The sequence below is a fragment of the Neospora caninum genome, chromosome X, assembly GCF_000208865.1.
Source record: "Neospora caninum Liverpool complete genome, chromosome X".
Taxonomy (NCBI): Eukaryota; Apicomplexa; class Conoidasida; order Eucoccidiorida; family Sarcocystidae; genus Neospora; species Neospora caninum.
Genome location: NC_018396.1, coordinates 2,031,712 through 2,168,454, shown reverse-complemented (window position 1 = coordinate 2,168,454; position 136,743 = coordinate 2,031,712). Strand labels below are relative to the sequence as shown.

The window sequence follows — 136,743 nt, the reverse complement described above, 5'->3', positions numbered from 1 at the left end:
TTCGGGCTAGTTCGCCCTCTTTCGTTCCTTCCCCTAGACAGGTTTCCTCTTTCAGTCGATCAGTAGGTGACGAGGGTAGCCGCTTATGCGACTCTATAGCTGAGTCTACGTCGGAACGTGTTTCAGGTACTGCAGATCGCCGCAGGGCCAGCCACTGTATTCGTCAGAAGGCCTCTCGCCCTCCAGCATCTCTGCGAAGACCCGACAGCGCGAGAGGGGGACATGCAGGCTTGGCAGATTCCTTGTCCTTCTCCACTTCCCACTGTTCGACGGTTCTGCCCGCTTCGCCGAGTCTCGCGGAACTTCCCGCTTTCCATCGTCTGCTTGCACAGACAGAACAAGAGCACAGAAGGCGGCGGCAGCAGAAGCAGCTTTCGCATTGTCAGGCGTCCAAAGACTCCTCAGAAAATCAAAGAGAGGAGAGACACCAAAACGAAAAGCAATCCGTCGCCTCCGTGTGCTCAACTGACTCGGGAAACAGCGTACCTGTGACGGAGACTGCAGATTCGTCGGCTTTCCTGAGATCCCTTATATGGTCTGTAGCCGAGAAGGCTTCTTTGTCTCCAGCTTCCCTGAAAGCTCTGGATTCCCTTGAAGACGACGGAGGCAGTTCCTCAGGGCCGGATAATCTCAGGGAGCAGTTCTCCGTGAGGAACCACCGGAGTGCGTTTCAGCCGCCGTTTCTGCGGCACCCTTCTCGGCCGTTCTCACAGGGAAGCACCACAGGTTCCACAGGTCCCACTGCAAGCGACGTCTGGGAGAAGCGGAGAGAATTTGCTTTCTCCGTCCCGGGGAACTCGCCCGTGGACAGCAAAGGCTGTTCTGCCTCTCTCCGGAAAAACGCTGGCAAGGGTTCGAACAGCGACGGATCGACTACAGCGGATTTCGTGGATCTGCGAAAGCGAATGGGCGCTCTTGGAGGGGACCGATCTGTTGGGGAACGACGGATTGCAGGTGCTCTGAGGCTTTCTGAACACGGAAAGACGCTGTTTTTTACCGGTTCTCCGGAAACGGCGATTTCTTTGGGTTCGCCTTCAGGGTTGACGGGCACCAGGAGGGCCGGCAGCGAACTCGCAGAATCCGGGCGTCTGCCCGAATCTATTCCTGGTGTCCGGAGCAGATCTGGTGCAGCACAGCGGGTGTATGTACACCGGAACCGCGTTGACGAGTGGGCCTCCCACGAGGAGGCTCGCGTGCTTTTGGCTCAGACGACTGCCACTCTTTCTCAGAGCTCTGCACCACAGGAGGCCCCAAGCGAACCGATCGCTACAAGAAACGCTTCTCTGTTTTTTCACTCCTCCCACACTCCATTTCGGAACTCTCATCTTCGTTTTCCCGCGGAAGACGCCCCGTCTTCGTATGTCCATGTCCGAAACGCGTGCTCCCCGAAGACACGCCACCTTGTCTCTGGACACGCGGACATCGAGCCTTCCTCATCGCCCACACGGCGCGTTTTCTCGTGTACCGGCGAGGGAGAGAGGAAACCTGCGCAAGACGAGATTGGACGGCCGTCCCATGGCAGGGATCTTGGGCTCAGGGACGTCTGTTGGCCAGGCGTGCAAAAGACGGATTCTGCCGTCCACAGTGTGCGTATCTCGGGAGGGCATTCCGGTGGCGGGCGAAGCCTCTCACCTTCTCAGTGGCTTGGTGTGTCTTCCCCGTTCAGCCGGGAGAAAGACTTTGCTACCGACATGCTTTTGCGACTCTCGCGCCTCTCAGAAGATGTCGACCGACGTCCAGCGCGCCTTTCTGCGTCGACTGCTCGCGGCACGGACAGAGACCCGACGCGGGAGGAGATGCGCTGGACTGGTCGGTTCGCGAGAAGATTCTCGGCTGAGTCACGAGAAAAAAGGGAGGAGGCGAAAGGCGACCTGCCACTGTCCATGTCTGCCTTGTGTACCTCCGACAGCTTCACGTCGCTGTCGAGAGGCCGGAGCCAGCGAGCGGCAAATTCTCGCTCCGCGTCGGGATCGCAAAGTGGCCCGGATGCCTCCCCGCCGGACTCGCACTTGGATATGTGGAGTTCTTTCCAGGATCCGCCGCCATCAGGGAGGACCAGAAGCGACCGGCCTGGTCCATCTTCTGCCTCTCTGCAGCGCGTTGCAGGCCTTGTTTCTTCTCGCAGGGATGGCGCTTCCCCGTTGTCTGGTCTTCGAGACTCGCACTTGGACGACTGGGTGTCGATTCAGGTGCATCCCACAGCCTCGCAATGTGCTGGGTCTTCTCCTCGCCCTTCGCCGCCGCAGGCGTCTGCCGCCTGGCTCTTCAACCTTTCTTCTGACCCGAACGCCTCTGTGCCGTTGACGCAGTCCCGCTCTACAGGGGGTCGTGGAGAGGCTTTCCCTTCCCCAGCGGATCAACTGGACGCAGGGTGGAGCGGGAACGCTCGGCTGTCTCGAGGAGCGGGGCCGCTCTTGCGGGCGTCTCTGCAGAACCTCGGCCTCCAGAGAGGAGCAGACGCCACACATGCAGAGGCAGAAACGTTTTCTGCAGCCCTTCGCGGTTCCTCGAAAGCATCGGTCGGCTCGCCTGTCCTTTCTTCTGGGGCCGGCGGTGTCGGGGAGGCGCTGGAAACGTGGAGGCGGGAACCTGCGGAAGCGCCTTCTCGTCGCGTGCGGAGCGCCGGAGACGTGCGGCTGCATGCGCTGGAAGTCTCCGCACACGGGAGCGAGCCGGCGAGTGCCTCGGCTGACCGCCCAGGGACTCAAAGCAGCAGCCCCGGGGGCGCAGAAGCGAGAGCGCCGACGCAGGCTTTCACCTTTTTGGAGGTGGCGACTCCTGGCAGAGTGGACGGAACCAGCAGGGAGGAAGGTCACTTGAGTGTCGGGCGACGCGGCCAGGAGACGACGGAGGCGCTCCGCATCGAGATGCGGCCGATTTTCGTGGAGCCGACAAGCGAATCGAGGACAACGCCCTTGAGCCGAGACGCCTTCCACAGTTTCAACCCTCGGGCAGTTCCTAGGGACGCACAGAGAACGCTGGGTGCGCCCTATCGAACTGGTGAGCTGTGTGGAAAACCAGTTGACCCTGACGTGTACGTACACTCGGCGGTGCCTCGGGACGAGGCGTCCCCGCTCCGACTGGACAGTTCCGGAACCGGTCGAAACTCCGCAGAGGAAAAAGTCGAAGAGAGGACCTATCTTCTTGTCAGTTCCGGTCACGCGCCGGAGAGGATCGTGTTGCTTCCCCGTCAACTGGAGGAACTTCGCGAAGAGCAGAAGGCGATTCAGCGTCGCCAGGAGCTGCGGCGCGAGCAGCAGGCGCTGCATGCGCTGAAGATGCAGGAAATTGAGCGACAGCAAAGGGATCTGCAAGCTCTCATGTCGCGCGTTCGTCTCGAGCATGCGCCCCCGCCTGTGCGGCCAGCGTCTGCGTTCGAGCACATCGGCGCGCCAAAGGGAGGGACAAGTGACGTTCCGGGCACTCCCCATTCTCCCCAGACTCCGTGCGCGGTGTCGTGCGAGCGCATCGAAACGGCACCAGAGGAAAGCGCAGGACACGCACGATCCGCACACGCGGAAGAGAAGAGGCGTGTGGGCAGAAGGCCCCTTTGTGTTGACAGCGACGCAGTGCATGCGCAGACATCCAGGGAGGTTCTGTCGTTGTCTGTCGCGGAAGTTCGGAGCGTCGAGTGCGAGAGCTTGCCTCGCGTAGAGGTGTGGACGCCGTGGGCGTTTCAAGGCAGGAGCACAGAAAACAGCCGAAGCGGGATCTGGCCAAGCGCACAGGCAGACGGAGTTGCGAAGAGAGCGATCTCAGTGCCGGGAGCAGGAGAACTGCGTTATCGGAAACGCGGCCAGCATTCGAGTCAAATCGTCTCGCCCGCTGCGCTGCTGCGGAGTCTCTCGCTGTCCGTGCGACCAGACAGGCAAGAGGCAGAGACGGGGAACGCAGCGCGCGTCCGAGGAGGCGTTGTGGACGAAGGCGACGCGTTTTCGCGGAAGAGCGCGGCAGCTGGCGGCAGGGAGGTCGAGAGGACAGACGGACCAACCAGAAACAGCAGCCCGCGCGTCTGTGCGGTCTGTGAGCAGGCCATGCAGCTTCTTTCGGGAAAAGATCGACAGCTCCTGACAGCGTGCGAAAATCGGGGAAGAGCGACACAACCCGAGGGAGACGCCTCACAGAGGGACGCACAACCTGCCGGGCGTCCCGTTGATGAAGGGTGCGTGCCGGCGAGTAACGCCTGCGTCCGCGGGCTTTCCAACCCTCATTCTTCTCCCTGCCCTCCGTCTCGAGTCGCCCCACTGCTCCCGAGTCCCCGACCCGCGTCGCCACCGCCTCGCGGACCACGCCTGGCGTTTGCCGCTGCGGGCTGCGGGTCTGCGCCGTCGACCGGAGAGGTCCGCGAGGCGCGGCTGACGTGCGAGGTTTTGAAGGATGCGCGACTCCGGACTGGAGGAAGGGAGAAGCCGGCGACGCGGGTCGGAGAAGCCAGGAAGGATTCGAGGGCCTTCGAAAGCACCTCGAGATTGGGGCGCAGTTCACAGGGCCCCGTCGCTGCCTTGAGTCAATCCGTGGGCCTCGACTCGAGTCTCGGACCCGACCCGCCACTGAGTTTTCGGCCTTTGCAGTCGTCGGCTGCGTCGCTGTCTTCTTCGTTTGCCGTGCCGGGCCGCGGCCGCCCCGTCTCGGGAACTGACTCTCGCGGGTCGGAGTCGAGAGCAGCTGCTGAGCGCGCAGCTCTGGCCGGCCTGACAGCGCACCTTCTGTCGTCTTGGTCGACGCAAGCGCCGTCGTCGGCGAGCCTCCTCTCCTCTCTCTCCCCCTTTGCGCTCTCGCTGCTGTCTTCTCTCCGCGCTCCCCCTGCTCGCCTCTCCGGCCTGATGCAACTCCTCCTCGCGCAGCCCAGCGCGTCGGAGACCGAGACGGAAGGCAGTGCCTCGTGCAGCAGGCGAGACAAAGTCGGCGCCTCGCGCCCTGCGCCGCCAGAGAAAAAGGCCAAGCCAGCTGGACTCGAAGGGGCTCCGGGCCGATCGCGCGAGGAGGCTGCGGCCGCGTCTCTGCTTCAGTCTTTGAGTGGGCTCTTCCCGTCTCTGTCTGGGACGCCGCGCCGCATATCTGAGGCGAAGGAGCGCAAAAGTGCACGGGAAACCTTGCCTTTCCGCGGAGAGAAAAGACAGGACTCGGCGAAGGACAAAAGACCCCGACTCGAACGGAGCGGAGAGTCGAGCTGGGAGACAGAGAGCCTGTGCAGAGAGGACGCGAAAGGCTGGGAAAGGTTTTTCGATGGCCCCCTCACCCTCTCTACCCTAGACGCGTCGTCTCCGGCGCAGACGTCAAAGCAGTCGGGACAGGAAAGCAAGGCCGGTTTGCTGCCGTCTTTTGACGCCAAGCGAGACAGGCAGGAGCCGAGGAGACGACCGAGGTCTGCGGAGCGACGACCGAAGAAGCCTAGAGAGGGCGAGGAACCCGCGAAGCGCGACACGCGCGGGGATGGGCTCTTCTCGCCGCGCGCGTCGGCGCTCACAGACCAGCCAAGTGAGGCGGGAAAAGCCGCGTGCGGGGTGTCCAGACAGCTGCTCGAGGTACTCGTCGAGCGCGTGAAGCAGACGACCGCAACGCATCGTTCGTCGCGAAAAGACCTCGCATGTCCGCGAGAGCAGGGTGAAACTGACGAGGCCACACGAACGACCGAGTCTCGCCCGCCGGAAAGTGACTCCCTGGCCGAGCTTCTGCCCCTGCTGCTGCTTCTCGGCCACGAAGCGCTGCGGACGGCGACGCACGGGAGAGGTCGAGAAGAGAAGGCGCGAAGCGCGAGAGAGCGGAGGGACTCGGCACAGAGCGAGGCCGCCGAGCATCTGCGAGGGCGCGGTCGAGGCCGAGGAACGCGGCCAGAAGGGAGCCGAGAAAACTCTCGAGATGGGATGGCCGAAAAGCGCCGAGGGAGCTCCCATGGCAATCGGGAGGAGAGCGTTCCTGTGGTGGGCGCAGGGGAACGCGCTTCGAGTCCCGGGCGGGGGAAGCGAAGAGATGGAAAGCGCATCGGGCTAGCGGGTCCCCGAGGTTTGGAGAGGGAGCGAAGACGCGAACAGAGGAAGAAGAGCGAAGGAGCAAAGGAGACCAGTGCTGTCCTAGCAAGCGAGAGCCGCACCGGTTTCCAGGACGACCTTGATTTTCGCCAAGCCGCGCATCGAGGCGGAAGGTACAGCGACGGGAAGCCGTTCCACCGGGAGGGGTCTGGCGAGAAGACCGAGGATGCTGAGGTGTCTTTGCACCGGGAAAGGCCGGACGGCGAGCGACGCAGGCGAGACTCCAGTCGAACTCGTGGAGGGAGCCTCGGCGCGGGAGTTGGGACTTTCTTAGGGGCCAAAGAGGAGCGCCGGCGCTCGCGAGTTGTGGGCGAGAGCGACGTTCGCGTGCGTGACCGTTCCGCCGCGGAAAATGTGAAAAGGTGGAAAGAGACGAAGCTGAGAGGTGACAGGGACTTCCCAGGAGACATGGCTTCTCGGTCGAACAGCCCAAAGTTCGGTGGGAGCTCATGCGTTCGAGGGCAGTTGCGAGAGTCGCCGACGGACCGCCTTGTTTGCCTTGCTCCGCCGCCCGGGGACGTTTTCGAGGGCCTCCCGCGATCCACCGCGGAGGAAAGTGCGTTGAAAGAAGGCTGCTCACGATGCCAAGTGGAGGAGAGGAAGGCGTTTCGGCGAACGCGAGACCGAGAGTCAACCGGAAGAACGCAGGCGGCAGGCGGCTCCAAGGGCCTTGGCCGGAGCCGCGGGCTCTGCACGTGGGAAGCAGATATCGTAGGCTCGCAAGACTCCGCGTTGATTCCTTTGGCGAAGGCCGGAGATTCTTGGGGAGTCGAGGAAGAGCACGACGGCGACGACAGGCGTGGAACGCGGCCGAAGCCCAGCACGGTCCATTTGGCAGGCAAGAGCAAGGACAAGAAAGGCGAGAGAAAGCGGGCTGAGATCTCGCCGGTCGCCTGGAAGTCTCTGGAGTGGCAGGAGCGAAGTGCCGAGTCGGAGAACGGACCGATTGAGGACCGGACAACGGCGTCGGATGCGTCCCGTTCATCCCAGACTCAGTCCTCCAGCCGACTCCAGGAGTGGGCTGTGGAGGTGGACCCGCGCAGCCACAGTGTCGAAAAAGGATCGCGCGTGTCGAGGAGCGGGCGGTCCCCGTCGGATGTGTCTCTCGGTCGTCGGAGCCGTCCCCGGCGAGTCGAGGGCACCGCGGCGAGGAGATCGAAAGAATCGGAGAGAACATCTTTTTCTCCCTCGAAAGAGAAAAGCGAGAGGAGTGGGCCCGGGGCTGGGAAGATCGGGCGGGACGCCTCAGCAGGCTCGCCGGGGAGACGCTCGGAACGCAAGAAAAAGGGAGATCGTGCAAAGAAGGAAGAAGACGAGAGGGTTCTGCTGGCGCTTCTGGACTCCATCCAACTCTTCGTCGACGCCGAGGCTGCGAAACGCGCGAAAAAGAAGGCGCGGGGCGGGCGGTCCTCGGGGGACTGCACAGGCCTGCGGTGTGAGCGGAAAGGAAGAGAAGGAAGAAGAGAGCAGTCGGGAGATTTGGGAGGCGCAGGAGGGGCCGAGGCGGCGCCTGCGCGGTCACAAAGGAGCGGAGCGAAGGTGGCGTCGCCGCGTCCTGGCGGAAGCGCGTCCACTTCGTTTTTCGAAAAGAGAGGAATGTCTCGCTCGGATCACAAGACAGAGGGAGCGGAAGACGCAGAGAAACCCGAGCGTGCAGAGGTGGGGCGGCTGAAATCCGCCGATTTGTTTTCCGTTGGCCAGGCGCGAGGGAGTGACCGGGTCGACGCTGCTTTCAAACACGACTCTTTCCTGCAAGACGCGTTCTTCGCCAGTGGAGGGAAGCGAAGGCCGCTCGTGATTGAGAGCTGCGAGGCGCCGGCGTGGGAGAAAAAGGCGCTGCGCCCGACGCAAGAAGACTGGACAGAGAGCGAACGCAATGTTGAAGAGTTTTTGCAGGTGCACGCGCGGCGGTCTCCAGAGCGCCCAGACTTTTTTCCGGACAAGGGACGCGACGGCGTGGGAGAACGCCCTCGGCTCTTTCCTGAGAGTTCCCGCCTCGCATTTTCGTGGAAGGAAGACGAAGCAGCGTGGCGAGTGCGGCGCGCGCAGGAGGAACCTTTTCTGCTGGGCGGGAAGCAGGCGCCGTCGAAACTCGGGAGCGGGGCACCGAGAGGAAACCTCGGGCCTTCGTCTCACAGAGCTGGAGATGCGGGAAGCGCGGAGGGATCTTGTGAGGTTTCATGTCGAGGAGTCGCGCGAGGAACGGGGACGGGGCCGAGGGACAGAGGCGAGAGGAAGGGCCATCGAGTAGGCCAGCGACTCGACGAGGCTCGCGGGCGCAACGCGCTTTTGTGGACAGAAACGGTTCTCGGTTTCGGCGGAGAAGCCGTCTTTCAAGAGAGCGATGGCAAGAGCCTCACGCGTCGCAAGAGCAGCGCCGGAGGCCTCTCAGAGTATTTCACTCCTCTCTCGGCCTCGGCCGCTTCGTTCGCTCCAGGAGTCGGACAGTCCAAACACGGCGAGCTTCGAACCGCGAAACCGCCCACGGGCGAGGACAAGCGTTCGCGGGCAGCCTCCTCGGGCGCGCGCGACGTCGCCTCGTTGCCTGACAGCACCTCCGATGGAAGGACGAGCAACGAAGGGAAGGGAAAGAAGAGACAAGACCTATCCCCTGGAAGTGTGCCTCCCCCCCACTCGAGCGGCAACCCTTCAACACAAGTGATGCCGACAGCCGCGAGTCTTGAGCAGATCCAGTCGGATGCTCAGGTAAGCCTGGGGTCTCCGGCGCCGCGCGGTTTGAACCTACAGCTGGGTGGTTACTTTCCTCCACACAGCGGCACTGTGACGGACAGGGGTTCTTTGTTGTAGCACAACGCCAAGATACACATTCAATTTCTACAGGGGGAGTTTACCGCCCAGCGCGTCGATGTTCAGTTGCTTCGTTTGTCCCCAAAAAACCTCTTCGGCATCACGGGGGACCTCGTGTGCGGCAGTCGGCGCATTCTCCCGTGGACGCAAAGGGCTTCGTCGACGGTCGCTGGAGATGTCCCCGCGGTTGCTCCTTGTTGCCTGTCTCTCCTCTCCCAGCGACTCTCCCCGTCCCCCCGGGTCTGGGCCTTTATCGCTCTCTTCCCTCTCCCCGCCTGTGTCTCGGCCTCCTTCCCTCTCGCTCTCTGTTTCTCTCTCGCGGTCTTCTCTGTCTCGGTCCTCGCAGCTGCGTCGGTGTTCATCCGTCACCTCCCACACTCGAATGTCCCGTGCGTGCCTTTCTTTCCAGGCTCTCCAGAGGTGTCTGTCCTATCTCCGCCGGCTGCAGGGGGCGTCCAGGAAGTGCTTGACTCGCGCTTCGCAGAAGAGCTCGACAGAGTCGAGCAGTGAAGAATCTGCGGCGGCTTCCGCGACAGGAGCCCGAACAAGGAGAACGGCCGCGACCGGAAGGGGTGGTGCGGGCTCTCGAAGATCCGAAGATGCCGCATACGAGACAGGCAGAAAGGCGCGGTTGGGCGCGGAGACCAAAAAGCGTCGAGGGCCTCCGGCGGCTGCAGCGAGGAGAAAGACTTCAATAGGTCGCCTGCAGGACTTTGCGGCGGGTCTTCCGGCGGAGACAGACTGTCCCTCAGAAAACTCTCGGGATGACGCTGAGGTGAGCCGGAGTTGGAAAAGAAGCAAGAGGCGGTGCAAAGAGACGAGCGCGCGCGGTCGAAACGACCATGTTCACGCTCGCGGGGCTGCGCGTCCTGCCACCCACGAGTGGAAAATCTCGAAGACGCCAATCTATTTTCCACGACTTTTCCTTCGCCACCCTCCGTTGCGGCGTGCCGTCTCTTCTCGTGCACGCGACTCATCAGTCGCAGAGCAAAGCAAATAGTGTCTCTACAAATGATCCGCGATCCAGAACTGTGTAACGCAAATCGAATAAACAGAGACATTGTATATTTCTGAGGATGCTGAATATGCCTTCTGTCTCAGTCCGCTGGGCACTGCCGCGTCTACGTGCTGCAAATGGTTAAAGAGAAGGGGCGAGGGCGCGTAGATGCTCACAGCTGGTTTGTCAGCCTGTTTCCAGCATGGTCGTAAAAGCATTCGCGCTTCTTGGCTGGGAAGCAAGGCAGAACCACCCGTACAGACTGAGTGACCAGTCGCGCTGGGTCGTGTCAGCTCTCGGCGTGCCTGTGTTCTGCGGTGTGGACGTAGCTCTCGCGCGCGTCTGATCCTTGCGTGTGCATGCAGCTTGCAGAGCGGCTGTCGTCTTCCAGCGCGTCTTTCCCATACATTGGACTGCAGTCTTGGGCGCAGACGGACGTTGCTGAGTAGTCGAGGCGGGGTGAAGCCCATAATACACTCGGAGAGAGAAGGCCGTCGGAACAGCGAGGGAGGCGCTTCGCGCGCCACGTGCGCTTGGTCCTCTGTGCCGCTAGCGGAGCCGCGGGGAAGAGGACTGGCCTTCCGGAGTCTCGGTTGTGGGCCCGGGGGCCCATTCACGACGAAACCCTTGTGGGGAACCGCGTGATCGGGTTTGCGGGAAACCGCCTGTTTGCCGTGTTTCAGCGCGACGGTTGGCCTGTTGCCTCGTGTGTGCTTTCCGATGGAAAGGCGTGTCGGGTCTGCACTGACCAGCGCGGGCGGGTGTTTTTCGCATGCCTGCCGCGCCTCGCGTGTGGGAAAGCTTCGGACGCTCTAAAGGGGTGCGGGTCCTCGTTCAGAGCGTCATCGTGTATGTTAGCGGCGTCTTGGTGTTTCTAGGTGAATCGACGGCTTTTTGTGCGAGTGCATGAAAAGTTCTTCTCTCTCACCAGCTGGGTCCCTACGGCTTCTCTGCGCATCGATGCGCATGCTTGGCACTTGGTTTCGTGTCTTTGTGAAGTGCGTCGTCAAATCCCGTGGTGTTTGCAACCGATCTTGTCAAAAAGGGAAACTACCGCCAACTCTTTTCAATCGCTTGTAAATCCCTGTCTCTAGTGCGGAAGGCAGCTGTCATAGGCTCCCGCTGCGTCTGGCTCTTCGCATCCGTGAAGGAGGCTTCGGCTCCAATCTTCCTCAGCGGACGCGATCTGTCGGCGTACGAAAGGTTCGCAACTGCAGCGCGCACCTCCCTCCTGTGTCGGCGAGGTGAAACTGACCGGCGGTCGGGGAGTCTCTCCCTGAGCACGCCGCTCGGCCAAACCAACGGCAGGGAAAACAGTGGGGAATCCCAAAGTCGTGGGCTTTTTCCCCGAGCACCCGTAGGGGGCAGGCACGGCTCCAAAAGCTTCTTCAGTGATGCTGCATGTCGGCTGGGAGATCCAGCGACACGAACACACACAAGATTCGGATTAGCGCAGAGTGCGAATCCCCGGTTTCTCGCGATGTATCTACTCGCACACAGGCGCTCAACGAAGCCATGAAGCAAAATCACTGGAACCCCCGGGTGTCTGTCCTTTCGGATCCCCGCTCCAGCGCGCATGGCGCAGCACCACGGGGAACTCTGCACGGTTTTCTCTGACGAGACGACTGTTTTGACGGCCACACTAGGCCGCGCCTGTCGGTCATTCCCTTCTGTTTCTCGCGTCTGAGAACTTGCGACAAGAGACGCGAGCTCACAGATCGGCAGCGTCTTGGACGCTCGACAGAGCCCCACTCGAGTTCGCTCCTCCGCTGGATGTTGTCCAAGCAAGGATCGCCTTTTCCGAAGCGGCCGGCGGGCTGGGCCTGCCGCAAGGGCGTCCAGTCAGCGCTGTTCTTTTCCGTAGGGGAAGACACGGAATAGACAACCCTTCTGCCCCTGGCGCCGAAACCACGCGAGAGTTGCTGGGACCGGCTGCTGTGCAACTTGAGGACCTGCAGGCCCTAGAGAGGTTTTTGGTCGACAGCTTTCTTTGCTGCGGATGTGGGAAAGAACAGCTCGGCGCCGTGGCTGATGCGCTGTGTTCCCGACTGCCAGCTGCGGGGGCGTTCTGGCCTCTTGCTGAGAAAACGGTGTTTTCGGCGTTCGCCTGAGAGAGCGGGGCAACCACTGAAGCTCGCGTCCAGTCCGGAGTGCTACGCGGCTGTGTTCCGGGCTCTTCCGCGGAACCTACGGACTCTTGGCGCCTGGCGACGCGCTGTGGGGACCGAGCGCTCTCTCCAGCACTACTACACGGACTTGAGTTGGGCCGGACCACGGCGGACCCGATTTTCGAACGCGCCGAGGCGAGAAGCGGCGGAGGCAGCCACGTTGGTCGGCCGGGGGCGAGGTGGACGATAGAGGCAGGCACCGGAAGAGGCCACAACCGGGTCTCGTCGCCGCTGCACGGACTGAGGCGCCTCTGCAGACTGTCGACGCGGTGTGAACCCCACGACGGCGCTTTGATGGGAGCCAAGTGCGTGGGAGAAGGCGTGCGAGGCAAACTGCATCGCTTTTCAGCGCGGCGACAGGAGGCACATCTGAAGGATGGACGCGTAATCGGCCCAGCACCTGATCTGTTGTCGCCTGCAAACAGGGCCCTGGGCGAGTGGCTGAGTTTCCGACGAGAAAAAGGGGATCGGTTTTCTACACCATCGCAGACTGGTAAGCTGCACGAGCATCGAGCATGTCGTGTGGAGCTGCAAGAGAGAACTGCTGGAGGCATCGAGATGCTTCGACGGCAGGCGAGACGAGACGGCCGCAGTGCTGGAGACCGTCGTGCGAGGGCAACAGGGACCGCCCTCAATCCCTCGCATCTGGGAGGGGGGGAGAGACTGCGGCCGTGAGGCCAGAACCGTCGTTCGCGCGGGGCGTCATGGCAATAGCGTGTGCTGAGACAGTCAGAAGCGCTCGAGTCACTGGAAGTCCCCAGCGACTCGACACTGCATGCTGCCGTCGACCGGGCCGTGTGGATCTCCTCGCCGTACCGTGGAGAAAGGAAAACATTCGGCGTCGTGCGGCTCAACTCGCAACTGTTTGGAGGCCGCCGAGGACTGCCGCAGCAGTGAGCAAGTCTGGGCGCCGAGCTCCTGGCATCTGGACTTCGCCCACACTTCTTGCTGACGTGCGCCACGGATAAATCCCTCCCGGTGGCTGCTGTCTTCCATGTTCTCCGCGGGTTCGTTAAAGCAGCACGCGGCGGCAGTGTGTGGAGGGGGGTCAGCTTCGTCGTTGCTGGCGCCGGCCGAGAGAAAACGCCCTCTTTCTGGACTACAACAGCAGACGCTCTGTGGAAGTTAGGATTTGGCGCACCTGACGGGGCCTCGTCTGCGCAGCTGTGCGAGCGAAAAGCAGCCCGAGAAGGCCCACACATGGGGAGAGTCCAGCAACTGGATTGTGGAAGGATGCGCCTTTCTGGGTTCGTCACGGGGATCGAAAACAGGATCCCAAGTTTTCCCGCAAGCGACTCCGCAATCGCATCTGCCTTTTCAAGCGCCGGAACGGCTTCGTCGGCTGCGCGATGAATCAAACGCAGGAGCGAGAGCGCACGGCTCAACGCAAACAGAGAGTCTGCTGCGTGCTCGGCAGATCTGGGGCTTCCAGTCCTCCAAAGGTGGGCCGAAGAAAACCCTTCCCTTTGCGTATTGCCTAGGCCGGCTGCTTCGCTTTCTGCTGGCGCGGCCGCTTGATCTCCAAGACACCTTGGGGAATTCTGCAGTGCCACGATTTGGTCTTCAAGCATTCCTTGGGCGCACCGGGCGAACACGATGTTGTGGAGACAGAGCTGCAAAAGAGCCTGAAGCCGCTGCGCCCCCAACTCCAGCTCCGCATGCAAGTTCCTTCTCTCGATAGGAAGCCTGCACACGGCTCTCCGGGCTAAATCTGCAGCTGAACAGCGCGCACAGCCCCCATTTTTGACGCCCAGGAGAGCAGGAATGTCTAGAGCACTCACTAGGCGAGACGTTCCGGTGCTTGAAAAACCTGAGAACGGCGTCGCGAGAGGGGAACAACTGAAGGTTGTGCCCACAGCTGATGGTCTGTTCCCTAGTTCCGGAAGTCGCTCCACTAGACTGGAATACAGGCATAAGATAACTAGCCTCTGGCCTTGCAGGACAGCTTGCAGATGCGCGGTCGCGCTCGGATTCGATAGTGGTTCCAGGAACAGACCACTAGACGAGGCGGAGACGATCGAAGCCGGCTCAGGTGTCGCCTTCTGCTCGAGCGCACTTTGCTCCACTGCGCCTAGCTGGACGCACACCTGTGCAGGAACCACAGGCCAGCCGAGACACTCAGACCCACCGACGCAGTCTTGATCCACTTCGACCGGCAGCAACACATTTGAGGAAAGAGAGCCCTATACTTGTGCGTTGCGGAAGAAACAGTGCCAGGGGGCCGTACCTGAATGAGCGCCTGGAGAACGCAACGGACGGCATCCAGTGGCACATAGCCGTGTTTCAGAATCTGATCTGGAGCGAGGTTCCTGAGTGCCTGACGCCGAGAGCCGACCGGCGGGTTTAGAGGTCTCATCTGCTTCCCAGGTGCGCCTTTTGGAGCCTGTACCCAAGCAGCGCAGGGTGTTGCACACAACGCCGCAAGGGTTCGGCAACTGCATCAGAAATCGTCTCGCCACAGGCAACCCGACTGACTGTCGCTACCGAAGCTTCGAGCGCACAAGCAGAAAACTGCTTCGTAGGGTAGGCTGGAAGAAGTACTCAGAAGATGTTGCAAGGGTATCGCCTTACTGCATTTGGTCCCCATCGCTGAAGAGGCTGCAGTCGCGACGCTTGTGGTTCATTCGAAACGTCGGGCACGCCTGTCAGCCACGCTTCAAGGGTCGACTGGAAGTGTGTTTGCAAGGTCAGGTGTCGCATTGTTGATTCTTTGAAGCGCTGCAACTGGAGATTTAACTTCTTGATAGCGATCTCATATCCACTGTTTTGTTCCGTCAACTGTCGATTAGCTTCTTCGGCCGCTCGAAGCCGTTCCTTCGTTTTTTCAATGTTCTGGGCGGCAAGCTGCTGCAGGCGAAACTTCTGTGTGCGCCTCAAGGCGGTTATCTCTGCCTGGTGCGTTTCGTTCATGCGACTCGCCCACAGCTGCAAAAATGCACGAAAAGTGCCAAGGGATACATGGCCTGGACCAGCTGCCACACTCCCTGATGGAATTCAGACAGGAAACCTCCCGCGGAATGCGAAACTTCACGGCGCTTTTCGACATATACAACACACTCCCAAAAGTAGCTCGGAGACAGGTATCGCCTCGGCAAAATGTCAATCGTCCGACCGAAACATGCATGGCAGCAGGAGACACCGTGAGGCGTCCCGATTTACGTCATAGAAGTATCTGCGAACAGCACGGGGAAAAAGATCATTTTCCAGCGGCAGCGAACGCATCAAAACTTGCGCGACACGGCAACAGGGGTTGGAGCGACTTGAAGCAGTGTCTACTACGGCTGCTCGAGAGTACAGCTCTATACTCTCGCCCCTCCAGTTTGCCCACCTCCACATCTTTTAGTCTCTTTCGCAAAAGAGCGCCTTCTTCCAGAGAGAGCTTGGCTTCGTCCAGCTGCGTGAGGCAGGCCCGAATCTCGTCGGTCAATGCTTCGTTGCGTTGTCGAAGAATATTTGCTTCGACTCGAGAATGCGACAACGCGACTTCCTGTCGCTCGTTATCCATTTCGCGTTGATGAGCGACTTCGCGTAAGGTGGCGATCTCGCTTCTCAACTGTGCAATGGGAGCAACACCAGAGAGGCCAGTTGTTGCCTGTTCGGGCGGCTGCAGCGGTCCGAGGTTCGGAAGCCCCGGCGGGATCTTCCTCTCAACAGCGGAAAGGGAAGCTCTGCAGTATCCCTCCTCTGAGGACTCGACAAGGTCGCCATCTGTGAACAAAATGTTTCTCGCGGCCGACGCGGTGGCGGCACCGTCCCGTTGGCCTGTGCTGTTGTGCTCCACACACCGTCCTGCTTCGGAATGTGGTGTACGGGCTGTCTTCTCAAAGGAGCCCGGGCGTCGCTGCGAGACAGCCCCAAGAAAACCCTCGTGACGGGGCAAAAGACCTGTGCGTTATTACTATGTGTTGGAAGTTGGAACAGGCCGAAGAGAAAGCTCAGCTGAAGCAAAGAACTGAGGAGATAGGCTAACGGCGGTTGCGGCGGGGGGTGGTATGTGCTTCATAGAGGAGCAGAGATGGACTCTGACTCGAACGCCTACCTAGGACAACAGCGTGATCCTTGGAGACGTGACGAAGAAGTTCGACTATGACGGTGACTTGCTTCCTCGCTTGCTCGAGACGAGTTTCGGACAACGCATGCTGCCGCTGAGCCTCCTTCAGAGCCATGTGAATGGCCACACGCTCTCTTCGTTCGTCGGCGAGCCGATCAACGAGATCCCCATCTGTCGGACTCCACCGTCCAAAAATGTGTCCTCCATCGGCTCCGGTTGCCGAGGCGACTGTTCCAGCCTGGGAGAGTAGACTCTCCATGATCTCCTTTTTATACCGCTCCAGTCGCCGCATCGCCGTTTCCTCGGCCGATGCCTCGGCGAGAAGCTGGCGTTCCCTTGCGGACGCTTGCAGGAAGGAGAGACGGTGCTGAAGCGCAACCACTTGTTCTTTTCCCTTCTCTACACGTCGCGTTAACTGGGCACATCTTGCTTCGTGTAACCGGAGATCTTGCAAGGTGGCTTCTCGCTGTTCTTCAAGGTCGCAGCACCGCTGCTGGTAGAGGCCGCAGAGCCGTGCGACCAGCCGAGCCTGGGACGCCTCATCTGCGCGGACCTGGAAGTACGCCCCGCATATTGACCGCGCGGCCAGAAATGAATCTAATTCGTGCCCGAAACTTAGTGCTGGTTCCACAGAAGGCGTTCACTCGGAACGGCACGGGACTCACTTGTATCTGCAGGGCGTGGACCTGCTGGCGAAGCAAATTGCGGTCGCGTATACCCTCAGCCTCCCGAACGTTTTGGAGCTGCCACTGCTTGTAGCAGAGCGAGCCGAGCAACTGCGCGAAAGAAGCTCTTCGCTCCGCCGTAACGAGTCGTCTGCCCACAGCGAGGAACAGTTCACACAGTTGATGAATCACGGATCCCAGTGGAACCTCCATGTCCATGGCGTTCGGGTATCTAAGGTCTCCCGTCGAACTTCCTGCGCACGATCCAGTGCACGTGCGCACCTCGGTACGGCCCAGCGAAGAACAAGAGCCAGACTCGGCCGGAGACCAGGGAACTTTCGCCTGAACTGTCGGACGAACATCGAGCCCCAAGTCGCCGCTAGAACCCAACAAGACGTTCTGAGAAGGGTGGTTGCAGCCTGCCTTATCGAGAGAGGCGCCGCTGGTCACCAACGGTTCTTTGGTGGCGACAATTGCCACGACGTTCGTTAGCTCTTGAATGGCCTCAATTAGCCTGGGACAGCTGTCGGACGAGAGGGTGTATATGCACTTGTCCTGCTCACGCCCGCCTGATGCTGTGTCAAGACATGCAGGCCATGGGGGCTGTTCAGCGTCCCGTGAACTGCCAAGGCGCCGCTGCTTCGTCATATCCTGGTCGTAAGTTGCAGAGAGATGCAGTCGGTCAAAGTGGTGCTTGAGCGTCTCTAAAAGCTGCTCATGATCTTTCCGCTCTCGTCCGGCCCGGGCAATATGATCCTGGTGAATGGTGTCCAGTCGGCGTTTCCAAGTTTGCCGCTCCTCGCGAAGGAGCTTGCACTCGTCTTGAAGCTTGGCCTCGCCTAGCTCTAACTGCTGAATTTTCTGCATAGATAGATTATTTTCATTCCTGAGATTCTCGGCAGTCCTTTCCAGAGCACGCAGCCGTTCGCGAGTAAACGTTTCGTTTACCGACTGGTGGCTTTTTGGCTCTTCATCTTCGTGTGTCGCGCTTGCCTGATACACTCGAGCCCGGAGTTCGCGGCATTCATTTTGCAGATCAGACGCCCTAGCTTCGGCAAGGCCGAGAGCGTGCGACTGCACGAGCAAGGCAGCTGTGAGGCTGCACACACGTTCACTCAAGGCAAGTGTCTCAGGGTGCTTTTCGCGCTTACAACCGAGTTCTTCTCGTGAGTGAGGCTCTGAGGCTGCCAGTGTCGTTTCACACTCCGGAATCGTGTCGATTCGATTGGACGCATCCGACGCACTTGAAGGTATGGAATTTGGCGTTGCAAAGATGTCACTGAACTCTGCCGGTATCTCCAAAACTGGTGTAATCATGTCGGTTCCCGCCTGGGAGACTTGCGTGGAAGCGGCTGAATGAGGAAGGCCAAGTGACGCTGCTCGGACCAAGCGCTGCAGCACATCCAATGACTGTATGGTTTCTTTCAGCTGTTCCGACTTAACTTGCAACTGCTGTTCCAGAGTTCTAACTTTGTGCTGGATATTCGCTCTGAACTGCTGGTGCTGTTCTCTCTCATGTTCCCTGAGTTTCGAAACTTCCTCTTTAGCGGAATTTGATCCCGCAAGGATGCCTGTCAGATGATCGAGCTTCTCCCTTTGTGTGCGGAGCTGTATTTCCTGTGCAGCAACCCTGCCCAGGAGATTCCTTCTCTCGATGGCGTGCCGCTCAAGGGCCCCAGCCATATCTGCTGAGAGCTGCCCAATTTGCATGTCTTTCGCGTCTATAAGGCGACTGAACTCGATTGTTTTATCGCTCTTCTCCTGCTCCAGCTCGGCCAATCTTTGTTGAAAGTCGTGAGACAGCGCAGAAGCAGCTTGGGTCTGCAGCTCGCAAAATTGTCTGAACGCGTACAACGGGGGATTCTCCGGGGTTGTCTGTGTTTCGGCGTCATGAACTGGTAAGTGCCTTCCCGACTCCAGTGCACATATTTTTGCTTCACGCTGCACTTGGATATCCTCGACTGTCTGTTCTGCCTGTCGAAGTTTAACCGGTGTCTCTGTGAGGCTGCTGTTGAGCTTCGAAATCACCTGTCTCTCAGAAACGGTGGCTGTATCATTTGCCCCTCCTGCGTTCCTCAGCAAACTCAGCTCTGTCTCTCGTTGGAAGAGTTCTGCTTCCTTCTTGTGTAGCAACTTCCTAAGCGAACCGTTTTCCTCTGCGAGCCGAGTACTCAGTGCTTCGACGATGACGGAATCTTTCGCTTCTGTCGTGCGCTTGAGCGTCGGACACGGTTGGGAAGCCTCCGCTGCTCGGGAGCCTCCGCTGCCGCAGGCCGCTTCGCGTGATCTCTGTGCAGCCTGTCGCAGAATAAAGTTCTCCAGCTGTACTTGCTGGAGTTCGTGACTCTGTTTCGATATCTCATCTGATAGCCTCCCTATCTCCCGACATTTGCTCGCAACAGTAGTTCGCATATCCTGAATGATACGAGCCAAGGAGCGATTCTCCGTCTCAAGCTGCTCCACCAGAACTCTCAACTCTGCCTCCTGAGGCACCGGCAGCGTACTGTATTCATGACGAGTGCCAGCAACTTGCCCTTGGTGGTGGTCGACGCTGTCCAGCGTAGCTCGGAGTTTTTGCTCTCTTCGTTCAGCTTCTTCTGCTCGTCTCACGGCCTGTTCTAACTCTGATCTCACATCCGCTAGAATTTTCCCAGCCACGTTCGTCAGCCTTCCAGGGGCCATATTCCAGTCGGCATCTTGCACACCGCTGGGCAGACTGCCTTCGCAGCTGCGCAACCGCGCACAGAGAGCGGGTCCCAACATTGGCTCATTCAGTCTTTTGGGAATCATCTTGTGGCACATCTCCGATGCAGAAGTGTCGGAGCTTCGTGTCCAGCTCCTTGCTCTCTCCTGGCGCAGGGGGGACAGCCCATACGCAGAAACGTTGTCTGTCACGGGCACTGGCATGTACGGCTTCGGTAAAGGTGTTTCAGCGCAAGCTTTTTTTCCTGGTAGTGTACAGCCCTCGGTGTGCGAATAGACCTCTGCATATTTGGTAGAGGCTCGGTTAGTTTGAAGTACACTGTGCGGACCAAATCGTTGGCTACGCGGTGACATCGTTCCAGGACTTCCTGCAGGCTGTCCGAGAACCCTGTTCATAAAGAGAGTGCCCACGCCGTATGCACTCAAAGCCTTCTGGTCACCCTGGCTAGCGAGAGTGACGCATGCGACGAATTTCTGGATCCCGTAAGTGCTCCTCAACGTGAAAATACTCTTGCAACATTCTTCTCCATTGTATGTGGCCGTCTTCTGAAGACCGCGAATTGACGAAAATTCTGCTCTGGTGGCTTCTTGAACGGTCAGCAAAATCTCTATTCGTTGAAATCCCTGCGGTGCGAGGTGGAACGATTGCGGCCGGAAGTGAAACAGCGCTGGCAACGTGCAAGTCACTTCTACTGAGACCGCCCGCCGCAAGTGGTTGAACACCTTTACTGATTTCACATACGTCCTCCCTATGGCCACATAATGAAAACGGAGAGAGGAAGGTTCGATAGACAGTGAAACAGGCTGTACCACGTTCTGTGTCCTAGCTGTGAAGATATTGCAAGATCTGCTCCTGCATCGAGCCGCGCACCGACTTCTGCTGCGGACGAGGTTCGCCGTCTCGCGCGGTTGCAACGAAGTCCGGCTTCCCATCGTACCGTTTTGTAGAACAATACTGCTAGACATTCAGAAGCTTTCGGCATCGCGATTTGGAGTATAACTGCCAACGGAAGACCGAAGGCCTCGCCAAAAGAGGATATTGCTGGCGATGCCGCGAGACAATGAGTGTCAACTCGCAGAAGGTAACCTGAGTTTCCCCTTCCAAAAATGCAACACATCAGCCTGCTGTTCTCGGCATCTGAAGCAACAACCCCATTGTTGGTTCGTCAGAGCCGCTTTAGGGGTCCCCCGGATCGGTAGAGTGTGACTCCGAACTCTTTCGTCTGTTCCGAAAGACCATTTCGGCGAGTGTGACATCCTGAGCGCATGCAGGTTTTCTGGATCTGTCGTGAGGCATTTGGCAAGCTTTCAGCGCCCCTCACGAGAAAAGCTGTGAGCCGGTCGGTGCCCTGCGTTTAGTGCACGACCGCTACACCTAAGTTCTTGATTTGAAAAAAGCACCTGTAAATGGCAGCACGCGTACGCAATTTGGCTAGATTGTCGCCTCTTTCGGGCTTTTGATCGGCCACGTTCAAGACATAGTACTTTCAAGTCCGTCTTAGCTTCCATATCTCAGCTACGCACAAAGTTATCATGTTGCGCAAACAGACCAACTGCTGGGAATGCTTCATACCCATACGATCAAGCTAGGGCAGTCCGCTTCATATAGTGACTGATCATCAGTGGATCGTAGGCGAACCGCGGCGAAGGCTACTGACACCATCCCTACCGATTACCGCTCTCGAAGTTTCATCATTCATTTGTCCTCAAGGATGCCAGCATCGATTTCAGTCATCGTGCACTGGTTCGTAGGCCCCCCAGATTTGGTAGCAGTCCGAGATTTCGTGCCTGAAGAGCCCCAGTAATCAGCACCATCGTCGGCAGCTAAACGAAACATTTCTAGTTTATCTGAAGTGTCTTTTTCCCGGTCTCTATTGATTGCCTGCTCCAGCGCGCTATGGCGACTGAATGTCACAAAAATTTTCTGCGTTGACCGTCTGCAGACAATGTGAGACACCACAAAACCGCTGGCGTGTATGATCTTGCACTTAGAAAGCATAAACCTGCTTCTTGCACATTTCGCATCCACCCACAGCGGTGGACAATACAGAACATTCTCATTCGTATGCGTGGTATGAGGAGTTTTGAATCTATTTAACTCTCTTGCCGTGGTGTTCAAGGCGGCTTGCCGATGGTGGTGTGGGCAGCTTCTAAATCCCCTATTGGTCCATTAGTTGTTCATTGTCATCAAAACCCTGCTTGTACATAGGCTCAAAGAAAATTATCTACCATTCAGGCGGTTTCGGTAATTCGAAAAAACGGAGCAAACGTACACAATACTCGAAGAAAATCTCGGCCTGTTTACCCATGGTTGGTGGCAGCCAGGAAGAGTATTGATACAGACGCAAGTGAAGCAGGGTTTGCATTTTCTCTGTGACCCACAAGCAGGCCTAGCATCTGTTTGTTATGTGTCGCCGTGCTTTGCTTCGTTGGTGGTCCATCAGGATCTTAGGTATTGGGGGTACTGCGTCGTGAGGTCAAATTACACGGTGTCCGTAGCGCACGCTCTGGCATGATGCAAGACTTGTCGTTCGATGGCACTTTTGGCGTTCTACGAATCAATCCACGCAGCGTCAGGCAGCTCGCCTTTCTGTAGTCATTCCCACGAGTATTCGCTGTCCCCCTTTACCATAATCCTGCCTGGAGGAGACTTCGCACAAGGAAATCACTCCTCTCCCAACAGAGGATTCGATAGTGGCTTTAGGTGCCCGATCGGCTTTTTGTTTAAGCACTCAATTGTTTTTTATTCTTGTTGTTTCACGAGAAATGAATTTGTCGCTACAGTGGTAAAATACCACCCAATAATACCACTGTTGTGTTGACTCTCCTCCAGCAGCTGAACGATAGTGCGCTGTAATGGACGTTCATCCAGATTACCGTCACGGATTCCACAGCGTGAGCGCAGATTCATCTGCACCCCAACAGCGGATGCTGTGATGCTGTCTTTTTGTTTGACACTGAAGGGACACCCGCCCTAGCTTGCTTCCGCAAGTCGTGTGCCGTGGAATATTGCGACGGCCGTTGCTGGCCACGACCGCGTCGGCTTTCCACAGACCGCAAGCGATTCCTTTGTGTTGGTCATTTTGGACTCTGAAACATCGTCTCTTTGGTCGGGAGACACAGTTGAGGCCCCGACTTGTTCCTCCACCTCTGATTAACTTTCGGGGCAGTGACTGCCAGTGCCAAACCCACCCCGCGCGCTCGGTAGCGGGACTTTATAATCCAACATCTCACGATCCCCCTCTGTGGTTCCCTGTTTCTAGCGTCGCTTGGCTACGCCTGCGTGTCACTACCAACTCCTGCTGCCCTGGCAAGCGACGAAGTATATTGATCGCACGTGCCAGGATGCTGCTTCTAAATCTCTAATACAGAGTCATCTTTATTCTGCAGTCCCCATTCCTGTGGCTTTTGAAGTAGTGTATATCTCTCACGTTTGCCTCTCGAGTCTGCCGTCCTGTCGGAAGGCGTAGAGATATGCTGCTACCGTTACTGCAAGCTAATTCGGCGCCTCAACCAAGGGACTACCGATGTGTTGTGTGGAGCCGTCTTTCACATCAGCTGCTGCCGACATTATTTTTCGCCAGCCTGTGCGGAATAAATGGACGCTGGTACCGTGTTGCAACGAGTCACATCCGTAATCCACTATGATGACTTTGATTATTATTTGCCTGTCAAGCACACGCCCTGCAGGACAAAGCTTCAGATGTCCCGTTGGGAGTCGGCCATTCTGTCGGATGCCCGTTCTGTCACTTCATCTATTGAGTTCTCCGTAGCAAGTTATAGGAAAGCCTCGTGTGCCTTCTTTCTTTTCGTGCTGGGTGCGTCTATGTGTGAGGAAGCGAAAGACGTGCGGAGAGACAGCATAATTCTGTCGTTTTGTGCTTGGATTACCGGCGGTGACACACGTGTAACACGTAGTTCAGGCAAGCACAGGGGATATTGTGGGTGATTGCCACCATGCGGAGGTCGGCGCCGGCTCTTCTTCGTGCCGCATTAGCAGCAGGCACTGTCTTTACCGTGCGTGGGCTCCGGGTTCCGTGAATATCGCAAGCACACGCTGGCTTTGGTGTGGTATCAGCAGAACGCAAATCAGGACCCTTCCTTCCGCCATCGAATGCGACAGAAGCAGTAGCAAAGTCAGTGGAAGGCATGGATATGTTGGGGAGATTGAGGAAAAGAGAGAATTCATGTACGCTTGCCGATCAAGTTGTTGTGGTCGTGGATGGGGGCAGTACGGGGACTCGCGCAAAAGTCTTTGCAATCACTATGGAGTCGTGCCCTGGTAAAGGACGCGTAGCATTGCCGCAGAAGCTGCGATATCTGGGAAGTGGACTCAGGTTAACGGGCCTGAGGCAGCTACTGGAAACATGGATGGATACACATGCCACTGGCTGGGAGTCGAGGCCGGATATGTCTGTTACAATGACAAAGTATGTGCCAGATATCCAAATGAGAACCGCCCAGCTTGTTACGGAACTAAAACGTGACGTCGCTGGCTTCTTGCACAAGCATCTTTCGGAAGCGGAGGCCCGGAGAGCGAAGCAGCTGGGAGTTCCGGTGCTTGTGCATAGTACTGCTGGAATACGTGATTTCCACGATTGGTACGTGGATGGATTATTTTTGCTTCTTCGCTCTGCAATAAATCATCCCTTCCTTGTTGGTGGTTACACCTTTTTCACAAACCCCGACCTGGCGAGGCCAATAACAGGTGAAGAAGAGGGACTTTTCGCATTTTTGACTTTGAATTTTCTGGCCTAACGCTTACCCTTTTTCCCTACGTCTGATCTGAATCGTCAGATGCAGGGAATGGCCGGCCTGGTGGAGGTCGGGGGGCGGCATCACTGCAGGTTGTTTCGCCGATAGATGAGTCGCAGATCTTACCATCGTTCGTAAAAACCACCACTTTGAAGGCAAATGGAGATAGGCGGCAGCAATTTTCTGCGGAGGGGAAGCTCGTCTCAGTGTCATTCATGCAGCTTGGCACCACCAGTGCAGCTGGACTTCTGCTCAAAGGTATATGCCAGCAACAACAATTCTTAGAAGACGGGATATGCCATAATCCTTGCATGCCGCAGGGCTACGAACAGCCGTGCTCTGCCGGGCCGCTGAAGATCTCTCTAGATGGGCAAGTTGATGTCGATACTCAGCTGCGGAAGAATCGCCTCATACCAGCTGCGACTTATTCCTCGTCTTCTAATCTCGCAATCTCGTCGAGGCCTTTAAACGTTTACGGCTGCACAGCGATTGGCATGAATTCGTTTGCGACTTTGGAAGACCGGATTACCGTTCAAGGCTGTACCAAGATTTTGGGAACCGGTGATTTTGAGACGTGCTTCGCTCAAGTCGATATGATTCTCCTAAACCCACCGGTGCCGCTTCCAGCGAATTTGGAGGCGTCGTCGACGGGATTTGACTCACTAGGTCAAGTTTCCAGGCTCGTTTCAACAAATGCTCCCGTGTTCATCACCGGAGCCGGCTTTCTGGACGGCATTCGGACGCTTCAGAGAATCGGATTCCTCAAAGAATTCCACGGAGAGGCAGGTTTTCTTGCACAGGCAGCAGGGAGATTTTGCAAGTTGCCGGTGAAACACATCCCCGGAAAGGGACTCATGATCGATATACCTGACCAGGAGTTGCCGGTAACGCCCTTCACCATCACGTTTTGCCAGGAGCTTGCGATGTCGGTAGGATTGTTGAGGTATTTGCAATCAGGAACATATTTACCCAGTGACATAATTTTTACAGATCAGGTAATTGGCGCCGAGGGTAAGGTGCAGGGACAAATGGGCTGGCCATTGGGTGCTGTTCTCTACAGGGCTCTGTCACAGAAACGGTGGTCGCGGGAAATGTACGAGCTGGGTCCTACAGTTAATTTTTTAGAAGCGATCCATGATTCTGATTGATGTCCGGAGTCGGGTGACAGCGAGTATATCGACAGCGTTGTTCCTTCGAGCGGTCTAGTTTACGTTGTTAATATCGGTTCAGTCAGCAAAGCGGAATGAGGGGACCTTAGCACCGGTGGTCAGCGATGAAGCAGTGGCGCGACTTCAAGATTTTTGTTCAAGCTTTGCGTGGTCAATCCCTGGCCTTCCGAAAACCGTCGGATGAGCTGCGGCGTCTCAAAAGCGTAAAAACCACCCCGAACGGTGTGAGAATGTCAATGGGGGCTGTATTGCAACGTTTGTGCTGTCAAATCGCGGTTCCGTATGTGTGGATAGTGTAGCATCGAGAATCGTTTTCTAGGCACGAACGTCCTACATGGGACGCTATTTTCATCGGGCTCTGTTTCGTTGGAACGGCTGCGTAAAGCGTGACGTTTGGAAAATATTTCTGCAGTGGTGACCATGTTGGTTTCACATGCATGTCTTCATATGACGATCGTGGTTGCTGAGGTTTCTTCTTACTGTAGTGACAAGTTGACAGCGGTTGCCGGAGAACTCGTCGTACGCTGCCCTCCAGTGAGAGGCGCCCTACATATTTAGTGTACGAAGTACAACGAGGAGCCCCCAGACAGTCGTTCATGCTCGGCTTTATTTCGGCGTGATACCGTGTCAGCCCGTTTCCTGAGGACTTCTGGCTCTAGAAAGGAGCATCATTTCGTATTGGCACAACGCACAAGAGCGGAGGTTTTAGTGTGAGATGGCATACCGTTGAAGCGGCACGGAACCTAGTTTAGTATAGGCCTGGCAAATCATTCGCAGGAGTGTTTTGTATCAGTCAAAAATGGAAACAAGTACACGCAAGAGCTACGCCCCTTTCGCTTCTCAAATTGCTTATTTTTACATTTTTTTTCATGGTGTGGCATTATCTGGCGGACTAGCAAAGAAGTGATCTGCCGAAGTTACCAGCACATTTTGAGAACCTCCGTGCCTCATGTCGCGCTCTCGTACCGAGCGCGCGGTCGGATGACCGTCCGCCGCGACCCCCAACGGAAGAAGATGTGACCCCAAGGGCTTGATTTTCCGCTCACAGTTGAAATTCGTAATTTTAGAAAATCCCATGGGGGAAGGTAAGTTAAGAAGGAGAGACAAAACAGTATGGCAGTAACCTTCAGGAGGTACTGCGTGGCCAAATAACGGCTCTCGAGGGCCCCACGCGTCGATTCAAATGTGCGAGTACTTGGCTAGCTCCTGCCTATTTGCGGCATCAGTCGAGTCGACTGGGACTCGATCGTTCCATTGTCGACTTCTCGCATGGCGCCGAAATTGTTCGGCTGAGGCCTGTTTCCCGAGGCCGAGGAGAGAAAACTTTAGAGCCAGACCCAGGAATTTCGTCGGAAGATAGCGTGTCCAACGACGAAACGGAAGGACGATACTGTTCCTCCCTTTCTGCTGGCAGTGCCACGTCCAATTAGTTGTGGCCAGCTAACTAGCATCTCGTTGCGGTGACACCACCGGTCACCGATTTTCCTTGGTTTGCAACGCATTGGTTCTCTCGTTCTCTTGCTATGAACACTCTTGTTATGAACCATTTTCAAAGTTGCATCCGCATACAGGCTTTCCCATTGCTTTCCCCAGAGGCATGTTCACTTCGGAAAAACCCAACTTCAACTCCAACAAGGCTACCTGGAGACTGTCTGCTCCGGCGGGATAGGACTACGATGATCCTCAGCATAGCCCTGAACAATGAACTTATGAACGGTTCAAATAACCTCCACAGCGTGGATATCTTTCCTAAGCCACTTCCGCATCTCTGCTGCGTCACATCTCCGCGCGGGCGCACCGGAGAATCAGCGACTGGGCGTACAATACAAACTACACGAGAACGCAACTACCCATTATGCTAGCGGACAGGGAGCTGGAAATTCCCCAATAGATCAAGCGTCGAGTGCGTCTGCCCCTGCACTTGAACGACTCCTCATACGCACACCCATCTTCCTTCCACAAGTGAAGGGTAGCAGCAGCGGCGACTCTGAGCCACTCTGGTTAAAGCACACAGCCGCTTCGCCCCCCTGAACCCCAACAATGCAGAGGCGGGATTCTGGGGACCGCTCCACCCGCGCTTCTAGCGGGATTACGTCTCTCGGTGACGTACTCGTTCCTGCCAAAGACCACCTGACGTCCCAGGTTCTTCGATCAAGCAGCATACAAGCACCCTTGACACACGAACTCCAGCGACTAGGTTATTTCAATTATGACGCAAAGGAGTGGGTCGGTCGGAATCACAAGTACAAGCAGGAAGTCGTCCGATATGGCCACTTCGCTCTTGCACTTGAGGCAGAGGTGAACAAGCTCGAGTAAGAGACGCGACATTTGTTACCAGTTTCAAAGTTCTTGTCCAGCGGCAACTCCTGCTGAGTTCTTGTCCTCTGAAGACGGAAAGTGTTGTTGTGATCACTATCCTCTCGTGAGCGTCAGCGCTATTTTCAGTATGCACACAAGGAATGAAGATTTACACTTGACCCGAACCTAGTCTGAATGACGTATCTTGGAAAGAAAAGCTGGTGGATTTGTCGACCGACGGTGGGTTCCCGCTGCCTTCAGAGGATTTTGCAATGGAGGCTGCACCAGAATGTTACATTCGTGTTACCAGTATCTTCTTGTATGAATCCACTGCCAGGGGAGATTCGTTATGTGAGCTGCTGCGCGCGAGCACCACACACGAGAACCGTGTCCAGGAGCTTCACGCCATGGCGACTCGCGTTCTATTGGCTTCCTCTCGGGTTGCAGTAATGGCGACCCGAGAAAATTTACTTTTTTTGGAAATTTTCTCATCGAATTCTCAGATTTTTAGCTGTCTCAAGCAGTGGGGTCCGGTGGGGTGGTAGTGTACGGCAATCATAAAGAACTTGGTGTCTGTTCCCCATAACTGGAGTATACTCATGCTCGGACGACTGCAGAACCCGAAGCTCTCGTGGGTGAAGGTCGGCAGACGTTTTCGTTCGACAGTGTGCGAATCTGACGTGCAATGCCCTTATGCAGCGCTGTTGCCGTCTGTCATCCAAGTCATGTCTTGTGCTGACCTGGATGATGCTGGTTTGTAGGCAACAGTTTGAAGCAGAATCAAACGAGTTCCGCTTTCTGTGTGAGCAAGTTGAAGCTGCTCAACGGGAGTATGCGAATCTGGAGGCTCTCTACAAACAAGGTATGGTCATCGCCGCAGCTGGCGGCCCACCAGAAGTCCATGGCGCCTCATCTTTTTACAGACGGTGACATGACTACTGTAGTTTTTGTTGCTTCTGTAAACAGTTATCTATGGTTGTATTCGAGAGCTGGGGTCTTGCACCTTTGAGGTTTTTTGTTTTAGATGCTGAGCGAGATTGTCTCTCCTGATTCGCCACACGATCCTGGCGGCATGCTGTACATTCCATATTCAAGGGGAATAATCGTGTACGCTTTGGAATTGTGAGCTTATTGTGTGCAGAACAGCGGGATAAAGAAGAAGCCGAAAGAGCCCTCCTAATGGCCCGGCGACGGAGAGATTCGCAGTAGGCATTGGCAGTTGATGAACTCCGGCAGTCAGAAAGATACCGTGGCTAGTACATAGGTTTCTTTGCCCACTAGCCAGGTTCTTGCTTGAGATAGTCGAGGTTTTTAGTGAAGTATTCATGGGTAGCGTTCGCTGTTCACGTGGATTTGCAAAACGGTTGTGTTTGTCGGGGTTGCAGTGGTGTCCCGGCTGCTGGTGTGGACCTGCCCTCGGAAACGGTGGTATTTGCACCCGGTGCGGCGAGAAACAAATAGCTACTCTCTGGATTGAGTTTGCAGCAATAAAGCAGAAGAGTAACTGTCTTTTTTGTTGTGCCCAATTACGGGGCGTTTCACACTTTGTCCTCACTTCAGGCAGAAAAAGCATGAAACATTGAAGAAGGAAGTCGGCGAATTAATCACCAACCTGTGCAAAACGGTGAGCCTTCTTTTGGGAGAGCCGCCAGCTTTTTGTTTAGCTGCCAAGTTCTCAGTCGACCATATCGCTGCCATTCAAGCTTACAACAGACCTACCGGTGTTGAGCTGCCTTGTTGAAAAGTGCGCGCGCCACGTGCCGCTGCGTTTGTGAAGTCCCCATCCGTACATCGGTGGTGTTCGTTCTTAGTCGCGTTAGATCGACAAGCTCCCGAAGAATCTACTGCCGCAAACAATCACGGGAAATCCAGAAAGAACACGAGTCTCAGGGAGCAAACGAAGGCGTCTCCTGTACACGAAGCGAATCCGCAGGACTTGGGGGAACTCGAGTAGTTTGCCTTTTGATGCAGCCAAACGACCTCCGCGTAATCACAAAGCGATTCCTTCCACCTTTTCTGATTCGTGGAGGTCTCCGCTGGTGCCTTCTTTGTTTTCGTTTGCAGCAAGACGAAGCTGAAAAAAAGTATATTAAGTACCTGGTGAGTTTCCCATTCCAAACGTTCCAGCGGTCGGAACTGCATTATTATTTGGGAAGGCGTGCTGCCGCCAGCACAGGAACTTAGCGCCCTGGCATTGTGTGGTACTGAGCCAGAGAGGTCCCGCTGGACAGGCAGGCGCCTATAAGCGGTTTGACTTGAGGGTTACCAGGGCTGATGCAAAAGGTCGCCTCACCTGTCGTAACGTTTTTGTGTACCGTTTTCGTGAGAGTAACCAGTTTTCGGAACCAAATGCTTCCCAAAGGAGGAGACATCGCACCCGCCGGACGGCCACCGAAACCACCCTAGTTCTCCGCCGTATCACAAGAGGTCTCGGAATCCGATTTCGAGAAAAAGTCGGTGAGGTTCCTGATTGTATGTTCTCAGGAGACGTGGACAGAGAAACAGAGGGTTATCCAGGACAGGCAAAGGATTGAAGCGGAGAGGCAAGCCCTTGAGGTAAGACGAGAGGAGTACGGACTGAGGATAAAGCTGGTGGTTATAGAAGTCTGTACGCCGTTTTTTTCAAATGTTCAGCGTAGCAAAGGCACGTTATATACTCATTGCGCCAGTCAGTGACTTTTCTTTGAGTATGCTGTCTTCAAGACAAGCTGAGGCCAGGGAAAAGCAAGAGCCATTGGGTCCCCCGTTTCGAGTCCATCCTCTGGTTCGTGCGTCCACAGTGAAGATTCATGATCGGAAAAAGTCGTCTTTCGCTAATCATCCGATCCAGGTGCAACCGCCATTCTTCACTTCGGATGTGGGCGTTTTGTCTCCCAATCAGCGGTTTTGTTCTAGCTTCACATCAGGGGCCGTTGTCTTCTGATAGTCGTTTAGGATATCCATTCGCTGACACGCGTGGATGACTTTGTGACTGAGTGATCCTTATTTCGAAAAAACTAGCTTTCGTAGGAGAAAGAAAAAAGGGGCATCTATAAGAGGATCTAGCAGGACAACTTACTGGGAGGGGGCGTGCTCCAAACCATGCAAAATATGGATACGTGTTCTGGGGTTTGCGTCAGGCCTCTTCCTGACTGGTGTTGAGCAAGCTGGTGGAGGGGTTACGCGCTTGGGCGTCTTTCTGTGTGTGTCTTTCGCGTGCGTTGGACAGAAAAAGACCGAAAACAGCCTTCGGGAAGTTCAGAGACTGGAGGTAAGAACTCTCGTGTTCTTGAGAACAGGCCTTCTATAAAGCATGTCAGTTGTTGAGCTGGCGGCTTCTTGGCAGGAAATCTCTAGCTGTGACAGCGGTGTCTGGGATACCCCACATATACCATGACACAAAATACATGCACGTAGGCTGTGCACGCGACTGTCTCCGCTTATATGTCATTGCAAGCTTTAGCGAGACGCGTATCACTGTTTCCCTGCTCGCGTTTCGCAAGATGTGGTTAAAAACGTTCGTGGCACAGAATACCTCAAATTGGCATTGCCTATATGCAGCGTGCGACGGTGGTTTGCTGGCGATTTCAGCAGGCACGCACCCTCATGCGTTTTCCTTCGCTGTTCGTAGGAATCCATCATGGGAATCCGGTTCGATTTCCAGCAGGCGTGGAGCGACGCAAAGGCAAGCGTTCACACTATTCTGCGTGGCGTGCTCTCGGAGGGTGTCCCGCGTTTCGGCGGTTGCCCTCAACTGCGTTAGGCAGACGTTTCGGGTTTACCTATTCTGTGCACTCGACTTGGTTTGCAATTCTTCGCTGACGGGGTCCCTCGGCGGGAGTCCGGGTGTGACGGCCGCGTTTCTTGAAGGAATTCCGAGACGAAAGACTTCTTTCACACTTTTGTCCCTTGTGTCCTGCTTGCAGGAGATTGACATTATCGGGTTGCTGCGGGCGACAAAGACAAGGCCTGGCGAGGAAGACTGGTTTGCCGCACGCACACGTGCGCTGCCCAAGACGAAGCCACCTACATGGGCGAAAACGAGGTCCCCCTCTTGAAGTGACAAGAATTTTTTTTATTCTGGGGTACTGTGAAGACTGAATGCCAAGTCTCACACGTTCAGCCGGTGGTGCCAAAAGCCGTTAAACATGCAACTGCAAGAGTTGGAAGGACGGTTGTATGCCGGCGCAGAATTATGCTGATTTGCAGTTTCTCCCCCCTGCAGAAACGTTGAGAGTTCGTGTAGCACGCCTTCTCCAAATGGCGTGCCTGGAAACTGAGAGTGCTTTCAGTCTCAGCAGGACTCTCCCCACGACGCAGGATTTGCTGAAGCAAGAACGGGAGACCCCCAGTCGGGGGTACGGTTTATTTTCGTTTCGATTCCTAGGTCCTGTTGACTCGTAAATGTATCAGAAACTTTCACTGGGATGTAACTATCGGGGCGCGATATGTGTACTATTGCTGACAGGAGATGTACAAGCATCTTTCCCTATCCCGACCTTTACCTGCCCGCTGCCAAACACGGTACTGTCATGTTAAATTACTTATCCACATGACAGTCGTTTCCAATCTCGAAAATGATATCACAAAACGCCAGTACAGTTCGCCACAACATTCACCCCTACTACGCCAGAGCATCCGTGTCCACGTGCCCCTAATGCTGCATTCGTTTTAACCTTCAAAGATTCGTAGCTCCGAAAGATTCTTCCCGTACAGCAACAGTAATCTGTCCATTGCCGATTCCACCGTGTTTGACAGTAGCACTTCCATTCCACTTATCATTCACCGTTTATTCGCAGGGGACTCATGACCCCGCCATCGCCGCTCCCTGCTGTTTCACAGGCAGAAGAGGTGATTTTTCTGCTTGACTACAACACAACCGTCGAGATTACCAGCACCGTTAGTCACAGGCGAGCGAAACAGCATCGCGAGTACAAGCATGACTTCTACTAGTTGATTGCTATCTTATCGCAGCTTTCAAGGCTCAAGCCTGAAAAATCTGCAAATGAGTGCTGCGTCTAGGGTAGCAACCTGCGACGTTCGGTTGTTCCTTGGTGTGAAGGCTTACGCGCGGTTGCGACTTCCCTGTAGATCAAATCTCTCTTTAGTGCCACAGCCACACTGCACCAGGTGAATCGCTGATGCAACTGAGCGTACTGGTCACAGTTTTCGGGCGATACAGTTCGTCACACGAAGGAAAGCCGCGACTCCGAGAACTCCACTGATCATTGGGGTACTCTGTTTGCGTTTTCCACTCAGCTTCCTGTCACCCTTCGAATCGGTGCAATTTATACAAACAATCGTACCGAACTGCACGACACATCCACGAGGTTCTCGATCACGAGCGCTACTGTTTAGCTGAAAATTTTCAGACAAACGCACCCTCCTGAGAAGACGCACAAGCTTGAGCTGCGTGAAAAAGAAGTACTGGTGCATCTATTTGCTAGCGGAAAAAACTGATCGCGACACTGGGTCTTCTTCTCTACCCCACGCGGCATGTAGATCCGAGGAGCACCTGGACATATATGCCGACTGCGGAGCTACTGGAGCAAGACAGTTCAGCCTGATGCTTCACAGAGGCGTGGCGAATAGTCAAGCTTCAGAGAGATTGCACGCGTCCTGTCCTCCAGGTAGCTTGGGTAACCTCGGGCCTCTCTAGCAAGCTGCCTCGGCAGAGAGGCAGTCACTGAGTCACCATTTCATGGCTTTTGTCTCACGTCCCGCGTTCCCACCTAAAACACACTCCAGCAGCCGTTGTTCCTGCTTCACAATTTCCGTAATTTTGTTTGGGACCGGGGCCTTGGAAACTATCCGCGCGTTATACCCTCCTCTCGGAGGTTTGCGCCACGTCAAATCCTTAGCTTGGGGCACTCGACGTTGAGGAAGCCGGTCCACTATTTCCTTCTCCCGACCCGCGCGACACAAGAGTTGGAAACTGAGGATGCTCGTCTGATTCCTCCGTCGCTCCGTATCCCTCTTTGTTCAGCAGTCCGCGGCCACCGGATGCTGACCGGTTAAGCTCCCCGGATCCTTTCTGTTGGAAGATGCTCAAGCTGTTGAGGGAAAAGAGACCACCTGCAGCGGAACCACATGTCGACAACGCACAACTCAAAGTGTTCACCACCGCAACACGATGCCCATCGCACCGGCCGCTGTGCCCCGCAAAACGACTCGAGTCCTCACCCTGAACCACACAGAATGCGGTGGCCAGCAGATCGTGCAATCGTCACGGGACCTGTTATTAATGGGAATTGTCGCTGCTTGTGACGAGCCTCAACCATACTGCGCGCGGTGCGACGAGCGTTTCTAAATGTTGGGCGGGGGTTCAGACACTATCGAGCTCACTGGGTTTTGCCAGCTGAAGCCGTTTTTCGACTGAGAACCACTTTCACGAAGACGGCTAATTTCCCTTTTCTGTTTTTATTTCACCACGGCTGGCCCTTTGTTTTGCACTCCTCGCCCGTCCAGGGTACTGCTACACACGTGGCACGAGCGGTACTTATGCAAAGGAGCCTGGATGAGCGGGACCGCGAGGTCCAGCTGACGACCGAGGCAGAACAAGGGAATAGCAGGGATCCACGGGGCAGACGCACCAAGCACAGGAGGGAGAAACGTATCCTCACTCCTGTGCCTACACTTTTCTTGTGTTTGCAGGCTGAGTCTTCAGCGCCAAACTTACTGTCTTGCCTTCCCGCAGCAGTGCCGGATGTCTCGCCTCCACTGCTAGGCAGCCACCCAGCGACATTGGCAGAAACCTGAACGGCGCACATGCAAATCCGAGAATGTCAAAGTCGAAGATCGGATGGTCTTTGCAAAGGAAACGAGCAACGCCCATCGCATCCATCTCAAGGCTGAATCACAACCCTGCCCGTAGTGGAACTGCGTTCCACTTACCGACTGGAAGGTGTTCTTAGCCCTGTCAAACAATCCGCCCTCGCTAGTTTCCGCCTCAGCTCGGCTGGCCACGGCACTGTACGCAGACGCGGTGTACTCCTTGGCTCCCGCCACGAAAGTTTGAAAACCCGTGTTGATGCCTTCTAGCATACCGCCTTCACGAGAGCGCTGCGACTTCACCTCGCTCCCGTCCTCCCCCGTCGTCACAGGAACACCTGGGCGGCACAAACACAAGACCGAATACTGTAGATCATTACGAGAACCGCAACAGAAGCGGAGCGCAGTTAATAGCAAGAACCACCTTCTCACAACATAGAGGCTCTCACGACAATCAGCAAGGATCGACGTTGCCACTGTGTCGCTCTAGCTGAGGCTGTTGACTCTTCACCTTACTGCGTACCGTGACAACACACCGCACGCATAACGCAAGCCCCATGCTCTGGGTCGCTCATATTTGTGAAGGGAAAAAACGTCCCTTTGGCAGTGGACGCGGGCCTTCACTGTAAGGGTTTCGTGCCTTGGAAAGACGTGGAAGTTTTCTGGTTTTCAACCTCACCGTCAGCCGAAAGTTCTGGCGGCGGGGGTGCGCCCGATGGGCCAGCCGTGGCACTCGCCACGCCGGTCGCTAGGTCTCTGCCCTTTTGTGCTATCCATTCGCCGCCCTGAACAGTCGAAAAATCCCAGCCTCCCGCCACAAGCTTGAGAGGCGACTCTTACCACAGGCAACGAGACGGACACCTGAGTTCGAGGGGCGGTGCACTGGGAGGCTAAATAACGTTTTCGGACAAATCCTGCTGCGGAACCGCACACCTTGTCCCACCACGGTTAGCACTGCGGGGGGAACTTCACCGCGACGAAACACAAAGGGACGCACAGCTGTTCGCTGTTGGGCCCTGCTCCGACACTTCGCAAAAACAATAGTTGAGAACACCCGCGACAGTGAACCATATGCGCGATGTGTCGCCTGCCGCACCATGCCTCCCCGTAGATTCACTCGAGGTTCAAACGTGCAGCAAACGAATCGGTTGCGGTTTTTCCCTCTACGGGATGCTTACAGTGGTTAGTGTGTCCTTGGCCTTCTCGAACAGTCCTGGCCCAGCTGCAGCGTTTGCCTCTTCCTCTTCTGCAACACCGCTGGCGTCTGCAGTTTTATCGCCCCGCATGGTTGAAATGGCTTTGTTGGTATAGTCCTTAGCACCACTGACGAAATTGACAAAGCCGGACCCAAGACTATCCAGCATCCCAGCTCCGCCTTCGCCCATGTACCCGACCGCCCACTTGGACTGCGATCGCTCCACGTTCCTGTTCTGGTCTCCTTGCGCCTGAGAACCGTTATCGGCCATTGTTTCGAGGTCTTTCCCAACGTTCGAGCCGCTTCGGCTTTTAGCCATTTGATGCATTCTCTCCGTGAAAGATGCCGAGGTCGGCGGCGGAACTGAGTGGATCCCCGAGCCGCTTCGGCTCCCAAAGCTGGCAGTTCGGGCTGGGCCAACCAAACCGGTTTCCGGTTCCTTCCCTTCTCCATCTGCAAGGGCAGGGGGTGGTGGCGTGCCTTCTACTTGAGACTTCAGCAACTGGCGGTAGTAGGCTGCAGCCTTCGTTGTGTATTTCTCCTTGATCGACAGATCTGCAATGCCCTAAAGCGGTGAAGACGAGAGAGACAGCGACGAGCATCACACGGCCATGCAAGAAGGAGAGATCGCGGGCATTAAACGTGGAGATGAGTCACACATGGGGCAATGCGGATGAAAGATCTGTTTATAGCTTCCGCGGGCCTGTGCTCTGGAGACACAAGCTGTCGCCCATCTGCACTTGACGACAGCTCCAAGTGTATTGCCCCTCAACATGTGAAGGGTTAAGCGTTGCAGTGAACCAAACGCTGAGTAGTCGTTACCTGCTCCAGGAAGAAAGATTTGCACCGGGCGTTGCCGCCCATACTCATCATCCTTTTCTGCTTGTCATTCCATGCGTCCATTGTTGTGCTCCGGACGAAACTGATGTGAACACCCAGGCTTCTGAGTTGGAAAACAAGCACCATATACGGTCTCCACAAAAAGTAGCCGAGAGGGGCAAGACGCCAGCCGCCAACCAAACCTGTTCACTTTACCCACCAGATGGGCGAGGAAACTCCACCGCAGAACAGCGACTGTTGTGAGATGAAAACTGTGCCTTGTACATCACCTGCTGCGACTAAGCGCGCAGCCCCACAAATCTGAGGGTGTCCCTGCTGTGAGCACCCCAGCGCGCGTTTCGATACAAGGCAGACTTTATATCCACTCTGGATCATCTGTTCAGATTAAGTACGCATGGGCTCGTGGGTTTATGAAGATGCTAAGCTCGGCGTCCATGTGGAATGCTCTGCTGCATTTACGTAATTGGCTACCATCCGGCAAGTCTGGACGTCCCGAATTGATGCGGGTCCCCTTTTAATGGACGGCGTTGTTGCACGTAGTAATGTGATGCCAAGAAGGATCCCAGATTACCCTGATTATCTTTGTTATATTAATACATGGTGTTCAATTGGTTCTATTTCCACAATAGTTATCATCTTAACTATGCTCTGCTAACACAATAGAACTTGGATCCGGTAAACAAAGACATTCAAGATCTAAACCAGTAGTCCACCTCGTAGTATATACTCCCCAGAAAAAGCTTATAAATAATCCTGTCTCAGAGAGTAAAGACGAAAGGAGGATCACTCAGATGTGCCTAACCTGTGGACGCCCGAGCAGTTTAAGCAGATGAAGATGCCATACGTGACTGATGCCCACTGGGGATTTGGCGCACCTGCCCAACGCACACGCGCATCTCGTCACCGAAACTTCAGTGCCGGCCACCACTGAAAAGCACACCTGCGCTTAAAAGCTTCAGCCTCCAGCGGAGCCTCTGCATTCGCCACATGGACTGGACGCAACCGCCTTTCTCTACTGGTTACACCAATTCGAGTGCGCAAGTTACATGCTCGCTGCTGTGTTCTCTTTCGTCATATATAGACACATCACACACAGAGCGTTGGTCGACGAGAGGTCAGACCAGCAGATGCAGTCGCGCGCATGAAGAAAAAAGAAATAATCTTGTAGTGGGGAGTCGGACACTTACCGCAGTCGATACACCGAAAGTTCTGCGGGCTTTCATCCCGCAACTGCTTGAAAAAAGATGCGGTTTGGGCGTCCATTCTGTGGCCAGGGTTGTCGTCAAACACACAGCTCTAGAACGCCGTCTTCCGGCCGGGGCTTCGCCTCGTACACACGGGGAACGCCGGACGTGATCTGTCCAATACAACGGAAGAAGCTCTGATGATTCGACCGAAGCGCTACTGCCAACGACAGAGGGAACGAATCGAAGGGCTCTAACACGAAGTACAGACGGTTCCCCTGTCAGCGCCCTTTAGACAAGTGTACCAGCTGTTACGATGGTACAACTTTTTGTATGATGAATGCTGCAATTTGCCGACAGTAAGACTGCATTTGCCCAGTAGGGATCAAAACAGAGAACATACAGTGTGCGCCAAGTAAGGACTGCATCGAATAGCAGCGACACTGGCATGACCGCTCGGCAAACGAGACAGCTTAATGTGGACTCCTGCGATCCCGATGACAGACACCACCACCTCTACGCTTGACGCATTCACGTGCTTATACAAGCAGAAACATTTTTTGCCGAAGTTATGACAGAAGAGCTTTTTTAAGATGGTGACCAGCAGTACGCTTCACCGAAAGAAATTGCTTGGGCCAACGCTGGTAACCCCGTTCCCCCCGCCGCTACCTCCTGCGATGCACAAGGTGCGGCATCAAAAACCCACAGTTAGCTGTTGGCATGCAGAACAGCATTTACCCTCACAGCATAGACTACGATAACAACTTCACGGGAGCTTCGTTTGAATGTGCTGAGAGTGCTAGCCTCTCGTTTTTGTCGGTTCTCACTGCGACGTTGTTTCGAATGTAATCAAGTTCTAATGCGGTTGCAGAAAATGCGGAAGTAGTACCGCCTGTTCAGGTGGTCGGAACATAAGGCGCTGAACGGCAGCTGCTTAGTGGCACTCTGCATGCGGAAGATCCGTCAGAAAAGTTTGCAGTATCGACGAAGGTGTTGCTTCCGTAAGAGAGTACTCAGAATGCATCATTCGGCAGCTGAACTGTAGTTTCATCGAGTGGGAAACACGAGCCTGATACCTGCTCTTCATCCTGTTCGCAAGGCTGAGTTGGCAGCGCAAAGCCTAGCTCATTAAAATGAGTTTCTGATGCGACATGGGGCCACTGGAATTCTCGAAGCCTGAGCTCTTTTTTAAACCACATCATGCATTCCAGCACGAAAGCCGCGCAGTTACATCAGAAGGAACACTTGAGTTGGTTCATCAGCAACTGCAAAGTGTGGTTTTCGACAGTAATTGACTGAGTACAGAAACTTGGCGCATCCATCGGGCTAGGAAACCGAAATGAGGTTAGAGTGTATCTACATCTGATAAGACACCTAAATTCCATTCCCTCACGCCTCACTATGATGGGTTCCAACTGAAGTGTGGAAACCCTTGAGGCAGTGTTTTGTACAGATATTTCTGCTGAAGATGGCGCTCCTCTCGAAGCTCCCGGTTTTGTGTGCAGTCTTGACCTTGTCTGTCGTCCGTGCGGCGGAACTACCCCTTGGAACGGGTAACACAGTATGTCCCTGGCACTGTCGCGCGAAGACCAGAAATGATGCCTAATGATGAAGTTCGTACGACCAGAATGCTGTGTGCCGTTATGTCAGCAATGGAGTCAGCAATTATGGGGAGCGGTTCACAAAATACAAAACTCCTGAGGTACGCATCAGTTTACTTATTGCGGAACCGTTCTATACATGACTACTTTTGACAGTCCTGCGAGGCATATCGGGGGCTAGGCGAGGTAAGTAGAGCCACCATAGGTTGCCTTCCATTGTGAGTCTCAGAACTTACGGAACGGTCAGGACACCCTGCGTAGATTCGATGCTCTCGATAAAGTGAGCAGTCTTCTGCATAGTTATAAGCTCTATTTATCTCAAGTATTGCCTCCTGGCGGATTAGTCCTGCTACAAAGAGATTTCGGGCGCTGTCTGCGCAGTGCAATTCTCAGACTACGAAGCGGGAGCAACCTGCAACCGAACAAAAGATCTGTTCTTTAGACAGATCGAAACCTGCACAAAAGGGACACTGATGGCAGCGAATCATGCTGACTGTGCGTCGTATAATAGAGGGACAAGAACCATTGATGATCCAACAGCATTTTGCACGTCTTCATATCTTCGGGTTGACACAGGTACGCTAGCCGTCAGACACGAAAATATGAGGCTTCGGCCGGTCAGCACGATGCTGTCGCAGGAGAGGCGACTGGCGGAGAAGAAAAGGGTTTTGAAATGAAAACATTTGGGAGAGGAGAGCAACTAGATTGCAAGCGGATAGCGGTAAACCACGTGGCTTGTCTCACTTGCTACGGAAACCTCCTGCATGATCCTCATCAGGAAAATTACAATGCATGCATGATTGTCGCCGTCGGTCTGCTCGGTGCGTTCACCCCTTCGAGTTGCTTTAGCTAATAGGTTTGTATGTCTGTGCTCAGGCTATTCAAGCCACTACTGCTCGGGTGGAGGGTTTCCGGCCTACTGCAGCAAATACCCAACAGGTCAGTCAATTTATGCGTGGAACCCTCTGAAGATGTGAAGAGTCACTCTATTATTGGCTGTTGTACAGTCGTTAGGGATCCACTCTTCTCCACCGTTTGCAAGAATCTCGCTGTACCATACATTATCGAGTCAAATGCTGGCCATGGAACGCTCAGGTACCACACCAGCAAAGAGAAGGACTTTAGGGTGTCTCTCACCTGCCACTCGCAGGCGCGCACACATGTGTGACAGCATGTACGAGAGTTATTTATCTTTCCTCACTGCAAGAAGAGTACGTTGTTATTGCCATACGACTCTGTTATTATTCGTAGCTTACTAACATTTAACAGGACGACGCAGCAAAAAAGGTAGAGGATTTCGTACCTTTCTCCAGCGCTCCGTTCATTTCACGAGAATTGCAGTCTGAGGCGGCGAGACTTAGTTTAGGTGAGATTCGAATGAGCCTATGTCGGTGTGGTCAACTGTAACGCGTCGGATTCAGAGTCACTGGCAACAGAAAAAAACATGAAAACTGGCTTCAAGACTGGTGTTGACTCACTGGTAAGATAATGGCCGCATGGCTACGACACACCCTCGTTAGAGCGTTACCTCGTTCAGAGTCGAGACTTCGAAGAGCTCGACAGGTAGGCAGTCAACAATGGAGTGCTTCGTATTGTTAGCAGAAACGGCTCCGTCTTCTAGAGACTCGACAGTGACACTCAACGTTTTGATCAGCACTGCAGAGAAAAATGCAGGCTTCGATCCACAAATCGTGAGCCACGTGGTCTTTTGCATCTTTTCTGATTGAATTACTGTTCCTAATATACATCATTAGCATACTGCCCTTCAAGACCTTTCGGTTTCACTAGCTGCCACAGGTCCACTACTCTTTTTCTTCCTCTCATTACAGAAGTGACATTTACTTTTGTCCAGAGACATCTGTGGCTCGACTGGAGTATCCCACGCTTAAAGAGACAGCTGAAGAGGTATTTCTTCTCGGAGCCTGAGTGTGCTACGTCATTGCTTTGATTTCCAATCACCGCTTCAGAATATCGATGTTATTGCGAAAGCCACCGGACCTATTGCGCAAGCAGCTGCAGACGCGAACCAAACACTCGTAGCCGAGCGCAACTTGCGTACTCTGGTAAAGTGACAAGGCAAATCCTCGCCAAACTCTCGTAAGCGCCCCCCCCTCTCTCCAGGTGGACCAGGGAGGCCACGTTGCGTACGCACAGGTACGTAAACATATTGCCTGCGACATTCAAATCAATGCAAAACCGTGCCCCTTTCCAGTCATACGGCTTTTACCCTCTTGCACCGGCAAACATTGAGGAGATGCGCACTCGTATTCGACGTCTTCACGAGGCCATCATTCCATTCGCTCAAACATATACAGCTGATGGGTCGGCCACAGAATTGGTGAGGGCTCCTCCCAGATGATTTTGAGTTAAGTCAATTTATTCGTCCGTTTCAGCCCCCCCAGAGCGCACTGCAAGGTGAGTCAAGTAAATGAGATGCTCGCCATGATAATTGACATTCTTGACTCACCACACGTACTGATCAGAGTCTTTCGAAGCTGACGGTGAGTCCGCATGTCTTTCGTAGGCGGTCCCAGCTTTAATCAAAATCAATGCTTTCAGCTAAAGACTACGCAGATTTGGCAGCCATGTACACGGAACAGGTGAGGTCGCAGTGGTTCACATGGCGTCAAACTGTTCTTTTGTTCAACGTTTTCCCAGATTTCCCTGTTGAGAAACATCCGATGAAAATCAGATTGACAAATATCTCAATGAAATTCCTAAGTGATACTACGCCCGAAAAACAATTAGAAAAAAATCAATGCCAAGAAGGAGCCAGTGAGGCCTGACAATACAGCCGATGGAGCGTGAAATGCTGCCTGGCCGCGGACATAGAATGGATAACCAGGTGGAAAGCCACCACGATAATGTGCATAAGGAGATCCCCCCGGATACGCTAGCGGTACCTGGGATCTCATCGGAGCACCAAACCGCCCAGTTGAGGCCTGAATCACTCGAGAAGCCACACCATCACCGGAAGCGTGCGATGCTACACTAGCGACCTGATTGACTGGACCTTCGCCAACAGGCTTGCTCATAGCGTCCTGCACCGTAGCCATCTGCCGTTCAGCCACTGCGGCCGTGGCTGGGCAAGTGATACGTGCGCAGACTCCTATTCTGTTCATATTGCATGACTCAACGCCACTGCACTGCATCCGAATGACAAAGTTCTTAGTCGTTATTGGAATTGTCAGGTCATTCGGGATGGGCAGCCACCTGAACGCACATACATCACCGCGATAATTAGAGCGTGATTCCCTATTATACCTAGGGGAACGCCAAGAGAATTTCACTACTCCGTTGTCTAACTTACCCGACTCCGTACATCGCGGTTTTCTTGCCAAGGGTAACCAGAGGTAGCGTCGCTTCCGCGCTACTGCACATTGGCTGGTTTTGCCTTTGCCCAACACGTCCGATAAGGGAGGACGACTGCGGATCGACGAACTTTATCGAGAAAGACAGTTTTTTTGGCCCCGTATCTTCCATTCCCTCGGGAGGAAGCTGGTGGACTGATAACTGTACGCTGGCCATCCGATGGAAGAGGAACGGCGCCACGTTGCCTGCAACAGTGGGCAATCAGCGAACTGTGGTTATCGAGACGCAAATTCAGCTGTTAACCAAGTTACCACAGCCCGGAAGGGTAGCTGTTCGGACACGCGGATACTCGATTTTCGGCTGCACGCTACTGGCGAAGGCATTTAAACACGAATCTTGGTTTATTGAATTTAACTGACGGTTGTTGTGGAACGACGAGCAGTGCTTGTGGCTCGGTTAGACTGCAACGATCCTACGCCTACCGGTTTCTTGTAGTTCCTTGAAAGATCGAGTAACCTGCCGCAGATCTGGCATGCACTTTTTGAAATCAAGATTCCTGTTGCTGTCCCAGTTGATGTCAAGTTCCATCGCTCCGGACCGAGTCAGCGCCTGACAAGATATAGAACAGTAAATGAACTGACTGGTTCTGGATTCGCTGAAGAGAGTTGAAATTCAGCAGACTCAAGGTTACGTATGTCACCTTACATGCTTCGTAAAATACCACCCGCTTGCGAGAATTACGTCTGGCCGAGTAGATGGTTTCCACGCTTGGCATCGTGCTTCGGCTTCCAAAAGTCCATCACAGCCGCCACACTTCATGGTTTTTGCGCATCCTAAAAGATAGTACAGAATTCGAAAGACAACGCAGCCCGCATGCGTGATCTGGATTGAAGACTGGCAAGGGCAGTGTGGAAGGGTTTTCCTGATTTTGTCCCCTCCGGATCTGCTTCATCTCAGCTATATGAACAACCAGGCGGATATATTTGGCCTGACTAACTAATCAAGTCAATACCTGTAACTGGGCTTTTCGGCGCCCCTCCCGCCGCGACTCGGGCACACCCAAGTGCGGAACAAACTTCCTGGCCGTCAGCGTAGCCCACTTGCGGTGAGTCACCCCTCAGCTGCAAAGGAAACGCTTCTTGACCTATAGGTGCAGCCATTGTGGCCGCCGCGCCTGTGGAAGGTACTCCTTCATTTTCTTCTTCATAGCCGCCTTCATGTTCCGTCTCCCTCGTATTCAACGCCTCTCGCCCATCATCCGAAGCTCGCCCAGACGATTCGCCCTCTTCTCCCTCTCCCTCCTCTCCAGGATACTCTTCACCGTCGTCGTCTTCGTTGCGGCCTTTTCCGCCGATCTGGAGCTGAGAAAATTCCACACCATCTCCCAGTCGACCACCGTGGCGCTCATCGCGGAGCCGATGAATCGCCGTTGACTCGGGAGCAGGCTGAGGCGCCGCCTGGAGTACAGACAAGCTGCCTTGAGTTTGTCTGGCAGAAGCCGGAAGGATTAAGAAGAAAAAGAAGCCGACACGTAGCAACAAGACAGCCATGGGGCCAGAATGACTGAAGTTGGTGCTTGTTCAAGCGCCACAATCAGAGAGCCTGGTTCACGAGAGACAGTACGAAGTAAATCAGCTGTGTCGCTGCACGGGTAAAGAGAGACTCGCTCACAGGCTAGAGGCAGTAACGTACATGACATTCTTAACTCCAGTTGTGTTTAATATCAGGTGTATTGCCTGCAGCTCTTTTCCTGCCCGCCTCGCTGTACAAGATACCTTGCAGCGTGTGCCTTTTTGGAGACGGGCCGCATGCGGCTCGGTCAGCTAGCGGTAGACGAAAACCGAAAAGACAAATCAACAGCGAGAAAAGAGACAGAGCAACAAGGAAGCCGACATTCAGATACGGCAATACATTCTCGTCTGAAATAACGCAGTACTACAGACCTCAGGAAGAAAAAATCATCTCCGTCGCAAGGCATTACGCGTGCCCAGACAATGTAGCTATTCGCGCGCCGGGCCGCCGCACAGCTCCGTTAGTCTTTGTCTTGTGAATACACTCCACACGGCGCCCCCCTGAGCAAGCTGTTACAGACTTTGAAAGTATCTTAGGCTCGATTTATATCAAGATATTCTGTGAAATGGGATGTCTGGAGCAAATACGAGATTGGCGCCCTTCCAGAGAGAGGGCATGCCACCGCTGAGTTTCCGCCAGCCGGCGTCGTTCGCTGGTTGCATGCTGCCGACGGGGCCGGCGCTTCGTGGCGTCGACGCGAACGAATAATCCGTACATGGCAGTCTCGTACAACTATGCTGCGCCGGTGCAGGTTCATATCGTGATTTGCCAGACCATGTTTCTCTCGCGTTTCCTATGAGAGTCGTGCTTTGAAGGCGTGGGTGCTGGGCACGAGTCTTTCTCGGTGAATATGCGGAGGGGAACCTGGACCTCAGGAAACCCAGTTGACGTGTAGCCGTACAATTCTGGCCGATCCCTGCAAGTCACCGTGGACAAGCAGTATCCTTTTCAATGACGATACTCAGTTTCGCACCTCATGACGGATTTTACATTGGTGGCCATCATACTTTCTCCAGTGTGTGATGTTTGCTGCTCACGGTGCCAAGCGACACACGATGATCAACTACTGCCATCACATTCATTCGCTCCCGATGACATGGTCACAGGAAGAGCTCCCGTTTTAGGACTGTGGCCTCTAGCTGGATCTCAAATATGACGTAAAGAGTGACTATTCGGACGACCAGTTGCCAATAACCAGAGAACGATGTCCGGCACCAAGTGTTTGCTTAGCACTTCAGGGACACGTCGTTGTCCGCGGGTAGTCAACACCAGCAGAATCATACTCCCAGCCCCGTGCCTTGCAATAGGAAACGTTTCTTAGTCTTTTTCTGGTGCCCTGAGCCGTGCACAGCACTAGGATAATCAGGTGGTGCGTTGCAAGAAGTCGCCGCCTTGTATCGTCAAAACGCCACGGAGCGAATGAACTTGACGCGGACTTGAATTATATTGGATTTGACGCAGCACCCAACCGGCACGACGTTACAGCACATGTTTCTTCTTTTTGAGTCGTGTTGACGCATTTCGCGTCGGGGACAGGGTCACACGAAGCGTAAGAAAAACCCTGAGCACATCTCCCCGCAACGGAGCGCCTCTCTGTGACGGCAGATCAGGGTCGCCGCTGCTATCCTTCCGGTACGTGCGCCACAGAAAAATAACGACCTTTTAAGCTTGTAGATGCTTCACTCCTTAACCGGCCTGTTCTACGGGGCAGCTACAGCAGTTATGGTTGTGCCGATGGACCGGCTTTTGCGTTTCACTGCCCCGAACCTGCTGTCATGCTGACCACTGCAATGGCAGTTGCACACTGAAATGGGCTGCTCCTGACTACTATCATGCTATTGAAGAATGCAGAATTATCAAGGAGCCGCCAGTCCTCTTGATATATGTGCAACAGCCAGGAAATGCCATTCTCGTCTGTACCTGTCCCTGACGACATTTTCAGAGGCGGAGTTCGATTTGTTAGTCCGGTGTGCTAATGGCTAGCATATGGGACCGCTTCCTATCAGCGTGCATCTTTGCCTGAAGTAAATGGCCTCCGTGAAGAAGCTGCACTACATATACTTGCAGGCTGATGCCACACGGTTCCTGCAGTTTCTTGTCCACTGTAATAGCGCACTGTCAGGGCTACACGCACATATACAATATGTGTTTAAATGTGTATGCATACACAAAATTTTGTACGTACAGCTATAAGAGCTGCCGCTACTGTGAATGTGTTGTCCATGATTGTCGCAAATATGACAGTAACGCTGAACCACTGATTATGGAGGATCATGGCCTCACCACCCCACGACACTTTCGGAGTTCTTCCAACCACAAGGAGATTCAGATCGCAAAGCTTGCCCCAGGTCTTGCTGAACAAGGACTGATCTCAGCTGAGTGGAACGACTCATAGCTGGTCTGCCACCGTCCCCCCAGCGCTCCGGGAACAGAATGAGGCGTTACTGTGACCGTCTATGGAAAGCTACTGGGACGGCTTTCACTCATAATTATAAACTCTGCGCGGTCCCACAAGTATCCAATCCGGTGCTCTGCCTGGGGCATTGGAACTAACCCAGGGGTCGCCCCTGAATTCATTCATCAGATTCGTGTTAGGTTGGATTTTCAGTAACGACCGATATCAAATCGTTATGTGAAAGAACGTTTACGTAAATGTAGTGTGCTTGTCAGGACAAAGCATACGAGGGATTGAGCCTCTGCAGTGCCCGCAGTACGTGGCGGCATGACGATATGTGTTAAAGCTTGATCACCCGAGAGGAGAAGGACTGGCAGGCCAGTACACTTGTGCGTCTACCAACCAACGAACCGCTCGCTAGGTAGATTTCCCGTGTTGAAACCGCACACGATGCAGGTTCCGATACCAGTATAATACAACGAACTCACTACGGATACCTGTTTCCACCTGGTTTTCGCTTCGTTGTTCTTCTCTGCATAAAAGCGGAAACAGCTCACCCTGATACCGCCGCGCGCCTGATGGGTAATGTGTAGTCCGCTTCATAGGAAAAAGGCAAGGCAGTTGACCTTCCTTGCTCATCGAGGCATCATCCAAAAACGACCAATTCCCATCCCGAGAGGTCGCACGGCAGGCATCAGTGGAATCATTCCAGCATGCTGCATCGGCATCATTCCTGCATGTCTCGGAACGAGAGCAGGTTGTGGGAAGCCGGGGGCCGACACTCCAAAACCCATCATCTGCCCTGCCATCAGCCCTGGATGAAACGCGGAAGCCGTTGCGGCAGAAACCGGCGTAATGGCACGAAGTTTCGCCTCCACCTGAGGCAGCGTGGCCGGACACAGGATGCGGACGCAGCCAGTGATCATATCTGCCGCGCAATCGTCCCGTCCACAATGAAGCTTGATTGAAAATTCATTGGTCAGCAGCGTAGGAGTGCTAAATGCAGGAAAGGAAAACCAGCTGCAGTCGACAAGCACATGAACACAAACACAAATGACGTACTGCGGTGTGGTTTCAAAGGTTATCCGGGCAACCAACCCCAGTTCTAGCACACATTAGCTGCAATCTTGAGCACTTCCTCAGTACTGTTTTTGCTCACCTCGAAGCGAACACGCGGCTGAGACCGTCTGGCCGCAGCTTCAGTGGCCCTATTTGGGCAGAATTTGCGAGGCACACAGGCTGCAACGCGGCACTCAGGGAATGGAGCGCGCTCCGCTCTTCCTGGCCAGGGAACTCCACTGTAAACGCAACTGACGCGGATCCACTCGTATCAGCGCCTTTTTTACTATGGGCATGTCGAGGCGTAGATCGTTGAGCCGTCAGTTGGACAGCCGCCGTACGGAAGACTGGTACGTGGCCTGCTGAGCCAGAAAAACCCAGCAACTTCGAGATATGCACACATTCAAAGCAAGGGAAACTGACAACGAGTATGCTGGTCTTCCGACGCTACGAGCCACACTCTGCGTCTATTTCTGTGCCCTCCGAACCTGCGTGCTCCGCCAACCGTTCAGTCATTCACGAGGGAGTGCGCGGAAGCCATGCACTAACTGTATGTGCGGTTTCTCTAAGGAGACCTCATCGTGTGGCGAACAGGACCAAAAATCACTACGTCCCACGTAAATGCTAATCAGAAAGTTGAAAGACGCTCTGCTGTTGGGCCTTTTGCCGTGTCTCATCATTTGAAGATTTACTAATGGAATCGCTCGACTGTTGAAAACAAACCTGCCTTTTCCATCTCCCTGTCTTCTTACGTGTATTTTTCGCGATGGCGGCGGCCTGCCGCAGGTCTGGTGCACACGCGTTGACGCCCATAATATACGGCCGGTCCCAGGCTACGCGAACATGGATTTCGTCGCCAGCCTTGGCGGTCCCCTGGTCCAGACAGATAACACACCGTTATTCTCGTAATACACTTCGTCACATGTGCGGCTTCGTACACGTTCTTGGTGGCCGCGCCGCTGTGCCGTGGAACGCACACCGTTCCATACCAGAAAAACGTACCGCGAACCGAAGGCTCTGCCCATGCAGTGTATAGCTTCTCTCAGAGCTCTCATCGCGGGCAGCCACTGCACACAAGAGCGTGGAAATTCGGAGCGGCGGCAGGTTGGGTGCTGCCCTCCCGCCCAGTGAGACCCCGACGCGGCCATGTTTCCTCAGGCCAGCTCACCCGTGGAATTTTGAAAATTCCATTAGCGAGAACGATTTCATTTGCACGCGACATTCTCCAGTTGCGGCAGCTTTTATGGTCCGCTTCGACGCCGGTGCCGGAACACTGCGTGCACTCGACAGTAGTGCAGCACCCTGAGGATACGAGAAGCAAGAGTCCATCGATTCCACACACACACGCAGTCAGCTTCTAAAGATGAATACTGCGATGTGAAGACGCACGACATTTCCGTCCCCTGATTGTTGAGTGCCTAGAGAGGGAAGCGCATTCGAACTGTGGAGTCCCCAGAGCCACAAAGTGTACGGAATTCAGGCTACTTTGCGGGCCGACCTTCCTCGTATGGACTCCTGTCGACATTCGTCTATGCAAACGAGACAAAGTCGTACTCAAACACCGCTACGCGGAATATGATTGTTCTGTGGGACTGCATCCCTCAGTGCAGGACACACTCAGACCACGCCAGGGGCGGAGGTCCGTTGTGTCCAACTTCCTCTGCTGGGGAGGGGACAAAACGCACGGGGGATCATCCGGCGAACCCCCTACGAAGGCCAAAATGAAACCGCAGTTCAGTCGGAACAGAATTTAAAGGTTCTAGAAACGAGGTACTGCTTACCTTCCAACGTATCATTCACGTCACTATTCAGAACTTCTTTGCAGCCGATAGACGAGCAAACGTCGCTGCAGTTCTTATACCCTAGGCGTGGCGCGTCGGGATCAGGCGGCGTCCGCTCCCCTTGGGATTGCTTAGGTGTCTCCTTCAATTCGTCTCCGTTTGCCTGACTTGCAGTTTTCGCCTGTTTCGCTGGCAGCGGCCCATCCATCTCCGAAGACGACCCATCCTCTTCCTCGTGATTCCGGCGTCTGCTTCTTGTCTTCCCCTTCTCCCTTTTAGTGCGAGAAGAGCCTTCATTCTCTCGCGAGGAGACCGCCACTGAGTCTTGCTCGTGTTCCCTTTCTGATGCGCCTCCACCTCTTCTTTTCGACGAACCTGGCGAACCTTCGTCGAACGCCTCTTCTTTCGCCGAGCCATCTTCTTTCCAACCCTGGCTCTCCTGAGCACTGCCCTCCTCCCCCTCATCGTCGGCTGCGGCGCTTCCTTCTTCGTCAACCTCTTTTGATTTTCCCTTCTTCGTGCTGCCGCTTGCCGATTGCCTCTTGCTTGACTGTTCTTCCTCTGCTACTCCTGACCCCTCATCTTGGCCATCGTCCAAGGCGTCTGAACCTGACGCGTGCGCACCTGACGCGCTTTTGTACGCGGACGCGTTCTGTTTTTTGGACGATCTCCTGGATACCTTGTCAGATTCCCTCTTCTTCGAGCTGCTTCTTCCCTCCTTCGCGAGCGCTTCCTCTTCCTCCTCCTCCTGCACTTCACTTTGATCGCCTGGGTGGCTGCCCTCTTCCTGTGATTGATACTCTTCGAGACTCCCCCGTTCGTCCTCCTCTTCCTCTGTTTCTTTACGGCTGCTCTTTTTTTTAGCCTCACGGCCTTTTCCAACTTCTACGAAACCAACGCGGCCTTGAGAGCGGCCGCTTTGAACAGCACTTTCAGGGCCTCCAGGGGCGAGAAAGGAGGGGGAAACGTGCCTGCTTGCTTCAGCAGCCAGGGTCACCTGGTGCGACATCCGCACAGCCCCCGCCTCCGAGAGTAAAGTGAGGAGGAAGGCACAAAACAGGACCAGCGGGAAGCTTGCCATTGGAACTCCACACATGAGGCGCAAGAACTCTGCTGAAGATGTCAGTCATTGGACCAGCGCATAGGGTCCGAAATCCCACTTTGCCTCGAGTGGTACTGTGAGCCAGGCCATGCCGCGACGGCACGGTAAACTGTAAAATTGGGCCACAGGGTGCGCCTTTGTGCAGAGGGAACGGTCAAAAACAAAATCGATTGGCCCCTTAAGCTGCTGAAGAACACAGCTCGACCAAAATCAGCTAGCCTCGTTCCCGTGGTTAAATTGACGGATCCGTAAACGATGGGACGGATGAGCAAAGCGGGATTGTGCGAGCTCCCCCTCGCCGCCTCGCAGCTTGAGACCTAACTTTCCTCGCACAGAAGATTCCACAAAAGCGGATCTAATTCCCTCGAAACAAATCCACACTGCCCCGTTCCGTGGGACACCTAACTGGTTCTTGAACGGCGATTTCGGTCAACGCGCAATGATCCTCCCACTCGACTTCCCCCTTCCAGTCGAGATCCTGCCTAGCGACTCCCCAAGACACGGACCGTGCGGGAGGAGACGCACTTGAAGAAAATCGAGTTTCGGCCCCGGCAGCTTCAACCTTTTTTACCGCCGACTCCGAACCACCTGGACACTCTTCAGGCACGAAGTTTCATGAGAAAGCGAGCTGGAATTTCCGCGTTCCTGTCCCACCTGACTCTCCAAAACGACCAGCGTGCTACGAACGGCTCGGCGTCAAACGGCCTCGAGGGGCTCTCTGCATGGCGGCCTTTCATGGGAGGATCTAGCCCCCAGTTCCTTTTTCGTAGTTTCCACCACAGCCGAATGCAGTCAGCTGCAATAATTAAAGACGTTCGAGGTTTCACGTATGCTGTTCTAACCTTCCTTCAGTTTTTACCGTGCGTTCCCGTGCACCGGCACCCTGTCCGGACGGCAGCACGCGAACTGAATTGAGATCTACAGAGTCGACAGGACTCATCCCCTCTATTTATTATATCCCTTCTCGAGACCCGGGGAAGATCTTTCCTCTGCGGCTGCGATGTCTGGCGCCTTCTTTTGTTCCTTGACGCCCGGTTCCAAGTTTTCACTTTCGTCTCTCTCAGGCGGCGCGCTCGTCTCGACAGGACTGATGAGATGAAAAGGGCTTGGCGGTTCCCTCTGTCTGCTCACTGTTTTTCACCGTCTCTCTTGCGTTGTTTGTTTCTCTCCTTGTTTTATCTTTTTTCAAGGAGTGCTCTGAATTCCACGGGCGCGGTTCTCGAGAAGAGCCCGGAACGGCTGCATAGCTTGCAAAGCGGCTCCGCCAACAAGAACCGTCCGGAGTCTTCGGCGGGGCGGCTGGTCGCCCACGATCGGTGGATAGAGCGCCCTTCTTCTCCTCTAATTCTTCGAAATCCGTACACGTATTTGGTGCCTTTTTGAGCTTGATCTTGCCAAGTTTGGAACGAAACAAAGCCTCGTTTCAAGTTGGCGTGGTTGGGCAAAGTATACTCTCGGCACTTTTGTACGCTCAGAGTGCCTGACAACGGCAGTCCGCATCTGGGCTCTTACTCAACCTCGAATTGCGTGGTCACGCCCTGTGTTGTTTCGTTATGAGCTCAAACTTTTCCCGTCTGGGATGTCTTCCTCCAAGCCTTGCGCAGGCGAAGGTGACCCTCCTCTGCATCCCCCCCCGTCACCCGTCTCTCTTTCTCGCTGTCCAGGATGCCCGAGTCGGCATCCTGCGCTTCCTACTTGGGGCCTTCGCTGAGTTCGCCGTCTTCGCCGTTCCCGTCTGCCTGCGCTAACACCGCCTCCGGTCTTCGACGCCTTCCGGAACCATGCCGCGAACAACTTGAACACGACTTGTTTATGTTTGCGCGGGGGACTGCTTCAGGTTTTCCAGCACCAAATGCGCAGAGAAAGTCGATTTGCCACACGGCGGATCAATTTAAGGTGGAAAGAGACAGGCGCCGCGCCTCCGACAGATGCCTTACCTCTCAGAAGTTCGAGAGAGGTGACCGACGGGGGGAAATCGCCTGCGAGACAGAAGCTCCGTATCTCACTCACCTGCAGCCCACGGCCGGGGATTTCTGCCCCACAGCCTCTGGGCCACTGGACGAGGCTGCATACTTTGCGCCGTACCCAGTCACGTCTCGGGGAAAGGGGACTGACGGCAAGGAAAACGAGGCTGAAAAGTTTGGAATGGAGGACTTGGCAGACGTCGGATGTTGCGGGTGGGAAGAAACCGAATCAGATGCACAGTTAGGAGGGGTAAGTGTGTGCGTTGCCGGGGACGCGGTGACGGGGGGGAGAAAGTGTGCATCAGTATTTCGCGCGTTTGTGCTTCTCTTCCCTCTCCCAGACGAAAGGTGTTACGCTGCATCGCAGTGAAGTCGGAGTGTGTTGCATGCCTGCCTAAAGGTCGCCTCTCTCTGCACCAGCGTAGTGCCTCGACGCTCTCTCATCCGCTGTGTTCTTGAGGTCAGTGCCACTCGCTTGGAGATACGGTTTGCCAATCCCCCCGCGTCTGTTTCAGTCTCTCTACGGCATTCGTCTCGAACTCTCACTCTCTCTCTTCCGACTTGTGTGGAACGCATCTTCCCTGTTCTTCCTGCCTTGTCAGCTCAGCGACGCTGGCTCCGTGAGCACGGCTGCGCCTACCGACACACCAGCTGCGTTTCCCGGCTTAGTGGACGGACTCCGGCGGCAGGCGGATGACCTTAACGAAGGCCTGGACCACCTGATCGAAACTCTATTGGTCGCCACGCGGTCCCAGCTTCCCGAGCAGGAGGCGACGGAAAGCGAATCGTCTGAGACCGCAGGCGCGGAGGAGGTTGCCCTCCTGCACTACCAAGAGGCTCTCGAAAAGATCCAAGACGCGCGTCTGAAAGACCGTGCGAAGAGCGATGTCCACATCGCGAAACTGCAGAGCCAGCTCCAGCAGGTCCAGGCCGAGCGTCAAAAGTTCCAGTCCACACTTGCCGAGAAGGATGCGCTCTTGAGACGGCTTCAGGTGAGCAGACTCGAGATGCCTCGCAGGAATGACAGTTCCTTTGCTCGCGGCTTGTGCCGCGGCTGAAGCGAAACAGTTCCAAGTCGGCGACGGGTGTAAAACCAGCAGATCTCGGCGTGAATTGAGACTCACAAACGCACTCCATCACATTCTGCACTACCCAGCTCTGCATTTCCCCGATGACCCTCGGAACGCCGAACGCTTCCTGGCGGCCATTCCTGAATGCAGCTGCCGAGTCGGTGCGGAGCATTTCATGGCCGAGCGCGGGGCAGCGTCGTCCATTCGTTTCGAGCAACGCGTCAAGACCATTTCCCGCGTGGTTTGCCTCCGCCTTCACCCCGAGAGATTCGTTTACTCTTTTTTGTTGTTGGGGTCTCTGCTGCTGCTGACAGGCACACGTGAAGGTGCTGCGTGCTGCGCGGGCTTCCAAGCCCGCGAGGGAAGCCGAGCCGTCGGAAGTCGATGAGCTTTTCGCGTCTCTTTTGAATTTTGAGGAAGAGAAGGGCTCTCTTGCCGACGAGGACGTGGTAACGAACTTGGCGCAGGCGAGCCAGCGCCTTGCACAGAACGTCGCAGCCGGGCTACAGGGAAGGAAGAAGAAGGCGAACACCCCCACCCCAGCGGACGTCCTCAAGACCGAGTTCGAGCTCAAACTCCAGTCCCTCCGAAGCATCAAAGGGTCCAACGCACCCGCGCTACAGGAGTGGCTTCGAGTCTTTGTGTCGTCGTGGAAAACGCTGCAGGTGAGACACCTGCCGTAACACGCGAGCGGCGACTGCGTAGAACCGAGCCCGCCCGGTTCTCTGACGCCGTTCGTTCGTCTGTGCCGTGGTCTGACCCGACTCGCGCCTTTGAATCCATGCATAGGGCTCCTAAGCACACTGGCGTGTGTTATGCTGGCACTGCGTCTTTTATCAGCGCACAGTTTCCTGCTGGCCGTCTCTGTCGGGTCATCCGTGGCGTCCGCCTGCGTGCCGTCGTTACTTCTCTCGTGACGCGGAAGTATCCCCATCATCTGCGTGCAACACCCGACGACGCGGGCCGCCTGCATGCGGTGGCGTTTAGTGTGCCGAACTCGTCAACGGACAGTTCATCCGATCGACGCATACCGTGGGGCGGGGCGAACAACACGGCGCTTCCGTGTCTGAGAGTGTTCAGGCTGCCGTGTTGACTTCCGTTTGCATGCGAGCTCGACAAAAGTCTTTCTCAGCTCTGCCTTCTCGCGACTCTTTCGGCAGTTTCTCTCTTCCGTGGGGCTTTCTGGCGTTGCAGAGACCGCGCTAGCGGCCATCCCGCGTATAGGGGCATTTCTCTCAGACTCAGGTGTCCATTAGCACGGGTGCGGGGCTTTCTTTTGTTTTCTAGACCCGCCTGAAGAGCATCTGCATTCCGGAAAAACCGACCGAGAAGCTCCTGCAGCTGGCGAAGGAGAAAATCGAGAAGGAAAGGGCTCTGACGTTCAAGGCGCTAGTTCAAGTCCAGCAAGAGTGCTTGCGGGTTATGAAACAGGCAAGTGGCCTGCCTTCGCATTCGAGCGCCTTTCGAATCGGCTTCCGCTTCGAACCAAGGAAAGGCTCGGCGTCCAGGAACGCCTAAATAGGGGAACGCGCCTTTTCGGGGGATCTGCAGTTCCAAAGACAGCACTTGCCGCGCGACAGTCTAGAATTTGTATCCGATGTTGTGGAACAACCTAAAGGGCGTAGTATACTGACAACCACCCCATTCAGCCGGTATCAACAGCATTCTGGTGGTGTATCACTGTCTTTTCGTGGCCTAGTTTTTCCGTCTCCATGGCGGCTCGCCCCGATACGTTCGTTTGCCTTTCAAGTTCTGTCGGCTCCCGTCGGCCAGTCGCTGCAGTTCAGAAGGGGCTCTCTTTTTGGCTGGGTTCTCGATCTTCCCGCGCAGGTCTTCGAGACGCCTTGGCGCGCAGAGGAACTGGCGAGGGAGAACAAAGAGAAGGCCGCAACGATCTCTTTTTTGTCGCGCGATCTCGAGAAGACGCGCGAGGACAACACGATTATCGCAGCGGAAATGAAGCGTCGCGGGCAGTTAATCGCGCATCTGGAAGACGGTGTGCATGTGTTGTCGGTAAGACGGAGTGACCGGAGCTTGAGAGAGCCGTTTTGGTTTGTGTCATCCGAGATGGCTCGGACTGGAGCCTTCGATCTGCCGATGGGTGTTGTCCCACCCTGGTGCCAAACACATTCACCGTTTCCGTCGTTCACGCGTGGCGTGTAAATCTGGTTTTGTGATCTCGCTTTCGGGTCAAGTCCAAAGGGTTCTTGGTTTCGGTCCCGTTCGCCCCGTGTTCTTCCCGTGGTTGGTCTTTCTTTGCAGGTTTTCTCTTCGGCCGTTGCCTAGGCCGCTGTCCGTCTGCTCGTTCTCTCTTCGTTTCCGTATAGTCGCGCACCTGTTCCCCCGATTGGGGCCATCAGGAGATCCAGGTCCAATCCCTACACCAGGCTTGGGTCTCCTCCACCCCGCCCTTCCCCACTGGAATTCAGACCTCCCCTCCGCTTCACTGCGACTGCCTTTGAAACCTCGTGTGCTGTTCTCAGGATAACCTAGGCCTGTGTCAAGAGGACTTGACTACGCGGCTCCAGCAGGTGTTGGAGAACCGAGCGCAGTTGACAGACACTCAGGCGGAATTAGAGCAGACGAAGGCAGCGCTCAAGGTGACGAAGAAGGAGGCAGCCAAGGTGGAATCACACTTAACGGAGGTTCTCGCGGAGTTCCGCGCCGCGCAGCTGTACGCCAGAGATCTTGAGGCCCAACTCGATGAAAGAACAAACCGTCTGCACGGCGTGCAGGACGACCTGGACCGATTTGAAAAGGCGAATGCCGAGGTAACGCGAGGCTTCTCGCTGCGACAGCGGCCAGGGCAAAAACGGGGCGTGTTTGTGGTGGATGGAACATCGCCTCTGACTTACCCACACGCGACGTCGGAGTGACGATCTGCTTTGCTCAGTGTCTTGGCCTCGCGTCTCCTGTGTTCCTGTAGCTCTCTGTCCTGGGAGCTTCGTCGTCGGTTTCATGCGAGTGTTCTCGTGAGTCGCCGGTTGCTTTCCCACGGAGGAACACCAGGGCGGAGAGCCGCCCCTAACCAGGCAATGCGTCACTTCCGCGGCAAAAACCCCGCACTGCATCTTTTCTCGGATTCTCGCGCCTGCGTGGCTGTTCAGCTCGCCGACGACTTGCGAGAAACGCGTATCGAACTGACAAAGACGGCGATTGAGCTCCACGCCGAACACCTCGTTGCGTCTCAGGAGCGCTCGTCCGAGATCTCCGAGTGGAAGGAGCGGCAGCGGCGCATCGAAGATAACTTACTCGAGGTGCTGAAGAAGCCGGGAGTGAAGGCGAGTTCAGAGAGCAGTCGAGGCTTTCCTGTTCGCGTCCAAACCCCTCGTGCGCGACCGACGGGGGCGTTTTCTCGGCTGCGGTCCTGGCGGCGCAGCGCCGCGCGTGGACGCCTCTCCCAGATTGTGTCGGCAGTCGTGCGCACGGGAGAGGTGGAGCGGCGACTCAAGGCAGGCCCCGAGCGATGGGGCCAAGCAGCGACGCCTGCACTGCGCGACGCGGGCCCTCTGGAGAATCTGGACGCGACGTGGCGGTCGATTATGCAGACCGTGAAGAAAGTCGAGAGGCAGGTGCACTCTGTCTATTCTTCGAGAAGGTCGCACACAGTCTTTGCCCGCGAACTCAAGAGCCTAGACCGGCTCTTGGAAGGCCTCCAGCCCCAGTACCGCCGTGCGCAACGCGCCTTCGAGGCGCTAAAGCTGCGGGTCTCGGGGAAAGCCGCTGCCCGATTTCGCCAGGCCGAGCTGCGGAGCGAGAGACGCGGCCTCGGAGAACGGAGGGCGAACCTAGACGACGCGATTTTAGAGTCGAAAATGAGACTGGCAGGGCAGAAAGGCGACCTCGCGCCCCGCTGGGAGGACACACTGCCGGTGAAAAGCGCGAGAGTCCAAGGAAGACGGAAACGCCTCGGGAAGATGAAGGGGCTGGCCCTCGCAAGTGGCCACCGAGGCAGTCGGAGCAGCGGCGACACGCAGCAAGCAGATGTGGACAGTGCTTGGGACGACGTGGGCGATTTCGGAGAGAGAGACGCAACCTTTTCGTCGCCGTCGGAAAACGCTACCCTCAAGGAAGCGGCCAGCTGGTACGCCTCGCGGGATTTGGACGCGCCGCTTGGACGTGAAAACGAACAACAGGTGCCTTGGGAGGGACGCGAGCTCGCCGACCACACGGTTCGAAGGGCAAGACACACACGAGAAGAATCCCCTTGTCCGGTTATATACACATCTGTGTCTCGCAGGTCGGACGGCGCAGATTCGTCGAGGCAAGGATCAGAGCGTAGCCTCCACAAATCGCGCGTAAGCCCTCACGCCTCGCACAGGAGTCGAATCGAATGCACTGCTTATGGTACTGCGTCTCGAGTCTCTCTTGGATCCAGCATCGTAGAGGGCTCTTTGTCGGATTGCTCGTTCTGGGCACATGCCTCGCTGACACTTTGTCTCCACAGCACTTGCAGGCAAGACCAAGAACTTGCTTGCCGGCTGACGTCTCCGTCGCCGCCGTGTTACACGTGTTATGCAAAAGGAGCATTTTCTCTGGCGCAGCGAAGTGCAGGCGAGCGAAGATAATCTCTGAGTGTAACTCCGTATTCTTCCTGCTCTTATGTTCGTATTTACTCTACCTATTCCTACCGGTGGATTAGTTATGATTCTATTAGATTTACCTGTGAATACAGGATTCTGGCAGTGCCTCGAACGACGGCCGCAGATTTTCCTCTGTGTCTCCCGTCCTTGCCGCCTCAGGCCTCTGTCTCCGGGCGAGGCCGAGCCGCGTCCGCTTCCGGTTACCCTCGTCTCCAGAACAAGAGGCTCCAGCGCTTGTCTTCGACAGAAAGCAACCTCTCAGCAGAATCGGATTCGCGAGCGGGGATGGATCGCGCAAGACGAAGAAGATTTCGGTCCGTGTCGCCAGGCCTCTGCCGACGTCAGCAGAACAGGGGCGACTCATCTTCGACCCAAGAGGAGGCGGCGCAAATGCCGCATAAGGAAATTCAGCGCTTGGAGGTGAGACGAGAGGACGCCCCTTCTGAGGTCTTGAGAAGCGAACCGCGCTCCTTTCCCATCTCAGCTGCGCGGTTCGAAACAGAACGAACTCGCTCTCGGGTCGTAGGGACGCCGAGCGCCTTTCTGCCAAACCCTTCTCTGGTTGTCTGTGCAGGAGGAGCTGAAACGGGCACAGGAAATCATCAAAGAGATCGAAGAGACGCTGCTCGTCCCTCAGGACTACTTCAAGAAAATGCGGGAGGTGACGGAAGAAAATATCCGGTTGAACCTTCTCGTCTGCTCCTTACGCGCCGACATTGAACACTGCAAGGTCGAACGTCAGGATCTGGTACGCGTGATCGAGAGGTAGTTTTATTCTGTGCTTTTCGCAGCCTCGAGGAATTGCATTTTTCTGGGGCAACGCGGGCCGGCGCCGCGCGGCTTGCTTTCGAAGCGTTTGTTGGCCTCTTGTGTCGAGATTCCTCGACGCGCGACACACACGTGATGTTCCACTGCCTCGTGCACCAGACGCGCCTTCAGAGGACAGTCGGCCTGGACGCCTTCGCTTCGCGAGGCAATGAGGCGCGAACGTCTACGCGTGGACTGTGAAAAGTGCCGATTACGCACAGTAGTGCTCCTTGCCCCGCGTGGACCGGGAGGAGTCGCCGCGGGGTCTATGGCTGTGGCTGTCGACTCAACGCTTTCGGCGCTGTTCGAGGCAGAGCAGCTAGTGTGACCTCCCTTGATCGCTGCGCGCAAAAGCGTGCTCCCACTACCTCTCTCTCTCTCTCGTGCAGGAATCCCTTCAACAAGTCCGAGTGGACTACGCTCAGTTCCAGGCCGAGACAGAGAAGCGAATCCGCGACCTTGAGAAGAAGCTGAAAGTCGAAGCCGCTGCTGCACGTCGCAACGGACCATCTGATGCCGTCGTCGGAGACGGTGAGACCTGCAGAGATGTCTCTGGTTTCCGTGGAAGACGCGGGGGAAGCAGGAACGCTGTTCCGAAGGACAGGACGGAGAAGTCGTCGTTGGGGTGTGGTTACAGCTGCTGATGTGCAGAAGTCTGTTTCCAGGGAGAGCGGTCGAAAGCCTGTGTCGCGACCGGTCCTTCTCGAACCCCCCGCGGTTCCGCTCCGCGAGCGCGTCTCTACACGGCCTTCTTCGTTTCGGGTCTCCGTGTGCGCGTGTGTGTGTCCAGCTGCTGCGGTGTTGCGAAAAAGGCTCGAAAACTTGCGGATCGACCATCAACTCGAGATTCGGACGCTCCGGGACATGAACGCGCTTGAAGTCGAGCGCATGCGGCAGAACTACGAGAGGGAACTCGCTTCTCTTCAGCAGGCGATCCAGTCGGTCAAGGACAACGCCGAGATCGAATATAAAAAAGTACGCCCACCCTTTATGTTCACTCGGTTCTTCGTCCTGGACAGGTATTTGTTGTGTTAGGTCTGTTTGTCGGGGAATCGTGTCTTCAGTGTCTCTTCCAGTTCTTCTCTTTCCTGCGGATGTGTCTCATGCTGCTCTCACGGGCAAGCAACGCTCGCTGTTCTTTGCTTCCCCGCACTCCCAGGCTGTACGGTGTTTGGCTTTGCGTCGTCTCGCCCTTTTTTCTGGTTTTCGCCTCAGAAATGCAAACTGCAGCAGTTGCAACAAGAGACCGCTGCAGAGAAAATGCGGTGCGAGCTCGAGACACAGCTTCGGGAGGCGAAACTTGAGTACGAGCGAGAACTTCAAGAGAAACAGAAAGGCGAAGTTGAGTTGTTGAACAAGGCGGAAATCGCACAACAAGCTGCTCTGGCGGAGGCGCAACGCGACTTCAACAAAAAGCTCAAAGAAGTCGAAAAACATTATGAGGACAGACTCCTGGAACACCAAGTGCACGTCGTCAAGGAACGCGACGGCCTCATCGCCCGGTAAGCACTGCGGCGTTAGCAGGTCGGAAAGGAGATCCCGGAGGCGTGCCTCGATTCGCAGTGCCAGCCCTTCGTTGCTCCCCGATTGCAAACCAGGGAACACGGGAAGACCTCTCGAGGGGGAGAACGCGAGCCGAGAAACCTATACAGCAGAAAGGGACCAGGAGAGTGGGGCGAGGAACGGGGCGATTTGCACAAGGCGACACCCCAGAACGGAGTCGGACGGGCAAGGGATATAGATACACACACACACACGAAAGAATCGCTTTTCACTGGACATGAGGCGTTTCCGACCAAGGGGGGGGGGCGGCTTCGCTCGTGGCCGGAGTCTTTTTTGACTTTGAGTCGCTACTTGAACTCCCACGCGAGGTGGCTGTGGAAAAGGGGACCAGCAAGATGGAGTTGAAGAAGCGAAGTGCAGGGTTGAGCTGTGGAACTCGTGTGGCCGGGTTCTGTCGCGTCCCGTCGGGAGATACGTGACGCCTTTTGCTGTTTTTTTTCCGACGTGTCTGTGTTTCAGATTCAAAGCGAAGATCGAGCGGCTCACGGCCCAGCTGGACGAACACAAAGAAGCGCGGTGGAAGACGCGCGAAGCGCAAGACCAGGCCGAGGTGGAGCGGACACGGCACCTCGCGGAGCTCGAGCGCCAGCTGCGCGTGGAGACTTTGGAGAAGGAAGAGTTGCGCGAGGCCTTGGAGCGTCAGACGTCGCGGGCCGAGAGCCTGATGGAGGAGCTCGGGACGGCGCGAAGGGAAGGCGCATCGACTTCAGGGCGCTTGGCGGATCGCGGCTGTCAAGCCGAGCCGACGGTTCGGAGCAGGGGAACGCAGGTTGACGACGCGGTGATGGAGTACATTCGCGAGTGCACAGAGATTTCTGAAGAGGCGATGCAGAGAGACGGCGCCAGCACCGCACGCACCAAAATCAGCGACGTTCTCGACGAGCGAACGGGGCACCACCGGGCGCGGCGCCTGCTGCGCAAAGAGGCGGCCTTCCTGTCTCCGCCTCCGGCCGAGGGCCTCCGCGGGATCCGGAAGGAGCAAGGCGTGAAGGGGAGAAAGGCGAGCGTGCTCGACGTGGACGACGACACAGACGCGACGGCGGAGGTAGCCGTGGAAGCCGACGACTCTGGCGAACAGCGGATCGAGAACAAGTTCAGCGCGACGGCGCCGTCGGACGGCGGAGGTCGAAAGCTTCCGCGGAGCTACACGCCTCTGAGCGGCAGGGAGAACGAGGAATCGGGCAAGGAGGCAGATCTCTTCAGCAAAGTCGCAGCTGTCGCGTTTCGCGCAAAGGCCGGAAGTCTCGATCCGCGGAGGCCTCGGGCGAGTGAGGCAGACTGGAAGGACGAGGCGGGAGGCGGTGCCAGCGGGAAAACGCCTCGGGAGAAGGGTGTGGAGAAAAGCACTCAGAAAGGGACGGAGGCGGCGTCCAGTCGAGACGCTTCTTTTTGGACGCCGCCCGCAGCTCCAGCGCTCGATCGCGACACGCGCGCGCCGGAAGAGCGACGGCTGGGTTCGGAGCAAGACGAGTGGAGTCGACCGCGGAGCTCGCCGCGTTCCTCAGCTCCCGGGATATCCGCTTCCTTCGCGGGGAAGCGTTCCCAAGCGCTCAAAGTCCTCCTGCGGTGTCGGGGAGAGCCCGCGGGCCCGGAATGCTCCTCCGGCCCAGCGAGTGAGACTCCCGAGGACGAAGCGTTCGGCAGTCGAAACCGGCGAGCTAAAGGAGAAGAGACCCGAGGGCAAGGCGGTCGAGTTTTTCCGGATCCGGAACGCGCGCGCGTCCGCGGGGACGCTTCTGCGAAAGACGGGCGCGGCACGTCAGCCGGAAGAGACGAACTGGACAACGGCAGAGAGCGCGGATTCGAGAAAGAGCGTGCATCAAAGACGATGCTCCACAACCTCTCGGATGCCAGCGTGAGACGACGGCTGGAAGAGGAGGACGAGCGGCGAAAGGTCCGCGCAGAGGCAGAAGATGAGATCTTGCGCCTGCTCAAGCGCGCAGCTGACAGCAGCGCAGCAGATTTGAATAGGGAAGAAGCGTCAGGGTCGAGCCTTTCTGAACTCGGGACCCGTCTCTTCCGTAGAGAGGACGTTCGCGTCTTCCCCGCATCTCTCGATGCGGAGCTCGAGAGGCTGAAGGAGCGATTGCGGCCGGGGAACTCGGTCCTCAAGGCAGTTCGCGACAGAGGTGCCTCGTCGCAGTGCAGCGGAGGCGACAATGGATCTGCCATGCCGCGTCAACGCTCGCGACGTCCCGAGAACCTCCCGTCTTCAGCCGTCGCTGGGGCTGATATGGGCGAGGCTTTTAGGGGCTCCAAGTCAAGTTGTCTTGCAGGCCCTGAGAAGTGGCGTAGACAAGACAGAGAAAGGGAGGCGCCGCAGCAGTGGAAAGGGGAGAGAAGCTACGAGGCCAGTCCGGCAGACGGGCGTCCACACCCGGGGGGTGAAGAGCGTGCCCCAGGGACAGCCTTCTACGAGGGTGTTAAGTCAGAAACCGCAGGGAGAAGAGAAAAAACCGTCGCGAGCAGTTTGTCGCGAACATCGTCTCTTCTTGAGGCACTGTCTGCGACCTCTCATCAAATTCACATCGAGCGAAGCGCCGTGAAGTACGGCCTCAACCACCTGTTACAAAGGCAGGAACAAAGCAGATGGCTTCCGGGCTTTGCCAGGAGCTCCAGAGACTCGAGCGGCACGCAGGCGTCGTCTGTGTCTGATCAGATGAAGGTATGTCTTTCAAACCGTCAGTACAGCTGGCATTTGCCGGCATCCGATTGGGGTGGAGAGCTGCGTGAATTCACCCTGTCAGTGCTAAGCACGGCGCCTAACAGGGGCCTCACTATTGCACATCACAACTTTGAGTACCGGCTAACGGGACAGCGAAGGGAGACAGAGAGAGGAAATGGTCCAGTCAGATCGACCAGTCGGTCGGAGAGAAGAGTAGCACGGACCCACAGTCATTCCTCACTGTTCCTGAGCGTATACTGATCTTGTGTCCTTCCCGTTGGGCGCGCACGGCCTGCGACATGTGCAGACAGCCACACTCTATTGACCTCAGCTTGTATCTCGCTGCATTCATCCTGGAGAGGTTTCCGGAGAGACAGGGAGTTGCGGCTTCGTTTACCGTCTCTTCCACGGGTTTCCAGCGCTCCAGCCGTAACGGCCTAGATGGGCTGATAGAGGTGTTTGACTATCTCTCCCACCGCCTTTTTCAGGTTTTCCGAATTTTTATGCCGCGTCAAGTGGGAATGTGTGGTTGCCACCTCTCCTGCGATGCAGGCACTGGAGTCACTTGAGACGCTTTCGCGGCATGTGCGGTCAGGAAGGTTTGATGCCAAGCAATAAGCAAGCGGTCGTCGCCTCGCACGCCAAGGGCGGCTTTTCAGTCCTCCAGGACTGCCGAAACGCATCCTGTTCACCGGCGGAAAGGCGGCTCCGAGGGAAACGTTGGGCTGTTTTCCGAAGTCTTCTATATGAATTCCTGCGCTTGATATGGGACTAAATTCTGTGTTTCTTGGGGTGAAAAAGCAACGTGATTCCGCTGTCGCAACTCGCGCGCTTTTGGATGTTGCAAGTAACGCCCTCAATAGGCTGTGTGCGGCCAAATGGTACAGCTGAACTTAGTTTGCCTAAAATTTGGTGCTGCTCAAGGTTGCTGTAGAACCTGTGGGCGGATGCCTACTGTAAGACTCCGCAGTGTGGGCATAGTTCTCATGTTAGATTAATTTGCAGCAATCTGATGTTGCCGGCGTTTCGTCGGTGTCCTCTCTTACGGGTAAATCCTTCGATACCAAAGAGAGGCTGCTTACGTTCCGATACTCAGAGCTGCCTGTGACTTCAGGGATTTCTTTAAAATTCTGAATCATGTTGCCTTTTCGTTGAGATTGCCGCCAGCCTTCGCATGGCATTCACACTGAAGAAAAGGAGTTATTCACTGGTAGGTTGACAGTGTTTTTGAGTAAAAATATTGAACACGTCGAACAAAATGAAACGCAGAAGAAACCCCCTTTAACTTAAAACTGAGAGACACCAAGCAGGAACAAGTGTACAAGGACTCATTCTGACCATCTTTACACCTACGTTGAACTTTCCCCTAAAGTTATACGGTAACCGTATGGCTAAGGGGTCAAGACGAACGCGGTGGGAGGGCGGTGACTGTAAACCTACCTGGCGATGGGTGGCATGCTTTCGAAAGAAACTGACGTTAATAATCTCTACAGTGGCTATGATCCACATCCGTGGTACCGCTATGAAGTTGTGCGCCATCCGTGGGCACACCCGGAGCACTCCGTGACGGCAAGGAGTCCGCAGAGGCTCTCGAGTCCCAGAAGTGGACGAGAAGCTGTGGCCCTACACATCTTCCATTACATCACTATCCTCCATGATGTGTATTGGAGTGGCAGTGTGACTCACGCCAGGGGCGTAACCACGTGGTAATCCTCAGACAGGACGTACCCACGCGGCGCTCTTCGTTTGTGACGGACCCAACCGTCGCGTAGGCACATCTTCTGGCCCATCTGTTTCCGGAAAGCAATTCTACACACCCCCTTCCCGTTCTACGTGTGTACACAGCACAACGGATAGATTCTTGGCCTCGTACCCATGAAACGATCTCAAGCGGGCTGCCTCGTTTGACGGGAGGCTCGGTGGAAACGCGGGTAACGACACCCTCCGTCGACACATGGTCCGTTATACGGGGCGCATTTCTGCCAGAAACTCTGGGCGATTCCTCTGTGGCAGGCTACTGCAGAAAAACCAAAATGGTATTTCCACAATTTTCTGCAACAGCCGCCAAGCCGCACTCAGCATGATTGCCTCACCATCTGAGAGCTCATCTGTAAAAAATTGTGAAGGATTATTTATAATCTTTTTCTGGAGAGTATATACTACGAGTTGGACTTGGTCTGCCATGGCTAAAAGTCTACGCCGCTGCAGAAAGCCAGTCCATTGCTTGGCGGTGACCTCGTTGCATGCATTTTTGCCGCCGACATTTGAGATCGACTGCGGAAACGCATCGACGAGCTCTGTCTGGTATTATGTGGCGGCTTTGCGCTGTCCTGATTGTAAACGGAGAATGCTATAGTCAGCAGAAATTCGTGTCAAATGCTCGAGTTCCAAGCTTGTTTCTGACCAGCTCTGCTGGACCGGACTCAGAAGTGACTGTTCGTCAGCTGGTCCGTCTCCATGCTTTGATGATATAAATAGTTGCTATGTCGCCGAATGAAAATATGATTACTTTTTGCCCGGTCCGCGAGTGGAGCTACTAGCCTGTGCGCTTCGGTACGACTTCTCTATCTGAGGAGTTCTGTTTGCAAGCATATCTCAAAACGGGAGCACACTCGCGTGTGGTTGCCGCTTGTGAACCCTGTCGATTTTCACTGGAGCAGACTTTCGCGGAGGGATGTTTTACTTCAGATAACGATTATGGAGCGGAAAAGGGTCACGCGGACATGTGTGGCGGTGTGGTTGTGCACGCTGTACGTGTTTGTAGCATCTGTCACGGAAGTTTCCTCAGCGACAACCGTTCGTTCCCAGCAAGATGGTAAGCCTTTCGGTATTTCTGGATATCATGGAGGCGCCACGCTGAGCAAATCTAGCGCTGGCGAAGGCCGTCTGACGACTCTCAGAGAAATCGACGGTGTGCAGCCGCAACCCGGCGGAATGCCATCTCATCCAAACGGCATTGACATGGAGATCTCAGAGCGAATTTTTTCCTCTCTTCCGAAACATCGTTCCTTTTCGTTTTCCTCCGGAAGTGCTGATGCTCACGAAACGGAGGCTTCTTCCTTTTTCTCTCACCTGTTTGCCCCCCTTCTAGAAGGGTCGGAGCTGCGATCAGCTTCTGGAATTTTCCCTGCTGACCTCCCGTCAGTGTCTACCCTTCTCACTGATAGGCTGGACGAGGTGGTCCGCGCAATTCTTCAAGCGATTCTGCCTGTGCCTCTCGACCGCATGCCTCCTCAACTTGGGGAAGGATCATCCGCTCCCTCCAGCGGGCCGGATTCACCTTCACGCGTCGGAGCCTCCACGCGCTCTAGTGTAGTGAATGCGTCGGGGGATGTGTTTTCTTCGGGGCAGGCTGCCTCCGAGGAAGGCGGCAACGGGTCTGGCGTGCATGAAACGGTCCTTGGTGGTGAGCTTAGCCGTCTCCACTCTATCATTCGCCAATTTCCACAGCTTCTACTTGTCGTAGGCGGCCACCTTCTTTTTTTTGTGTTTGTCTTTCACTCAAGGCGTCGTCAAGGCCTTCAGCTCCTCCTCTTGTTTTTTCTGTCTTTCCTTCTCTTGTGCTCCAAGCACGTCAGTGACGTTTGCGACCGCCTGCTGTACAACTACGGCGACAAGTTCGCATTTTGCCACTTTTTCTCTCTCTCTACAGAAGAGGGCCAGCAGTTTCTGCTGGTGTTCTGGTGCATTCCACTCTTAGCCTGCTTGGTGACGCTGGCGGGTTTGCTACTCTGGGAACTGACGAACTCCGTGTTTCTCCTCGCCAAATGGAAGAAGCAAGCTGCTGAACAGGCGCGTCAGCGACAGAGTGAACAAGGCCGCAATACGGGACACGAAACGCACCAGAGCGGACTGTCCGATCACGCAGGAGAGGGGGGACTGCGGTGTCGAGTGGAACCTAAACGAGACCAGTGAAGCAAAGAGCGGTCGATTCGCGGGAAGCAGTGCTGCTCGTATGGGATCCCTCAAAACGATCCGCAGCGTTGCAGGACAGGATACGCAAGTGTACTTGTTTCTAGCGACAGCCTCCCTGTAACGGAATCGCCGTTCTGTCTGTTTGTAGACTTCTGACAGGCTCAAGTGTCAGTAGAGGTCCGAAACAGTTGCCCAGTGCAACACGATATCTGGCGTTTTCTCGTACCCTTCTGTTACTCTCTGGATGGAAGCTGTTGAAATTTACCCTGGAATGAGTTTGTTCCCTTCACATGGTCGGAATTTCAGATTTGGAAAGGTCAGAGTCGCTTGTGACACGCCCTCGGGACGCAGTGAAGACCAGTCGTTCGGGAGGGAAAAAACGACGATGGATATCTTGGAGAAATTGTGGCTGAAGTTAACTGTGACGCTGCTTCGTGCTAGGGATGATGACACGCATCCCGTCCAGCAGTGCGGGGACAGGGCGCCTGTCCCCTATCTCAACCTCGTATCTTGTGAACAGCACTTGATGATAGTAGTGTTGTACTTTATTGAACGGCCCTGTCTCCAAGAAAGATTTGTGTTCACACCTGTTTTTTGTGTTAGATGAAGCGCCTCGGTTACTGGGGTGTCGGGGCTTCAGAGCGTAGCGGATGCCAGATTTTCTAAGTGGTATTGAACGAATGAAGCGGAAAAGACTGGATATTCTACTGGCGAATCTATAGCGCGGTGATTCACTAGGTGTCATCCTAGGAATGTCCTCATTGGTTGTCAGGGCCACGGGGCTTATCCAATACGTGAGCTCTGATAAAAAGTGCACCGACACCCAGTTGGGACGTACTGGACGTACTGTTTTGAACGGGCGCCGTCGAAGGCCCTAGCCGCACCGTACAGCTTTTCTAGCAAACGCCTATCTCACTGTGAGGTGGAATCCAACTGCCACTCGCAATCAGTTTTGTCGATAAACGCAGCGCCGATCGTTCTAGGATCTGTACAGCTCGTTTCAGTAGCCATGCTGGTCGCTGGTCTTTCCAGCACTCCGCCACTGAGGGATGATCCCGGATCGAACTGTGTGCTGTGGCAAGCGTATCGAGGTGAGCCTCTGCAGTGAAAACTACCGAAGCATGCATGTAAACATTTTACTCTGTTTTGCCACTCCATCCTTTGGCATGCTTTTCCCGTTCTTTTCTCCGGTGGAGCCGACGGGGAAGTTGGCCCTGGCGAGGCAGTGCTTTCTGTCTATGGCCCTGGCGAGGCAGTGCTTTCTGTCTATGGCCCTGGACTCCCATTGGCCCATGGTGATGTTAATCCGCATAGCGGGGCGAAGGCTCCGGCCAACAGGCTCGAGAGGCATTTCCGTGTTGCACGTGGCAGGTTGCTCTTTGCAGAAGTGACCGTTTTCCGCCATTCGCGTGGGGGAGGGGGGGGGGTCGCGTCATGGCTCAGTGATACTTGACCAGAGATAGCTCCATTTTGGATACCAAGTGAACTGTAACTTTAAACGTGTTCGTCTACACCCAAAAGAGACTTGGGAAGGTGAATGAACGTACCACATCTCAGGTCCTCCGAAGTCAACTAGAGGTGATTGGATACCGAAGATCTTCGTGTCGTGTACACGGAATGATGTGCAAACGACAGACACGCTGCGTTCATTTCAGATGCGACCGCGACGTGATGCATGCTGCTGCTCGCCTCAGACATAAACTGCCTACCCTAGAAACAGAGTGGAACTGCGATGTTGCGTGCTATGGGCTGTATGGAAAACCAGTGCAGAGAAGAGCGCTTGAAAAATGGAGGCCTCGTTGTCAACGGGGAAGGGGCGGTAAAACATGTGTGTCTGGTGCCTTTGACTAGCAGCTATGTTCGCCACACTGCTTGAACCGAAAAAAAACGCGAAACGAGACACAGCCTCGCAGCTATCCGAGTGCCTGATCGTGAAGAAATGAGCCAGCTGGCCTCGGCGCATGCAAGAGTCTTGCCATCGCGGACACCATTGTGGGGCCCAGATGTTGTTTAAGAAACCACACTTTATAGATGAAATAACATTTTACCGATGTGTCCCGAAGTCGTGAGAATACGTGGAAGGGGACGCGATTCGTTTTTTCCTTTTCCCTGTGGTCGTTTGTGTTGTCTTGGATCATGTCTGGCGTTCCAAACGATTCCCCTGGACAAGTTTCTGTACCAGAGGGGACGAACAGGGGCGCATGCACCACGCCAGTGCAGTGCTCCAGATGAAACACATAGCGCAGATTTGTTGCTAACGACAACCTTCGAACGTTTCAGGACGCTAACCGTCTGTTGAACGCACGCGCGGCGTCCAGAAAGAGTAGCAGAACGAAGAGCGTTGAATGAGAATGCGCTTTTGGATGTGAGTCGACTTTGCGACTCGGCTGTGGCCTTCGGCAGCTGTCGATTGTGGCCCGTTTCTCTCTCTCCGTGCTTGCTCCCCTCCAAATTTTGCTTTCTTGAGACTGGCTGGTTTTTTCTGAAGAAAAGCCAAAATGGAGTTCCTAGTCGGTGATGACACGGGGTTGCTAAAAAATGTCAGTACCCCAACCAGGTGTACATACACCTACAAAGCAGGCCAGCAGGACAGGCAAGCGGCCATTCTTTCGGCTTGTTGGTCGTCTAAGGAGTAAGTAACCCTCACGGCCTTGGGTTCGCCGAGATGCGCAACCTTTCTTATCGCCTTTTCCGCGTGCCGTCGGGGGCAAGAAGGGTGCCAGTAGATCGGCGGGGTTCAAACCGACAGACACGAACTCAAACCGGCCGCGGAATCGGGTCACGTTGGTCACTGCTGAAAACTGTCATATATCTGGGGTCTAACATCTTCAGCTGTCAAACCATTTTCCTCTATTGTAAGGAAGCCTTCTTCTCAGTACTTTCCCACCTGGCGTAGCCGCGCATCCAGCATTTTCTCTTCCCATGTGTCGCACCGCGTCGACGGCTCGGTGGATGATGCGATCGGTGCACGGTTCTTCCTGTTTCTACACGACACAAACTTTCGGAGCAGCTCTCCGCACAACAAACCGTGAAATTCATGGAGGAGGGTGTTTTTGTCTATCAATCTAGAACCTTTGTCGCTCTTTGTGTGCACAGGTTCCTCTGCGACGAAGTCACTGTCGGGCGTCGCAGCGGCGTTGTCCAGGCGTTTCGGCTGCCTCCACCTCCCACATCCTCTGCGTTGTCATCTCTTCCGCAGAATGCTAAACTTCCCCCTCGCACAAATCCTGTCCAGGCACCACATTACTTGCCCCAATGCGCTCTTTCGTGCACTCTTCGCCCCCTTCGGTTCCTTCAAATGCCGGCGCCCTGCGTGCAGGCGTCTTTGCTTCACAGTCCAGAAGCCCGTCAGATCCTCAACGCATCGTTGAGGGAATCGCTCGTCGAGGACCCGTACTTTCCGCTCTTTCAGTGCCCTGCGTCGTCCTGTCTGTTACCCTCGTTGGCTGCCCCAGCCTTCGCGTCTTCGTCGCCTCAGCTCTTCTGCGTGGACCAGGAAGGCCACGCGTGCGTCGTGGATTGGGAAGGCGACTTCAGGGAGCGCATCGAAGTGCCGTGTTCTTTGGAGTCCGGCGCGAGTGAAGCGGAAGCGCCGGGAGGCACCATTCGTCTGAAGAAAGCACGAGAAGACGCGTCACCGGAGCACTCTGACCACACAGACGCGTACGTCTACGAGATTGCTTTCCCGGCTGTCCCGTCGTATCGACATCCCTCCCCCGTCAGCGTTTCGGGAACGCTCCGGCCCGTGAAGCGCTCTTGGTCTGTCGTGCGGGTCAAGCAAGAAGACGGCGACTCCGCCTCTTTTTCCACTGCCGCTTCAAGTCACGTTGTGGCAGGTTGGCAACTGGCGGGACCAGTCAACTGCGCCACACCGATTCATCCGCTGATGCCGGATCGCTTTGCCTTCGGCGGGAAAGAAAACGACATCAAAGTTTTTGACATCTCGCAGGGCCGTTACATTTGGGCAGCGAAGAACGTCAGACAGACCCTGCTCCAGCTCCGGGTGGCTGTACACCCCACGAGTCTCGCGTGGCTCTCGAGCATCCACCCGCTGCTCCTCGCCGCTGGCACGGCCAAAGGCGCAGTCCGCCTGTTCGACCTCCGCTGCCAGAGACGGCCCGTGTACGAGCTCGAAAACGCTGTTCGAGGGACGCACGACGTCATCGAGAAACGCGTGATCTCGGCAATGGCTGGCGAGGACGTACACACCGCGGACCCGAACGGGTTGTGGAGCATTTTGAAGGCGGCGTGCAGCGGCGACCGTTTCGGTGCGTCGACGCTGGAGAAGCCGGACGCGCAGCAGACAAGAAACGGGGCGTTTTTGGCAAGCAACAAGGTAAAGAAGGAAGCACACGCGCGCCGAGACTCGGAACACGCAGAGAAAGACGCGAACGAAGCCGCTTACCACGGGCGAGACGAGAAGAAGCGAAGGAAAACGGCAGAAGGAAAGGGTGGACGGGACAAGAGCGGAACCCTTTCGGCAGCAGACGTGCCGGTGGCGACAGAGAAGAATGGAGACTGTTGTCCTCAACAGGAAGGGACGACGGCGTTAACGCCATCTTTTGGAGAGGCCTTGAAAGCGCAAGTGAGACGCCTCTACGGCCGACAGAAGGCCAACCTGTATTTCGCGGACAGCTACGGTGCGGTGTACGTCCACACAGTGTTGACGGAGGATGCGCTGATGCGGTACATTGACGGAGCTGTGAAGAAGCACAACAAGACTTCGTGCTGCACGACCCTCAGCGAAGAGGAAGAGAACGGAGACCACCAGCGAACTGGAAAGAAACGACGGTGGGAAGACCCGCGGATTCGCAGCAAGTTACTGCTTGCGTTTCAAGAGCGACAACAACGGAAACTCTCGTCCAAAAAAAACGCGTCGAGGCTGTGCACCTCCCCTCTCAACGGGCCGCAGTACACGACCGTCTTCGCGGGAGGCTTCCAAGGCGCCGTCGGCGCGATCCTCGGTGAGAGACCCGAGGGAGAGCACCAGAGACGAAACCCGAGAAGTTTAAGGAACGCAGGCACAGAGCGTCGACGGGGGAAAGACTTTTGCACAGAAAGAAAAAGGACGAAAAAGTCAAGAAACATGTAACGAAAGAGACGGAAACAGGGATATGGGGCTTCTCATATATATGTATTTATTTATTTGCATGTGTGCATAAGCGTGGTTTGCTACATTTCCGATGGTTAAAATGTGCTGACAGAGGTGTATATCTCCACCTTTTTTCTCACCTACGTTGCCCTCTTTTTGTCAAGCAATCTCGAACCAGCTGGATTCTCATTCCCGTCTCTTTCCGTTTCGCGTTTTCGTCATTTCTTCGCGCCTCGTGTTTGGTGTCTCTTTCTCTGTTTTTCTTTCCCGCAGCCTTGGCAGAAGACGTGACTGGTCGATGTCTCGTCGGCGTCGGTTACGGAAGGCACGCGTATGTTTGGCGGCGTTCCTCGCGCAAGCTGATTGAGAAGGTGAGGCGTGAGGCTCTTTAAGAAAAACGTTTCCCATGTCCCTCGGAAGATGCTCGCGTGTGTTGGCCGCCTCGGCTGCTCCTCGTGGAAATCCAGATCGAGTGGTGAAACTCGCGTCACGCGTGCCAGGAGAGAGCGAGAACACCCCTGCGTCCGAGCCGTCACGCGTTTCATGCGTGTGCCTTTCTAGAGGGACTCTCACGAGGCGGGTTGCCGGCGCCTGCCTTCAGGTGCACACTTTTTCCCAGTTCGAGTGTGTGGTTTTGTGGATGCTTGCAGGTCTATCTGAAACAGAAACTCCTCGCAGTGCTTCCGAGCAGAAAAGCCGTGGCTGGCGAAGAGAAGAAGCGAGGGTCGGAGACCGAGTCTGAAGACAGTGGAGCCAGCGACGGGAGCGAAGCCTCCAGCGAGGAAGTTGACAATGAAGAAAGCGGTGACGAGGAAGCGAAAGTCGAGGGTGAAGATGACGATTCAGAAAATGGACAAGACGATGAGGAAGAGGAAAATGCGGAAGATGGTTCTGGGGAAGACGAGGACGCTGATTCGGGGGAAGACGATGAGGATGATTCTGGGGAAGAAGATGAAGATGATTCGGGGGAAGACGAGGAAGATGATTCTGGGGAAGAAGAGGAAGATGATTCTGGAGAAGAGGACTAGGACGTTTGGGATGATTTGAAAGCGCACTGCGCGGTCGGAGGAGCAACAGAGAGTGACTAGTTCCTCTCAGACGACAAAAGGGACTCGATACAGAGAAAGGCTCGTGCTTCGGGGAAAGAAGCGCAAAGGCAACACCAACCCATTCAGCAAGCTGGACATCCAGTACGCTTTTGCGTCAGGATGATATGGGGCACATGCTGAGACTTTCCACTCTACGACCTCTCTGTCTTTTTTACTTGTCTATTGCGTAACATTGTCTACATACAATGCATCTGATGTATGTCTTGGTATATATACCCATTCTACAAGAGGCTATTTCACTCGTCAGTGTGTGGCTTTCGTGGAGGGTTTTTGGCGGTGAGATCCAGTGGAGAGACGGAGCGTGCGAAGGAGCGACAGGATGTTCGCAAGGTGGAGCTATTGAGTGTCGCAGAAAATTCAAGTTTTTTGGATGTGAACGAGGAAGTGTGGTGACTCTCCGGGGAGCTGTCGCGCCGACGAGTAGCGTTGACGAAACCTTTTGTAGTCTCGTCGAAATTCGTTTCTTTGCTTCCCGCAGGCTCAGCGAACCCCCACGGGCGAGTCTCCTGTTCAGGCGAAGGCGGCCGCCAAAAAAGAAGACAGTCTTTGTCACGTAGACACACACACTCACGTAGAGATACGCGTTTTTCCCTCGCACATAAAACCAACCATAACAGATATATATATATATATATATATATATATATATAGGTACGTATGCATACATAAAAATATATGTAAGTCCGTATGTTGTTCTTGTACGTACTTGAAGTTGAGCGTCGCTTTGCTTCTAGCATAGAAGGCTTCTTCTTTCCTTTCGTGCTGGCCGATGAGCACCACCGGCGGGGCGCGAGGAAGGCGGAGAGAGGCCTAGGGAGGGACGTAGAGCACTCCCAGGTGTCCTGCGAAAGGAAGCGAGAAATCGAAGGAAGAAGGAATTCTGCGGGTATACCCACTGGCAGAAACATGACAGCCAGAAAAGACTCTTCGTGGCAGAGTGGCGCAGAGAGAGCAGCAGCTTTTCGCGTTGGGGGACGGTCTCCCTGTCCCCTGTACCCAAGTCTCACCGATGAAATTCTTCTCCGCGACACTGACACGCCACGCGCGAAAACACACGCTCTCAGACAGGCCGGTCGCTGCCGCGACGCGTGCCCAGATTGCCTCTTCGTTTCTGGTGTCTCGACACTTCGAGGTCTCGACAGGAGTCTTCTCGCAGCCCTCTGGGGTGTCTAGACAGCTCCCGCCCGCACTGCTCCTTCCATCCTGCCATCCGCAAGCGCCCAATTCACCTGGACACAAGAATGGGCTTCCAGGAAACACGGCGTGATGTGGAGTAGGAAGAGTCGTGCTTCCTTCCTGAGACGCCACCCCTCTCTTGCTAGAGCCTCTGCCGTCCCTCGCAGCGCCTTTTCTCTTCCAACCGCGTGTTTTTCTCTGTTTCGTGAGCTCTGTTAGAAGAATCTCCACCACCGAAAATGGGAGAAGAAGACTCCCGTCCACTGCGGAGTTCTCGCCGTCTTCGTCGCGGTGCTCGGCTGCGTCGTCTGTCTCTTTCTCTGTGTCTCCTTGGAGACTCTCTGTTCTTCTCAGACACCCGCTGTCTCGCGCAGAAACGGAGCACGGAGGGTCTCCTTCGATCTGTCTTCTCGTCACTTTCTCTTCTGGTTGGTCGCTCAGAGCTTCGTCAGAAAGCGTCGCCGGGGCGGTCCACGCCGAAGCGGAAAGGCCACGTGAACAGGGATTCCTCCTTCTGCTCCGCTCTGTGGAGTCTCTGGTGGTTTTCGGGAACACGTCAAGGAGGCTGTGCCAAAGGAAGAACACCGATGCGGGTGGCGGTCTCCTGTCACCCTTCGTGTCCCAGGCTTCGCCCCGGTGCTCTGCTGTAGCCTGTGCCAGGGTATGCTCGTCGGCTTCTTCCGGGAAGGCGGCTAAGGCTGCCGCTTCTCTTCTCCTTTTCCCCTGCCGTTCCGCTTCTTCGACGGAAACGTCTCTTTGCGCTGCCTGCGTGAGTCCCGGCAGGCCGTCGTTCGCGCTCCCTCGCCCCGTTCCTGCCTCCCCGGGTCCGGCCTCACCGAGAGGAAGACAACAAGTCGAAGCCGAGGAAGAAGCGGCGTTTTGGGCAGTGAGGGAAACACCCGTTGGAGATTCTGCTGAAGAAAAACAGAGCGGAAGCCGGCCTCGACCTTGGCAGACGAATCGGCTGGCGGTCGGTCGCCCTTACCGGGGGAAACCGCCTCTCCGCGACAGCGCAGGCGGAGGCCTGGGGAACGAGGAAGACGGCGAGCAAGACAGGGGAGAAGAAGAGGAGGAAGGACAGCAGGAAACACACGAACTCGACAGACTGGAATACGCTGTACAGGCGGCGGAGGCAGAGGAAGAAGAAGAAGAACGCGGGAAAGGCGCGGAGAAAGACGGAGAGGAAGATGGAGAGGACGACGAGGAAGGAAGGGAGGAAGATGGAGAGGACGACGAGGAAGGAAGGGAGGAAGATGGAGAGGACGACGAGGAAGGAAGGGAGGAAGATGGAGAGGACGACGAGGAAGGAAGGGAGGAAGATGGAGAGGACGACGAGGAAGGAAGGGAGGAAGATGGAGAGGACGACGAGGAAGGAAGGGAGGAAGATGGAGAGGACGACGAGGAAGGAAGGGAGGAAGATGGAGAGGACGACGAGGAAGGAAGGGTGGAAGATGGAGAGGACGACGAGGAAGGAAGGGAGGAAGATGGAGAGGACGACGAGGAAGGAAGGGAGGAAGATGGGGAGGACGACGAGGAAGGAAGGGAGGAAGATGGAGAGGACGACGAGGAAGGGAGGGATGAAGATGGGGAGGACGACGAGGAAGGAAGGGAGGAAGACGGAGAGTGGGGTTTGTCGTCAGCGCTGAGTTCCGAACAGGACGAAAGTGCATGAGAGGAAGAAAGGTCGTGAGAAGAAAGCAGAGTTGAAGAGCCTTGGCACGCTCCTGCAGAAAACGAGAGCGGACGGAGATCAAAGAGAGAGGGCAGAGAAGAAGAAGACAAAGAAGACGAAGAATGAAGTGAAGATTCGGCTTGGCCAGCCGGAGGCCGCAAAGGCGAACCAATCAGGCTGGACGTCTCAGGAGCTCTTCCCGCTTCACACGAGCGAGGCGACGGGAGGAGCGAAGGGTGAGGGCGAGAGGAAAGCGGCGGCAGAGAAGATCCGGTTTGCGCCGCAGACGGAGAGGCAGGGTGAGAAGGAGCGGGAGAGAGAGAAAAAGAGAGGGGGACCGGAGAAGAGAGAGAAGGCGAGGAGCTGGAAGGGAGAGAACAACCCGAGAGGGACGCAGAGGTGGAGGGGACGGCCGAGACGGCGATAGATGGCCGCGGGGGGAAGGCGAGAGAAGTCGGTAGGTGCGGAGCAGCAGAGACAGCTGGGTGGGGAACTCTCGAAGACAGGAACTGCAGAGACGGACAGGAAGGCGGCATGGAAAAGGAAGCACTCGGAAGGTGGATGGGCGCAGAGAAGCCGCCTTTCCTCGGATTCCAAGAATGCCAAGAACCGAGAGGCAGTTGAGGGAGGAAGGTCGATCGAGAGGAAAGCAAAGTGAACAAAGGGTGCCTCGGCGAGCACGCAGGCAGAGAACAGGGCAGAGGTGCCAGCGTGGGTGGGGCAGATCGAGCAAGCGCCGGGTGAGAAGACAAAGGCGGTGGGCGACCTGCGACTTGAACTGTTTGCCGCGAGAAGACAGGACCGCACAGAGCCGCCTGAGAGAGGCCCGAGCCTTCCCCAGCGGCGAGCTGCAAGGGAGAGAAACACACGCGCTGAAGCTCCTCCAGTTGCTCCAGGCGAGTGGCTAAAGCCAGCGCGTCGATGCCCGCCATGGTGCTGCGCTGTCCATGAGGCTCCGCTTCGCCAGCCCCACGGGGGCCAAGGGAGCGCAGAAGAAGAAAGGGGAGACTGAACCTGGAGGGGGGAAAGACTGGTGAGAGACACAGGAAAAGATAGGGAGGAAGCAGTGGCCGGGAAGACGAAATACCCGAGCGGCAGGCAGGAGAGACCGCGCAGGAAGGTGAGGAAGGGAAAAGGAAGGGAAGCTGGCAAGGCCCAGAGGAGGCTGAGGTTGGCAGAGAAAGGCGTCAACAAAAAGCGAAAAAAAGTAAGAGGAAGGAGTGGAACTTGGGGAGCGGAAGAAAGGACGGGCGTCTGAGAACCATCTGCCTTGCCTCTTCTTCAGCCGGTGACCCTGTCGGTCTGCGATCTTGTCGATTGACCAAACTCAGGTTCCGGATTCCTTCTTTGAGCTGGCGGTTGGATCTAGACGCCACTGCGTTAATGCGTTCTTCAGGGAGACAAGTTTATGAATGTAAATACCTTCCCACTGCATAGAGTGTTCCGTTTCCAAGCGTCCTAGACCCGCCTCCAAAGATATCGTTGAGGCCAACTCCGCATCTATTTTCGAAACGTGTACGCGCCTGTCCATTCCCCGATTCGCCCTTCGGGAAGGATTCGTTGGACTTTGTGCCTGTGTCCCGTGTCGCGCCTGTCGCCTCGATCGTCCTTCGCGCTTTTCGCTCGGCTGTTGCCTCTTCACGATCGTCCTTGCTTGTCTTTGTTTCACCTGTCTCGGACCTGCGTTCTCTCGCCTCGAACTCGCCGGCGCCTTGGCGAGAGAAGGAGGGTTCGCTCGACGAAAAGCTGGACGTACGCCTCCTCTAAAAGGAAACAACTGCTCCGGGCTCAAGGTCCAGGAGAAAACAGTGGCTGTTTGGGCGCGGATGTGGATCTTGGGCGCCTTGAGTCACTCGCTGCCCCAGGACTTCGACGCGTTTGCCTAGCGAAAGGCGTCTCTTGAAAAGCTCGAGGGAACCAACTGGACTGAAGATAGAAACACCCACACAAGGATTGCGCGAAAACACGTAAAGACTGTGCAGAAATTGCAAAGGTTACTCCCATGCCAGCGTTTCCCGCTCCCCGCCCGACACGGCCGTGCACAGGTGCGCGGCAAGCGAGGGGCGGAGGGGGAGCGGGGACACCGGACCCCAGAAACGGTCGAAGGCGTTTTTTGGGTCTCCGTGCTCGAAAGAAAACCTGGAAACTGCTTCCTGGAGAAGTAAACGAAGCCTTTGTCGTTTTTCAGGGTGGAGCGAAGCAGAAGAAAAGCCCGCAAAACGCGTTAGTTTGCCTGGGGACTCGCGGCAAGAGAGGTCGCGCTGCTGGCACGTGACAAGCGCGCAATCATCGCAAAGACAAGAAACCACGAGGACAGGCGGATCCTGGAGATTTGAAAGTGCTCAAAGAACGAAATAGTGCAAACGAAAATGCTGGAAAGTCAAAAGAACAGGACACACGTTCATTTTTGTAGAAGAGGGACCGCAAAGGAGGGTCGTACGGCAACAGGTTGCCCAGCAAGACACAATTGGGGGCCACGAGTATGCACTTGGAACTCCCCTTTTTTTTCGAAAATGTCGGCATTCCCGAAAAAACCGCCGATTCACACGAAATCTGGTGGTAATCTTCTGTTTCGGTGTGTCCACGAACCACAAGCAGCCCAGTTTTCTTGCAGAAACGAGAGAAATCGAGATTCGTCTCAAGTTGCCTTCTCGTCCCTGTCTCTCACAACTCACGCTGCAGAAAGTTGCACTATCCGCTACATAACAACTGATGCTAGACTTCTCGGTTTTTGCATCCACTAGAATACGACTCGTATGTGTTTCCACAAACTTGATTTCCTGGAGACTTTCTACGGCGAGTTGGTGTCCGGGAGGTACTTTGGTGGTAAAAAGGCTTCGGCTCCCTGGCGAAGTATCCTTATCTGTAGATTACTTGCCTCTGCCGTCAAGCTGTGACGTTTAGATTGGAATGCTCACAGGTTTCTTCCAGTGCAGCCGTCGCCACAGATTTTTGGGTGAAAAAACCTGGCGGGCACCTAAGAAAAGAATTCTCTTGCTATGCCGCGTGAGGGGTTTCAAAAGAAAACACTAAACATGGTGGCCATGAAAAGCACAATAGAACTTGGATCCGGTCAACCACGACATTCAAGATCTAAACCAGTTGTCCAGCCCGTAGTATAGACTCCCCAGAAAAAGCTGGTTTGTTCCGACTTGTTTCCTCAAAATTTAAGCAACTGCAGCTTATCGGGACTACCCGCAGGGAAAGATCCCTTCCCCATAAGCCCCTGCGGCGTCGATATGTTACGGGCGGATTCGAGACGTCGTGCTTAGCTGGATAAGGCAAGTGATCCACCTCGGCCAGTATTCACACTGAACGAAGCCTTGGACTCGTCTACGTGGTAATGTAGAAAGTGGTAGGGAGGCGATGTGCGGAGCAAAAACGGATAGAGAAAAAGAAGCAACCGAACTGCTGCCTTTCCACGACGCGCCTCTAAAGAGCAACGACTTCGTGAGGAGAACTTTCTCCTTCGCTTCACGCGTGCAGCGCCTGCCTCCCCGACTTTTTTTGAAAAGTGTACGCAGCTGCACACCAACTACCATGCGCATGCGTGTTCTCTTTAAATGCAGGTATACATACATCCAGGGAGCAGTGGACAGAAGTAAATACTCGATGCAGCCCCATGCATTTGCAATCTGATGTGTAGATGTGTTTCGGGCCCGATGAACTGGAAATGCAGGCATTTGTGGGAGCGCCCGCAGTCTTGTCGACCGAGGGATCCCCCCGTTTCGTCGTGAAAACGCACGCGACTGAGAACGCAGGGAGAGAGTCACCAGGGATCGAAACCTTTTTGCCTCAGAAAGTCTCGCTGCCGAACCGACGGCTCTGGCCACAGTAGCGCATCTGGGGAGGAATCTCCCCCGGTAAATAAAATGCGTGAAAAAAACAGTGCTGCATTTAGTGAGGCGTGAACAGAGCCGCTGCGGAATCAGGCTAATGGCCTAGGATCATGAAACCCAGCGCGTCCAGCTATCTTGAATCAACAGGCGAGTGGTCAGATCGTTTCTCGGCTTCCCTAGCGAGTGTTTTTGCCTTTTTCGTCACTGTTCGCTGGTGCTCCTGCAGACACGCACGCCACAAACACACGTTGGACAAAAGAACTTGCGCCACGGGTCCGAGTTCACTGAAACCGACACACGGAGAGAGACACCCAAAACGCCAGAGTTTCCTGGCGTGTATATCTTCCTTATGCTCGGATGGTTTTGCTCTCTGGTGTATCGGTGTCCGTTGCACCAGGTGTGGACCAAAAATATGTTTCCGAAAGGAACGTCCGCCCCAGCTTGCGCCATGGGCATTTATTAACAGATACTGCGGACTCTGCACGGAGGGGCCGGGAATGTCTCCGTACCACGGCGAATGTGTGGGGTTCAGAAGGCGTTTTCCAACACCTCCGTGCTCCCTCACCTGTTCCCGGAGACACAGCCTTCCCTTGCTGCTCTTGCAGACGTTTCTGAGTTTCCCGGACGTACAGCTTCTCCTGAGACACACACGCACCGAGCACGGCGCCTGAGAGTCGCGACTCTCCCTCCGAGGATGCGGAAACAACCAGTGACGCGCAGTCCCCAGCCACTTTCCGTCTCGTAACTACCCTTTCCCCGGGTTCCCTACGTGTGTCCCTTTTCCCGCTTTAACGGCCCAGTGAGCAGACCACGGCGCACAACAAGAAACGCGAACAATGGCGCATTAAAGCATCTTCTCGCACCCCGACGAGGCGGAAACAGCTCCACGCACGACCCCCGTGCCTGCGTGTCTCTGTCTCGGCTGGCGCCGTCACGAGTGTCTTCTAAGGGAGACTTCCACAGACCGACCATGAACCAAAAATGTGAAGAAAGAAACAGGGGCTCGTGGGCGTGAAGTGAACACGTGGGGCCACACTAGAGAAAGACGTGGGAGGGCGCGGCAGACGTGTCCTCACGCGGAAAGAAATTTTCGCAGCCTGCAGGTGGTCACGCAGCTGTAGATACACCAGATTCTGGGGCGCGCCCCTGAGCTCGTAGTCCTCGTCGAGCTTCTTGTTCAACATGTCGATTTTCTCGTCCAGCAGCCGCATCTTCTCGGCCTCTGCGAAATGGCCAAAAAAACACAAAACGCCAGTAAGGGAAAACGCACAGGAGCCGTGAAGAGGCAGCCTCAACCCACAGAAACGCCCTCGAGCCGAGCCGTCCCCCGGTTCGACCCGATCCCACTGCTTGTGAGTTCGTAGAGGAAGAAATTCAAAGACAAGGCGACACAGTGAGGGCAGGAATTCCCGAAGGAAAAACCGTCGCTTCGAAGCAAGGCTCACAGAAGGGTGAGAAAGAAAGAGACACACGGAGAGCGAGGAAGGAGAAGAGGAAACGAGACTGAGGAAAGAGAAACTGGGAACACAAGGACGACGGAGATGACGGGGAGTCGTTTTCGGCGACTCCGCGCACCGAAAAAGGTGCGCGCTTTTCCATGTTCGGGAAAGAGAGAACCCATCAGAGAATCGCTAGGCCGCGTCTGCGACGAACCTGTGAACCCTGCGTAGGTCAGAACTGCACGCTGGCGATCCGTGAGAAGTTGAGCCTTCTGCTGTTTAGCCTCAGCTCCTCCGTCCTCTTCAAACTCTGGGCCATCTTCGGGGAGCACCGCAAAAGAATCTTCCATGATGTGTCTGGCGAAAAGAACAGCACACAAAGACACCCCGCGAGAGTGAGAAGAAGGTGAGCGCGTCCTCTGTCTCAGGTGGGAAACGGAGACGGGAGCGCCCGATTCGCGCATTCACACAAACCGCTTTCGGCGGGTTGGCATGTGGGTTTGCGGCTTCCTGCTTCAGCAAACTAGAAAGCAGCAGAGAGTGACAGGGCAGGCATCCACATGCTGTTTTCAGAAGCTGTTTTCTTCCTCTCGTGGCGAGAAGCTAGAGGCCCCACACGCGAGGCAAGACTATTTGTGCGACTCACCTGAACACGTTGTCGGTCCCCGTGATCTTCTTTTTTATCGATTTAACTTTCTCGTCGTTGAGACCTACACGCAAGAAGGCAGTCATCCACCAGACAGTTTCGCGCGGGAACGGCTGCGAAACGCATCGCGCTTGAAGTCCCTCGCAATCCACTTCTTTCCAAAACGAAAACAACGCCTAAATCCCCTGAGTGCACGTTTGGATCGAAACCCCCAGGCACCTGAGGGGTTCGCGGTTACGCGGGACTAAGTATTAAACGGGGTAGTGTACCCGCCACGTGCAACGGGGAGCCTGGTCGCCTCCACGCGTCTTCCTTCTCTGTGTGACGCAACGTGAGCGCGCGCGTACCCAGCTGAGCGAGGAGGTCAGGGACGGAGACGTTTCGAGACGGCAAGTTTTCAAAGGCGTTTTCTTTCAGCTTCGCCATTTCCGTCGCAAGAATTTCCTCTTCCTCCTCGCCCGTCTCCTTCGCCCGCGCTCGCGCGAGCGCGGCAATGCCTCGAGCAGCTTCGTCTTGCTCTTGCAGGAAATCTGACGAGTCCTGCAAGTGCCAGCGAAGACAAAGAGGCAGGTGCCCGAACAGTTGGTGCTAAATGGAAACTGTGTTGGGGGATGCACAGCGAACTGCTGAACGGATACAGAGATGCACGTCGATACGAAGTTCTCCGCCTGACACGAGAGCCAGCATAGGTGTACACCTTACCCCTATACCTACACTTGAGGCTTGAGGTTCTTGTGCTCCTCAAAGGACAGTGAGCGTGCGAGAGAGAATCGTTTTCGCATGTGAAAAAGAATTCTGCAGCCCTACAGCCCAGCCCCCGCGCGCTCGTCTTTCGGAGGCGAAGGACGGAGACGCCCCACATCAGTCACCCCTTCTTCGCCCGTCCTGCGGGGGACGGCGGGCGTCTCCTGTGTTGCGGGAGCAACGAAAAAGCGAAAGGCTATCCCGAAAACAGAGATGAAACGAGATCCCGTCCTCACCTGCAGTTTCTTGAGCCAGAGAACGTGGGCAATCTTCCGCCGAGAGACGCGAGCCGTCTGCAGGGACTGGGTGACTGAGAGGGAAAACCAGGCACAGATGTGCATGCCTTCCGAATATTTGCATGGATGCTTGCGTGTCTCTTCCGTGGTGCAAGAGAAAGTGACCAGCTTTCCCCCCGAGTGGTTTTCAGGCTCTGGCCGTCCCCTCCCACAGCGCGAGAAGAGAAGAGCGCGACAGGTCTACGTTCCCCACATGGAAGAGACAGAGCGGCTAGGCTGCGGTCGAGCGCCAGTAGAAAGCCGTGGTTCTGTGAAGGGAAAACGGCGGTCCAGCGGCGAAAAGAGCCAGTGAGGAGACAGGGAACCGTGACCGAACTGCTGTGGACTGTTGCCTACCCTTCTTCTCAATCCGCATGCGATCCTTCAGGACCGCTCGCCGTTTCTTGTCGTCGTAGATCCTCTGGAGGTGCTCCTCTCGCCGGAGTCGCCGTTCTGGCGATGCATCAGCCACCAAAAAGCAAAACAGAATGAGACGCTGGCAACCGACAGAAATCGCATGCGTTACGGATTCAGAGCAGGCGCTGCAACCACAGAATTCTGTTTTCTGCCTCTTCTCGGGAGCTCACCTCGTTTCTCCTGTAGGTACAGCTGAAGCTGTTTCTGGCGCTCTTCTTCCGTGACCTCAGCAAGCCTCTGAAGATACTGAGCCCGGTAAATCTTGCGAATTTCTCTCATCTGTAAGCATCGCCACCCGTCACATCTCAGTGGCTCTAATCGTTATTCCACGAATACCCCGACACATAGCTGATACAGATTCGGACTCCACTGCGGCAATGTCCACACCGAATTCGGTCGAAGCTGTGTGTCCTCTGTGTCAGTATACTATGCAGCTCTCGGCTAGGTTAGGCCTCTTTGCACTCTTTTCACGCGTAGGGAGAGAAGGCTACCCTCGCGACGCAGACGGAAACGGCGAGAAGGGAAGTGTGTTTCAAAGAAAAGTGATGTTTAGCCGGGAAGTTAGTGTTATGGAACACGTGCACCAAATAAAAAAGAAAAGGCAGGGGAGTGCCCAACTGTCTTCCCCGAGCGGCTGCTTCGTTCGTGGACGTTAGACGCAGGAGGACGTTCACTTGTGCAGTGCAAGCGCCAACGGGAAAAAAATCAACGGCAAACACAACGGACAGGGGGGGGGTTCTCTGGGAGGACGGGAAAACAGAGAGAAGCGTAGAACAGCAGAGAACAACAGAGAACAGCGGAGAGGAGAAAGTAACGAACATTACCTGCCGCTCCCACATGAAGAGTTCGGTTTGGTACGGCGTAAGACCTCTCTGGATTAAGGAGACAACAGAGAAAGCGAAAACTCGGCAATGCAACTGAAAAGAGAGTAGCAGGGACGCCGAAGTCCACACCGGAGTTGACTGCAGAAAGTGGGCACCTCGGGAGTTGGTGGCGCTACTGCGTGGCCCCGTGCGACGCTTCTTGAAATCGTTTTCGACACATGAAGTTGCTCTGTTGTCCGGACCTCTTCCGCCTGCGTCACTTGCAAACAAGGAAGCCGTTCACACGACTTACCTGCATTTTCGCCGCTTTTTGTTGTTCGATAGCTGCGGGGCCCAGGAGAAAGTGAAGCCGACGAGCGAGGACCTCCGAAGAAACTGTAGGCACGCCCCGGACGGACTCGAGGTGTTTCTTTCGCGCAGGCAGAGGAATCGGAATCAACCTGAAGAGCGGAAACGCGCAGGAAAGAGGAATTCCGCGGTAGGCGCGTTGCCTGTCAGTACGCCATGAAACCCGCTTTCGGAGGCAGCAAAGACAGGCTGGAAGAGCCGCACCGATCGCAGCGGAGGCAACCGCAAGCTCCGTCCCAGAAACACGGGCGACACAGAACCGTGCTGAGTCGAACGCCTGGAGGCGCAACGGCGGAGTATGCTGATTCGAGAGAACCAAAGAGGGCGCGAGGGAAGGAACATATGGCCAGTCGGAAGAAACAAGCAGGAGGAGAGTGAGCGACGAGAGGCAGGAGGCAGCGCCTGATCTCAAGTTTCCGGTAGCTCTCTGTCGCGTGTGTCCTTCGCACCTGGGAGGCGGGACGAGCGAGAACGCCCTGGCCTTCTCCCGTAATCTAACAGCCGTCTTGACCAGGTTCGCAAAAGCGCCTGTTTTACTTCTCGGGTGTTCGCGAAGCTCAGCCCGCTTGAATCGGCCTGGCGGCCGCAGAAAGCGGGCTGCGACCAAGGCTGCTCGGGGCACTGAGGGATTCGGAAGAGCTGCCGCAGCTGGCATCTTCAGAAGTAAAAACGGGATACAGAGCGAGAAGGGTGTCGATCCGACCAGAAAGAAGACCCGTTCTAGCGGGGGAGACGTAATCAGTCGCGAAGGAAGTTCTTTCGGGCTCCAGATACTTCGATTGAGACGAGTTCGTTCCGTTCTTATGGACCAGAAATGGCTGCAGAGCAGCCATGGGCCCCAGTTGCAGGGATGAGAGCGCGCGGTTTCAAAAGGAGCACGAACTCCTGACTAGGCCTGGGTCCACGACGCAGCCCACCGACTAGCTTTTTGTGAAACAGGGAGCGCAAAGAGGTAAAAATTGCAGAGGAACCGAGGCGAAAACGATGCAAGACGGCTGGGGGAGAGGCAGGAGACGCGAAGGCCACAGGACTTCCGTAAAAGTGGCGAAAAAGGCGGCGCGCGGAGAAACACGCAAGAACTTCTCTGGGGTACAGAGCGTGTACGTAAGCTTCGGATGGGAAAACTAGGCAGCCTGAAAATCTTGATCAGCTCTCTGAAGATGAGAATCTCAAGACGGAACGGGGAGATTTCCTCGCAACCGCGTGAACGGGTAAGAAAACGGCGCAAGCTTGCCAGATTGGCCAGTCATGCTCACCGCTCCTACGGACAGCCCGACCGGGAACGGGTGACTACAGTCACATTGTCGCTCAAGAAAGGGAGATTTCAAGTCCAAAGAAAGTCATTTTGAATTGAGAATTTCTGAACCAGAACGCCCGGAATGTGCGGTGGCCCCCCCCCCCCAAGGGTCCACGTTTTTCTTTCTCCACCCAGAGACGGGGGCTTTACTTCACCAACACTTCGGCAACCTTCGAAAGCTAGGCGTTCTCCATCGATTTAAGTAGTCGTTCTACGCCTTGTGAATGAGGTGAAAAGGCCACAATGACCGCAGATAACGACGGGGAAGACCGTTGGGCGCTCGAACGATGGAGGGTGGAGTTGAGCGACGCATCAAAATTTGTCACTTTTCACAGAATTGAGCAAGACAGCCTGGCTCTCAAAGAAGTGTGAGCAGCTCACCTAAACAAGAGGAAAGCAACTTGCCGTGCTTGCCACAATGGGGCAACGGACAATCTTCCGTTTTGAGCCGCACGCGGACCTACGTACGAGGAGCTGCGAAGAGCGGGGGATGCAATTGAAAATGTGAACAAGAGGGACGTTGCCCAAAAATGACAGATGTAATCCCCCAGGCAACGCAGTCTGTCTTTCAAGCGTTTCCGAAACCTGCATAAGAATTCCGCGGCGAAAGGTACGGCGATACAGTGGAGGCGACGTCCGTTCAGCTGCATCTGACACACACATGCACAATCAAGCATGCATGCTGACAATCGAGTGTCTGTAACTGTTTGTCCCTCGACGCAGTTGGAAACGCTTAAAAGATAATAAATCTTCCAAATTTGCAGTGCTTCTAAGCTTCTTATGGCATACTCGGGGCGATAACAATGCTCGAACGTCTCCTAAGCTAGAGAAGCCGTCACTACGTCTGTACCGGACCACGCAAAACCGTTGCCTCGAAATGCGCCCTCCTGCCGCTCGGCGCCCCCCGTGGAAATTTAACGAGTAAGGAGGATGCAGAGAGACCGAATCATATCCTTAGGTTGATTTCTGAGGCGTCGTACGAAAATAAAAAGGGTCTGATGCAGATCAGGGACAAATAAGGCTCCGTTAATAGCTCGGCACCTTCTGTTCAGTGAACGGTAGGATGGACGGGAAAGAGCGAGCACGCGACTATCTCCGTCTCTGGAGACAGTACGAAAGAGGAAGGCAGCATAAGTCTATGGTCGGCAGTGGGAGCGCTGTGTTTACTGTTTCTCTGTTTTCCCGTCCAAAGGATACTGTCCCGCTACGAAGGTTCCTCCCCGACTGGTGACGCAGTTGGTGATGGCTATTTAGGCAGGCAATACAGTTACTCTTGACAGCAACATTCTGTCTCCACACCATGGGGCACGCTTTCGAACAAGGCATTCCGCCTAGATCTCCTCCTGTGAATATGTCTCATTATGATTCGGGAACACGGCACTTCCCCGCAAGACATGCCGTTGGGCCTACGAGTTCCGTTTGGTGACAGGGTGTAAATCTTGGCACTTTTCTCGCGTCGTAGCGTCTCTGTCTTTTTTTAGATTCATTTGCTTGTTAGGACGCTGTAGTTCGACTAACCAGATGCTACAAAACGGGTACGCAAATGCGCAATAAGCCATCACAAGCAGCCGTGTTTTCCCGCGACGAAATGCAGCTGTCTAGCCGTACGGTTACTTTGTTATCGGAATGTGTGTCAGGTGCGCTCCCTTCATGCATGGCCCCAGAGAGGTGGCTAGGTGCCTCATTTTTTCGTGAATCCATATTTTGTGCAGCACAGATGTTCATGTCTTTTCCACCAGAGTTTTCCGGCCGCCAGTAGAACTATGGTGGCCGGTCGATTTGTCCGGCCTGCAACGGCCGCTAGTTTGTTTTCGACTGTAATGCTAATGGCGCACAGCACCATGTTGGCGGAACATGTGAGCAAAGCAGAAGGTGAGAGTGCTCATCGTCATCGAGTTCCAAATCATACAGCGTCGTCCCAGCGGGAATATTTGCTCTGACGAGTGCAAGCTAACTACTTTCTGCTGGGGCTCGCAGCGACTGATGGTTGGTGGCCTCGTCTCGAGTTTGTGTCTTGTCGAAACATATCCGGCGGTCATCCTTTAGTTATAGCGCATCAAAAAAAAGTTGTCGGCAGTCCGGGCGGCAGTATCCGCCGCCCAATCTGGAATAAACATCTAAATGGCTTCCCGAGTAGACCAGTCGCTGTGCCTCAGGGAAGTCGACAGTCTCTCGGACAATGCTGTGCTTTTTGATGCTATTTCAACCAGGGATGCCGACCAACACGATATGATTACATTGAAGGGAAGTGTGTGTCAGCTTACAATCAGTAAGTTTTTGCCTGCGAACGATGCTGCTTGTCGGGGTCCTGAATTCCTGCTGTCTCGCAGCCACGTCAACGCAGCCATGGTCACTGGTGCTCCCCGTCCTACATAATATGACAGGCGACAGCATCCTGGCCACATTTCTTCTCAAACTCTGGCCATTTTCCCAGTGTAGAACGACTTCGGAAAGCCAGTGGAGCCGTGGGCGGGCGCTGAGTGGGGAGCCATGGGCATGTAGCTTCGAGAACACTACGCAGCACCTCGCCAAGGCCCCAATCGCAGCATCTCCTGCAAGCGAACTTTCGTATTATGATTCGCCATCTAATGTGGAGTTCACTGTGGAACGCGGACACCAGAAAACGGCAAGCGTACAGTGGAAGACCGCCCCGGGTAGGGCGTTGTCGCGGCGAAATCGTGCCCCCCTTACCTCTCCTCGCTCCGAAAAACCAAATAAAGATTCTCGACTGGGCTCCCTGAATATGATTAGTGAGTGACAACTCACCAAGCGAAACTGTTTTCGTCGAGTTTTCGCCGACAAGTAATGCTCATTTCCTACCCAGGTGCACGTCTTCCTCATGGTCTGTTATGTGTTTTGCGTCCAGATAAATACGAAGAACTTCTGTCGGAATATCAAGAGGACCAGAGAGCGCAGAAGGAGCTACAACTTCTACAAGGCTGGCAGCGAAAGAAAGTGCAACCCCGTCGGACGGTTACAAGCTTTGCTGATCTCATGCTTGCTCCTCCACCTCCTGAAGAGGGCATCCTGTTAGGCGGATACGTTCTTGAACCTGTGACAGAGGACGACCTAAATATGGCGATGTATGAGCCCAAGTCTTTCTACCAATTGCAAAGAGAAGAGCACAATGAACGGATGGAATTGCTGGCTGGCAAACGTAGGTCGAAAAGAGGTCCCCCTGCTCATTGCATGTGTGCATATACATATATGTATGTATTGTTACACAGATGCTGTGCCCTACATAAACTTCCTGGGTGACTGGTCCCTCAAAGGCAACTTCTGCTAGTGACCGTATGGCCGTGCATTGTGCCGGCATCTAGTGCTTAGGAGGTTACAGTGAACCTTTGACGAGATGCATCTGCTTATCAGCATGTTTCGCTAAGTTTATGCAGAACCATAAAGCATACTTGAAAGTTAATGAAACAATTAGCCCCGAACCACTGATAGCGAGAGACCTAGTCAAGCAATGCTGCGCGCAAACTGGCGTTCTCTGAAAATTTCGCTTCTTTTGGATAGCTTAGCTCTCTGCCGTTCATTTCGGGTGCATGATCTGTCAATTTGTGTTTTCGGGTTCGCATAAGGGGATGGCCTCGAGCGTTATTTGGTGTTCCAGTGGTCCAGCCGAGCTCTCGTCCGTGGGTTCATCCCTTCAAGCGTGTTTTCCCTGCTTTTTCCAACCTCCAGAGCACAAGCTTCTCAACTCATTGGATGACGAGGCGCTGAGCGCGTTGAACAAAGGCGCTGGGGTGCTTGGACAGCTTGTGGAGCAGGTCGCCGGCAAGGCGGGCGGCATGAGTGAAGCAGTTAAGAAAGTTGGACAGGTTTGTCTATCACAATCATGTGTCTCCATCGCCCCTCTGTAGATGCTCAGCTTGCCACCTAGACCTTTTTTGTCATGATGCAGGAACTACTTGGAGGAGTGTGACTGTGTAGATCTTAGGACAGTCTATCTTGCGCCCAACAATTCAGTAATCTGGATCTGCCATGTGTTAGGTGACAGAGCATCGTTTGCCCCTGCATTGTAGAACAGTGAGGGGCTTGGCAAGAAGCAACCCACGTCTACATCATACAGGACTTCATCACAAAGAAGTCATTACTCGGTTCTCCGTTCTCCTTCTTCACGTGGTGAAACCTGCAGGATGCTCTGGCTATTGCCGCATCGCGTGCGCCCGAAGAGTCTTCTGGCTACGTGAACCTCAGAACTGGCCTCCCGTGTATCCCGTCGCCTGACCATGTCTACTGCGTGGCCACGCCGACCACAACGACCACAGAGGCTCCTCCATCACTGATTGAGCTCCGAAAGTACAAGCGAAAAAGGGAAGAAGAGGCTGAGAAAAGACGCAGGGTCGAGCTGGAAATCCATCGTGAGCAGCAGCAGCGCCAGTACAATCCGTATGACCAGCCCGTGTACTTTGAGGATGAAGATAGTCAGCCGATGAAACCTATAGATGCGTTCAAAAAGAAGATGTCCTTGAACAGAGAGAAAGCTGGCGAGATGGAGGAGCATCTGGCTGGTGTTGCGACTATGCAGGAGGCACCCACGATTCTCAAATTTGCCAAGCATACCGCTCAAAATCATGAGCAGCAAGTCTCTTTCTCAAGCGGTTCGATGTCGGAGACTCCTCTAACGGTGAATAACGCCTTACTGGTTGCAAGACGATACGACCGCAGGTTCTCCGAAACTGACCCACATCTTGCCTCTCAGTTTGCGACCGCTCAGGAATTCTTCAGCGGGTTGCCTGGGGAAACCACCGCAGAAGAGGCCGCAGTACCGCGCCTGTTGAAAGACTACAGTATGACGTCATACGTGGCGGGGTCTCCAGCACCAGGAGGACGAACTAGAGTGCTCGCTACGGCCCAGATATCAGAACAGCATTTCCTAGAAGAGCCGTGTTCGGTCGTTCCCTACCGACCAGGACAAGCGAGTGGACGAAAAGAAACAGATGCAACACGGTCCACAAGACGATCTGACAGAATCATAGATTCGCTTCCTTTTCTTCGCGACATGAGAAAAAGCAACTTGCCGACTACTCCTGAGTTCGTTCGTGATCGATCGGCAGAACCTGCCACTTCTCGCAGTTCTAAAACGCACCCACCAGTAGCGTCTCGACCAGATGACGGTTCGTTTCCTGACCTCACTTCACCAGGAGAAGCACAGGCGAGGAACCTAAGGAGGAGCGATGGTAGACAGTCGGGTTTCTCCTCCATTCCACCTACGGGCTCCAGCTACGGGACCCCCCCCGAAACGCGTGCCGGAACCAAACCAGGAGACGAACACAAGGACAGTAGCTTCATTATTCAAGGTGCGCGACAGTTCCAGTCTCGTATTCAGGCCACGATGATAACCCCAAAAGAACTATCAAAATACACACAGGGGAACAAGCCGTCAAGCCTGGCGTCCAGCGAGGACCTTATGAAGACAGAAAAGGAGCGTGCAAAGAGAGTAGGTCATCAAAACGGGCTAAAATGATTTTGTCTTCACCGATCGCAATAGCACGCCTTTATCTCAGTATTATACTCCACAGTGCACGCCTGACTGCAAAACGGGTAGTTCGTCATCACAAACACTAAAACCAATATTCCCTAAAGTCCCCGTGCACAGGTCTCCCCCACAGGTCTCTCGTGCCTCGCCGTTGCGGTATTGCTTTCCTCATGGTGGACTGCGGTGTCAATGCACACGCACATTCCTGGGTGTCGTTGTGTACTATAGCCTTCTCGAACGAGGCGACACAGGTTATACATACGCTGATGATCGTGTGGCATGCTTTTTGTGTTGTACGACGATATGAAGTGGCCGCCATGGTGCTGGCCGTGCTCTTCGGCGTCATTCTACTTTTCCAGCAGTCAAAGCACACTTTTATGGCGATTTTCGGCGAGTGGCGCTTTGGTGCATATATGCTGTGCCGTAGGAAAGGCAAGAGCAGCGTCTCTCTCGGCTGATTGACAACTTTACGGCTGCGAGCTATGCGGAGGAGCTCCGCAACGCCGCACGCGCGACTGGCGATCCCTTGCCCTCAGATGCGGTCGTTGGCCCTTTTCTTCGAGCCTCTGCTCTGCCGCCCTTCTTGAAAGAGAAGGTTGAGCGCACTCAGCACCGCAAAGAGCAAAAGAGGGAAGAGAAAGATGCGCGGCAGGAAAGCAACAGGGAAGAGCGGCAAGCAGCACACGACACCGCGCGTGTCCAACAGCTAGAGAGTAACCTCTCAGACCTGACATTAACTTTCATCAGAGGGTACCTGAACAGCGACACGTCATACTCGCCTAACGAAAACTCGAAACTTGGCTCCAAAGGAAAGCTCGAAAAAGAATATTTCCCCTCAGAAGATCAAACTCTACAGCCACTCCAGGTGAGGAGTGATACGAACAACTCCACTGATGGCGCTTCTAGACAGCCGTCGTCTCGGGTGGGAGATTTTTCTGACCTCGCTAACCAGCGATCGGGCATAACAGCACGTTCCAGAGAACATGATGGAATGGCCGGGAAGGAACGTAAGCATATCGAAAGTTCAAGCTCGCCGTTCCCCGAGAAAGATCAGGGTATGCTGCTCCACGAACTACACTCAGCGCGTGTGGTGTGGCTCGACGGCGAAGACAATGAGAACCCGTTCCAGATACATCCCCGAGTGTATAGGATATTACCCAGTAATATCGACGCAAGCTTCTTCTAGGAGTCCTGCGATCAATGAAAAAACGCCCGCGCACAAGATCAGGGAATCTCGCACCGGCGAACCGAGACGGGCTGCTCTGCGCCCCTTCGTGGCATTTAGTACGACATTGATTTTCTTAGGAAGACACACAGATTCAATGAGAATGTAACGCTGCGTGTCTCGGCTACAGTAATGTGAACAGCAAATAAGTGATCGCATGGTTCCTCTCACGAATCAGACAGTGGCTCCGACCTGTTATCTTCCATCCTGGGAAGGGAAGCAGGCTCGGAACAAAAACATTTGAGACTTATACGTCTCTACCGGTATTCAGTCAGTCTCCTCAGGGCTCGGGAGCTCTTCAGGACTTCCTACGCTCTTGAGAGATAAGACACGTTGCTACTGTGCGAGCTCCCTATCTAAGCGTCAGCTTGAGCGGAAGTCTCAGCCTGTGTTCTAGTGCAATGCGATGTGCAAAGGTAACGCCTCTAGTTCCGTTCAAATTTCGTTTAACTTATCGCAGTTAGTGATACTTGTTTTGACAATGTTCAACACAAACGGACGAGGTGGTCCACAACGACCGTTATTTGAGTGCAGAACCCGGATATGCCAAACTTCCTCACGCTCACAAAAAATTAGGGTCTTTCGCTGCTTCCCGGAAACACACACGGCCTACGAAACGGAAATAGAAAAAGCGTTCAAAAGCCATTACTCCCCTTCGACATTACGCAGTCCTCCAGTAATTTATGGATCCCACGGATTGCGCCAAAGCACCAGAACCGGCATCACCACACAATTTTCGAAAATATTCCCCTCCCTCTGGCGAGGAACCAAGATGTCCACATTAAATAAAATGTCCGGCGAGAAAAAGCGGTTCGAGCTCATGGAGAGAGCGCGATAGCGAGTAGAGAAAATGACGTGTTTCGTGCGGGTTAGTGTACACTGGGAAAAACGCTTTCCTGTCGATCCTACGGAAAAAGGTTGATATGTCTACATTGCGAACACGTCACGGCCTGAAGAATAGACTACGGAATCACGTTTCTACTACGGTGCGGTCCGTCGAAGACCGGACACATGGATCTCCAGGAAAATGCGTGTATGAAGAGAGCGAGCCCTGTGGTGCCTGTGTCCTCAACGGGACGTCCCATTTGCTGACTCCACAAAGAAACAAAGACCAGGAGATCCGGGAAATACCTCTGTTCAGCAAGGGAAGGCATGACGCAACCTTTGAGCCAAATGGAGATCCTTCGGCATTAATGTGACACGCTTTGCATGCATTGCACAGAGGTAGGAATCCTCCATTAGTCCCGTTAGGTACGCCTCAGTTGCGCACTGCAATGCCATGAGCGCATCGGCTGTAAATCTGAAGTTCCACGCACAACAAAGGACCTTTCCGCAGAATTACGAGTCCACATAAGGCAAAGAGAAAATCGTTGCACTATAAAACGTCGTAGGAAGTGGTATATATGCCCCTTTGTGCATGATACTTGCCATTTACAGGAACGTCTCTACACCAAGCACCAGCAAAGCTCAAAAGCTATACACGTCCAATGTGCTTGAAAAACGCGAAAAGCAGCACGCAAAACCGATAAATATGTGCTCTAGACACCCTTGCGATGTTCAGCACACTCCGGCTATCTTTCATGGCAAGCACCTTCGGCCATCGGGGGCCCGAAATCGAGAGGACGCACCTGTATGGTGAAGCATACGGAGGTGTACAGTCTTGAGCGACCTCGTGAACGAGCCTCAAGAACGGCATCCTAGGAATTAAAAGATCTGTCGACTCCTGAAAGGCACAAGAAAACAGTCCGAGACACCAGTCACCGGATCCGGTTCGCAGCAGCAAAACGAGCAGTGCCACCGGAGATGTCTTAGAAAACCTGAGCAACGTCGCATAACTATCTTGCCCCAGGTGTTTCTTTTCCATGCCCCGACACTTCTTCCAAGCAGCCCGACCCTGTGCGTCGAAACAGCTCAAAGGGAAACGTGCTCTCGGGGAGTCCCTGAACAGTTACTTTTTACAGAGCGCGCAGAAACACCGAAGCCGAAAGCCGGCTCTCGAGCTCGTTCCCGTAACTCGCTGAACACCGGGCGGCGCCATCTGCTATTTCTTCCGCGGCCGTCAAGGCGCGTCAGCACGGGAGGGCTGTTCGAAGCAGCTAGACAGCTGTGCGTAGTGACACGCGAGCGGATCGAAAACTTTCGCCCAAATCGAGACGTACCCGAAGTCTCTTAATTTCCCGAAGTACGCGCGCTCCTGGCGGCGCCCGTCTTCTCGGCTGCATTCCCCGATCATGTACGCTTCTTGGCTGTTGTCTGCTTGTCGCATGGGGACCTCGCATGCCACTCGAATGCGCCGCCGATGAGGAAGCGCCACGGCTGGGAGAGGGAGAACGGGAAGAGTAGGACACAGGAGAATCGTCGTCAGAAGGGGAAGACGGCGCCGATGAGCGGCGGTGAAGAGGCTTCCGCCCGTGCGACGGTGGAAAACTGCCCATCCGAGATTTCGGCGCAGCCCCTACAGCTCCCCCAGATCCTCCGGTCGACTTCGGCCGCGAGTCCGGTCCTGCACGGCGCGCAGGAGTCGTTTTGATGCGAGCCATGAGGGCATCTGCAAAGAAAGGTAGGAAACCGCTGCTGCTACAGAAAGCGCACTCTGAATAATTCTTCTTGCTTCGAATCAGACGCAGCTGAACAGGAAGGCCGGTCGTGCAGAGCGCAGATATTGTATGTAAGTCCTGTTAGTTTTGTCGTGGATCCGTGTACCCACACGTGTAGGAACGAAAATGCAAAAGGAAACGCGCGGCCTCTCTTGGAAGAGCGAAGAGAGCGGCCCCCAGATCAAGAGCGGCATACCCTATAGAGTTTTCACTCCCTTTTTCAGTAGTTTTCCAGTATTTCCCTGAGAAACTCCGACACGGGAGCAATGCTGCGATGAGCACACCGACAGCCTCATCAACCGGGGATGCAGACAAAAACAGAGGCAGGGTTTGCTGGTTGACGGCAGTTGTAAAGGCAGACTCCCTGTACAGCCTCGAGAAAAGTCTGCCGAATGAATAGACAGATATTGGAAGACGCCTAGACGCTACAGGAGATTTCCGCCGCTGGCGGTTCCCGCTTGTCCGTATGTGTACCGCCTCGACGGCGATAATCGTCACAAGAGCAAGCCAACCTACGCAAGACACAGAACCCTCTGTCGGACGCAGTCTCACGGGACCACAGTCGCGGAGGGAAATCCGCTGAATTGGGCAGACTAGCAGATGCTACTGAACAAAAAGGCTTATGAAAAATAAATTTCCAGAAGAGAACTGCTTTTGGAGCCGTTCGCGTCACGACAGATGTAGAATGTGCGGCCGCCGACAACGAGACTCACGAGCCGCCACTCTAGTTTCTGCCCATTGTACTTGCACAGAGCAACCACAAGAGTTCGAAAAAGAGAAGCCAAAGAATTTGTCGATTTCTTAAGAAATATAGACGCACATTTCGGTGAGGCGACTGAAAAGCCGTGGGACAACGGAGCAGACAGTGGTGGTTGCATGCATTGTGCGACTATGTGTCCAGCTGCAAGCTGCGATTTGAGCGGGACCGGTTTTCCTGCCGGAAAGCTTGCCTCAGTAGATCCTCCTGCTAACAGTGTCCGGCCTCAGAAAATTGAAGGAGACACTTCACCCTCTGCCGCCTATACCCGACAACTTCCGTTTGCAGACACTGAGGTAACCGGCACACACATGGTCCATGGCTACAGGATGATGCGACACTGTTGCTCGTGGAGGAAGACACGAAGGGGTTGTCGAAGGAGTGTTCACTTTGTTCGCGCGTAGGTGCGTAGCCTGTTCCTCACATTTTCAGCGTTTTCAGTTATGATTCAATAAATTTGACAGTCGAGATACCGTCTCCGTCACTTAATTTCCGGCGCGGTGGCTGTGCTCTGTCGGGGCACGTCGACTAGCGGCTAAGCGAGGTGCCTGCCAGCGGTTTCAGGAGACAGCCCAGGTGACTTACGGTGTCTTTGTCGACAAAAGAACGGAGCTACCCCTGCGAAAAGGTGCTACAAAATTAAAGATAAAAGGTTGGTTGTCTGGACTGCAACTGTAAGGGGCTCCCACAGCCCTTGGCTTAAAAAGACCAGTTGTGAAGAAGGCTGGATGGCGCTGTCACTCAGATGCTGCCTTCGGAGAACCTCGTTACGCCGGCTGCCGAGAACCAAGAAGAGGCAGAGGAATTCCCTGTGTAGTTGTTTTACTCACGTCACATGTTATTCCGGGCTGTGATCGGGGCAGAAGCTGAAGAGTAAATGCACTGATCGAAAAGATTGGGATCGTCCGTGTAGTTGCCGAAAAGTGCTGAACACCTGTGGATCACTTCTAGCTTCTGGATACTCCTGAGCACAATACCTATCTCAGAGGTTACCTTCCAGTGTTATCTAAGATGCGGATGTCAGCCTACGCCCTTGAGGTTGTATCGTCTACGGCAAACAGCCCCATACCGGTGGCAGGCAGACCATGTCAAACACTACGCCGCAGCTTTGACCAGCTACTCGGACCGAGGGAGCAAATCACACACACTGCGCAGTTCTTGATTCGTTCCATGCTGCCTCTGACACAATCAGAGATTTCGCAGGACCCACCAAAGCAGGGGAACTTATGAAACAGTGGGAGCTGTCGCATATACCTGTGCATCCAGTTTCCGTGTCCATCCGCAAAAGAAATTTTAAGTCATATTTCATGTGAAAGGACTGATTTCTCCTTCAAAAGCAATTCGTTTTCTTTCGGAGTGAAAACAGATGCAAACTCTCCCACAAGTTCTTGTTGAAAATCACCTCAGCCAGAATACTGCCTTGGGAGCACGTTTCGGCTCCCCGTTGCACAGGGGAACAGCGAACGGGGGAGTATGCACATCCGAGGCAAAGCGTGGGTTCAGGAGCACTCCCGCACTGATTCAAAACACGATCTGTTGGCACATACCGGCCGCAGAAGAGGGCTTCATGGGAGACTAACACATTGAGGAGTAGTTCCTGCGTGTAAAGGTCCGGTAACTCGTTGTACATTAGTGACAGTATGCAGCTGTACAAGTGCATGTTCAGCAGTGCAACGCACCGTTTAGGAAAAGACTTTGAGAGTTGAAGAAGACGTGGACACCGGTATTGCCACGTGCAAGTTACTTCTTCGTTCAGGGCACACTGGAGGTTCGTCGGTTGGCAGCGTCACCCTTCATGCGGAATGGGTCAGGCCAGGGAGCACGTCGCGGCTTCACTTTCTAGAGTTCAGGTCTTTTCCAGCATATTCACAGTCGTGCGGGGACATTCTAGAAAAGAGGCGGCACCTAAAGCCCGACTGAACGCTGCGGCATAGTGGCTGGCATGGAGTGGCGAGCTTGGCACTGGTCCGTAGCTGTACTTTCAGATCGGCCACTTAGAAGGTTGATTGTCTGTACCGAAGTTCCGTTGTGCTTAAAAGAGATCAGCATATTATCTAATTTGAGACATCCAAGCGTTCTGTCTAAACTACGAATGTAGCCTAATCAATCCTTTCGTTAATGAGAGTGGTTGTTAGGCCGTTGATTGCCCTAGGGGCCACATCGCCAGCATCGATCTTAACGGCATTTCGTGTAGTGGGTGAGGATAATGAAGCCTCAGGGCAGTGCCCCAGGGACGGAGGAGAAAGGCAACCCCTATGACGGGCCGGTTTAGTAAACCTAGCAGTGGGGGCGCACTGCATAACTGGAGTTATAGTTTTTTAACTACCGCTTGGACGTCTGGTTTAGTTTTATATCTACTTGCGATAGCCACTGCCTTCTTCGGATATGTACTACCGTGGGGACAAGTGAGTTTATGGGGTGCTACAGTGATTACACACCTCCTTCCTCCGTGCGCGCCCCATTTGTGCTGCTGCCCGATTACGGGATGTTCACAGAGGCCATCGCCCCCGCTCGCGGACACAGTGTTCAGCACTGCTGTGAAGTTGACGCTCCGGTGAATGAACCATGGCACGAAAATTGCCAGGCAGGAAGGATCATGGGAAGTGCAAGTGTGGTGGTGGCTCAGAAGACCCAGGTTTGCCTTTTCCCCCGTTTTAAGATGGGTTCTACCAATGCAAAACAACGAGTTCAGACCTGACGACGCGAAGCGATTCCAGAATTTTGACAGCGGAGGGTTGTGTAAGGAGGCAGAAAACGGTTTCTGTCTGGTGCTTCCTTGATGGATTGAAGCTCCTTCCCCAATTTACTCATCGTTGTTTGGACAATAGCGGCACCTGCTCCCTCACTTTTCATTATGGTATTTCACATTGTTGTTCACGGTCCCCAGCACCGCTCTACACATGTAAGTGCCACGGCCTTCGACTGGTGGTTGGTGGCTAAGCAGTGGCGTTGTCCTTGGTAAGCCAGGCCGACATGGCCGTGATGGAAATATCGGTGGGCGCGGAATTAGAAAACGCTGTTTATGCATCCGCGACAATGATGTGCGAGGCACCCTTGGATCTTGAAGGTCTCTCCCGCGTAAGGGTTGTTGACGATGGACGAGGGAGGTCGAGACCGGAAATTGGGGGATCGCCATGAAAATGATTGGACGGTCACTTCGAGTAGTCTGGCAACTGTGTGATCCTGTAGGTCGTCGTTTTGGGCGCCTGTAGAACCGCTTACTTTCGGTCTCGCCGAAACAACGCACTAGCAAATCCTATTCGCACGCGTGCAAATGCATACGTATGCGTCAATTTAGCAGGTTCACGACTAGGATAGGTCCACGGGTTAACAGACATTACCACGCTGCTGCTCCTGTGAAGCTGGTTATTGATAGCAACGAGTCTTTGACTCGGCCAAGTCGATATGAAGGCTTCGTTCCTGGAATATCTTTAAACGTAATATAGTCGTCGGATCTTGCCGTCGTGGCACACACTCAGTGACAGCACGAGCGTTAGCATCTGCATTCCGCCGTGCCCCTGAGATGCTCCGGAGACACCAAGAGAATGGTTTGATAACACACCTCTGTAGTCTCTATCCCGTCCACTGAGGCCTGCGTTCCACGTACTGAAGTGTTGACATATTTTGCTCATTTGTGGTGAGCGCTACCGAGTCCGGAGAACAACCGGCTCGTGGCGAGTCTGCATACGGAAGCGTAATACTCCCCACTTTTTTCTCTTGTAGGTAGTCGGCACTTCCAGGGGTGTTGCGGCCGCTGGAAAACCAGCAACAATGCAAAACCCAAAGGAGACAGTCTACTTTCCAGTAAGATGTATCAGCCGGTAAAGAGGCCAAGAACACCACAATAACACTTTAGCGACCATAAACCGGCCACGTTTTCTCGTCGTTTCTGCATCTCGCTTGTCGCAAGCTGTGGTATGAGTTGAAAAGCATGATACAATGCACACATAAACCCAGAGTTAGTCACTTCTTCCCCTCCCAGGTTAGTGCATCAATAGATTGTTTATGGTTTGTTCATGGCAGACGACGATCGTTTGTCAACGTTGCCGCTACACTTAGAAAAAGTGGCGAAGGGACTGGGGAGAGTAAGACCCCGCACTTTGTGGAACGAGACATTAGCCGGACCTGAAGCTACGAAAACCCCGTTCGCGTTCCCAGCTTTTCATCTGACTTCGCAGCGCTATAGTCCGCCGGGAATCAGTGCCATGGTTTGGTGTGTTGTACCTAGCGGACTCGCTGTGGCAGCTCCCCTAACCCGTCCCGCTCCCCCTAACCGTTGCCCATTTGGTAACAGCAGCGTGTGAAATGTCCTTCCAAAGGCATAACATTGCCTTCATCAACGATTGTGGAAGAATTGTTGTTCCAGAACCATGAAACCTTTCTCAAACTCGGCTGCGTGTACGAGTCGTGACAGCGTGCGGATGTGGTTTTTCTCACCAGCATGCATCATCCTGTTTGTTCTTTCGGTCCCATGCCACACACTTTTAAAGTATTTGGCCTTTGCCTCAATTACCGAATATCCGATTCGAACACAAACCACGATGGATTGTTTTCACTGCACAACACGGTATGTTTCGCACGTCCGACAGGGTGTTACACTACGACGGCTAGCACACTCGAAACCGGCGGTCGCTTCAGGAAGGTGCATGCTCTACGCGCTTTATATGGAGAGCCTTGGGTTCAACCGCTCATCTGAGGAAAGAGAAGATGTTTCGAAGCAGCAGCATTCGCCTGATGGAGAATTATGTAACGTTTTTTTCTCTTATGTGTTGCAGGACAAGATGTGCGTGTGCTCGATGAGCGTAGCCTATGGTACAGCTCGTGTCGTTACAGTCTATGAAGAGACAGCTCTGCCGCAGGTTTGCCGCGTCGGCCTGCATACAGCCGTAAGTCACATCGAAGCTACCCCCACAGAATGAGTCTTTGACAGTGGCATATTTTAAGGAGACGCCGAAGAATCGGTGTTTTTTAATACTTTGCTTATTCTTTTCGAGTTTATGTCCCACCGATGCCGTCGGTTTGTCCCCCGTCTCGGCCAGGTGGCCGACTCGTATCGTTGTTTGCCGCTGTTGCGGCGTTGTTTTGTCTCAACGCTTCTGTGTGCTATTTTGACGCCCCGATTAAATTGTCTCAAGCAACAGAATCTGTCCCCGGGAAGACGGATGTCTTTGATGTGTCACTGACATCGTCAGCTGCTAGCGGCGGTGAAGATGGGAGACAAACGGAGAGAATGGCAGCGAAATCTTCACCTACAGGCGAAACCGTGATCATGCCAATCGATGAAAGCAGTACTGCCGGTGGAGAGATCCAGGACGAAGGTATCTACGCAAATGCTGGCGACTTAGCGGCGTTGCTGACTCCAAATCGCATGTTGGTAGATCTTCAAAGGCTTTTGGAACAAATGAGATCCCTGTCCATGGGGATCCGACACAGACGACATGCGATGGGTGCGAGCCCGGGTAAGACGACGTCGTTGAGCTAAAAGGAAGCGAACGGGGTTGGGGGGATCCCAGCAAGAAAGAAACTCGATCCTGTGCACAGGGCTTTTGTCACACTTTTTTCGCGGTGAGTCCAAGACGGGGATCAAGATTCATCGGTGTTGCCGAGCGGCACGACGGACAGGTTTACAGCTCAATGGGTCACGACCGAGGGATTGAAACTTACCGGTACCTTATGCGCACGCGCACTCACTTGGTGAAGCGCCGGTCTGCATAAATAGTCTCTTTCCCAACGCAGAAACGGGCTCGGTGTGTCCTCGACTTTAGGTCTCAAGCAAACTGCTTCGACAATTGAATGCTTTGCTGTCCGGGTCGCTTTTCTTGAGCTTTACGTGGCTACTAGATCGGCTCACGGGAGTGGTAGCGAAGGATGGACACTTTTTGCGCGTAATTTGTCTTCAGGCTGCAAGGATGTCGATGTAACGACAGATTTTGTTCGCTGGGCTTTCGATATCCTCATCAGTGGCCTTCAGGTACAGAGAAAGGCCCAGTTACTAGAGGCTGGGCGGGCCTTTCGGTTCAAAGGCGCGTCTCGCTCCGGTAGTCATGTAGCCATGCAGCCGCTCGCTGACTGGGTACTGTCGGTTTGAGCCAATCCATCTCTGCGAGCGGTGATAGGACATCATGAGTTACGTTTCTCTCGCGCTCTATTTGCAGAATCGTGCCGGAGAAGCAACTCGACTTCCCAGCGGAATCGTACAAATGCGTAGGAGAGGTCTTCGATGCCCTGCGTTTGTCACCTGGTACCAAAGAGATCCGGAGGTATTCAACGGATCTGAGGACGGTTACGAGCTGCGCGGATGTATTGGAACTTTGTCGGCTATCCCTCCCGAGACGATAGGTATGTTTTTGCGATTTTCGTCTAATCTTTCTGTACCCTGTTTGGAGATTTTACTGCAGTTACATCAACTGTTGCGAAGGCCCATGTGTTCCCGTCTTCCCGTGAAATCTCCCGTAGCGTGGTAGCGTTTCTGTTGTAACCCACAAAAAAGCACAGACGCGTCCGCCGGGTGGCGTTTCATTGCCACGCTGCCATCCAGCGTCATGTTTTATAAGTAGCGTCGCTGTGAACAGTTCGAGAGAGGCTCCAAATAAGTTTGTGGAAAAGGCCCGTCCCAGACCGATTCCGTGTAGCAGCGGCTACTATAAAAGGAGTACGCCCAGAGCCTCGTTTTTTTTAAACTGGTCACTTCAGTTGGGGCTCTTTGACGAGATTATTTCATGTTTATGGTTGGGGGAAAGGTGTGTGCACCCGCAGATTCCAGACGTGCACGTATGAAATGTACATGCGTCCCAGCCAGTATACATACGGTTATCTACAACTCTGTCGAGACACATGCAACCTTCTCATTGTTTGCGCCTACCATCAGCCATAAATGTTTTCGATGTTTCTAATTTCTTCAGGGCAATATGCCTGGACTGCCGCACAGGAAGACTCACGCTTCCCTCCGGTCGAACTGGACGAGGTGTCTGCGCTGAAGGGCACCGTAACTGTTCTTCATTCCTTCGAAGTAAATTTTTCGCGTTGGTTTTGCCTAGTAGAGACTAGCAAGATGACTGAAGAGAAATACAGGGGGGATGTAAAGTAAACTCAATGGGGTTTTCCTCCCGTTCGAAAAAAACTACTGCGCTTTCCAGCAAGGCTCTTGAGTTAAACGGCAACGTTGCCGCATGAAATCGCCTTCGGAACGGGTTATAAGAGACTACGAAACTCCAGCGAAAATGCTGGTGTGATGCACACGAGGAAGAAACGAAAAGTGAAGAAGCAGAGCGTCGGTAATGAGCATCAGACTGCAGCGTCGGTAACGGCACTGTAGAGCTCAGTCGGCGGTTCTGGCTACGCAAGTAGTGATACGTCTCAGCTCACGTCGAGTGCCCCGTTTTTTTGCCACGCCATCGACGGAGTTGTCGTTTGGTCTTTTTCCTTTCTCTACCGCTGTCACTTTTGTGGGTGTACTTTTGTATGGTACACACTCCGTGTTCTGAGTCCCTTTGTCCTGTCTCTTGTCGCAGACGGCCAGGAACTACCTGGACTGGATCCTTGGCATGCACGGGCTGGCGGCGGAATTCGACGTGAATGGAAAACAGTATGTCTCATTCCCTTCTAACTCACACTGTTATTTGCTGTCTGATGAGATTTTGCACTAATTTCCCACGCCTGCGAACACTCGACAAGAGTCGCGTCTACTGGATGGCAGCCATGCTAGAAGAAGGTAGTCCGGTATCGGCCAGCCCTTCTCCTATCCTGCTACGAATATGTGTGCGTCCCGCCCTCTTGCTCATATATGTTTCCTTTAGGATGTATATACATAGCCCCCTCTGGATTGGTAGTTGTAAACTCTTACTCTCCTCATCAGTTTTTGCAGGTAATGGCATAGTAGTGTCGAACTGCAACCGCCTGCGTCTAGTACAACGGATCGACTGTGCCTGCAAGCCGTACTCTGCTCCTTAAGTATATGTGCTCAACCACCAATGTATTGACAAACACCTGACATGTAAACATACATATGTAGCCACAGCTTGATTCCATGAGAAAAGGCCGCAGTGACCTAATCTTTCTTATAAGGAGGAGTTCAGCGTGTGTGTTATCTAGGTTCATATGCTATTACGACAGCCATGACAACTGTCAGCGAGGGAAACCCTGCGGTCGGCACACGCGCGACCCCCTCTAGCAGTTCACCTTTTAGTTGAGAGGTGCCAGCGTGAAAAAATCCCTCATCTCTGTTGCTGAGAAGGGAGAGATTCTTTTATCTCGGTAGCTGCCTTCCAGCGTGAGCGCAAAAAACTGTAATTCCCTACGTGCCTGCGTGTACAGCTACTCGGGTGTCTTCCTACCGCAAGTTCTGTTGCAGTTCGAGACGAAAGAGAACAGCGTTGTTCAGTTGGTGAGACACCGAAAAAACAATCTTCTACAGCAGTTTGGACATAAATGTATACAAATGTGTCGATCGGGAAGTCCCCAGATCTCTCGTATGGAAGCGGTAGAGGAAACCAATTGAATGCTATTTTTCTCTCGGCGGCCAAGGTGCAGCGGGTTGGATGGCCTAGGCAATGGAGGTTCCGATGTATTTCGTGTGAACGCCGTTGAGTTGCCAATCTGTGAATAACGCGAGCGGCTGCCAAGAGATGCTTCCTCCGATCAGTCGATTTTGGGAGCAAACCTGGGGAGTTCCCGGCGCTACCTAGAGGACACCCATTGGAACGGCGCAGTCTATTTTGCAACGCGTGCCGTCCCGTCCGTTCGGTGCTTCTCAGATTCGCAAGGCGGAGTATTTCGGTCCAATTTCAAAAGAGCTCCTTGACTCAATGCAGCTCACAAGATTTCAGGGCACGCACATATCGCTCTCTTTCCCTGAGTACAAGGAAGAATACGGAGTGATAGGCCAGGCGTCACGCGTTCAAAAAGACAAATTGATGGAGAAGGAAGCAGAAAGTCTTCCGTAGGAGTGGACTCTACAGGTGATGTCCCAGAGCCGCAACAGGAGGCTAGGGACGGCAATTTTTCATGAGGCTAAACAAATGATCGTGTGGGAGCGGTGGGCTTAAAGCCGGTGCGTCTAGTCGCACACCGTTTTATTTTATTTTGAGGGACTAAAATACCCGAAAAAAGGGCCAACACACACAGCCTGTACGTCTCGGCTTTCTCCTGTTCTCGGGTGGCAGGCGAGACCTTTTGTAGGGTGGGCGAATTTGCAAGCGCCTCCCATCCGTGACGGAAGAGGAGGCGAGCAGAAAAGCAGCGCACAGGAAGCCACGCGGTATCTTCCTAGTGATGATAGGCTATCGATTAAGAGGTGCCCTAACATCAGAGGTCGACTTTAGTAGTGTCCGGGGGAAAGACTGGAGGAGTGTCGCTACTTTGCATTTCGCTTCCAATTCTAAGAACATAAGATGTGGGTAAGGAACATATACACAAAAGGCAACTCCGTTGTACAGTGTTGCTGGCTGGCAATACGGAGCGGAATTCGTGCTTTTGCCCGGCGAAGTTCGCGTACGGGGTGCACCGACGTTCATTTGTATGCACACTCAAATTCAGATGTGAACGCAGAAACACTTGCATTGCAAGACAGACACGTGACCGACGAAGTGAGGCCGAGCCACGGGCTGGGCTCCGTGTGATCGGATTATCGACAGTATGGTTGTTTGTCCGTTGGGGAGCATTTCTATGTCTTCAACGAACTACGTGAGTTTTGAAACTGAAAATGAGATTTGAACGCAGCTTTAGCGCCGACTGCCTTGGTTGCCCTCCTTGCAGTAAGCAGGCGGCTTGCTCTCGTCCAGACCTCCCTGCCGCACATCAGCTTGAGGAGGTTTCCCTCATCAGTGGGACCTATGGTATCTGCAGTTACACGACGTTCCCTTGTTGGAGTGGCTCTGCCTCTTCGACCCCACGTTGTTCACACGAAGGAGGGACTTAAAGTGGAGTTTGCTGTGGTCCTCTTTCAGGAGAAAAGCTGGGGGATCGTGAGTGGACGATGTGATGGCTCCGACAAACCGGATGACAGCAGGATGCATGTATCACAATTAGGATGTGTGTCGACTCTTGTGAGAGTTACACGCACAACACAACTTTCTAAACGGAATCCTTTACCTCGGGGGACAATCCTAGATTTTTTAAACAGAAGAAGACTGATATAAAATCTAAAACTTTTGCTGACTACAGCGAGAAGGGAAGTGTGTTTCGAAGAAAAGGGATGTTTAGCCAAGACGTTAGGTTCTATAATATGTAAAAAAGTTTCAACTTGGATATTTTATATGCCTTCGCGTGGTGGATCCAAGTTCTACTGTACCTTTCATGTCCATCATGTTAGGTGCATCAAACATAGTGGTGTCGAGCTCATATTTGAAAATCCAACAATGGTATACACGCTGTACGAATATCATGATATGCAGTTTGGAAGTATCCTTCCCCGAAGCATCTGTACGCAAGAGCTTCTGGCACATAATCCATCCCCGAAACGCGGTTTCGGAAAGTCCTACGATGGCAAATAACTGCAATAAAAAGCGTGTAGCTCCTGCATTTAACACTACAAGGAGAGGAAGAGGCGAATTGAATGAAGAGACATGTCGCCTTGTCTTTGCTGTTCACGCAGTGATATCAATGGGACGTGACGGGAGCGGGTGCTGGTCAGCTGCAAGCTGCAGTAGCCATTCGCGGAATTCCGCTGCCTGCAGACGTTTTGATTCCCGCTCCTCGGGGTGAACTTCGCTGTCTTCTTCCAGCGGAAGAGGGAGAGACTTCTCTAGAAGCGGATAAATATCATCGTTGTTGGAAAGATCGTCTTTCCGACGGGGAACCAGGTGCACGTACAGCTGTGAGAGACACTGACCTGCCGCTTCGCCCTGTTGAAGCAGCAGTGTACATGAGTCTGTCCCCGTTACGCCGTTCAGGATATATGACACTACTTGAGCGACCAGAAACAAGTCATCAACTTCATCCGGGGAAAGATCGTAAAGGGCCTGGAGAACATGCAAGCAGCAACACAACGCAGGTCCGTGTTTCGTCCCTTTGTCTCCTCCATACTAATTTCTCTGCGACCCCCTTCTGCCTGCCTGTATCGACCTTGCGCCCACAGGTTTTTGCCTTTTATTCCTCGGTGAGCACCGCGTCGCACCCAGCGTAAACGAAATACCAAACAAGAGTGGATTCGCCCTTTCACTACACACAGCAGAGCTTTTCGCGCGGGTAGGTACAGAACACATTCATTTCTCTCTCCTGCTGTTTCGATGGTATATCCCTAGCTCCCTGCGCCACCCACGGCCACCCATCGATTCGGGAAAGATGCCAAGATTTGACGAAGAACGAAAAAAAGGCGGATGAGACAACAAACCAAGAAAAGCAGGGCAGAATGACGGAAAGTGATGAAACGGGAAAAGGGTAACTCGAGCAGAATTACGGAAATTGGACAGCAGAGCCGAAATCTGCAGTTGGACACACTTTCGCTAAAAACTGTGTGCTCCTCAGCCTCTCCATATCACGCAGAGGAACCAGAGAGGGCAATGCCTTGCCTCTTGGCCACATTTCGCTTTCCGTAGCTTCTCACCTTCACCTGTCTGCGAGGTGTAACTACAGCGTGGCCGGGAAGGACTGGACGCGGTGCGAGCATTGCGAATGTTCGAGGTGTGCTGAAAAACACTTTCTCTTCTGGTACTGGTGCTCCGCAGAAGAAAAACGGCTCCGGCCAGAAGGGAACCGAGGAACACGAGCATGAAGAAGCGTGTTTCCGCAGTTCACATGTTGCCGTCCCTAGCAAACGCCACACGGATGGACTGCAATCGAGTACAGCGCCTTTTGCGGCGCTCGACAGAGTCAGGGCGGTCGCACACGCTCCCATTCTGGAGCAGCCATAACAGAAAATAAACGTCGAAGCCTACGACTTGGGAACGTTGAAAGAAACCGTAAAGATACGATTTTCCTGCTTCTCGACCGGCTTGCCGCCAGTAGGCTCGAAGCAGAAGTGACCTAAACTGTATCCGACGTCTCGCGAGGCCCGACGCGGTATTGGCTGCGCTGGAGCACAACAGAGACGGCAGGATCAATTGCGTGCCGGCTCCTCATTTATCTCCTCTGCTCAGTGAATCTTCAAAGAGAAAACATCGAATGAAAGCGTTTCGCAAATTCGACGTCATCTCGCGGTTGCTTGTTCCCGTTTCAACTCACATTTGCGGGGGACGTCTGCTTTCCCGGACTCGAGCAGCAGCTCGCTGTCAGAGTGTCTGCATGCACCTGCGTATATCGACCTGGGATTTACTGCTTTGCTTCGGTTTCTCGAAAAACAGACAACCAATAGTTATATTTAACGTTACTCGGGGTGAAGACATGGAGAAGGAATTAAACGAAGCTGCCGATAAGAGCATGTGTTTTAAGGGCCAGCTACCCATGCATACCTGTGGTTCGCTGCCGTCTGGCATTTACCGTACCAAGTCGCTCCCATGGTCTGTGTGAGACTTTGCTCGTGTTTTTCCAGTTTGTGACACTGTGATTCTGCTATTGTTAACTCTATGTTTCGTTTGGAAAAAACCAGGAGACTTCCTCTCGTACAGGTTATCCAGGTTATCCATCCAAAGAACTAACAAGGGAAGAATTGGTTTGTTTCGTATCCGACGCCGTGCCTGATCGGCTCTTGAGAGGCACTTTCCGGTCGTACTCGGTGCCTACTGTTCCTTCCGCTGTGTCGTTCCTCGTTTGTCGGCCCCCCGGTTTTCCTCTCTTTTTGCAAGTAGGGGGATTACAGCGGAGGGATGAAGAAGGACAGGCCGGTTGCATCGATCGGCCTAGTCGAGGAGGCACACTGGCGCAAGTCGTACACGAACAAGGAACTCATCCGGGACAATACGAAACTTTCCGCTAAAAATAACCGTAAGAAACTCTTTTTCTTGACACGCTGAAAAACCTGTGGGCGTGCGTTTACCGCCACAGTCAATATCCGACACACGTGCATGCACACATGTACAGTCCAATCTAAATACATACATACATACATACATACATACTTACATACATACATTCATATATATATATATGCTGATATGGACTACTGTTGTGTGATACTGAGGCTGTAGACGTGTCTGTCACTTGACCGTAGCTCATCTCGTTCCTTTTAATTTTTTGTCTTTCACGGCAATCAGGGTCTGCCGTACGCGAACACGATGGAGAACAACTCTGAGGCCACCAGCAAACTGCTGCTTATGGGGCGAGCAGGAGCGGGGAAGAGCTCGATGCGTTCCATTATCTTTGCGAATTATATGCCCCGTGACACGCACAAACAGACGCCGACGACTAACGTTGAGCATTCAAAGCTGCGTTTCCTAGGCTCACTTGAGCTGTCAATTTGGGACTGTGGAGGGCAAGACATATTCATGGAAAACTACTTTGAACTACAGAGAGAACACATTTTTAGGTAAGACGAGACCGGACAGCAAGCGGGACGAAAATCTTGTGTTGCAAGGTGACACAGACTTGCGTCTACGGTGCGACAAGCAAGTATCATGGAGTTCGGTTTCGAGGTTCATAGAGGGAACGTCTCACGACGAAGCTGGAGAGAACCATCGCCCTCCACAAAGAACGAGAAAATGAAAACGAGCAAATGGACAAGGAAACTCTGCCTCCCCATCTCGGCATGTAAATGTATTCAACTATATATATATATATACATGTATACATATATACACATACATATATTCCCATGTCTGCCTGGGCCACTCCTGTGCTCTTGTTTTTGGTTTTTGCGGGATCGTGGAATAGCAGGGAACCTGGCGAGCTCAGAAGTGAGAGAAGGGCTAGTGTCAAGGACAGAGAGAACGCCTCACATCTTTTTTGCCCTTTTTCTCTAGTCCGGTTCAGAGTGCCGCGAGGGTGTCTTCTCCGTGATCGCTTCGCTGTTTGTGTTTGCATCTTTTCAGGAACGCGGAAGTCTTGGTTTACGCACTCGAGGTCCGTCGGGGTTCCCTCATCGCTGCACAGATGGTAGAATCAGCTGAGGGGGCTGCTTCCTGTGGGTCATCCGATCGTCCTTCGCAGTCTGCATCCTCGTCTTCTGCTCTTCGTTCATCGTCTTCTTCGTCCTCGTCTGCCGGCCCCCGTTCATCGTCTTCCTCCTCTGCTGTGCTTCATTCGCCGTCTTCGTCCTCATCGCCTGTGCAGCCTTCACCGTGTGCTTCGTCGTCTCTGCCTCCCTCTTCTCCATCGCCCTCGCTGTCTGTGCCTCGCGCGTCTCCATCTCCGTCTTCTGCCGCTCATTCACCTGTCTCTTCTGACGTACCTGGCGGCGCCTCGGCGCACTCCAAGCGGCGCGCGCGTTCGCCTTCGTTTCGGCTGTCCTCCACGCCGCGTTTCCCGCTTTCGACTCGTCGGTTGCCCTCCGCGTTCGCGGCGACAGTCAAAAGCTTCTCGTCAACAGGTACTCCCTCGGCGCTTCGGGAAATTGCACAGACAGACGCTCGTCTCCGGGAGCTGGCCAAGGACGCGCGCTACCTCAGCGAAGCTCTCGAGAGCATTCGAGCCTTCTCTCCCGGCGCAAAAGTCTTTGTCCTCGTTCACAAGATGGACATCGTTCCGCATGCAGAGCGGCCTCAAATCACGGCCTTCTACCAGAAACTTGTTCGCGACCTTGCACAGGGTAAGGAACTGATGCCGCTGGAAGCATGGAGCGGAAAAGAAAAAGATCGAGAAACGAAAAAGAGAAGTGAACCGCGTGTTAGGGCAAGAGACCGCGCATGCACTGCTGTGTGTCGCGATTCTGACCTGCGACAAGGATAGGGGGTGTCTCTTCTTGCTCCACTCCAAAAATCCCCCTGGGGACTCCCCGCCGAGTGTGTGCTCTGGTTCTTTTGGCGAACGCTCTCAGGGTCGAGTTGCCGTCCTTTCCCAATTCGAGTAGTCAAACGTTCGCGCTGTTTCCCGAGGACAACACCCTCATCCGTCTCTAGACACAGTGCATTTATGTGTTCGTGCACAGTTGGATCTCTCCTGTGGACATGTGTACACCCCAGCACTATCTCTGCCCACGGGGAGCAGCAGGCTTACATGCATCTACACGCTGACTCGTTCATCAGCATATATGTGGTCAGTGATTTGTGTCTGTAGGGATTTCTTTTCATGTAGATTTAGATATGTATACGCATGTGCATATATATATATATATATATATATATATATATGTATCATAGGCACGTTTGTGTACGGTCAAACACTCGGTATTCCTGACTGAGAGATCGCACGGGCTGTTTCACGTTTTCTGAGCGCCTTTAAAAATGCGATGTTTGTGTGGTGTTTTCGCAGAGAAAGAAGTGGGTGTCTTTGCAACGTCGATCTGGGAAGAAACGCTGTTTCAAGCGTGGAGCACAATCGTCGCGTCCTTGGTGCCCCATGCCGAGGATCTGCAGCGCGACTTGAGAGTTCTCTCTGAGCTGTGCGTCGCAGACGAAATTGTTCTCTTTGAAAAGAATACTTTTCTGGTAAGGGAACAGGCTCGCGCTTCGAAACGTCTCGGCACCGCATTCTGCTGAAGGCCTCGTGTTTCGCGTTTGTGCAAGACACTGCTCTCTCGCCCACGAAGCCTGATACCTCCATTCTGCGAACGCCCGTCCGACTCCCGGCGTTGGATTTCGCAGGTTCTCTCGCGCTGGTCAAGACGGGAGCACCCCGACACTCACCGCTTCGAAAAAGTCTCCAGCAGCTGCAAACAGTTCAAAATTACGTGCGCAAAATCCCAGGTACTCCACGCGGCGAACTTCTCGCTCCACCGGGGGGGCTTTTGACGGCAACTCCTCAGTGTGAATCTTCGTTTTTACATGCACGCCTCTCTGCGTGTATACGCGTGTGTGTATGCAGCCGCAAACAAACGAACAGGAAGGGATGACCACGTGGAACTACTGATTTCTACTTTGTTTTCTCTCTCTATATATATACATACAGATACATATATATACATATCTATATATATATATCTGTATCTGTGACTAGGCACACACGTACAGATGTACATATGGAGAACACGACGGGGTAGGCCGCCGTGGTGGATACGAAAGGGGTCTGGGCGCGAAGCGCTTTGTGGCGCTTTTCTTGTGTCTCGCGTACAGAGCAATTTCTCGAGCTTCGTCGCCCGGACGCCGACCTTCTCTGCCTTCATCGAGCGTTTCACTCGCAACACGTACATCATGATCATCATAAGTGACCCAGGTACTTTCGGTTCCAAGCCTCTGCTTGGAGAGCTCAATTTTTTCACTTTCCCGACACAGAACGAATGGCCTGGCAACGTTTGGCCAGGTTCCCGCTCCAAAGCGTTTACACACCATACATTCACCCGCGCATATGCATGCATATAGAGACCTATGAAGGGAGCCTTACGAGTATGTGCGTGTACGTGTCCAAGTGTGCATGCACGTGTGTAAGTATCGACACACGTATAAATGCATCGCCGTGTGAGTATAAAACGTAGATCCGTCTAATGGAGCAGCTTCTTCGACGCGCCTCTGCTTTTTGCAGGCGTGGAGCCAGCGGCAACGCTGTGTAACATCGACAGAGCTCGGGAGGCCTTTAGCAAGTTTTCTCAAGCGATGCAAATCGGTCCGTCCTTGTGAGGCCGTGCGTCTACTCGTGGGGATTTTTCGACGCCCGCCCGTTCGGCGCTCGACACGGTTTTTGCTCGGTTTTGCTCGAAAAGCGAGACTAGTCTGCCATGCGTCTGGCCAGGCCACCTGCCGCTGCTCTCAATTCGCACAGAAGAAGAGCTGTTGCGCGTGGGTGTGCGCACATGTCTGTGCATGCATGCATGGATCTGCGAGTTTGTGAGAAGGTCGAACCCGTCTCGACAAGTACCTTCCTGAGTCTTGTCGCCTCACGCTTGTGCATGCAGTTGCCGATCGTCGGGTGGTGGAAGCGCCCGGACGTTCGCGGGACCCTTTTTTTATTCCCTTGTCGGTTTTGCTCGTGTGTTTCCGGTTCGCCAGCAGTGCTTTCGTCAGTGCGGCATAGAAGCGTACGCGTGTATCTTTTTGTTTTGTACACGCACATACACCCGCGGTTGTGTCCCCTGCGGCTGCCGGGCCAGGGGAAGTCGGCGCAGGGTGTCGAGACGCTTCGCCCAGGGCGCAGGTGTCGGGCTTCTTTCTGCATCGGTCTGCATGCAGTCGCCCGTGGTCCGATGGGCGAGATCGAACAGCGGCTTTTTTGTGGAAGCTGTATCTCGGGTGTATGCGTGCGCCCCGCGCGTTGGCCGACCTCACACTCAACGCGTAGAGAGAGGCAGAGGCACGTCTATTTTTATCCCAGCATGCATCCACTGGCGACCGACGTGAGTCGCGCACGACGCCAGCAGTCTTTTGCAGTCTGCCAGGTTGAGGCTCGCTCTCTCGACTCGGCGTCTGCCGCTGCGTTCTTGCCCTCGCGCCTGTTGCCCTCGGCACGCGGGGATGTCGGTTGGTTCTTCTCCAACGAAGGTGGACATTTCCAGAGAGGCGAGGGAATATGGGTGATTATGGGAATCAACTGCCGAAAAGAACAGGTTCACGCCAGGAAGCCATGCGGTGGGGGCCCTCGCTCTCCGTGGGAGACAGGCGAATCCACACCGGCGGTGTTTGGAGATACTGCCTCGCTTTTGTTCTCGTGTCGCGTCTCGAACGACCCAAGCAGACGGGGTTGTCACGCGACGCTTCCGCTCCAAATTTCCCGCTTTTTTATGGAAGCGCATGCTTTGTCGAATCGAATTGTCGCGTGCCGCCGAGTTTTTTGCAGCCAGCCTATCGCTGCTTGTCCATAGGCAGGCGTGCGACTGCTTGCCTCCGTTCAGTTTGCTTCCTCGGAAAGAAGACTATCGCTCAGGAGAAACACACTTTATTTTTAAAGAGGTGTTTTTCAACAGTGCGGCCTCTGAGAGCGACACCACTTTCAGCAGGGCGCCCCAGTGCTAGAGACTCAAACAAGTCGCGAAATGATGCAAACTGCTGCCATCGGGAAACGAAGGCGCCGGCCTTCGGAAACCTTCCCCTCTTGTTCAGTTCATCCAGTGTCAACTTTTCAGAGTCGCTCACAAATCATGGCCTACCGTAAGCTTGCGCTTCCATATACATACATCTGTTCTTTTTTGCAAAAATAGACAAAGATGCACAAACAAGATAAACATATGTATATGCATATATATATATATATATATAGACAGGCAGGGTTATTTCAATACTGAACCGAGCCTCGTCACTCTCTTCTTGCTCGTGCGCACAAGTGAGGATCGGCTTCTGACACCGCGCTTTTGCCCCTGGACACCTCCGAGGGTTAAGGGGGGGGGGGGGTTAACCGGCAAGCATGTCTGTGACCCTTTCTCGCTAGGAGGGACCTCGAATTTCGACTTGAGGATACTTGCAAGAGACCGGCAGCCTTTAGAGGATCTCGGATTCTGCCGGCTCCAGAGGTTCTGGCCGCCCGAGCGGTGTAGGGAGTCACGTCGATGCACGTGAGGAACACGGCCCGTGTGGAGCCTGTGGGTAGGTCCGAAAGCGCCGATAATTTACGTCAGTTCTTCTGTGCACCCGGAGCTCCGCGTGCGTACAGATTGCTACATGTATCTACACAACAGTAAGAAGGCCTCCTCCGTTTCATGCACGCAAAGTTTTCTTTATGCTTTCCATAGCCACATCTGCCAGTGTAGTGGGAGAAACCGAGAGAAAGTCACACGGAGAAGGAACTGAGTGCTTTTTTGGACGCGCAAATCGTGTTGGCGTGTCCGGAAAGCAACATGTGCTTGCGCAGAAATCAGTCAAGCGTGTCTGTTCGTTCCCCCCTTGGAAAGAGCGGGGAGGAAAGAACGCTCGCGGATGCAGTGCGGTTGCGCCAGTGCCTCTTTTCTCCGTACTTTTCAGACGGCATCGAAGCCCGAAACTCGCCGCCAGACACCGCCCCTGGCAATTCTAGCGTACCGAGCAAAAAGTGTCGATACATCCTTCTCTATTTCCGCGTCGCTGTTCCTCCCTCTCGACCCATGCCCCCTAAAAAGATCGCCCATGGTAAAGAAGGCGTTCTCCGTCTTTTGTCAACAAACCACGAAAAAGGGGACGGAGACGGCACCAGCGAGCAATGTGTGTGCGGGATTCTATTTCGCTACGTATCCATCCGTCATCACACCGTACTTCGTAGAATCTTTCTAGCGGCGGAGAAGGACTGGAAACCCCGTTCTCGAACGACAGCAGCTTATGTGGGAAGGTGTACGTACACTTCGGACAACTCGGATGTTTTCGATTTCGCCCGAGACCAATACGCGACAGTCATTTTTGAGGGACGGGGACGTGCCTTGTTCGTGTCGGCTCTGCGAGTTCCAGTCGCGTCACCTCAGCATGCACGCGTGTGACTTGGAGGGGCATCGCGGGCGCGGGATTGTGCGGCCGACATGCTTATGAGGAAAATGGCTCGTTTGGAACGCGAGACTTCAACCAGGAAATGTTTTCGTCGGTTCCCTTCTTCTCACCGGAAATCCTCGGTCAGAGCTTAGATTCTTTTTTTCTCATTCGTTCGTGGAGTGGGCGCCTTCGGACGGTCCAGAAGCACGAGAGCCTGCGGCACAGCATAGGCGCTTCTAACGCGGCCAGCGCAGGTGGGGGAGGCGCGAGTTTCACCCGAGAAACTCGACGGAAATAACTTTTAAAGAGATTTCCTGTGCTTCCTCCTTCTTTGTTTCCTTCTTCAGAAACACAGAATGTCCCTTTCTCGCCAACTGTCTCCCAATGTAGCTCCTGTCCTGAGTTTCGGCCGCCTGGAAGGGAATGTGCGCGTCGGTATCCTGCAGCCCAATTGAGGATCGGACAGCTGGCTTTTCCCCTTTCACTGCTTCGCCTTTTTCGTGTTTCGTTTGCCCGTCACCCGAAATTTGCCGGCGGTATTTTCTATCGGTTCCTCGGTATGCTCTGTTCTCGCTCAGACAGACGGGCAGCACCGCGACGAGGTCCGCAGGCACCAGAAAAGGCAAGGACGGCGCAGGCACTGCGTCTGGTGGTCTCTTCCGCTTTCCTTCATGTCACTTTTCATGGCCCGTTCTCCCCTCTTTGTGTCTTTTGAATGAAGGTGCAAAGCGAAGAACTCACCTGCCGCTTCGCCATACGCTTCCTTTCTCGCTCCCGGCACCGAAAAAGAGAAGACAAATGTGCGTAAACCCCTTCCCGAGCTGCCCCCCTCCTCGGACTCGTCCTTGCCTCTCTTCTCTCAGCCTTTCGACTTTCCCGATAGGCTTGTCAGGGTTCTCTTCGGGCTCCAGCAGACGCGCGCCTGTGTGTCTCCAAACTCTGGGTCGTATGTCCATTGTTGCCTTGCTTTCCGTCTTCTCCAGATCTTCTTCCGTGCGCATCGCCCTCTCATCCCCTTTCCTTTTCCTTCTCCAGCTGTCTGCCTGCTTGCCGCGTGTAGCTCTCGAGTGTGCACCTCGACGTCTCCTTCCGTCTCTTCCTGCCGCTGCCTCCTCGCTCTTCCGGTTCCGTGGTCCTAAACCGCTCTCCCCGTTGCCGTCGGCCTCTCTGTTTCTCCAGGCGCCGCGCAGAGACAGTCGACGGTCGACAGAGCAAGTCAATGCTGAACGGCAGCGATGGGCGACGAAGAGTGGGAAGATGGTGAGGGGAGAAGACCTGGGCCGGAATCGAAGGCGGGCGGAGAGCCAGAGCGGCTTTCTCAAGCTCCTCCACTGCATGCAAAGACGCTGAGCGCCGGCGAAACGGTGGGATCGCCTCCTCGAGACGAAGAACCTCACCATCTCGTCAGCCCGGCTCCCTTCTCTGCCTCTCAGTCTCCGCACCGGGAGACAAGACTCCACGAAGAGCCTGCCGCCCAACGGCTGCCTGCCGACGGCACCCTCGTCCCTTCTTCTCGTTCTCTTTCGTCTTCTTCTTCTTCGCGGTTCTTCCCGCTGACGGGCAGGCAGGACGCGAAGCCGCGCCGTGGCGTCGTCCTCGTCGATCTCGCAGACGTTGAAAGAGAGCGCGTGGAGCACGAAGAGCGAAAGAGACGACGCACGATCGCGAATTCGAGGCCAGCGTCTGCGGCACGCGCTCCTGCGGGCCCCCGCGGCCGACCAAGGGCGACTGCGGCGCGGGGCGAGAGAGCCCGTTCGCCAGGTGGAGACAGCCCCGCCGTGGTCTGCCCCGGGGGCGAGGACTCTCAAGAGCACGGCGGGCAACGGGGAGACGCAGCCGGAGAAAACGACGGGGAAGACAGCGAACAGAGTGGCTCGAGACCCGACGCGGCGGATCGCTGGGGCGCAGACACGATGAGCCCGCAGCCGGAGGAAAAGGCGTGTGGATCTGCGGAGAAAAAAAAGCGCAGAGTGTTGCGTGGAGAGGCCGCGAAGACAGAGAGAAAGGCCAGCACACTTCGAGGCAAACAGAGTTCCCGCGTCGCGGGGTGCGCCGCCGTGGAAGAAAGTCAAAAGCGAAGCAGTGTCGCGACCGCTGCTGCCTGGGATTCTTCCTCTCGCTCGGCGTCTTCTCCGGCGAGCTCCTGTTCGTCTTCTGCCCCGTCCGCGTCGTCCTCCGCTCTCGCTGGACGGGCGTGCGGAGCGTGGCGCGCCTCGAGACCGACCTCCTCGCAGGCTCCGTCCGTACGTTCCTCCCGCTCTTTTGCAGACTCGGCGAGGGGCGCAGCGGGTGAGCATGCGCCGGACAGACGCGGAGGACCGAAGGGGGTACGCGAGAGCCGCGACGAGAAGGCGCGTGTGGGGGCGCCGCAGGCGCGGAGAAGACTGAAGGTCCTTGGACGGCACGCCGCGCTGGAGCCGTCGGCAGTCGCGGAACAAGGCGACGGCGAGAAGAGTGAAGACGAGCGCGAAGACTCAGAAGGGGAAGACGCGTGGACAGACTCGGATGGAGACGAAGACGGAGAGACGGCAAGCCGAGACGACCGGGAGGCACAGTTCACGCTGCCTCCTCTGGACACCTGCGCTTCCGCACCGTCTGCTTGGCCTCGTGAAGAACACTCACCTTCTCGCCGTGAGCGTCCTCTTGCGGATCAGCGAACGCCCCGCGAAAATACCTCTTTTCCCAGGACCGCCGCGACGAAGACACGGCGACATCCGCAGCCTCGTCCCGCCTCCTCTTCGCCTTCTCCTTCTCGGAACTGTTCGTCGGATGTATCGAGTTCTCGTCCGTCCGTCGCGCCGCCCTGCACAGCGGCGGCGTGTCCCTGTGCGCAGAATGGATGGCTGCGGCGCGAACTGAAAGGCCGCTTCGCGCTTCTGTTTCAGCGGTTTTCCCAGGACATGGACGACGCACGCCACGTGACCGCGCAGACTGCAGAGGAGCTCCTGGCCTTCTCCCAAGTGCTCTTGCGGCTGGTGCACGATTCCGGCCCCACAGGCGAGGCTCAGAAGGGACTCAGGGAAGGACCCCAGACAGGGAGAGTCGCCAGGCGCAGGCGCGCGTCCCAGGAGGCGAGCGAGGCCCGAGAGGGAGTGAGGAAACGCCGGAGGGAGAGAGATGAGATGGAGAGACAGGAGAGGGAGAGAGAGGAGGCAGAACCGAAGGCGGCAGGGCCAGGAGAGAGAAGAGGGAGAGCGCGAGAGAGGAGAGACACGGGGCGAAGAAGGGGGCGAGGGGGACATGCAGCGGTGAAGATCGGAGACGGTACCGACAGGGGCGATCTAGAGGCTTTGAGAAGAGAGAGAAGGAATTTGAAGGTGCGAAGCCCGGGGGAGGCGGCGGTACAAGAAGCGAAGGAACCTGAAGTGTCGGAGAAGTCGAGTGAAAATCCAAACAGGAAGGCGACAGGGCGTGCATACGCTCTTCTCTCGGACGAGAGTGAGACCCGGTCGAGAGGAGCGGGCACGTCTCAGGTCCAGGCCCCGTCTGGCGAGTCTTCGGCACCTCTCTCTCCTTCGTGTCGGGACGCTCTTTCTCCCGTTTTGTCGTGTGCGTCGCCCTGTGCTCAAACGTCTCTCCCCTCCCTTCCCCTCGTCTCGCCGCCTGCTCTGCCGCACGGCCCCGCGGCTTCAGTGTCTCGCTCCTCTTTCCGCAGTTCGTCTTCCTCTCCTGTGCCCGCGTCTTTGTCTGGCCACCCTTCGTCCTTGCCGCCTTGTCGCCCAGTGTCACCTGCTCCTGCCTCTCCCCCAGGCTCCCTCCTAGCTGTCTCTTTGCCGCCAGCTTCGCCTGGCCCTCCTCATGCTCTCTCTCCTGGTGCTTCGTCTCCTGTTCATTCCTCCTGTCTGTCTCCTTCCTCACCATCCCCTTCCCTTGCTTCTTCGTTACCTTCATCTTTCCTTTCTCCCCCGCCGTTACCTTCCTCTTCGTCCGTACCTTCTTCGTCCGTCCCTTCCTTTTCTTCCTTACCTTCCTCTTCGTCCTCACCTTCCTTTTCTTCCTTACCTTCCTCTTCCTCGGCTTCCGTTTCCCCTCCTTCCGTGGTTTCCTTTTCCTCCTCGTCGGATCGCAGCAGTTGGGGTGCGCGTTCTGTTTTGTCGGGTCTCGACTTCGCGAGAAGCCCGCGGCGTTCGGGCGACGGCATGCACGCAGCGCCCGAGGCGCCAGAGACAACTGGGCACGCGCAGGTCCATCTGTGCCTTCCTCTCGGGCGCGAACAGACTGGAAAGGCCGACAGGGACGGCCGCGAGGAGAGGAGAGAGGCGAGCGAGCGGAGAGGCGGACACGGCGAAGGCGAAGTCGACGGCGGGAAGAAGGGGGAAGGCGGCGCCGACGCCCCGAAGGCCCAAGCAGGAGAGGACGGAGGGTCTGGAGGTCGGCAGGGAGATTGCGGCGAGGGGAGAGGCGAGCGCGCAGAGAAGGACGAATCGGCAACAAATGCCCCGCAGAGGGGCGAAGCAGATACCGCAGAGGAGACGCGGAAATGGACATTTTCAGAACAGGCGCCGCCCCTGTTGGCCGTCAGGGGCGAAGCTCGGTCGGGGAGACTCGTGGGGGGAGCGCAGGCAGCACAAACGAGCGAACACGAGGAGCCTCTGGAAGGGGAAAGTCGCGAGGGATCAAACCGACAAGAAGGGGAAGCGCCGGAAGCACAGGATTCTCACAGTTCGTCCAAGAGCGTCGAGGAGTCCCAGGGAGCCGTCGCCACAAGCCAAGGCCTTGAGGCGCCTCGGCATCCGTCTGCGGGTTCGCCTCCCTCTTCTCTCTCCACTTTGACGTCTTTGTCTTCCTCCGCTTCTTCAAGAAGCGTGTCCGTGAGTGCACAGGACGCAGTCGCTTCCTGGCTTCGGCAGGCGTGCCCCAGTGAAGCGTCGGTCCTTTCGTCCCTTTTGCCCGCGCCGCTGCTTCGCGCCGCCTCGGCCTTCGCCCCGCATGCGTCTTCCTCGGCGCCGAGCGTCGCGCGTGGGATTGAGAGCCTCGGCGGTGCGGCGGAGCCGAGGCGGCGACCTAGCCAGGTAGCCGCAGAGAAGGAAGCGGGCGACGAGGGAGAGAAGGAGGAGGGCGAGGCCTCGGACGGCGAGCAGGCGAGGGTTGACAACTGCGTCGGGGCGTCCCACGGCGCCGCCAGGAGAGTCGGCGGAAATCCTGCGTTGAAAAAGGCGAGTGACGTCGCGTCTGAGAGCGTGAGGACTGCGGCGCCAGGCCAGCTGGAACTCGGGCCGGCTTCTCAGGTCTCCGTCGCCTCTCCGTTCTCGACGCCACCCTCCGTCCGCTCTTCTTCGCCCCTCGGAGACCCGCGCGGGGACGTGTTGCCTTCCCAGAGAGCTGGACCGCCGCCTGGGCTGGCTGCGGCGGCTTCGCCGTCCTCGCCCTCGTCTGCCTCGGCTGCGCCGCCTCCCCTTTCCACTTGTGGCCTCCCGCCCCTGGGTGTGGAGGGCCGTTTCCCCGCGGGGATTTCCCTGGGACGCGCCGTCTCCGAGAAGCCGGGCGAGCGGATCCCCCGGCAGGCTCCAGGGGGGATTGGGAGCCGCCCCGGCGGCGCCTCGGCGGCGGAGGAGACCCGGCTGGCTCGACTGGGCGCGGAAAGCGAGGGAAGCCGACGGGGGGACAGTGCGCCTCCCTCCGGGGCGTGGCCGGACGCGCAGGAGCCGTCGCTTGCGCGGAAGGGCGAGACGGAGGCGGGAGACCGCGCGAGGCACTCGCCGCTCTTCTCTCACGGGCGACCTGTGTGTGGGTTGGTCGACGGCGCCAAAGAGAAGGGAAGCCGCGAGAAAGCGAACGAGATGCGGCTTTTTTCTGGAGACAAAGACCGCGCTTCCCTCCTGGCGTCTCTCGACTTGGACGTCTTCATTCACCAGAGGCCGCTCTCTGGAGACGCCGTGCTGTCGAATCTCTACACTGCAGATCGGTACCGGGCTGGAAGCCAGTCGCGGCCAGCAGGCGGAGCGGGTGCGGGTGACAAGGAGCGAAGCGAGGAGTCGCAGAGACAGCTGTGCTTCTCGCTGCTCTTTGCGGGGCAAGGTGAGCAGCCAGGCACGAAGCCTGGGGCCAGTGGGACCGGGACGGGGGACGGAGCGAGAGAGGGCGAGCCGAAGAAGAAGAAAACGCGGTCAAAAGAAGGCGAAGAACGCCACCGAAAAAGGTGGGAAGAAATCAAGCGACGGCGATTCAACCTCGAACTGCAGAAAAAGCAAGGGAGCGCCAATCCAAGACTCTGAGAAAAGTCGACGTGCCCGCACTTTCGTTCCGTCGCGTGTGCTGGTGAGCTCTTTTTCTGTGGCGCGCCGGCGCGGCCAAACGTTTTCTCTCAGACCGTCCGGAAGGTTTCTCCCACGCGTTCATGCGGCGACTGTGGCTCCTCACTTTTTATACGAGCTCGCGAGTCGCGGCTCGGCTCTCTCCTGGTTTCGTTTCAAAGGGAAGGTTTTGTTTCTTGTGAAGAATACATGCGTACAAAGGACCACCTGGAAACGTCGATCCTGATCCACCGTACAGAACACTTCTCTCAGCCGTCCGGCGCACACGACACGCGAGATACACAGAGAAGCGAACACATGTGGAAGGTCGGACCAGTCGACTGCTGGAGGAAGTCCGAACGCACAGACAGTGTGTCTCCCAAGATGTGAGTGAGCGTGGAGCCGAAGCCAGGCAGGCGTTATATTAAATCGAAGTTACTGCTGCGGCACGGTTAAAGAGGGAACCTTCCAGCGAAACGCAAACACAGGAAGGCCTGTGCGGCGCCGTGTCCCTTGGTCTTGAGAGAACAGGGAAGAAAAAGAAAAGGTGTATTCTCCCGACAACAGAGCCCCCCTGTCGCGCGATACGAATCTGGAAGAGACGGATTCTGCCACGGTCACATTTCGCGACGCACTTCCCCGGCCTGTGCCTCTTCCGGCTGAAAGCCAGGAAGTGGGGTGGATAGCGGGAGACTGCCGGAGGGAGCGCTCCGGTTGCGAAATCCCGCGAGGCACCGCCCGCCAGCGTGGCCAAGGTGTTTACAGAGAATCTCGGCGCTTCGCGACTGGCGCTCGCCGCAGCCGAAGTCAAAGGAGATCTCTGCTTCTCTACTTTCTGGAAACCTGGACTTGTGCCTGTGGGCGCGACTGGCTACGCGGACGCAGGGAAAGAGAGGGTGCGCACACAGTGGGAATGTGTGCTGGCGAATTGAAGCTGACGGCGAAGACAGAGCTGGGAGAGCGGATCGCGGTATTTCGTGCAAATCTAGGGAAAGGTCTTTGGAAGAGCATGCGCAGTCACGCCCCCCCTACGAAGCTACTACCGCAGTGGCGGATCCAGCGCCAAGGCGAGGCCGCTGGAGCTGGACCTCGCCGTGTGTTCTAAGCGTTGCAGCTTCTGCTTCGCTGTGAGGGAAATCGCGCGAAAACAAATGTTCGCGACAAGAACGTGCGCGAAGTAACGCTGTAGATCCGAAGGATCGGACTCAACGCACGTGCAAGCGCTGGAATTCAAACCCTCGACTGTGGGCCCCTGTGGGCGCCGAAGAACAGCCTTCGGAGAGAAGGCGCAAGAACAGCGGCCTCTCGCCCGATCAGCATCTACATTTTCCGAAGAATCCTTTTTAGATCGTTCTGTTTATCCAAAAGCTTTCTTTTCCTTTGAAATGTGTTCAAATCAATTAGGGAAATCGCGCCGCTGTTCCGGCAACCACAGCAATTTAATCAGCGTGGCACGAACTGCGAACGTCTCGCACGCGTGCCTGAACTCCCGACTGCGGTCTTCGCCAGGTGCTGGGGTGAGACTGTCGACTGCGGAGTGAGAAACGAGCCGCTTTTTTAATACAACTGTGGAAGTTGACTTCGAACCCGGATACGCATTTATGCACAGTTGCACGGCTAATATATATATATATATATATATATATGCAAATATACAGATGCAAGTGAAGCGTGGGTGTTTCCCCGCGTCTGCGTAAAAGCCGCGGTAAGTGTAACGCGGCTTTCTGAAGAGCGACAGCCGCGACTCTCCGTTTATCCGCCTGCTCCGTCTCCTCTCCGTGAAGACAGACCCCTCTCCATGTCTTCTTCCAAAGGGTGCCCGTCAATCGCTTGCCAGCAGACGTCGGAAGACTCTGCAAGAGACAGTCCGGAAAGGAAAGTGAAGCAGTGAAACGCCGGGACCTCGGCTACTTTGCCAGGCGCTGTCTGTGCGGCTGCGCTCTCGACTCAGTTTTCCCAAACAGATCGCCTCTCCACCGCTTTCTGCCTTACGTCCGTCGTCGTCGGAAGAGTCTTCTCCCTCGCTGGCGCGTCCTCTTCCGCCCGCGCGTCTCCGTCCTTCTCGGCGGTCTCGTTGGCTGTCGCTGGAGGCCTCTGCGTCTGCGACTTCAACAAACCGCGCGAATCCCTCGCTGTCTGTGACCTTGAAAACCAAATGCGAAAAGAACAAGAACAAGAAGATCCGGCCACGCGAGAGGCGTGTGTATCAATTGCACCGAACGACGCACGACGGGGCATCCTCCTTTTTTTTTCGCCTTCTCTGGTCAGTCTCGTACTCCCTTTTCACTTTCTGGTGGCAAGTCACTCGACTTTCTGTGTCGCGTCCCTGATTCTGCCTTTCTCGTGGCGACGCGCCATTCTCCTCCCGCCGTGCCGCTCCCTCTTGCCGCTTCCCTTCCATCGTTCAATCCTTGAGGATAGCGCCTCAGTCTCCGCATTGCTGCCGTCTGCGTCAACCGCAGTTCGCTCACGAGGGCGGACCTGCCTTCCTCTCCCTGCAGTCTCAGGTTCCTCGCCCACGTGGCCGTTTGCGCCTTCGCTTCTCGTTCTCATCTCCCCGTTTCCTCCTTTTCCCCTGTGTGTCTTGCGCTGTGTCTGGCGCCTTTTCGAGTCGCTCCGAACCCCGCACCTGTCTCCTCTCTGCCCTCGGTTTCCGGCGACGGCAGAACGCCCTGCGCAAGTCCCTTGTTTCCCGCGGTCCCTCGGAGCGCTCACTTTAGCTTCGGCAACGCGCATGTGGTGCGAGACAGCTTTCACGCGGTGAAGCGCGTCCTCGACCTCGCGTTTCAGTGCCCCAAGGAAAGCTACGGCGCTCCCTTCTTCCTGAGAGACACGAAACGCCAGGAAGCGAAGACACACACGCATCGCAGCAGCTCGCACGTGCCCACATGCGCACCGAGAGACGAGACAAAAGAAAATGCAGGCACAAAAACGAAAGAAAGGCACGTGACACAAAATGTGTCATCGCGCGCTGGCTCAGTCCGGTGCGCGAGGCCACAAACGCGTCGAGGCGCTGCGCTCGGTTGAAAAGGATGTCCGGCAGCGCCCACCTCGAAAAAAACTCCCCGTACTCGTCCCGCTCGATTCCTGCCTCTCTCTGTTTCTCTCTCTGTTTCTCTCTCTGTTTCTCTCTGTGTTTCTCTCGGCCTGTCCCTTCCCTCTCGCGTCTCCCGTTTGGTCTCCGTTCCCTCGCCTCAGGCGAGAAGAGGCAAATACGGTCTCAACCGACTCCGGCCCTCGGCGCGCGGCTCTGTCTTGGTCCCGCCAGGGGAGTTGCCTGTCTCGCCGGCGCGACGCCAACCCACACCGCATGCAAAGCTCCAAGTTGGTTTTCCCATTGCTGTCCAGCAGGGGGCCCCGCAAACGTGCGGGTTTTGAGTTTTTGTTCACCTCAGAGGCAGCGTCTCCCGCGGGGTTCGAGGGCGCTGCGGCCGAGGGCCGTGGTCTGAAAAGAACCTGGCGACGTTCTTCGTCGTAGGTGCACAGGGGGGACGAGCCAGGCTGACGAGACAGCGAGACAGAGACAGAGAGACGGAAGCGATTGGAAAGACAGAAGAGGCGACGAAGCCGCAGGGTGGCGCGTAGACCGCGACGAGCTGACGGACAGGGGCGAAACAGGAAACGAGGGACGCGCACAGACGAACTAGGCAGCCAAAGAAGGAAAGCGGGGCACGAGAGAGGCGACCAACATCCCACGCGAGAGACCGCAGAAGTCGCCAGGGAGAAGGACAGAGCGAAAAAAAGCGGGGCAGACGAGATCCCAGGTACAGCCGGGCAGGATGTACCCGTTCCAGAGGAACAAGCGAGGGCAGAAGACCTGTCTTCGCTCTTTCTTCGGGTTCGCTTTTGTGTATCCAACGACACACACAAACACACGGAGCGACCTAGAGAGCACAAGGATGACTTTGTCCTAGTCTCTGCCTGAGCTCGTTTTCGGACCGTTTTCTACGAAGACTGAGGACAGGGAGGAAAGCGGGAAGAAGAGGGCGAGACTCTGCCTTGACGGCTCCTCCGTCAACGGAGACCGCTCCAGCCCACAGACTGGCGAAAATGCAAAAGGGAAAATCCAGAACCTTTGGCGCCTCTGCCGCGTGTTGTTTCGCCTGACCTTCGAGGGGAGAGAATGAAGGAGGTCGACAGCTTCCTGGTCAGACGCGACGTTCATCTTCGTCCGAAAAGACTCCAGTGGAAGAGACAGAAAAACCCGACTCAGCTCTTTCACCTTGCGGCGAACCACACTCTGGTGACAGGAAGCAGCACCAAAAGCAGCGAGTTTTGAGCAGGCGGCGCGACGAAGGAAAGAATCGACACAGGAGGCGAAGGAATCAAAACGACAAACACGAGGGGCGAGAGAGGGGACGCAAACCAAATACAGAAACGCGGCAGAGCTGCGCGAAGAAAAAAGACACAAAACGGGTGAAAGGAAAAGAAGAAAGGCGAGACGGACCAAGAGAAGCGTTTTCGAAGGAACAGTCCTTGACTGTTCGGTGTCGGCTGTCCGGCTCCGTTGAACTATTTTAGCGTGAGAGTGAGGAACACCATCTCAACACTCCACGGCTGCACTCTTGCCGTGGCGTCCGCCTGCAAAGCAGACGACGCTTCCAAATCGCGTCCGCTCCACCTCAGTCTCTGCGGCCCACGAACGCGACTATACCCAACCCTCGATAAACACATGCAGTGGCACATACACGCCTATATATATATATATATATATATATATATATGCGCATGCTTGTCCACGGGTGTACAGGCCGTTATATACACCACTAGGCAACGAATAAGTATAAATAAAGAAATATATATGTATAGATATCTTGCACGAAGAAAGCTGACGGAGATGGGTGCAAAAGCAGTCCAATGACAGACAGGCATTTATACATGTATATACATTAAAACAAAAGTATCAGTGTATGCATATCCTTGTGTATGTTTTTTTGGACCTACTGAGAGAAGGGCTAGGGCGAGATGGAACGTGTTGTCCTCTTTCAACTGCGATTCGTGAGCGCGGACTTCTTGTTCGAGTCTCTGGAGACGCGTCGACAGAAAGGAAAAGAGGGAATTTTGACCCGTCGCGTCGCTGTGGGAAGAGGATGCAGGAGCGCCGCGTGGGAGGGCCTTTTGAGGATACAAGAGCTCGTGCTGAGCAAAATCTTTGTGGTAGGTCGCCATGCGTAAAGCTTCTTCGGCGCTCTGCAGGGGGTCCAGAGAAAGGCAGGAGAGGGAAATCCAGGCACTCTGGAGATTTCCAAAACCACCACTGTGAAGGGAAGGGCAGACACCCCAGCTGTGGAGACGCGAGCAGGGGGAAGGGAAGCGGCGGAAGCAAAAGCCGCAGGGAAGAGAGAGCGAGAGCAATGGGGAAGGAGACACGGCGAACGCCAGAGACGCGGTGCGACAAGGGAGAACGGCAAGAGACAGGACGAAGAGAACAATGAAGCAGTCGAGGGAACACGGCTAGGCGGAATATATATATATATATATATATACAGCGTGAGAGGTCCACACGGATATTAGGGTCAACAGAGAGTGTAGAAGAGGGCCAGCACGACGAGCGACCGACGAAGTGAAGCTTTAAATTGAGCAGATGATCTGGACGCAGAATTTCCTTTTTGTGGGGCGGCGTACCGGAGAAGGAGGTGGGGGACGGATGACCCGCCCTCGGAGCATAAGGGACACCAGCGCGAAACGCTTGAACGCCTCGACCTAGAAAAGAAGAGGGAAACGCCGAAACGTCAAGACAGAAAGCGGGGGAGGGAGCGTCTCCGAAAGAGGAACGGACAAACGTGATTGGAAACACGAGGGTTGCGTCTGCCTGGGTTGCATACAACATAGCAGACATGCAGAGAATCGTAAAAACAGAGGAAGAACGCACACGTGTACCTGAAGAGAGTCGGTTTCTCCCGGAATGGAAGGGAGAGAGAGCGCCATATCAAGAGCATCGAACGCTTTCTCATACTCCTCCAAAGCAATCCAAATCTCGCCTGCCGCAAAAAAGTAGGCTGCACAGTCATCGAGGCCTTGGCAGAAGAGCTGAAAAGAGAGCGGAAAAGCAGGGGGAAGAGGTGAGCGCTAGAAAAGATGGAACCAGAAAAGAACAGAACCCCTGGCGGAAGAGCGGCGGCGGGCCGGAGCGTTTTCAGCCCGATGAAGCAAAACGACTGCACAAGCTAGGAAAGGAAACAGAGGACGCCAGAGATCCCAATATGTGGGACGAAGACGACGGAGTGACATCGCAAAGACAAGGGAGAGAAGGAACGGGGCACGAAAAACCAGAAGACGGGAACGCGCGAGAGAAAGCCAACAAACAAGATGAGACAACAATAGCAGGTAAACAAAGCAGGGAGAGAGTGGAACGACTGCGTAGAGGCAGCATACGAATAGAGATTGAGTAAAACGATCAGCCGGAGGAGTAAAGAGACAACAAGGTAAGGTGAAAAGACAACGCCTGAGAATCATCAGAACGTTGGAACCGATCTCGTGACCCCCAACACAAGATGCTCCAGTCAGACCTCACTGAGCAGACACGAAAAATCTAATAGGGGCCGTCGCCTTTGCTTTGACGGAAGTCGGATTCTACCTTGGTTACTTTGAAGGCATCGCGATCCAGCACACGCCGCGCCCGGTCGTAGAACCGTCCACGGAGACACAGCTGCAGGAACGCTGAGGGACAGAAACAAGGGTCGAGCTCGACAGGTTGAAGATCGGCAAAGCTGTAGAACACCGTGTTCAGAAACTGTGGCCCGACTGACCACAAAACCCGGTCTAGGAATGTCATGAGAAAGATATCACGACACGATTGCAAGCTGGGCGCCACCGAGGGTGCTCTATGCGAGGGCATTCGCGGGGCAACCGGATTTTGCCAGAGAAATCAGCACAGGAGCCGGGGTCTCTTCACGACCACGCCCACCGCTTTGATGTCTTCCCTTGTGTGCATTCCCAATCCCCGACAGTGGCTGATGCACACATCCATTGGAATAGGACGCCGAGATCTCCGCACGGATCCCCATTTTCCGTAGAAGACTGGAGGGAAGCGTTTTATCCCACCCGTATCCGCTGAGGTGATATCCTGCTGTCCCGGTCGGAACTTCTCGGTGCTTTCGAGCAGAGGCTCCAGTAAGCGCAGCGAATACGAACTCTCGCAGCCTGACAGGCCGCTCGACTGGGACGTGGTGGCGGCGAAGGATTGCTCATCCGCTAAACGGAACACAGACAGTGCGGCAGACAGCCCGAGACACAGAGAGAAGAAAACGCAATGCATCCACAGCAGTTGCAAACTACACACGGCAAACACGGCGGGCGCCGTTCCCTCGACGACTCTCTCGGCCAGTGATGTCCTGGAAGCAGCGCCAAGTCCCTGTCGACCTATGGGAAGGCTTTTATACGAAGTCATGCGGCTTGAAGGTGGGATAAACCTGCCGAGATGTGGGATACGTGCCCATGCAGACAACATCATTTGGTGCATTGTGTCGTCGTTCTTTTGAGCCAAAGGTCTGGTGAACCCAATCCGATAGGCATCATTATAGGATTGTGCCTCCCTTGGACGCATCACCTCCGTTGTAGCATCGTACAGTGGGAGGCGACTGCGCAGGTTAGCCAACACGATCCCCACAGGCAAAGAAGTTGAACTTTCATGAGATCCGCACGATGCGATGACCGAAATTGCGCAGCTCACCATGAATTGCGAATCGGACCGCAGACTTGACCACGGTAATGAATTCTGCAGCGCACTGCTGAATTTGAGACTGGCGGCATCGTTCTAGAAAGTTTACTGTGGCATCGAACGCAAACGTGTCGTTGGCCTGCAGGACTCATGAGTGGCGCACGACCTCCAGTGAGACGGACGCACAAGAACATGCTGACGAGTAGAAACAGTGTAACCGAGTATCAGACTATGCGCTCCGCAGCGGAAATAGAGTTTGCAAAAGCCAGCTTCCCTGCTCTGCTCAACACAGGGACACGGGGATCGTCCCGCTCCTGACTGCTGCGCTCAGTGAAGTCTGAAATAAGTGCTGCTGCAGAGGTTGGCATACCTCTCCTTTGGAGTCCCACAACAGGGCCAACAGATGGCATACTCCAAGTGAACATTCTTCGAACGAAAGGCTCGATATAGTGCCCTTAAGCTCGTTGGGAGTCCTTGCCAGAGTGGAAGCCCGAGCTTGCAGAAGTTGGTGAAGGGCCGCCAAACCACCACCTCTCAAACTCGATGCAGACAGCCGAGTTATGGCAACGTGGATGGGCTCATCCATTGTCTGATGCAAGCGTTTCCCAGTGAAAGCTCAAGGGAGCAAACGACTAGTTGAAATACTTTGGGGTCTTGCTCCGCGAATATTCCGCACACTGTGGTGCAGAGAGAACCTTGGAACCTGCGTCGAAGGAAGTGAACCCGCACAGGACGGTTTTCATGGTCACCAGTGGGTGGAGTCGGCCATTGCGGCTGAACGGTAACTTCCACTTGGAAAGTATCCAACTACTGTGCTCGACACGATCGATGACAAGTAAGCTTTCCGATCAAGGCAATCATTCGATGAATACCATACTGTCTGAATACAGTCCCTACGAGAACCACGACCTAGAAGCCCCAGGCTGGTAATTGCATGCTAGCTGACGGTGTAGCATGCGCCGGCATGTCGCGTGCGAGCCCTTTTGAGGATAGCTGTTTCGTCAGGAAGCAATATGGACACGCAAATTATCAACCATCAACGATTTCCTTCACGAGAATAAAGATTCGTGTGATTTGGATATGGATGGGAAAGCGAAGAGGCGAGAAACAATGCTGCTGCCGAAAGAACGCTGCCACAGTTTGCAGAAGGCACACACGGAAAGATCGTGCGTCATCTCTGCTACTTTTACGGGAGCCTTCGGACGGAGATTCCCCCAAACAACGCCAGAACATGACCGTTTGGTGGTGTGCCGCTGGTCTCCTCTTCGTTGAGAGCAGGGGGCAACCAGATGATGGTTTTTGCTAGACGTCTTCAGCGTATGGAGGTGAAAGTCACTGAAAAGGATTTCAGTTTTTTCACTCGGGCTAACGGTGACAATGGGAATGCCGGAGCACAGACAAAACGTCAAATGGTCCAGAGAAAGACGACGACTGTACATACACACGGTCATCTGTGCAGAATTTTCGCCTGGCGTCGCCAGCCTTTGCTGGTCCTATTTGTTTTTGGCATAGAAGGCCTCTTGTTTTCTTCATTGCGTGCGTTAGTTTAGTATCCTTTTATCTACAAAAATGAAAGCTAGGTGTGTGGCGGGTTTGTTTGTCATCCTGCCTTTGGCGGGTAGATTGACAGTTTCTGCCGTCGAGGCCGGGCAAAACCCAAACCATGTGATTCAGCAGCTCAAGCAACAGATTGGTGACCAGCAACAGGCCGTCGCTGCTTTGGAGAAAGAGGTTTCTGTCATGCTAGGAGAACTACGTTCAGGGAGGCAAGATCTTCAAGTTGGTAAGTTAATTGGAATGGCATTTACGAGAGTGCGAGAATGCTCATCCGCCTCGCAAGCAGGCGGGGCAGGCGGCCTCCGCTTGGAAATTAGTTATCCCCAGCCAGGGGGGGCTGGTGCAGAAGCAGCAAGTGAGAGAACCGGTTATCGCTTAGCAGTATTTCGACACTGACAATCACATTCCTTCTGGCCTTCAGTTTCCGAGGCTGCCCACCGTAGGCTACTTCATACATACCGCGCAGATCATGTCGGCTTTGCACAAAGGACATTTTTTCAGGGGAGGCAGAGGAGGAGGCTGTTGCTGGTATGAATACTTCGCGTTCTTTCCATCGCGGACTACCAGAGAGCGCTGTACCTTATTTCAGGACCAATTCCCGTTATGGTTATTAAGCCCTCGTCCGTAGCCGGTATGTTGAAGCGTAGTTTACTGTATCTCCATGAGACTTCAGTGTTTCGCTCCCCGCAGACGTGGAAAACGCCATGACACAGGTTATGGTGAGCTCCTACACGCGGCATCACGATGATTTGGATGAAGTAGCCACACATACAGGAGCAAGAGGCCGCAATGACTGGGCAGCAGGAGGCTGAAGTGGCTGCCCCAGCACCTTATAAGGTGAAGTCTCCCGAACAGGAAATGGACGTAAGCTTCGTGGACAATCCACCACTACCGGTCGGCGTGTCACTACCAAAAAATCAGGAGTCAATTGCTGCCATCGACAAGCTCGAAGCCGAGAAGACGCACTACAAGTACGATATAGAGAATGTACAGAGGAATTATGTTGCTTAGGGGGACTTGTACGATTGACGTGACCACCGGGGGTACGCCCTACCTCGCCTGAGACAGAGACGGTTCTCAATAGCTATACCAGGCAGCCTGGTACATTGCATTCCATGTAATGGCCTTGGTGACCTGTATGAGCTGACATCGCGTCATTTGGCACTTGTCTTTTTGAAACAGTACACAGACAGAAATATTGAGGAAAAAGCTGCTTTTTCTAGGATAAATCAGTTCAGCGTGTCTTCGCGGCGCCCACGAAAAAACGGACCTACTTAGACCGCGAAGGCATAACTTTGTTAGTATCCATGAATTGGATCAGCGCCCACTAGGCACTGTCAGTGTTGGCGTTACACAAGGATTACCTTTGCAGCAGGCTTGACAATGTCATATGTGACTAGATAACATACATGGCATCCTTTAAGGAGCATGACGTGATGTTCCCGTGGCTACTCCGCTCGGTGAATCAGGTGCTTGCTGATAAACGTCGGACTACCACCATCGCGATGCACCGCGACATAGCGACACTTCGAGTTTCACCAAGAGCGCCACCTGTTGAACTATCGTCGTTCCTGGTGCATACTATGCACGCTTTTGTGGGTGTTGTGATGAGCGAAGAGTGTAGACGTTCGCCGGCATGAGAATAGATGGAGCGAGCGCTAGCAATCAAGCTGAAGGAGCCGACAACTTACTATCCTTGTGAATTCATCCTTCACTGCAAGCGGCCTGAGCTTGGAAGCTCTCTAAGTCATCGGACAGATTCTCCAGTACAGTAGTTCACACGCCTAGCTCCGTTCCAGGCACAGAGCCGGAATGCAAACGCTATATGTGCCCACCAACAAACAACATCTTGACTGGGTCATTACCTCCTTTATGAACCCTAACCACTTGCGAACTGTCACGGCTCTTCAGGAAGTAAACGAACATTTAGAAACGCACGCGATGATTGCAGTAACCATCAGGATTATGTTTAAGATATAACTGGTGATAATCTTCTGCTTTCCAAAACTGCACGCACGGATCGTTCGAATTGCCGCCTAGTATGCGGGTGGTGATTCGCCCAGCCCACTGTCTCTGCATTTCATCCCGAACCTCTTCAGCAGTCTGCCGATGTTCGGCCGAGTAGACGAAGATGGCTGACCCGTACTGCTGTCCGACATCATTGCCTTGCCTACAGCGCACAATCACAAGTTCACCAGCATAGCGTTAGCAGCGCGTCCGACTGTGTCTCTGCAAAGTCCTGTTAATGACGTAGAATATTCAGATCCTCTTTATCTGTCTTAAGCGGTTCTCGCGTGGGGTATCTAATGCACCTTTTCCTACTGTGCATTGAAGAATACGTGCCCAGGGTGAGCCAGAAAGAAACCATAGATTCCTCAGGGAGCTCAGAATGCTACCGTTCTCCGAATTCGACGGAAAAAGCACCTCATTGACTCCTTCCTCTCGAGGTTCCAGTGAACTGCTCAGCACACGCAGCCTATCCGGGAGCGCACAGAGACCTGCTCACCTGTTCATGGTTGTTGGGTCGTGGATCCGCCAGAAGAACCGGAGCAAATCTGAGAGAGTAATTTTGTCTTCGAAAAACTGGACTTCAACCACCTCATAGTGCCCCGTACGCCCTGTGCACACTTCCTTGTAGCAGGGGTGGTCCTTAGTTCCCCCTGCGTAGCCAACTGTCGTCGCCCGAAGCTGGCCTGCGAATTCCTTCCTGAATAACTTTTCTACGCCCCAGAAACAGCCAGCGCCAAGAAGCACGCGGCTGAATGGCTTCGTCCGGTCAGCGCCCGGCAGAAAGTTAGGAATATGCTGTTCATGTTGTGTTCCGCAGTGGGCACCAGCCGAAGTGGAGGCGCAGCTTGTGGGGGGACTCAGGCTGCTCATTGTAGGAGATGAATGGAACCCTGAATATCGGGCGCGCCTTGTGTTGCTCTGTACAGCAGAGAAATCAGACGCTGAGAATGCCAGACCAGATAAAGCAAGTAAAACAAGTGGGCACGAACTGTGAAACCTTTCCTGTTGGGTACGATTGCAGCACGTCGCAAGAATGCTGCCACGGATAGCGAGCCGGCGCATTGTATAAAAAGCGAAAAACAAAGGGGTATGCAAATATCAAGTTTGCTCCCTAGAACGTCTTCGCCAGAAGAATCATGAGTGGCGGAAATTGGGCAATCGGACGATTCTTCTTCCAGGAAACGTTGCTACGTCGCGGAAGAAACGCCAGTCTGCGATGTTCTTCGGACACGATCGCTGGTGCCAACCAAAATGCTTCACCAACAAAGCGACTGCTTGATTTTTGACCCTTTTCGCCACCTTCAGGAGTTCTAGATTTCTGCAGATGAGTTCCCTTGATTCAACAGCAAGTTTGAGTACGACACCGTGGCACCGCAAGCAGTACAGGCTCGTCCCCTGATAATCACCGCGCCCGATTCTGCTCGTCACTGGATCTCTATCGCTTTTCTTGAAAAGCGTCTCAACCTTTAAAAGATTGGCCAAGCATCGGTGCCCGCATTAGCAGGTAATCCATACGTGAGCCACAAAGACCACGGGTTTTGCTACCAAAACCAATATCGGAGCCGGACAGGCGGTGTCAAGTTAGGACTTCAAGAGATGCTACCAAGAACCAGAACACGCCGTCCAGGCAGCAGGCATCTGCGGGACTGAGACGGCCTCCCGTATATTGAGTCAACAGAAACGGAACGACGCCTCATCAAAATCCTCTTGACGAAAACAAAATATGCAGAGAGCGTCAACTGCCTGCTCTGGTTGACAGCGGGCATAGAACCTCCTGTATTCAGGCGCAGCATGCGTTGGTTTCTTGTTTTGAGTGTCACTTCAGATTGTGCCAAACCATTCCGATCAGCACTCACGTTACCTCCTAGACGTCGAAGAACGGAGCAACATCACTGGTGACTTGCAAAAGGACGAACACGTTTCACTGAATAAGAAAGCATGCGTGCACAGTTGGCCAGACCACAGGGGAGATAGCTCCGCAGTACCAAAGCGGAGTTTGTGCACCAGTGGAGTCGTGGCACTGCGAAAACAACCCTACACAGAAGTGCGAATTTGCTGTAACATTCTGCATCTTCCAGAGGATTTTTCCCTCAAGGGAAGAATGCGTCTCTTGTTCTGTTCGTAGTACGGGAGGGGCTCTGCCGCCGCCCAGCAAACTTCGCGCGCAGCTTTTCGAGTCACCTACGTTGGCTCGCCACGCTGCATTGGATCTAAAGATTGGGAAACGGAATGTGGAGCATCGCTTGTTCGTCCCACACCCTTCTTTTCGGTTTTCCCTCACACTACAGTTTCGATGCTTGGTCTACATTTTCAAGACACCGTTTTCCCGCTCTCCCTCCGAGGACTCTCCTGAGAGAAATATCTCTAGCGAGTTTCGGCCTCGCCACTCTCGTGTCACGCTACCCAAGCTGTAGACGACGCGCTGACGTAAGGGAGGCTTGGTAAAGGGTTGGAGGCTCTCTTTTTATGAAACCCATGACTGAGTAAACGCCTCCCCAACACACGTAGCGGGGAGTATGTTTCAAGGAAATACTTCGTCTCGTCATCTCGGGTGATGAGCAGAAACTGCACTTGTCGTTCGCCACGGCGAGCGTCACTTTGGCTGGCCGTGTCTTCTTCGCCGGATCGATTCGTCCGGACATTTGGATCGAGGTGGGGCTAAAAGGGTTTTCCGCTTCTGGTAGTGTGTAGAATGTGTTTTTTTGTACAGGAAAACATTCGTCCAAATAGTTGCTTTTCAATGGTGAAGCGCGAAAAAGCGCATGCGGGAGCAGAGTATCGTCGGAGAGTAGCCGTTTGTTCAACACTTGCTCCCTCCTCGTTGTTCCATTACGGGCTGTGGAAAATGTTTTGTACCTCTCCACCCGGTTCCTTTTCTTTGGTGTACGAATTAAGATGACCGACTTTTTACTGCTTAGACCACTTTTAGCGTCCGTAGTTTACGCTGACCGCGGTTGTCAACCTTCATGGGGGTGTTCCTGCAACATGTGGCACGGGAACGCTATGGGGTATGCCCTTTCAGTTGTTTCGAGGATGTCTTTCGAATGACAACACCGCGACATTGATTCCTGACGTCAGGTGATCGCGTTCATTTGTCACACTACGGGGCCCGCGAATAAGCTGATGCACATTTCGGTCAGGCCGTTGCCTGCGGCGGCATTTCGTTTTCGGGGGATCAGGCGCTGCGGAGCACATTGCAGCTGCTGGTGGTAGATCAAACAGCGCTTTGGTGGGGGAAGAAACCGACTACTTTTTCAGTGTACTTTAACATGCTTATATGAAGCTAGGTAGGAGATCCGGCCAGTCTGGAGGCCTTCCTTCGTAGAAGTTGCAAGTGCGTCGTCCGTGGCGGGCATATGGATCCATTCAGAGAGTTTCGGTTGTCCTTGTCAGCTGTGGAGTGAGGTAGGCGTAGCGAAAACCTTTTCGAGTTTCCTTTATGTAGCTCAATTGTGTTGCCTTTCTCCCTGTGGCAATATCCAGTTTACCTATTTTAGCCCCCTTCCCCCCTCGGAGCTCACCGATTGGAAGCAGGCGACGAGCACTGCTGTGTCGTCACAACTACCTTTCCGATCTGGGCCGCAGAATCCTCTGTAGCTTTTCTCCCTCTTGTATGAGGCTTCAAACTTATCTGTGGAACTTCTTCTGCATCCCACGTGTGAATGGGCTGATAACTCTGTTAGTTTTGACCCCGTTCGAGCCGGGACTGCTACATAACTATCGTTCATAGTTCAGTGCCGTGTCGTCTTTCCATAAGTGTGCGACCAGCTGGCATACCTTCGTCTAGGAGCGCATTTCGCGTTTCCACATGGTCCGATTCTTCCGACTTCTCTTGTGTCCCGCTGCTACCTAGGGTTGAAAGAATCCTGTCGACGATGTCCGAACGTAGGACTCCGGTATGGAAATTGTCATCGTTTGAAGCGTGTTTGTTAGGCCTGGCGTATCAAAGGTTTTTTCTCGTCTCCAAGGTCTGCCATGTCTAGCTCCTTCATGAACACTCTTCTGACGTATGGTGCGT

The 136,743-nt window shown here is 54.7% G+C and overlaps 21 protein-coding genes across 21 annotated transcripts; 12 read left to right on the top strand and 9 right to left on the bottom strand.

Moving 5' to 3' along the window:
• Positions 1–1,883: 1,883 nt before the first annotated feature.
• On the top strand, positions 1,884–10,283 carry NCLIV_047430 (conserved hypothetical protein; the record flags this gene model as incomplete). The annotated part of the gene is made up of 3 exons (XM_003884294.1): positions 1,884–8,735; positions 9,247–9,612; positions 10,200–10,283. 3 exons carry the CDS (start codon positions 1,884–1,886, stop codon positions 10,281–10,283), a joined length of 7,302 nt encoding a protein of 2,433 aa, XP_003884343.1.
• A 1,262-nt stretch (positions 10,284–11,545) lies between these two features.
• NCLIV_047420 (conserved hypothetical protein) lies at positions 11,546–19,508 on the bottom strand (the record flags this gene model as incomplete). The annotated part of the gene is made up of 6 exons (XM_003884293.1): positions 11,546–14,089; positions 14,230–14,385; positions 14,574–14,927; positions 15,331–15,710; positions 16,042–16,606; positions 16,719–19,508. 6 exons carry the CDS (start codon positions 19,506–19,508, stop codon positions 11,546–11,548), a joined length of 6,789 nt encoding a protein of 2,262 aa, XP_003884342.1.
• A 4,883-nt stretch (positions 19,509–24,391) lies between these two features.
• Positions 24,392–25,324, top strand: NCLIV_047410 (hypothetical protein; the record flags this gene model as incomplete). Its single annotated transcript, XM_003884292.1, has 1 exon — positions 24,392–25,324. One exon carries the CDS (start codon positions 24,392–24,394, stop codon positions 25,322–25,324), a length of 933 nt encoding a protein of 310 aa, XP_003884341.1.
• A 2,061-nt stretch (positions 25,325–27,385) lies between these two features.
• On the top strand, positions 27,386–31,680 carry NCLIV_047405 (hypothetical protein; the record flags this gene model as incomplete). The annotated part of the gene is made up of 8 exons (XM_003884291.1): positions 27,386–27,657; positions 28,405–28,505; positions 28,785–28,848; positions 29,204–29,267; positions 29,708–29,743; positions 30,128–30,199; positions 30,852–30,893; positions 31,549–31,680. The coding sequence occupies 8 exons, from the start codon at positions 27,386–27,388 to the stop codon at positions 31,678–31,680; spliced, it is 783 nt and encodes a 260-aa protein (XP_003884340.1).
• Positions 31,681–33,479: 1,799 nt separating this feature from the next.
• Positions 33,480–36,491, bottom strand: NCLIV_047400 (hypothetical protein; the record flags this gene model as incomplete). Its single annotated transcript, XM_003884290.1, has 6 exons — positions 33,480–33,697; positions 34,302–34,377; positions 34,517–34,731; positions 35,073–35,178; positions 35,572–36,153; positions 36,411–36,491. The coding sequence occupies 6 exons, from the start codon at positions 36,489–36,491 to the stop codon at positions 33,480–33,482; spliced, it is 1,278 nt and encodes a 425-aa protein (XP_003884339.1).
• A 5,466-nt stretch (positions 36,492–41,957) lies between these two features.
• On the bottom strand, positions 41,958–44,075 carry NCLIV_047390 (conserved hypothetical protein; the record flags this gene model as incomplete). Its single annotated transcript, XM_003884289.1, has 5 exons — positions 41,958–42,426; positions 42,524–42,770; positions 43,008–43,134; positions 43,231–43,358; positions 43,538–44,075. 5 exons carry the CDS (start codon positions 44,073–44,075, stop codon positions 41,958–41,960), a joined length of 1,509 nt encoding a protein of 502 aa, XP_003884338.1.
• A 3,052-nt stretch (positions 44,076–47,127) lies between these two features.
• NCLIV_047380 (conserved hypothetical protein) lies at positions 47,128–50,413 on the bottom strand (the record flags this gene model as incomplete). Its single annotated transcript, XM_003884288.1, has 5 exons — positions 47,128–47,512; positions 47,652–47,790; positions 48,304–48,424; positions 48,720–48,853; positions 49,333–50,413. 5 exons carry the CDS (start codon positions 50,411–50,413, stop codon positions 47,128–47,130), a joined length of 1,860 nt encoding a protein of 619 aa, XP_003884337.1.
• A 1,686-nt stretch (positions 50,414–52,099) lies between these two features.
• Positions 52,100–63,704, top strand: NCLIV_047370 (conserved hypothetical protein; the record flags this gene model as incomplete). Its single annotated transcript, XM_003884287.1, has 14 exons — positions 52,100–52,648; positions 53,001–53,390; positions 53,783–54,133; positions 54,756–54,887; positions 55,299–55,481; positions 55,952–56,239; positions 56,576–57,552; positions 58,144–58,471; positions 58,626–58,799; positions 59,248–59,389; positions 59,649–59,833; positions 60,074–60,360; positions 60,881–63,086; positions 63,639–63,704. 14 exons carry the CDS (start codon positions 52,100–52,102, stop codon positions 63,702–63,704), a joined length of 6,258 nt encoding a protein of 2,085 aa, XP_003884336.1.
• Positions 63,705–65,783: 2,079 nt separating this feature from the next.
• Positions 65,784–67,001, top strand: NCLIV_047360 (conserved hypothetical protein; the record flags this gene model as incomplete). Its single annotated transcript, XM_003884286.1, has 1 exon — positions 65,784–67,001. The coding sequence occupies one exon, from the start codon at positions 65,784–65,786 to the stop codon at positions 66,999–67,001; it is 1,218 nt and encodes a 405-aa protein (XP_003884335.1).
• Positions 67,002–70,299: 3,298 nt separating this feature from the next.
• Positions 70,300–73,121, top strand: NCLIV_047350 (conserved hypothetical protein; the record flags this gene model as incomplete). The annotated part of the gene is made up of 3 exons (XM_003884285.1): positions 70,300–71,965; positions 72,367–72,464; positions 72,744–73,121. The coding sequence occupies 3 exons, from the start codon at positions 70,300–70,302 to the stop codon at positions 73,119–73,121; spliced, it is 2,142 nt and encodes a 713-aa protein (XP_003884334.1).
• A 1,322-nt stretch (positions 73,122–74,443) lies between these two features.
• NCLIV_047340 (hypothetical protein) lies at positions 74,444–76,050 on the top strand (the record flags this gene model as incomplete). The annotated part of the gene is made up of 2 exons (XM_003884284.1): positions 74,444–74,475; positions 75,162–76,050. The coding sequence occupies 2 exons, from the start codon at positions 74,444–74,446 to the stop codon at positions 76,048–76,050; spliced, it is 921 nt and encodes a 306-aa protein (XP_003884333.1).
• A 4,015-nt stretch (positions 76,051–80,065) lies between these two features.
• On the bottom strand, positions 80,066–85,237 carry NCLIV_047330 (conserved hypothetical protein; the record flags this gene model as incomplete). The annotated part of the gene is made up of 12 exons (XM_003884283.1): positions 80,066–80,109; positions 80,455–80,527; positions 80,966–81,111; positions 81,543–81,685; positions 81,975–82,038; positions 82,322–82,514; positions 82,955–83,028; positions 83,351–83,446; positions 83,581–83,689; positions 84,235–84,282; positions 84,527–84,674; positions 85,032–85,237. 12 exons carry the CDS (start codon positions 85,235–85,237, stop codon positions 80,066–80,068), a joined length of 1,344 nt encoding a protein of 447 aa, XP_003884332.1.
• A 2,763-nt stretch (positions 85,238–88,000) lies between these two features.
• Positions 88,001–92,547, top strand: NCLIV_047320 (conserved hypothetical protein; the record flags this gene model as incomplete). Its single annotated transcript, XM_003884282.1, has 5 exons — positions 88,001–88,148; positions 88,746–89,036; positions 89,564–89,700; positions 90,018–91,322; positions 91,789–92,547. The coding sequence occupies 5 exons, from the start codon at positions 88,001–88,003 to the stop codon at positions 92,545–92,547; spliced, it is 2,640 nt and encodes an 879-aa protein (XP_003884331.1).
• A 1,176-nt stretch (positions 92,548–93,723) lies between these two features.
• Positions 93,724–95,126, bottom strand: NCLIV_047310 (putative histone H3 variant; the record flags this gene model as incomplete). Its single annotated transcript, XM_003884281.1, has 3 exons — positions 93,724–93,886; positions 94,215–94,309; positions 94,746–95,126. The coding sequence occupies 3 exons, from the start codon at positions 95,124–95,126 to the stop codon at positions 93,724–93,726; spliced, it is 639 nt and encodes a 212-aa protein (XP_003884330.1).
• Positions 95,127–99,711: 4,585 nt separating this feature from the next.
• NCLIV_047300 (AMMECR1 family protein, related) lies at positions 99,712–104,882 on the top strand (the record flags this gene model as incomplete). Its single annotated transcript, XM_003884280.1, has 9 exons — positions 99,712–99,744; positions 100,716–100,752; positions 101,133–101,399; positions 101,841–101,911; positions 102,096–102,279; positions 102,843–102,925; positions 103,452–103,525; positions 104,254–104,323; positions 104,694–104,882. The coding sequence occupies 9 exons, from the start codon at positions 99,712–99,714 to the stop codon at positions 104,880–104,882; spliced, it is 1,008 nt and encodes a 335-aa protein (XP_003884329.1).
• A 1,641-nt stretch (positions 104,883–106,523) lies between these two features.
• Positions 106,524–107,773, bottom strand: NCLIV_047290 (putative BIS(5'-nucleosyl)-tetraphosphatase; the record flags this gene model as incomplete). The annotated part of the gene is made up of 2 exons (XM_003884279.1): positions 106,524–106,898; positions 107,483–107,773. 2 exons carry the CDS (start codon positions 107,771–107,773, stop codon positions 106,524–106,526), a joined length of 666 nt encoding a protein of 221 aa, XP_003884328.1.
• Positions 107,774–109,088: 1,315 nt separating this feature from the next.
• On the top strand, positions 109,089–112,520 carry NCLIV_047280 (putative gtr1/ragA G protein domain-containing protein; the record flags this gene model as incomplete). Its single annotated transcript, XM_003884278.1, has 5 exons — positions 109,089–109,339; positions 109,842–110,557; positions 111,220–111,395; positions 112,020–112,119; positions 112,426–112,520. The coding sequence occupies 5 exons, from the start codon at positions 109,089–109,091 to the stop codon at positions 112,518–112,520; spliced, it is 1,338 nt and encodes a 445-aa protein (XP_003884327.1).
• Positions 112,521–116,500: 3,980 nt separating this feature from the next.
• Positions 116,501–121,480, top strand: NCLIV_047270 (conserved hypothetical protein; the record flags this gene model as incomplete). Its single annotated transcript, XM_003884277.1, has 1 exon — positions 116,501–121,480. One exon carries the CDS (start codon positions 116,501–116,503, stop codon positions 121,478–121,480), a length of 4,980 nt encoding a protein of 1,659 aa, XP_003884326.1.
• Positions 121,481–123,250: 1,770 nt separating this feature from the next.
• Positions 123,251–129,744, bottom strand: NCLIV_047260 (conserved hypothetical protein; the record flags this gene model as incomplete). Its single annotated transcript, XM_003884276.1, has 12 exons — positions 123,251–123,351; positions 123,491–123,641; positions 124,214–124,321; positions 124,889–124,999; positions 125,607–125,738; positions 126,443–126,688; positions 127,124–127,201; positions 127,379–127,528; positions 128,085–128,260; positions 128,543–128,692; positions 129,171–129,297; positions 129,529–129,744. 12 exons carry the CDS (start codon positions 129,742–129,744, stop codon positions 123,251–123,253), a joined length of 1,746 nt encoding a protein of 581 aa, XP_003884325.1.
• Positions 129,745–130,727: 983 nt separating this feature from the next.
• On the top strand, positions 130,728–131,726 carry NCLIV_047250 (conserved hypothetical protein; the record flags this gene model as incomplete). The annotated part of the gene is made up of 8 exons (XM_003884275.1): positions 130,728–130,941; positions 131,002–131,070; positions 131,137–131,154; positions 131,217–131,243; positions 131,305–131,346; positions 131,406–131,434; positions 131,490–131,579; positions 131,637–131,726. The coding sequence occupies 8 exons, from the start codon at positions 130,728–130,730 to the stop codon at positions 131,724–131,726; spliced, it is 579 nt and encodes a 192-aa protein (XP_003884324.1).
• A 915-nt stretch (positions 131,727–132,641) lies between these two features.
• Positions 132,642–133,787, bottom strand: NCLIV_047240 (YALI0E30151p, related; the record flags this gene model as incomplete). The annotated part of the gene is made up of 2 exons (XM_003884274.1): positions 132,642–132,885; positions 133,222–133,787. 2 exons carry the CDS (start codon positions 133,785–133,787, stop codon positions 132,642–132,644), a joined length of 810 nt encoding a protein of 269 aa, XP_003884323.1.
• Positions 133,788–136,743: the final 2,956 nt, after the last annotated feature.